Source organism: Chelon labrosus (assembly GCF_963514085.1).
Source record: "Chelon labrosus genome assembly, chromosome: 18".
Lineage (NCBI taxonomy): Eukaryota > Metazoa > Chordata > Actinopteri > Mugiliformes > Mugilidae > Chelon > Chelon labrosus.
In genome coordinates, this window is record NC_140351.1 from 21,645,829 (window position 1) to 21,783,939 (window position 138,111).

General features: G+C 42.7%; 10 protein-coding genes across 15 annotated transcripts; 8 read left to right on the forward strand and 2 right to left on the reverse strand.

The window, feature by feature from the left end:
* Positions 1-6,938: 6,938 nt before the first annotated feature.
* Positions 6,939-14,198, reverse strand: ythdf3 (YTH N6-methyladenosine RNA binding protein F3). Of its 3 annotated transcripts, none has more exons than XM_084565773.1 (5): positions 14,181-14,198; positions 13,825-14,082; positions 13,016-13,095; positions 11,127-12,842; positions 6,939-8,093 (listed from the first exon to the last, which is right to left on the reverse strand). In XM_084565773.1, exons 3-5 carry the CDS (start codon positions 13,079-13,081, stop codon positions 8,070-8,072), a joined length of 1,806 nt encoding a protein of 601 aa, XP_084421899.1. In that variant the 5' UTR covers positions 13,082-13,095; positions 13,825-14,082; positions 14,181-14,198; the 3' UTR covers positions 6,939-8,069. The 3 variants fall into 3 exon arrangements, with proteins under 3 accessions (XP_084421899.1, XP_084421897.1, XP_084421898.1); XM_084565771.1 differs by lacking the exon at positions 14,181-14,198 and adding an exon at positions 13,396-13,420 and having other exon boundaries at positions 13,825-13,979; XM_084565772.1 differs by lacking the exon at positions 14,181-14,198 and having other exon boundaries at positions 13,825-14,100.
* A 983-nt stretch (positions 14,199-15,181) lies between these two features.
* On the forward strand, positions 15,182-19,890 carry abhd10b (abhydrolase domain containing 10, depalmitoylase b). 2 transcript variants are annotated; one of them, XM_084566020.1, is made up of 5 exons: positions 15,182-15,310; positions 15,757-15,943; positions 17,442-17,553; positions 18,876-19,013; positions 19,123-19,890. In XM_084566020.1, the coding sequence occupies exons 1-5, from the start codon at positions 15,217-15,219 to the stop codon at positions 19,462-19,464; spliced, it is 873 nt and encodes a 290-aa protein (XP_084422146.1). In that variant the 5' UTR covers positions 15,182-15,216; the 3' UTR covers positions 19,465-19,890. The 2 variants fall into 2 exon arrangements, with proteins under 2 accessions (XP_084422146.1, XP_084422145.1); XM_084566019.1 differs by having other exon boundaries at positions 15,189-15,310; positions 15,754-15,943.
* A 95-nt stretch (positions 19,891-19,985) lies between these two features.
* tagln3b (transgelin 3b) lies at positions 19,986-23,420 on the forward strand. Its single transcript, XM_084566018.1, has 5 exons — positions 19,986-21,066; positions 21,843-22,069; positions 22,763-22,937; positions 23,041-23,143; positions 23,264-23,420. The coding sequence occupies exons 1-5, from the start codon at positions 20,790-20,792 to the stop codon at positions 23,403-23,405; spliced, it is 924 nt and encodes a 307-aa protein (XP_084422144.1). The 5' UTR covers positions 19,986-20,789; the 3' UTR covers positions 23,406-23,420.
* A 1,869-nt stretch (positions 23,421-25,289) lies between these two features.
* On the forward strand, positions 25,290-27,219 carry c1qtnf9 (C1q and TNF related 9). The gene is made up of 3 exons (XM_084566017.1): positions 25,290-25,513; positions 25,608-25,670; positions 25,787-27,219. Exons 1-3 carry the CDS (start codon positions 25,330-25,332, stop codon positions 26,554-26,556), a joined length of 1,017 nt encoding a protein of 338 aa, XP_084422143.1. The 5' UTR covers positions 25,290-25,329; the 3' UTR covers positions 26,557-27,219.
* Positions 27,220-27,562: 343 nt separating this feature from the next.
* spata13 (spermatogenesis associated 13) lies at positions 27,563-42,378 on the forward strand. 2 transcript variants are annotated; one of them, XM_084566532.1, is made up of 13 exons: positions 27,563-28,115; positions 33,412-34,956; positions 36,677-37,141; positions 37,544-37,688; positions 37,911-38,038; positions 38,315-38,494; positions 39,088-39,267; positions 39,498-39,677; positions 39,783-40,015; positions 40,423-40,552; positions 40,680-41,055; positions 41,209-41,283; positions 41,401-42,378. In XM_084566532.1, the coding sequence occupies exons 1-13, from the start codon at positions 28,107-28,109 to the stop codon at positions 41,592-41,594; spliced, it is 3,840 nt and encodes a 1,279-aa protein (XP_084422658.1). In that variant the 5' UTR covers positions 27,563-28,106; the 3' UTR covers positions 41,595-42,378. The 2 variants fall into 2 exon arrangements, with proteins under 2 accessions (XP_084422658.1, XP_084422657.1); XM_084566531.1 differs by lacking the exon at positions 27,563-28,115 and having other exon boundaries at positions 33,032-34,956; positions 41,401-42,377.
* A 97-nt stretch (positions 42,379-42,475) lies between these two features.
* Positions 42,476-50,493, forward strand: tmprss7 (transmembrane serine protease 7; the record flags this gene model as incomplete). Its single annotated transcript, XM_084565986.1, has 18 exons — positions 42,476-42,547; positions 43,382-43,586; positions 43,740-43,870; positions 43,950-44,017; positions 44,637-44,830; positions 44,915-44,950; positions 45,038-45,266; positions 45,376-45,500; positions 45,588-45,700; positions 45,780-45,886; positions 45,970-46,106; positions 46,478-46,585; positions 46,715-46,822; positions 46,904-47,020; positions 48,553-48,745; positions 49,078-49,355; positions 49,560-49,696; positions 50,332-50,493. 18 exons carry the CDS (start codon positions 42,476-42,478, stop codon positions 50,491-50,493), a joined length of 2,520 nt encoding a protein of 839 aa, XP_084422112.1.
* A 596-nt stretch (positions 50,494-51,089) lies between these two features.
* LOC311503623 (suppressor of tumorigenicity 14 protein) lies at positions 51,090-57,473 on the forward strand (the record flags this gene model as incomplete). Its single annotated transcript, XM_084566447.1, has 19 exons — positions 51,090-51,170; positions 51,724-51,910; positions 52,023-52,147; positions 53,237-53,304; positions 53,415-53,608; positions 53,714-53,809; positions 53,951-54,170; positions 54,264-54,406; positions 54,554-54,651; positions 54,793-54,902; positions 55,088-55,221; positions 55,382-55,486; positions 55,585-55,695; positions 55,781-55,894; positions 55,999-56,118; positions 56,232-56,415; positions 56,493-56,764; positions 56,886-57,022; positions 57,306-57,473. The coding sequence occupies 19 exons, from the start codon at positions 51,090-51,092 to the stop codon at positions 57,471-57,473; spliced, it is 2,667 nt and encodes an 888-aa protein (XP_084422573.1).
* A 2,539-nt stretch (positions 57,474-60,012) lies between these two features.
* On the forward strand, positions 60,013-89,234 carry flt1 (fms related receptor tyrosine kinase 1). The gene is given in 31 exon segments (XM_084565883.1): positions 60,013-60,074; positions 62,590-62,686; positions 63,149-63,354; positions 65,522-65,646; positions 69,125-69,293; positions 69,389-69,525; positions 69,895-70,066; positions 70,266-70,383; positions 70,633-70,802; positions 70,934-71,081; positions 77,687-77,810; positions 78,214-78,322; positions 79,974-80,282; positions 82,557-82,703; positions 82,802-82,933; positions 83,837-83,943; positions 84,634-84,769; positions 85,200-85,304; positions 85,397-85,510; positions 85,694-85,782; positions 86,202-86,208; positions 86,211-86,336; positions 86,430-86,527; positions 86,621-86,743; positions 87,196-87,307; positions 87,406-87,505; positions 88,020-88,125; positions 88,229-88,326; positions 88,548-88,617; positions 88,734-88,825; positions 88,956-89,234. Coding segments are annotated over 31 exon segments (3,870 nt in total). The 5' UTR covers positions 60,013-60,016; the 3' UTR covers positions 89,122-89,234.
* A 1,112-nt stretch (positions 89,235-90,346) lies between these two features.
* Positions 90,347-106,982, reverse strand: pan3 (poly(A) specific ribonuclease subunit PAN3). Its single transcript, XM_084566395.1, has 19 exons — positions 106,777-106,982; positions 106,276-106,637; positions 104,816-104,937; positions 104,153-104,225; positions 103,988-104,058; positions 103,658-103,802; positions 103,250-103,467; positions 102,796-102,900; positions 102,638-102,695; positions 102,050-102,211; positions 100,226-100,342; positions 99,831-99,932; positions 98,502-98,667; positions 98,130-98,217; positions 97,814-97,953; positions 96,775-96,904; positions 93,665-93,729; positions 93,443-93,581; positions 90,347-92,756 (listed from the first exon to the last, which is right to left on the reverse strand). Exons 1-19 carry the CDS (start codon positions 106,794-106,796, stop codon positions 92,616-92,618), a joined length of 2,424 nt encoding a protein of 807 aa, XP_084422521.1. The 5' UTR covers positions 106,797-106,982; the 3' UTR covers positions 90,347-92,615.
* Positions 106,983-107,443: 461 nt separating this feature from the next.
* LOC311503582 (receptor-type tyrosine-protein kinase FLT3-like) lies at positions 107,444-118,062 on the forward strand. 2 transcript variants are annotated; one of them, XM_084566390.1, is made up of 30 exons: positions 107,444-107,613; positions 108,127-108,203; positions 109,067-109,221; positions 109,303-109,418; positions 109,536-109,647; positions 109,747-109,886; positions 109,970-110,130; positions 110,260-110,398; positions 110,519-110,696; positions 110,883-110,983; positions 111,217-111,328; positions 111,428-111,567; positions 111,651-111,814; positions 111,944-112,082; positions 112,203-112,380; positions 112,567-112,667; positions 112,758-112,875; positions 112,952-113,139; positions 113,260-113,366; positions 113,620-113,752; positions 114,172-114,276; positions 114,362-114,472; positions 114,647-114,803; positions 114,991-115,103; positions 115,257-115,381; positions 115,720-115,842; positions 115,940-116,051; positions 116,143-116,242; positions 116,903-117,008; positions 117,192-118,062. In XM_084566390.1, exons 1-30 carry the CDS (start codon positions 107,586-107,588, stop codon positions 117,462-117,464), a joined length of 3,912 nt encoding a protein of 1,303 aa, XP_084422516.1. In that variant the 5' UTR covers positions 107,444-107,585; the 3' UTR covers positions 117,465-118,062. The 2 variants fall into 2 exon arrangements, with proteins under 2 accessions (XP_084422516.1, XP_084422517.1); XM_084566391.1 differs by lacking the exons at positions 110,260-110,398; positions 110,519-110,696; positions 110,883-110,983; ... (1 more) ...; positions 111,428-111,567; positions 111,651-111,814.
* Positions 118,063-138,111: the final 20,049 nt, after the last annotated feature.

Below are 138,111 nucleotides of genomic sequence, written 5' to 3' on the forward strand. Positions count from 1 at the left end.
CTGAGTCGATGTGATCAATAGAAACTGCACATGAAGCATAGAGCCTTTAATGGCCCTTAATCTCCATCAGGCCTGAACAGGAGGCTGGGAGAAGAAGTCACAGCTTGCATCACGTTACACACTCACACTCATTTCTTTCACAATGTCAAGCACTTAGATTCCCTCTCGCACGCATACATATATATATGTATACAGCTGAGCATACGTAGAGTCCCGACTGGAGCTCCCCAGACTCCAGGCCTCAGCAGTCAGCTTGTCATATTTCATTCCTTGGCACCTTTTCATTTCATTTCAAATGCATTACATTTCAGACCTTTCCACTCTGCGCTACCCCCTGTGATGTGAAGCCCTGGTCTGAACACACCGTCCCAGCGCAGGACATATTCCAACCTTTGAATTCAATAAGTAGCCTGCCCACAGCTTGTGTGTCTCCACTCATCATCTGCCCACCACAGGAGAGGAATCTAGTTATGAAGTGTAGATGCGGGACCAAACCTTTGGATTCCAGTGCTTTCCCTCATTCCTTCAGTTCATATATTTCACTCATCTGCTCCATAGATTCATATTTATGAAGCCTGGTGCCGGTATAGCCAAGTGTCCTAACACAGCAGTGAAGCATAGTAAACATACAGAGCGGTATAAAAAAAACGCAGACCACCGTCTTCGCTCTCTTTACCCTCGTGTTCTTTTGTTTCTCTCATTCTTTCATGCTGCTCTCACTTGTTCATAAATTAAAGAGCAGATTGACAATAACATGAAACCCCGGGGCAGGAGCAGGACTGTTCATGACCCACTGTAAAATGAATGACGATGGGCAGATATGCTCAGATGAGCTCAGATAAGAGACCTTTGGAATCTGGGTAAAGTATTCTTCCTTTTATTCGCCTTGTTCAGAGCTTTTTCTGGATTTAGTATTTTTAGTAGCATGCACTTATTCTCCGGTCAAATATAAAGCACTATTATTTAGTATATTTTAAGAACTATAAGGATATTTTCTGCAGCTAGAAACACATGTACTACTCTTTAGCCTACATACTACAGATACACAAGGACAGCCTTTTTTTTTTTCTTTTTTTTTTAACCCAAGGAGTTGCATTATCTGATTTGATGGTTTTGATTGTTGCCAGGAAACATTTGAACAGATTAATGGCCTTGGGTTATTCCCTGCTGCTCTGAAAGCAGCCTATATGCATTACATAAACATTTCATTTGTCCAGTGAACACAAAGTTGTGAAGAGTGCTCTTACCGATTGCTGACTAACATGCACTGCATTATTTAGTGTACTGTCTGGAGAGCTTCATAAATCAGCTGAATATAGGGTACCTGGGAGCCTTGAGAGCTGAGGTAAACATTCTTAACCATGATCACATGTTGTGCCTGTTTTACCCATGTTTGCTATCGTCAAATTCAAATACAGTCATCCAAGTTTAATTAAAGTGCCGTAAAATGTGCGTATCTCAAGAGTATGACCCCAATCTTTTTACCATTAGTAAAGGCACATACTTACACTCTGACATTGATACTAGAGTGAATCTGTATTATCACCCAGCCAGGTAAGGTTTCACACCAGAAATTTCTAAGTTCTTCTGCGACTCTGAAAGATCTCATAGTGATTTGGCTCTGTGAATATATGCACGTGCACACTTTGCGTTTCATTGCAGCAGTGCATTAACACGGCTAATCTGCGTCGCTAATGCATGTATATCTGTTTACATAGGAAGCCTGTCCATCTGTTCTTTCATATCAAAACCTAACTTTATCTTTTGTAGCTGGTAGCAATACTATTTCTGTACAATGTAATTAAATAAGAGGTATATAAAATGCTTTACTGCGTTATAAAATAGTTTCGATCATAATATAAAGTTTAATCAACACATAGATAAAGAACGAATTCATTTAAGGACATAATTACGATTAACGTTAAATCCACATTCACACTTTAAGTTGCACATTATTTTTAAACTGATACATATGATGTATCAGCAGTGTATCACTTGTAATATATACATCTTGTGGGGTTTTTTTCTTGGACAACAGTCAGCTTTTACCTTAACTATGCCTTGACAGTCACCTTAATTCATTGTTAGCTGAAGAGAAGAATTACTTACACTAATGAATCAAATATGTTCTGAACGTTGACGTATTTTGAGAAAAATATCTCATCTGTGAAATATTATTTCCTTCGACATTTCTTTCATCAGAACACTGAAAAGTAGCACGAAATGCTGGTATAGCCTCCATCAGTCTCTGTTTGATCTGAAGACATTACTTTTTAAACAGAAATCTATTAGAGGTGCTCACTACTAAAAGGTCAGCAATTCACAGTTTCTGCCGCTTTCATTTTGATCATTCTTTTCCAAATTGGTCGCTTTTCCGTCTGACAACATCCTGGAAGACTAGAACTGGAGTGCACCTTCAGTGACATGTGGTAACTTTACAGCTCACCGCCCACCTGTTCGCAGTTTTAAAAGGTTGTGTGCTTGTAGGTTTATATTTACTTAGTCTACTTCCTTTTTTCTTATAGATCTACATCCTTGGAAAAAAAAGTATGTAAAGTCCATGTCCATTCTGTTATGAGTCAGAACAGTTTTGGAGGTACAAGGGAGACCTACACAATATTAGGGAGGTGGTCATAATGTTATGCCTGATCAGTATAAATCTTTAGAGATGGTTTCGCTAAATGAATTCAAACTAATTTAAATGACTTAGAGGCTGTATATTAGACTGATTCATATTAGCTCTTGAACATATTAATAATAACCATGCAAACTTATTTTTTAATAATAACTTGATTCTACTAAATTTGTCACTTAAAAAGTTCTTCTTAAAATCTTAAAAGGACATATTGTATATTTTCAGAAACTGCTTTAGATACAAGATGTCTCATACATGTGTAATGCAAGTTTCCAGTTTCCACATCAAACTGAATGTTTCCTACAGAAGATAATTGGATTTGCTAAGCAGGAAAAGTGTTAGTTAAGTTCAAGTAAGTTCCTGTATGAACGTGAAAAAACATGCACGATACAAGGCCACTGGAACCAGCTCAACCAAATGGTGCTGGCAAGACAAATTGTCTTCTGTGAAAAGACCAGAAAGGACATCCTCTAGAGTCAAAACTCATTTTTGGGTGGACTATGATTCCGATAGTATCTAAAAAGGTGCACATAAAAATCTTAATAATTAGGCTATGTAGAAATAGTTATAAGTCTGTTTCCGTTTCCCTGGATGGTGCCTCCCAGTGGGCATCAGACATAGTAGCACCCCACTAAAACACACCTGAACCTTTATTCTTCCCTGCAAGTATAGACACAATTGTAATAAAAAAATCTTCTAAAGCTGATATCAACTAACATCATATCTGTTCAAATAACATGTCATTTCCTCAATAAACATTTGTCCTATTCAACGCCTGAATCACTGAAACAATATTAGCTTGCAATTCACTTATTTCCGTTTCATTGTATGCAGAACAATAAAGTCTTCTCAGCTTAGATCTGCATCATATCACTATGTTGGGCAAAATGCTCGGCCTCTACTTTCAGCTCACAGATAATGGTATAACCATGGCAACAGAGGCACCTTGGGAAAGGGCAGCGAGAACACTTGGACGTCAATGTCAGTCAAAGCCCCACTTTTTCAAATAAACTGCTGATTATTTCACTTAGCTCCAGAGTAACACCTCGAAACGCCGATACAACTTTGACTGCGCTGATGCACTTACCTTTTACCGTCAGCATTGAGACATATGTACACTGCACGGGCTCAGCTCTAGCTTCTCTGATCAACCACATGGCGGTTAACATAGTCATCAATGGGACTAATGTTCTGTGAGGACGTTTTGAGTGGCGTGCCATGGCCCAGAGTGCGAAAACCTTCAAAACATCGAGGAAGTGCCAACCCTGAGACTTGCCCTAACCTTGCCTTGAGCCATGTGTTGATGAGTCTTCAGTGTGACTGAAACTTCAAAGGCATTTGAGCTCTCTAAGCAGAGGATGCTCCTTCTCTCTCATCTCGACAGAATCCATCTCCAGAAGGACATTTTGATGGTTGGAAAAAAAAAAAAGAAAAAGTTTGCTTGGCACTTTCTTGGAACAGCTTTGACTACTGTGGATAGGGGCAAATTAACTGCATGGTGACATTAAACTCATTAACCAGTTACTTTGATTCCTAAATGGCAAGAGCAACATGACAAGCCATTGAAATTAAATGAAAAGGAGTGGGCCTGCAGTGCATACATTTTTTTTCCCTGTTTAATGATTTAAAAAGCTCACAGTGTGTATTACCCATGAAACACAGAGTACATGTTATTTAGCAGCACTTTTCATCAGTTCAATGAGCGAGGTAAAATCAACATCACATCAGAGGTCTCTAATTAAATCAGTGTTTTGCATATTTGGGAATTTGTACATCTCGCCACCATCACACACAACTAGTAATTGTGAGGGCATTGTGAGGCGCATAAATAGCGAGTTTCCAGCTTAGTTTGTCTGTTGTGTTCGCAGACAAATGGAGGCAGGAAGAGTGTGGTCTTTTCAAAAGCCGCCTGCGAAAACCTGATGGATGCACAAATTAACACACAGTGGAGAGAAGTTGCAATCCAAAGCCTCCAATGTTATAATTACAGCTCTTTCTGCCTCCTTGACAAACATAAAGGGGGATTTTTCTCACTCCCCACTTACATCCTCTTTCTCCTTCTCTCCTCCACCTCTCGCTGCACAGCTTGGTGAGCTGGCATTAATTGCTCCAGAAAGCTGTGGAAGCACAACAAGTGCTTCTCAGCCTGGTATAATTGTGTCTGTAGGAGTTTGAGGGCTTGAGAAGAAAGAGGGCTTTGCAGCTTACAGGAAAGGCTTTGTGTGACTGTAGAAGAAGGAGATGAGGACATTTGGAATAACCTGATATGTTGGCGCACTCTAGTGGACAGACAGTGGAAGAGACCTTATTTATTTCTGGATGACTTAAATGTGTGACATTATGATTCATAAAGCAGGTTTACACAAACATTGTCATGAATCTGACCTCACAGAAGGCACATGCAATTAAAATGTGTGACGTTTATTCCGTGCTCTTGTCCTTCAGCATCTGATATTAAAGTAAGGTCATATATTTTATTGTCTGTTAATGAGGTAAACATGCACTCACCACCTTAGGTCTGCAGCTTGATGTACATAACAACCTGAGGACGTGTCCCCTTATGTCTTCCTAAGCTCCACTTTCAGTCCTGACTATGTCTTTAAAACATGCAGTTTTGTATTTATTTCTTCTCTTACAGGTTCAACATCTATAAGAATTACCTGTAATAAAGGAACTAACCCTCTCCAAGCAAAAGCATGATGAAGTGGAACAGCCAAATTCAGTTTCGGTGGCCTTTCCGCGCAGACCAAACCTTAGATCTGGGCAAAACTAGTTCTGACAAGTCATATTTTCAATTCTTTCTACTCTCTGACATTTAATACAGCAAACAGGAAATACTCCGTCACATGTACTGCACTTCACATGATGAACCTATTCTGCGTGTAAAATATGTGTAATTGTATTGAAGTCTTAGAAGTCTCTGTGCCACTCAGAAAATAAATCTCCTTCCTAAATTACATGAGCTACTGTTTATTCACTCTAGCTAACAGCTTGAACTTATTTGAAGAGGTGAACTCCAACAGAAATAACTTTAATAACTATATCTCCTAATCTGTGTTTTTACTGCAGCCATCAGTCCTCTCCTTTCAGTCTTTAAACATCGCTGATGCTGCAACAAAGCACATCAAGGGTAAGTATGATTAAGCTGTCCTGTTGTTATTTCTGTCTATTAAAATTACTTTCAGTAAATGTGGAACTAATGGCAGATCAATCTGGGATGTGGGACCGCTGCTTTTATTTAGACTTGGTCTAATAAATATAGACTAACCTAGGTTAATAGCTGAATGCCACTTACTACTAATACTGTATTTAATATACACTTATTCGCCATTAAAATTCAAATGTGTACTTTTCATTAAACTCCATTTATTTAATAACTCTAATAGTACTTACTTAAGTACTTAGTAAGACGGTTAGAAGCTATTTACTAAGATAAGACAATTGATCCCTGGTTAATGTTAATGCATCAATGCACATTAACGTCAGTGCATGTATGTTTGTATGTATTTTGGCAGTACTGCTACTTTAGCTGAAGCAAAAACTCTTCCAGGACAGGATGCTAGCTCGTGTGCAGTATCATTAATGTCAGATTAACATCACTCTTACTTGAACACACTATTTATTGCACTAAGCCATCCCTGCATAATGACGGCAAGGTGTTCTCTACTGACAACAACGCATTAGTTTATTTCTAATAGTGCAGCATGAGTCTAACTTAATGTTGGAGTTGAAACTGAGATTCATGAGACCAGACATGTAATTCTTGTTACTCACAGTCCTGTGTTCAGGTTTCTGAGGTACCAAGGATGTAAAAATACTCCATTGCAAGTTTAAGTCCTAGAGTCACATTAGATTTCAGTTCAAGTATAACTTCAGAAAGTAAATATACTCGTGCAGACTTTACCCTGTGAGTGAGATAATACAAAATTAATGAGCATCACTTAACTGTTGTAGCTGGTCTAGGTGAAGCCATCTTTAACTGCTTCAGTTAGATTCAGTATTTCAGTCCAAGTCACAAAATGATTAAAGGTGGAACAACAAAACTCATTTCAGTTACAAATATGCATTTATTGTTGTATTTTTCTTGTGTGATTTCTTTATCTAACAGGTTCCTGTTTTTTATGTATATTATAAATAACACAGGTACAACACAGTAGTAAATGTGATTTGTTACTTTCCACCACCTGCTTTCTTGCCATGCATTTAAGTGTGTTCGTTCCGATGCAGGCTGTTTATTTCATTATAACGTCAGATTCAACCACTTGACACTATTATGTGGACATGAATTCTAAATGGACTTTCTACTTGTTTTGTTTTTTAAAAAAAGGCACATAAGCAATTTGAAAATGGAGGATCTGCTTCTGAATGTCTTTAATCCTAGAAGTAACAGATACAAGTTTAAACGTATGAGGCAAAAAGAAAAGACGAATGCAACGTTTTCGCTAAACATGAGTAATTTTTATTTAGCTAGTGAGTTACCTAGAGGAGAAAACTGTCACATCCTTGCAGTTGATGTCTTGCCTTTTTGGGGGAATCTCAGTCAAGTTGAGTGGGTGCGGTCATGTTGGAGGTTCTCCCAAAAGTGCTAAGAGTTGTTGAGGACAGACAGTCTGATTGAGCCTGAGGTACGACACATCGACGTCAGAGCAAAGACAGTCACCCACGAGGCCAGCAGAGGCCACCACTATGGTTCTATAGTACAGAGCAGCAGGTTTCTCCTCAGACAAATGCACTTCAGAATGACAGAATCACAAGAGAGAAAACAAAAAAAAGAGGTGCATTAGCCGACGCTTGCCGGCCTGATGCGTAATCATAATCTTTTGATACACAGAAACAGATGCAGAAAGGAAGGGAACAGGTAGAGGGCAGGATATGTCCTGTGATTGGCATGATTGTGGCCGTTTCCCAATTATTTCATCCCACTTGTCAATCATCCACAGCCGCTGTCCGTCTGAGCTGGACCACGTGGCCGAATACAGATTCAAGTACAAGATTAATTTATACATGTCATCTTTAATTCTCTTCGGGGGCTGATGATGATCCCAAACGTGAGGCATTTAAAAAACTACAAATAAGCTCAGTGAAATCTCCTGACTACTCAGGTTAGTCAGTTAGTTGCTCACAAACGAAATCAAAAGAAGAACAGAGTTAGAGAGTTAAGGATAGAGGCTGTTTAGAAGGACTGAAAGTGCTTTAAAGACAGTTTCTCAATGTGGGTTACGCTCTTTTTCTCGTGAGACGGGAACACGGGGTTTGATGCACCAGTCAACGGATACGGATGAGTCCATCTATTGTCGTCTTCAAGTGTTCAGATACATTGTCGTCTTCAGCGGAAAGACAGTGAGGGCCTTTCCTCCTTGTGGTTAGGCAAAAATTTTTATTTAAGGTCCTACATCATTAGTGTTGCAGTTCTAGCAGAGAGCTTGCTTGAAGGTTACTGTTTATTTCTACTGCGCTCCTAGCAAGAGAGAGAGAGAGAAAAAAAGAGATAATCAGTGGATGGAACCAGAGGAGAGAGAAACAACCGTTAACAGCAGTGGAAAGTTCAACATCTGATGGTTTTTAATCACGGTTTAAATGTGCATTAAAGCTAAATCCATTCTTTTGTGTATAGTAAAGTTGAAGGCTACAGCTCATCTGGGTCCACTGACAAAAGGTGAAATCCTTAAAAACACTTGAGTCCTAAAGTTTTATTGAGAGACTCCTGATTACATCTGAGTGTTGATAAAAACCATTCACAAAGGCAATCAATACTGATTGCAGTCCTTAGAAAGGAAAGAAAAGCTTAACTGATGAATCACTGTACATGTTAGGAAACCTCATCACTGCTTCTGTACACATTCCTAAGGTAAATATTCAACTACAGCTCAAATTTGATTTATAAATTAAAATGAGTTAACTAAGCATTGATAGTACATCTACAGCCAAGGAGATTTTGTTCTGTTTTCATCAAAACATTTCTTTAATCTGTGCTTTTCATCAAGGAAATTGTGTCTCATAAGGTTTCGGAGAGAATTATCAATATTAAGCAAATGAAACTGCAGCGTCAAGGCTTTTCTATCGGTGCAATCAAACTGAAAACAACCGAAATAGCATGCTCCTCCTGTCATGTGTCATTTCATCTTGCGTGCAAATTTATAAATAATTTTTCTGCAGTTTGGCGTTCCAGGTTTGGAAACCAGTACTTTCTATTCTCCACGGAAAGTACTGGTTTCAAAATCTGTAGCAGCAGAATGCCAAAAACTATGTTTCTGTGCTTTCTTCAATATTTTATTTCAATATCAGCATGGCCTGAAGACATAAACACTCCTGCAAAGATAAAAATGATAGTTAATTATTCACAGAAAAGTTAGGCAAACAGTGTTCATGAACCTTTCCTCTCCAGATAGGCCTCATTTGTAATTCTGATTTAAAATACACTGGCCTGGAAACTAATGAATCCCTCAAGTAAGGGCGCCCAGAGCTTTTTGTTTTGTTTTGCGTTTGAGTAAGTGAAACGGCAAGCGAGACAGTAACGGAGAGAAAATGAATTTAGAAGACCAGAGGTATGCACTAACCAAATATTCAGCCATGTTTACACTGGCATGAGACTGCCGCCACTGTATCCAGCTTCTAGTTATACGTCTCATTTAAGTCACGGATAAACCAAGACAGTCATACCCTACAAAACATGTGATGCCTCAGATATCAAACTTTCAGCGGCGTGTCTTGGATTTCAAAATAAGGAGAAACGCTGTGAGTTGGAAGTTTAAGAAGCAACGTTAAAATTCAAGACGAGCAAAAGCATGGAGGGCAAAATAACCCAGGGATCTTCATGAACTGATGTCTGTCTTCAAGCCGATTCTTTTGCCCGTTTTTTAACTGGAACAGGGTCCTCTTTGAGGGTGTCCATGTTAGCACCGTGGGAAAACCACTGAGACTCGGGCCCCCACTGTAACTCTATCCCCAGAAGGGCTGTGGCTTTCAGGACAGAAACCTCCCAAAACCTTTACATGACATTACACCTGTGCAATGACTGTGTCAATGTCAATTTAAATGATTAATTTAAATATCAACTGACAGTGTTGTTTAATACTGGAAAAAAATATAAAGTGGTTAAAGAAAGCTAATAAACCCTCCTACTGCTGTAGCCATCGGAGAAGCTTGGCATTTATCCTAACTTGGCATGTTAAGAGACAGAAGACGCTACTTTCCATGTGTTAATTGCCAAATTAGTCATGCCAATAAAATCCTGTAATAACATTTAGATTCAAAGTTATCTTCTAAAACACTTCGCTAAGGTGTTATTGTGCTGGTAGCTGCGCTGGTTTGACACCTCTCCAAGTTCGGGAAGGACGAGCCGAACAATAGACAACAATTAACCTTGTCAGGCGAAGGAGGATGAGGCCTCAGCCGGGCCAATCCTGTCATGTAGGAGGTCATGGCTACAAAAGCAGCACAGTGCAACGCCTGCACGACGGAGGATGAAACTGGCTGTCTACTGACAGGTTGTTTTCAAAAGCCTGAAAACATTGACTTGAAATATTTATGAGAAAGTAACCCAGTGCATATTAACAAGGTCAGCAGAGAGGAGTCAGTGCAGCGTCAATGGAGCACCAGCAGTGAGGGAGTGGGAGAAAAGGTGGGAGCGGGTCATGGGGGGTTTTTAGACTCCATTAGATTAGCATACTGGTGAATCAAAAGAATGGGTGAAGCAGAATGCTATCTGTAATAACATGTTCGCTCTTTGGGGGTTGTTTTTCCACAGCAGCAACATCCCACTGAGTTTTTACTACTCACACTAACATTTGTGGCACACCACTGCTATTACCACTGCAGCATATTTCAGTTTCCCCTCTGAGGGATTTACGCTGTGTGTGTTTTACAGAACTATTCACACAGATAAATCTAATCATGCATTTTATCACGTAGATTGCTGGGAAACATTTTAAAAATCAACGCTTTACAAAATCTATGGCAAACTGTGCCAACTGTGCCGAGGCAGCCAGTTTGCAGGCCGAGGGCTTATGTTGTTAAAGACTAATAAAGCATGAGGAGCCTGTGGAGAGCAGAGAGGCCTGGTGTTCAAAGGGAGATCAGAGCCTACATCTGCCTTTGTCTGAAAGCGGGAATGCCAGGAATGTGGACTATTTCAGGAAACCTCTATGCATCTAACTCCGGTTGGGTATATCATCGCAGCCTCGACAGCATAAGATGGCCGATGAGGAGTCAGGGTTTCCTGATCCTGCTTATGACTAATAGTGGCATGTCAATCTGCTGACAGGCCTCTGGGAACTTCCATTTACGGCAGACTGTCCATTCAGCCGCTCGATGCTACAACCTCGCAGGTGGAACATGATCAGCTGATTACAGTCCAACAACCGCCTGCGGCAGTGACTCAGTGAAAGTTAGCCTCCTTCTGAATTAAAGGGTAACTGAACTGAACTGGCTCATGCATACAAACAAGCTATTTACAGAAGACAGGGCTCTTATATATGTGTATTTATCTCACCTTCCTCAGAGCCTCCTCCTCTTCCTGACGTTTCTCATAATGTGCAAAGTCATCAAAGATTGAGGTGGTATGCTTGTAAGTGGCGATAATTTTAAGCACTTGTTTGGCCTTCTCCAGAGGCACTTCCTGAGTGTCCCTGGAGTTGGTCACTGGCTTGTTGTCATTGTTCTCCAGCCGGATGTGACGCAGCTGGTTGTTGGGCACGTCTTTGATGAAAACCCACTTCACCTCAAACTTGCCCTTCCACTTGTCCTGAGACCAGACGCCTGCATAGGCATTGTAGTCCACGGGTGAGCGCATCTCGGCCACGCCGCAGAAGTGCCCGCTGCCATTGACGCTGAACAATAGGTACAGGGGCCCCTTGTTGCCCATTGAGCGATAGGCGCCATCCAGGCGCTTGTTGCCATGTTCTGTACTGCACCAGATAGAGTACTTGATTGAGCGGTGGATGTCATCTTCTGAATAGCTCTTGATTATGAAAACACGTCCATTTTTCAAGTTCCAGTCAAAGTCTTTGGGGTTGTAGTTGTTGAGGGCACGGAGTTTCTCTAGCACTGGGTGCACTTCTCCGGAGCAAGGGGAGGCACTCAGTGGGATTCCGCCACCCAAACCAAAGCCCTCACCCCGGTTCCTGGGAGCCACCCAACGATTGGGGGGTGGGCCAGGCTGCTGGGGTTGTTGCTGATGAAGGGGTTGTGGGGGACCAGGTTGGGAAGTGAGGTGCAGGTGCGGAGGGCCAGGGGGCAGAGGCTGGGGATGTTGGGGGGACTGGAGCGACTGAAGCTGGAAGGGCTGGTGTTGGTGTTGGTGTTGGTGTTGGTGTTGGTGTTGATGTTGATGTTGATGTTGGTGTTGGTGTTGGTGTTGGTGCTGGGGCTGGTGTTGAGGGGGCAAAGGGTTCTGCAGTAAGGGCTGGGGCTGAGCAAGGAGAGGCTGCTGCACCAGAGGCTGGTGTGGCATCATAGTCTGAGCTAATGGGGGCTTGTTCAGAGAGCCCTTATCGTCCCAAGTACCAATGTTCATATTGTGCTTTATGGGAGGTGGGGGAATGGCACCTCCCCCCATCCCCATGTTGGCTTTGGGTTTGACCTTGGGCTGTGGCTTGGCCGGCTTCTTGGCGATGGCTGCCCAGGAGGCAGGTTTAGGTGCGGACGAACTGACAGACGGAGGGAGGTTATTGGCTGCCATACTGCTCATACCTGCTGTTCCTCCTAAGGGAGAGCCCACTGTTTTGGTGACAGCTGCCACCATGTCTGTACCCAGTTTCAGCCCTGCCATACCCTGCTCAATGCTGTTCAGCACCGGGACTTTACTGAGCTGGGTGTCGCTTCCAAAGCCTGCCTGCCCGTCTGTGATGGCCCGGCCGAGCGAGCTGGGGGCGTACCCATAGCTGTTACTGTAGACTGAGGTCTGCGTGGACTGACCCTGAGAGACACTGGTACCCCAGGTGGAAAAGTCTGCATTTCCAGGAAAGAAGTTGAAGCCATGCTGGCCGAGGAAGGGAGGGGTGTTTCCCAGGGCACCTGGCTGGCTGAAAACACCATCAGGGATGAAGTGCGGCTCGCCATTGCTCATTTGTCCATAGGTAGTTAGGTAGGGCATAGGCGGGTCTCCTGCTGTGGACCACGCAGCCTCTCCCAGGGAGTAAGGGAACCCAATGGATGGAGCATAGTAGCTGGGCATGTAGGGGTCAGACATTGGTGGATAGCTGTTACTCTGTGTGACACAGAAACACAGTCATGTTATGTACTATACAGAATGCCAGGCAGAACAGTTAGAAAACAACAAACAGTTACTAATAAAGTTACAAGCTAAACAATGGCTGCAACTACTATGTGGCACATTGTGCATCGAGGCAGATCATATTATAATATATTGGAGGATATTACCTGATTTGTCTGGCCGCTTAGGTAAGGCTCAAAATCATCATCATTCACTCCATCCTTCTGATGCATTGATCCGTTTTGCACTGAGGTTAGAAAAAGAGGACATTAAATAATCATATTCACTGCATGTTATTCCAACAATATTTAACCGTCAATATGTAAACTGATTACCATTTGGTCACAGTGGCTGAAGTCAACAATGCTACCAGAAATGAGCTAATGTTGAGGCTACAGTTTCAAAGCAGGATCAGTGACTCCCTTGATAGCATGTTAGCTAACTATATATATATATATATATATATATATATATATATATAAACAGCCTGCAATGCCTCATCTCACAACTGAAGCACGATTTACAAATTTACAGTTAAAAACCTTACCTTTATTTCCTTGTCCTTTAGGTCTCTGAAATAATGGGCAGGAAAGGGAGACGAGAATATTATCAGATCACGACAAGAAACAAGAAGCACACTGACAGAGCAGGCTGTATCCTACACAGATAAATGTACCAGTCGACTGTAGTAACCTCAGGCTGGAGCCATCAGCCCGGATGTTAACATTTACAGGTTGCTTCGTGTTATTGACCGGATGTCAAATGCTCTGACATCCAGTAAACGGTGCCGCATTGGCAACCGGCTACAGCTACAGTTGCCTGGCAGTGCAGTCGGCCTACATTAACCGCTAATAGCGATCATATATCACAAGACTTTGCAGCCTGTTAGATCTGACACAGCAAACCGGATCAAACTGTTGTCGGCAAAGTTTCATTTCGCCGCACAGCTCGTTTGTTCAGCTCCGAACACACAAACCTGATCGACTGTGGTCGCAGACATCCTCCAGGAACCGAAACTGATCGCTGTTTGTGAGATTGTCCACGGCTTCCCCTTGCCTCTGCCTCTCTCTCTCTCTCTCTCTCTCTCTTTCTCTCTCTTCACTTCGGTGCTTCCCTGGCTCGTCTCTCTGGTCGTCCAACCACTCCGTTAACGTTACAAGGCGGCGTTTTCCTCCCGTGGTCAGACCTGACGACGATCGGCCTCTTCTGGATGTTACAAACGGCGACTTTGTGTCTGCGGAGAAGGCGTCACTTCATGTGCACGATCCGGCCCCAGATGGTGTTTATCAGTCAATGTGAAACTGGCTAGTGTCTAACTGGAATATCCCTTACCATATTCCACAATGGCGGATAGGCTTTTTTACTCCCGCTTCCGTTCCGTTCTGCTGCTCCGTGACCTTCCGCCTGTGACGCTCTGAGTCATGTTACGAACCGACACTTCACATGACAGCCACTAACACACACAGCAAGCTCCCTGCTGCTTTCATCATATTAAAGGGTTATCCGAGCCTCTTTACTGGCCCGACGCCTCCTCGAACTGCAAAAAAATATCAGCCTCTTATTGACTGGGGTGCTGCTCCTAGCTTAGCCACTGCCCCACACAATAAACATGGATGGAGATAACATAAAAATAATAAATAATAATACACACAATCAATGAATTCATGTAAAATTAATATTAACAATATAATAATAATAATAATCAAAATATTTGCTAAAGTTTAGAGTTACATTTTCTTCTGTATATTCCACTAGACTTCATATTATTCTACATGCTACATATTTATTCAAAATGTATTATAAAACATCACGCTTTGATAAAGTAACATAGCATAATTATTACAAAAATTGTGCTTCTCCTCAAGAGTGAATCCAGTCCTTACATTAATGCATACTACTAATAATTCCAAAATAAAACTGAACTACAGTAAAGGGCTTTCTGCAATTTTGAAAGACTTTTTGTTGCAACATACTTTTTTAAAATCTTGTTTTAATACATATACAAAAACAATATATTTTGAAATAATACATATTGTATCGTGACTGAGCAAGCAACCAGCAAATGGCAGAACGCTGTAACTTCTACATGTTATGCAATTACTTAGATTAAATGTAGTTCTTAGAGTCCTTACTTTTCCATTTTCTGCTTCTTCATACATCCTTTGCTGTATCTGTCTAAAAACTGAAATGCTTCATTTATACATGAATAATATTTAGGTAATGATATAACATTGAGTGGTGGTCTTTTTCTTTCAAAACAGTATGCCCTGGAATGTAAATGGACTACAACTGTTTTCTTCCCCGAGAACCAGTTAACGGGAGTTACTCCGCTACTCTCGCGATACTTCCTCAGAGGTCTGGGAGCAGTATGGCAGCCGTCGCGCTGAGGTCCTGTCGCAGAGGACTTTCGCAAATACTAAGTAATGGAGGGCCCGCAGCTTTATCTTCAAAGCGGTTGGAAGGTTTGTTAATGTGTTTGTTTTTGTTATAACAAATCTCTCTGCGTGTGAGCTTCATTTAAGGTATTTAAAGGCCCAGGAGGGGGTGTGGCTCACTCAGATTGTGTCGTCCTAAATATTTAGGGCATGTAAACCGTGCAGTGTTTAAGCTGGTGACTGTTTTTGCGCCACATACGTTTATCATTGTAGTATTTTAAAACGCTTAAACGTTAGCTAGCCTCACTTTAGTTATGTAAATGTTTCTTGGCATGTCTGAACGGTATGAGAACAGCACGCCTCCATTGTTACCCATGTGTTCAAGCTGTTTTATGAATTGCGTCAGGAGCATTATCTTGTAAAAAGGGGTGTGACAATGTATCCAACAAAGTAGTTTTACTAGTTTAGCTATTCTACTGTGCACTGAGTCATTTATGTAACACTCCCGACAATAATAATAGTGTCTTCAGCAGGTCATAGGAGACACAAATCTACAGTTCAATATGCTTCACGACCAGACCTCCCAAAGCTGGCCTACAGAAGAGTGAAAGGGAAGAGCCCAGGAGTGGTCTTCCTCCCGGGGTATGGCTCAAACATGAACGGGCAGAAAGCCGAGGCTCTGGAAGAGTTCTGTAGGTCACTAGGGCACTCATACCTCAGGTGAGTCAAGCAATCACAGCACCTCAAAGAGGAAATACTGGATAGATCAGATCAGAAAGACGCATCCACCCCTGACACAACCAGAATTAAAACCTAAAACCTTACATCTGCAAACCTGAGATCAATAAACCAATAAGTAAACTTGTGCTTTTAAGTATTTATTTATTTTTTTAAAATATTTTTTTGAGGCACAGGATTAATAGAAGCAAAAGGCCCTACACGTGTGGGTTAGCTACTGAAAAGGTGTTGTCACCATATGATGAGGAGTGGATAATGTGTGTGAGCAACAGTGTCATGAAGTCCACCATAAACACCAGATTAAATGGTTTGTATTAAATATACTGCCTGTTTCTGTTCCAAATAGAGCTATGGCCCAAGATAACAGAGTGCTTACACAATACATTGTAGTGGATTTGCTCATGGACAGTAGATTTTAGTAAGTAATGATACTGATGTTTTTTGTTGAGGTGGATTCTTGTATGTAAAGAGACCTAAAAGACCTAGTATCAAAATTCAACAGCCAATAAATATCCCTTTCCGAAAGAAGTGCCTTCTAACGTATGAACTAATAGTTCATTTCAGCATCTTAAAAATATCCGAAACCTTAAGAAGGCCTTATCCAGACCTTGTAGTATCATGTTCCATTAGTGAGCTCCTCACAAGTGGGCTCCTTAAAGTAAAGGTGTGAACATGATGTATTTGAAATGCATTCAAACCACATTTCGATGGTGATCTGGGGCTCATGTTCCTTTAGTAGTATGAACACACAGTGTGTCTAGGCCACATTGACTGACTGCCTACATATCTAACGTTCTCTTGCACAGAGCTTTGCCTCATTAATTCTGGGAGAAGCCCACAGCCGCTATTATGATTGATTGCAAGAAAATGCAAAAGCAACATAAGTGACATCTGTTCATTAGTAATGAGAGCATTTAAAAATATTCTGTCCTTGTAGATGTTAACTAACAGAATAATACATCAGTAATACATCGAAACAAGAATTTACAAATACAATTATTGAGTGTGTGTAGTGTGTGATTCCATATTAAAAGAAATAAAAACAGCATCAATCATCTACTTTGCATACTTCAACATGTAAGCATGTTGAAGTATGCAAAGTAGCCGTATGAAGTATTACATATTTCATATTCATACATATTTCCTCCATATTGACCAGTGTCCTTATTCACCTTTATTAAGATTAAGGTGAGATTTTTCGGGCACCGGTGCAAACAGCGCAGCAGTAAGCTTACCAGGCATATGGAAGCTTCCAGAGTTTTAAATTACAACCTGAGTTTTGTGCAGTTCTCTGAAATAACTAACATCAGGGACAGAGAACTATAAATAAATAAATAATCTGGGTGTTTTCAGAGAGAGAGCAAGACTTTACAACGGATTATGTTCCGAATTTGTTTTCTATAAAATGTTAAGTCTTAATTTCTGATGTGCTTAGATACAAGCAGCTACTTATGGATGTTGGCTTTTCTGCTATTCCCAGATTTGACTACACAGGACACGGGGCCTCAGAGGGGGTGCTAGCAGAAGGAACTATTGGTACTTGGAAAAAAGATGTCCTTTTCGTGTTGGATGAGTTAGCAGAGGGTCCACAGGTAAACATTTCTCAAGGTCCTAACCCTTTGCAAGTTACTGGTGGTTACAAATAAGTTAAGTCTGTTTAGTTGGGATGTCTATGAGTTACCCGCATCAAGCAACTGAACCTCTGAATGTTTCATCACTCATCCAAGTAGCTTCTCCAATATGAAATGGCTTGGGGTGTTTTTTTTTTTTCTTTCCTCAAACTGTTTCACCCCAATTCACAACTTGAGTCTGAGGTTTCTGGCCATAAATAAAGAATCACCAATTATTCAAAATAAATTAAAAAAAAATAAAAAATAGCACTTGAGCATCCTCTAATTACAGGTGAGTGTCTGGTTGTTAACAGACTCTAGTCATATGAGGTTCAGGTGGGTACCACCCATAGACATTCCTGAAACCATATCTCCACACCAGTCATTTAGAACTGAAGTAGCCATTTAGATGAGTGGAGAAACATCTTCAAGATGACTCAACAAATCCAGTTGCCCTTTCTTTTAGCTTTGTTTTCAAAATTAGTAGGAATAGAAATTAATATTGTTTTCAAATCTCAGACTATTAAATTACTGTCACATGTGTAATTTTTGTAAGAGATTATTTTTAATCTCGTAACATTTTAAGACATGAAAATACTCTTCTGAGAAGAATAATTCAACCTAAATATTTAAAAAAAACATTCTTTCATTCAACAGTCCAGATTAATATTCAAAAATTGTTTCATGCCTTAATTGCTCGACACAAGATGTCTACTTCATCACTGAAAGATATTCCTCAGTGTCTCAGTGTGCACATCCCAGTTGTATAAAATATATACTGGAGCTGCTGAAACCCCGGTGGTTACACCCAAATGTTAAACTCAGATTGAAGGTGAGCGCAGAGAAAATTTGCCCCTTCAGCAGATGGATCTGAAAATGACCTTGTAGTGTCAAAGTCTACACATATATTATTCTGTAGAGTGATTAGCTGCAGAGCAACAATAAAAAAAGAGAGACTTTAAGAAATTGGATTTTGGATTATACTTGTTTAGATTTGTCAGTCTTAGCTTTCTATAAACAGAGATCGAGAAATATAAACACTGCAATGTGTTTAAATTGTAATATCCTACCCAGTAAACAACCAAGAAGAGTACATAAGAGAAGAATGAATAATAGAAGAAGAGAAACTCCTTTAAACTAAATTTACTAGTTATTCCACCTTTTTTCCAGAAGGGGGCACTGTGACTCCAGTTATGCCGCAATTATACGCTTGGGTCTGCTGCTTTAATCAAACGTATGGAACTGAATTTATTATCCATTCATTTGATTAACATTTTGTCTGTGGCGGCTCTCCGTACTTGTAGATAATGGTGGGTTCCAGTATAGGTGGATGGCTCATGCTGCTGGCAGCCATCGCAAGACCAGAGAAGACTGCTGCACTGGTGGGCATCGCCACTGCTGCTGATCACATCGTCACATCGTTCAACTCTCTGCCACTGGAGGTTGGTGCTTGTAATATTATCAAACGTCTCACATGTTTTTTGTATTCCATTTGTAACTTTGCAGATGTTTTATTTTCTAAGTGAAATCTCCCCATGTTTAAATCTATAGACACGCAAGGAGTTTGAGGAAAAGGGCGAGTGGACAGTGCCCACCAAGCACTCGGAGGAGGGTTTTTACAAGTTTAGCATGAACTTTCTGCGTGAGGCAGAAAATCACTGTGTTCTCCATAGTCCCCTTCCCATCACCTGCCCTGTACGGCTCATTCACGGGCTCAAAGATGAGGACGTCCCCTGGCACATCTCCATGCAGGTTGCAGACCGCGTCCTCAGCCCCGACGTGGATGTCATCCTCCGGAGACACGGCCACCACCGCATGTCTGATAAGGACGACATCAAGCTCATGGTCTACACTATTGATGATCTCATAGACAAGTTGACCACTATGGTCTGAGTATGCAGTGGTGGAGCGAGCTTGAGCGGTTGAATAAAGAGAGTGACTGTTAATTGGGAAGTCCGCCCTCAAGGAAATTACCAAACAACGGCATGTTTCTCTGCCAAATATGACCTTTTATCAATCTCTGTTCTTCCCTGTACATCATCTTTCATGTTCACATGCCGTTACAGTGTAAACTATATTAAGAGGGAGCTCTCCCGCTGTGCTCTCCCTTATGTCTTCAGGTCGCATTTGTATGTGTTACAGGTTGCTGTATTGAGTGAAATGTTGGTCAGCCGTTATTAGGTTCTGCCATTGCTGCTGTCCCTGCTGTTGTTCTTAAGGTTTGGCTGTTTCCCCTCATCCTTTACATAGACCCACAGTTTTCCTGTGCCTTTTTGATCACTTTTCACCCATTTTGGCCAATAAAACCTCTGCACAATAGAGTGCAGGTGTGAAGTCTGTGAAAGTGCACACACTAATACTGACATTCTGAGTACAGCCTACACTGAAATGACATGACTTATAACCATAGGAAATTAAGAGTGTATTAAAGAAACCTAAAATACACTGGCAGCTAAATATAGTTACATAATCCAGTTGCAATCAGACCCCAACTCAAATCACCACAAGTTCTGGTGTGACGATACTGATACTGATCTTGAATGTAAACCACTAAGGGTTGCAGGCTATAGCCATCTGAGGTGTGTTTTTGTTAGTGGAACATTGTATTACATAGCCAGTGAGAGGTCCGCTGAATGGAGCCACCAGACTGTTCATTATTAACATGTAGTTGGCCACTAGCTGCACTATGCTCGATGGGGCGAAACAAGCCACTTATTCTCTCTGAGGTCCTTTTATTACAGCAGTGACCTTTAACTTAGGGCTGAGCAGTCACATTGTATGACAAAACTAAAATCAAACTGCAATTTACAGCATGAGAGTTGCAATGCATGCAGGAAATGGTGCAAGTAGGCAGAGCATATGGTGGTGTTTTACTATTGATCATTTGGAATTAAGTATGCCACATTTTAGTTAACATCCGGTCACCTAATGAGGCAGAATACTGTCCAGATGTCCAGGTCTTATCCACCACCAAAAAAAATCAATAAGTAATTAGAAAAGGCTCTAATTACTGAAACTGTAGGGGACCAACAATAGGCCTAGGTGTCTGCCTTGTGCACGAAGCCAAGAAGGAGTCCAACAGTTGAGATAGAGGGTATGATGAGATAAAAGTGATGTCAGTGATATTCTATGCAGTGATGTCCAGTATTGGCTTCAAATATCAGTTAAACAGTTTCATTTGACAACATCGTGTGCCTTTGCTCGCTGGGGGTCACTTTATGCTGCAGAGAGCTGACATGTGCACTACACTGACCACTATCCGGGAGCGCAGTCACGTCGAATTTTGTGCTGAGAGTCTCCAGGGACCCCTCCCGGAGGAGCTGGCATATAAAACCAGTGACCCGCCCCTCCCGGACAAAGTGCGATCCAGTCTGGCCCGACGCGTTTCTGCTGCGTTTCAGCGGATGCTTCAGCAGCTCAGCATCCTCAGCCCTGCCCAACTCAGCGGAATTAACACAGAGGCACGGGACGAGTCGGACCGCTCTCTCCTCTTCAGTAAGTCTTTCCTCCATAAAACTGTGCATGACATGTGTGCAATATGATGATTATGCGAACGACGCAGCGTCGCAGCTATCGTGTTGGGTTTCGACAGCTGCCTTTGGGATTAAAAAATAAATAAAAATGTTTTAACAAGATGCAGAGCGCTTAGCAATGTGGCGTCGTGATATTAGATGGCTGGAGTTTATTTAAATTTACAGAATTTAACTTTAAAACTGATCTGGAAGAGATGCAGTGAAAGACAAAAGAGGAATTAATGCAAACCTTATGTATGCGTCAAAGACGACTGACGTAATTTAATTAAGCTAAATTGCAGGCTAAATATAGCAACGTCAGTTTTACATTGTGTAAATGTATTTTTTTTATAAGAGTGGAAACTTTAGGAAAATACATCTGATTGTGTAATGTGTTGATGACTACTGGAGGTCATACTTGTACCAACATTTCATGCAGCGCATCACTGCACTCAGTGTGCCGGAAACAGGCGTGATTGTTGCCATAGCAATAAGAGGGCATGTCCCTGTTCGGGACAGCATCCAAGCGACCACACCCTTCTCTGCTCTAGCCTCCAGAGATGCGCCTGCGTGAACGACTGAGCTTTATGGGAGACAGGTGCTGCTCAAAAAATGAAAAACTGCTTTTGGTGCATATGTGGATGCAGATTTTGATAATAGTCAATTGAATAAAATGTTAAGACACATTAACATGCAACAAGTTATATTAAAGAAACATTGGCTTTAATAATATTTCTGTGTACTATTTGTTCTCTTCAGGGCAACCATATTCCATCTACAGTGAATCTACTGCTGGGAGACCTGCCATGGCGAACAGAGGGCCCAGTTACGGACTGAGCCGCGAGGTGCAAGAGAAGATCGAGCAGAAGTACGACCCTGACCTGGAGCAGCGGTTGGTGGACTGGATAGTTGCACAGTGTGGAGGAAACCTGGATAAACCACAGCCGGGCAAACAGAACTTCCAGAAATGGCTGATAGATGGGACGGTGAGAGGCTGCAGTGCCTTCCCACTTAAAATAGAATCTACCATTGAATTATTTAAGATACAATGTCACAGTCGGATTTACAGAGCCCTAAGAGTACAAAAGGCTAAAATAAGTAACCAGATTTAAGGGGAGATGTTTTCTGCTAATACTGATGTAACTAATACAGATTACTGTGGGCTTTGCTTTGCAATTAGAATATTCCAGTGAATAATTCTGGGCGCTTCTGACGGAAACCTCCTCTCTTTCCACTGGAAATGCTTAGCAATATAAAATCGAATTAGCAAGGAATGATAAAATACACCCCGCACAGTGCTGCACTCCTCTTGCCTAGATAAATAAGTCCTGGAATTCATCACAGTTGGGGCAGAGACATCACTTTCTGGACAGACAACAATGCGACTGCATTTTCGTTGCCAAAGTGACTCATTTTTGTCAATTACAAGAAGCTCTCAGTTTTCACAACACTGCCATTTCTGTGCCCCTGCTAGAGAAGCATGGCAACATTTATTCTTGAAAATCTTTTGAAGTAGTGGCAGATGCAGAAAATAAAAAGGGAAAGACGAAAACAGAACAAATTGACTGAAGATATTTTATTCACTAAACAGTGTTATAGGGTGAGCTATTTCTTTAAGAGCCCTCCATCATTAGTGTTGTATGGTCAGTGAGTAATATTTCTGACCTCTTTTCTCCCAGATTCTATGTAGACTCATCAACAGCCTTTATCCAAGGGGAAAGGAGCCCATCAAGAAGATTCCAGAGACTCAGATGGCCTTTAAACAAATGGAGAAGATCTCGCAGTTCCTGCAAGCAGCAGAAGCTTATGGAGTCACAACCACTGACATCTTTCAAACTGTGGACCTCTGGGAAGGTACAATAATCCCATAAACAAGTACAGCATTCTTTGGGTTATTTAAATGTTTCTACTCCACTGCTGGAGTATTTTAAATGCTAATTTTGTGTTCTGCTTACAGGAAAGGACATGGCAGCAGTGCAAAGAACCCTAATGGCTCTGGGGAGTGTGGCTGTAACAAAGGATGATGGTCAATACAGAGGTGACAGAGACTGGTTCCGCAGGTATGCAGATTCTCACGGCATCACATGGGCTTCATACCTTCCCAACTTCGTTCCTGACTGTGTTTTATGAGTGTAAACTGCTCTACTGCGCAGTGTAACAGCCTTTTTCTGCGTGTGCAGGAAAGCCCAGGGGTACCGACGAGAGTTCACCGAAGAGCAACTACGCCAGGGACAGAGTTTGATCGGCCTGCAAATGGGCAGCAACCGCGGGGCTTCCCAGTCTGGTATGACAGGCTACGGTATGCACCGTCAGATCATGTAGACCACTTACTAGCTAACGTGTCTCCCTGCTTCCAGACCTTATTTTCTACTAATACCACAAATGTTGCAGCTCCAAAACCTTCCTAAGCTTTGTAGCACCTGCCTTGTCAACCTCAACTTCCCTGAATTGCTGCTTTTGCCAAACAGTGTTCTTTAAGAAAATGATGTCAGATGCTGTAGATCTTCTTCGAGCTCTCTTCCCTTATGTCATGTGCCGTTCCCTCCTGTGTACTCTGTTTTTTTTACTTGCAATGTTGAAACATTTACGTAAAAGTTACATAAAGTTATCTATTAAAATACAATACAAGCCATCAGTATTGTTCACAGAAATACTGTAAACCACTGTTAAAGCATGCTGGATGCTAAGTATTTGTATTTATGTATACACTTAATTACAGTGACTTTGGTTGTTTAAAGATGGTCTGTTACTGTTTAATTATTTAGCCTTAAACCTAATGGAACACAATGACTGACGATGTCCCTGCTATCTGGTCTGAAGACTTGTTGCAGTATCCTCTGTAACCAAATCAACCTCACGTTGTGCCTGGTTATAGGACTTCAAAGACTGGGTCCTGATATATTGGCCTCAAATCACAAATGAGTGTCATTCATTCTGAGCCATGCCCTTGTTATTTGTTCGTTAGATTACGTACTTGTCCGCGCTGTCTCTGTTTGGTCGACGACAAGCAAGTAAATGTGCAGTAGCCAACATGTACGACAGTGAGGTTTCCATTTCTGGTTCCAGGTAAATACATTGCTTGAATGTGCACTTTTATGTGTGTTATGTTTATATTTTCTAAATATATTTATATCTGAAGGCTTGTAAGACAAATTATTGAAAGAAAATAAAGTGTGAAAAAAGATATTTGTGTCAGTCTGTATAATGCACAAGTTAGAGTATCGTGGTAGTTAGTTATCAGGGGTATAAGCTGGATGCTTGGAGTGTATGGGGCGTTTTCTTTTTCTTATCTTGGTTTTATGTTCCAGCTCCTCCCTTGCTCCCCTCCCTCTTGTCTCTCCGCACTGTACACAATCTAATAAAGCACCCGCAGCACACCGTAATGATTAGGATGCTGATTCCTGATTGAAGCCTATGTGGCAGCAAACCTACTACTGACCTTCTGTAAGATATTAAATCCCTCACTGCTCTAGTTTGTCTCTATAGCTCTTACAATCCTATGAAAATTCAGGAACCATGTCTACTCTAAATATGTTTAACATATGGATCATCAGAGATACGCATCATTAACATAAGCTAGGCTTCCTGTGAGGCTGAGTTGGGCTTTGGATCATATTTTATGTCCAGTTCATGGGGTCAGTTGTTGGCATTTTAACTGGCATATGAGAAAAATCATGCATGAATGAGCATTTTCTCGCTATTAGCATCCAGTCCAGAGTTCATTACAGAGCTGTGCTTTACAACAACTAACATAGGCGCCCATTCCCAATGCCATGTTTTTTATTGCCCGATAAAACGTCGTGACATTCTGCAACGGAGATGTCTGGTGGCAATGTGCAATCATTTGCTTAAGGTTAATATCCACTTTGCTTCGCTCAATAGGAAGGCAGCTCATGTGAAACTATGTGGCCTTCTTGCATATCTGATCCTCACTTACTCTTTGACTCTGAGCTTATTATTAGCCCCAGCTTGACTGGAGAAGTTTCTAAGGGGGCAGAGGTCATGTGTTACCGACGGGGCAATAAGTAAACCAAAAACACTCAGACCAATGAGAGGCCTGGGGTCAATCTTGTCCGAGGTTCTTGTGTTTTCTCTGGTTTTGCATGTCGTTGCAGGTCTTGCATGTCTTCTGGTCTCTTGTTTTCCTCCGTTACTGGCTGTGAGCTTTTTTTTAAGGCAAACATGTGGTGATTACACCAAATGTTTTGGGATCTCTAAGTTTTGTTAGACAGGTGCATCGGGTACAATGTTGACAAGGTTCAGGGTCACTCTGCTGCTCCTTCTGTTGGCGGTCAGATGTGTGGCCGTGGAAGAAGGCCAAACTAAAGGCTGTGTCTGTGGATACCCTGGAATACCGGGCGATCCTGGACACAATGGGACACCTGGCAGAGATGGTCGAGATGGCCTCAGAGGAGAGAAAGGTGATCAAGGTAAGTTTAAAAGAGATACGCTCTATTCGCATGTTATAAGTTTCAACTTGACAATTTGTGGTGTTATTATCATGCATCTATCGTCCATGAAAAGGTGAAATTGGCCCTGCTGGACCATCGGGCAGTGATGGCCACAAGGGAGACAAAGGGGAACCTGGTATGTATTTTAAGAATAAGCTGCCCCACAAAAAAAAAAAAGAGAAAAGAAAATAGGATTGTCATGTTTATGTTAATGTGGTTTGTTGTCATACAATATCTTTTTGTCATTTACAGGTGCAACTGGCCCAGCAGGGCTCAAAGGAAAAAGAGGAGATAATGGAGATCGGGGGCCTCCTGGGAAAATGGGGCCCCAAGGAGTGCAAGGCCCTATTGGCTTGAAAGGAATTAAGGGAGAGCTTGGGTTGCCTGGACCCCAAGGGCCTAAAGGAGATTTGGGTCCTCGTGGACCAGAGGGCCCAAAAGGGGAAATTGGCCTCAGAGGTGACAGAGGCATTCAGGGACCCCTGGGACCCCCAGGGAGGCCGGGTCATAAGGGGGAAATTGGTCTTCAGGGCATTAAAGGAAGTATTGGTTATCGTGGTGATAGAGGGGCTCGAGGTGAGAAGGGTGATATGGGTGAAAAGGGAGACGCGCCAGTTATTCCTAAAAGCGCCTTCTCTGTGGGTCTGACCACACAGACGAAGCTCCCAGCTGCTAATGCACCCATCCGGTTTGACAAGATTATTTATAACGAACAGAATAATTATAATGCACAAACGGGAAGATTCACATGCTCCGTGGCAGGTGCTTACTTCTTCACCTACCACATCACTGTCTTTTCCAAAAACGTGAAAGTGGCCCTCGTAAAGAATGGGGCAAAAATTATCCACACCACGGATAACTACCAGAGCAGCGAGGACCAGGCAGCAGGGGGCGCTGTGCTGCACCTGGAAGTGGGGGATAAGGTGTGGCTGCAGGTGGCTGGAGGAGAGCTGGCCAATGGGCTGTTTGCTGATGAAGACGATGACACTACCTTCTCTGGCTTCATAATCTTTGGAACTTAATTAGTATTTTGTCATTACTGGCAACAGAAAGAGTTAAATATTTTAATTACAGAAATCAGTCAATAGAAATCAAAATGCTACTAAACTTTGATTTCGTTTTTGAATTTATAATGCATGTTGTAGTGGTAAAATGTAACTAAGACATTACTAAAGTTACTGTACTAAAGTTCTTTACTATCTTTCAGAAGGAAATACTGTACTTCTAAACATTTGTTTAGCTTTTGGCCATGAGCTCCACTGCTGATTAAAATTTTGCACGTAAAACAAATGACAGGCCTAAAGAACTTGGTTGTTATATATTAATCTACCCAGAAAAGTTACAAACTGCTAAAACAGAAAGTGGCATCTTGAGTTTTAAACCATTAGTGATGATAATATTATAATATACAGAATACTGTTAGCACTTACAGGGGTCATTTTGCTATGATTTCAGGGTATGTTTATTTTTCTTCATGTACATTTTGCAGATAATACTTGCAGACTTCTGCTCAGTCAAAGGTTTTATTGCAGGACCTTTACTTATCTTTACACAATATACTGCCACTCTAAGTAAATGATCTAATTTGCCTCTCACGCTTTGTTTGCGTTGTGTGTGTTTGATGTGGTTAAATCAATGAAGGTTATTTTCTTGTAGAGCCCTGAGCATGTACTTTTACTGAAATGTTATGTTAAATCAGTATAAAAATGTAAAAAATGTTATTAAATGGAAATGTGTAAAGGTTAACTCTACTTGTGGCTTCTTGTGTCTTCCCTAAGGTATGTGGGGACAGGCAGTGCAACTTCTGTTTATTGTCTTGGCATGATTCAGTGACTTGACATGAGGAAGACAATGCCGCACCAACTGGAAAGCCCAGTTTTTTTTTTTGTCTTCAAATACACCGACGTGCAGCATTGTGTGTTTTCTATTTTTCCTTGATCGAGGAAAGCCTCGGACGTGGGCGTGGTTTGTCCTGTTACGGCGACTCGTCTCCTGGCTTCTGATTGGCTGTCAGCCTAATGGTCAACCAGTAACCTCGAGCGTAACCTCTCAAAGCCCCGCCCCCCTGCAAACACTGCAACAAGTGCATTAAAGATGCTCGCCAGCTCAATCCTCCAAGAAAGACTCCTCTTTGAACTGGATTCGCCTGGGAAACAATGAGAGTATATTGAGTCACGTCGTTAGATAGCACATGATTCAATATTTATTTTCCTTTTACTTGGCTACCAACGGGTTTTGCCGGTTGGCGAAGGCGAAATTAGAAACCGCAGCTGCTTGCGCAACTGAGAAGAAGTTTATCAGTGAGCCGTGAGCTAGCTTAAGTTGCTAGCCCAGTGTGTTTAAGGAGTCAGCCAGCCATTTGTCTCAGTATGTTGCGGGGTAACTAGTAAGCAGAGGCAGCGCACTTGTCGTGGCTTTTTGTGCCCGACATGTTTTTGAGGGGAGAGGACGACGAGTACAAGGCAGCGAACAGCTGGAAGTCAGAGAAACTGCTCCACTATGGATAAATAACAAACAAACAGCTGCTCTGTTGGCTTGAGAAAGAAAGCTGTGGAGGATAACATCAGCGACTATGAGCAGGGTGAGCACATTCTTTTGTTTTCACATTAACTGCGCATTGACTCCTCAATGTAACTGATTAAAACTTCATTCATTTAAATAATTTATACTGATAGTGGCTCGCCTTACAGTTGCACTGATTTTCCCTCTTGGCTGTAATGGGACTGGGGGGGGGGGTTATTGTAGTGCATTACAGCCGTGGTTGTTATAGTGATGTGGGAGATGCCAGGCTGTGCAGGGAGTTGGTGAGGGAGGGGGGGGGGGGGCACCAACTACAAAGAGCTTTATGGCCAAAGAAAGTTAATTAATGCAGAAATAAATAAGCAGTTTGGCCCCGAGTTCTTTACGAGCTTAGGAAAGCTACTCAATATAATCTCCTTCATAGCTCCTTGTTTTCAGTTTCTGCTTCAGTCTTAGCAGGAACTAACCGAGCTACATTTCTTGTAGGAGTTCCCTCTCAATTAATTGTTTTCATGGCTCCCCACATAGACGTTAATGCAAGAGGTAAAGTCTGATGTTTATGTCGTTCAGCTTTAATTATGCCTGTCGGGATCAGAGTCCTCTGATTTAATGCCTCCACAACTATAATTCTTTACAACAGGACTAAGCAACTTCAATATAATTGCACTCCAGGTTACTTTCTCTTCTAGTCACAATAGTAATTTGGTATCATACTGTAACACCCGGAGCTTATCTTTAGTTTATGAACTTGTCCCCTTCCGTCTTCTTGAGAAACTTTCTGTTTTCATGCTTTTTGAATGTTGATGGAGCAGCCTGCTTCCAGGTTACAGTGTTGACAACCAGACTCTGTGGTGTTTTGTCCTCTCGAAGCCGTGGACACTGAGTGGTATTGAATTTCTGGTCATCTGTCTCTATGGCAGTCCTCAGTATATCAGGTGAGTAGGAAGCTCCCTGTGTGAGAGTGCTGACACTCCCTGGTTTGGCCTCCGTCTGTACTTCCCACGCTCTTTAGAAAGGGGCGTGGTGTCTTCCATTCTCCTTCTTTCTGCCAGATCAAAAATGAGGAACTAGGTCACGGACAAATATGAGCCATTACCTAGCAAGGTGAACTTCTGTGCTTTGGACATACTGCCTGTTTCAAATTCGTCCGTGTCAGACTGTGGTTAAACCGGTATAAAATAGTGGCCAGATTAATGGATTCCTATCAATGTGTGGGTTTAAAATGATCATGACCTTACCTTAAACTTTATAGAGCATATAGGCCAAGATAGCACCTGCAGTTAAGTCCTGGTGGATTGTTTACAAGCTTTGGGCGTCGCTCAGTCTGTGCCGAATGACCTAGTCATCTCCCTCATTAGGCTATCATGGATAGGAGAAACAAGTCTTAAACACAGACTGGTAGAGCTCCACTAATCTGATTATCTCTGGTATAGAAAGGAGTAGGCTATACACACTCCCACGTCCACACACTGTTCCCTCACATAGTATATTTCCTTCAGAGTCTACATGATTTTTCGTGGAGACAGGCTGTATGGTTGCAAGCAACAAGACAAGAAAGGATTTAATATGTAGCCACAAATGTGAACTCACGAACTGTAAGACTAGGATGCTTTTTCACTCAACATATGTTCAGCTTAAGGTTCATGAAACCCTATTCACGCACTCCGATTTAGCCAATCCAGTCTGTCCTTTAAAAGTCTGTGTGGTGTTGTTTTAGGACAGACAGGAATGTCTTCCTCACAGCTTTCAGTCATCGAGACAAATGGACGACTGGTGAAGTGGCAGGTTGAAAAGGAATGATAGTGTTGCTTCAGGGTCGCTGTGTCTGTCTCAGAGTTAAGCCACAGAATGAAAATGAAAACTTTCCCTTCATACTGTCTGTCTGGTGGTCTTTCAGTTCAGTGCTCTGTTCATTTTGTCTTAATGAGTTTTATCCTGGCCTTAAGCAGGGCATACCTCTGCAGAGGTGAGCTAGGGGCAGAAGATCACTTTTTGCTGTACATTTGATTCCTCGCATAACTGGCTGCTTGTTGTTTTCTAGCCAAACAGGAAGGGAGTCAGCCATTTAAATGCTTTCCTCCCTGCTCCGTGCACATATGAGACAGTGCGTGTGCACACGGACACAGGCCTGTGCACTCTGTGAAAGGATGCTCTGACTAATTGTGTTTTGGGAGTGCATTTCTGCTTGCAGTTGTTGTATGTATCTGGATGTGTGTTCATCCTAGAACTCTGGGAGTCTAATCTGAAGCTGGCTCCAGCTGGCTGCCATGCGTGTGTGTGTATGTGGGAGGGGTGAGGGTGGGAGGGGTGGGGGGGTCCTCCCTCTCCCCGAGCTCTTAATTAACTCTGGACCAGGGCCCCAGCGTGCCGCTCCCATCCACAGATTAGCGAGAGGAAGCCAGACAGAAGCAGCTATCCTGGTACACAGGCAGAGCAGAAATGATATAGGAAAGTTTAACGTTGTGAAAGTGTAGATTCACAGAAAGCAGAGCGCGATATTAACATACACGTAAGTAATATTTGTCTGGTTTCTTTATGCATAGCTGTAGGTATTGACTTTAAGCAGCATATTTTATTGACAATGTATTATTTGGTGTCATTAAATTTGGTCTAAGTTCAAAGAAAAGAAAGAGTTGACATGAAAGTTTGAAGTCTCCATGGAACACATTTCTTTACTGTGTTATGTATTATTGTAGAAAACATAAAATGCAAAGCCTTAAGTAAAACGTACGACAGTCTACAATTAATGTTTGGTTTCATTATTAATCATTGGTTGATTTTCTCCATTAATCATTTTGTCTGTATTAGTGAAAATGTCCCATAACTTATTTAAAATCAAGGTGTTTCCATCCGATGTCTTGTTTTGCCCAGTCAGCGCTCTAATATATAGTGTACTGTGGCACATGACAAAAGAAATGCCTAAATAAATGTAGCTACAGATTATTTTTCTGTTGACCAACCAGTTAATTAAGTAAACATTTTAACTCTAGGCAGTAGTACTTATCTAATATGGAAAAATGTCTTTTCAGTGCCGAATTTATTGTAAATGTGCTAGTAACGTATTTGGCTATAGTCAAGTTTAACGCTTAAATATGTTTGTTTTCCATCTACATCTAAGCTAACATTGAGATGGATGTGTTGGATCTGAAATAAAATTACACAAAGGATGACAAATCCACCTTAAAAGCCATAATTAGCTCTAATCACTGTAGAAATGCTGGCATATAAATGCATATTGCACATATACTGAAGTGTTTAGAGTCTGTGTTGTCACCCTGTGTAGCAGTGACCACCTGTGTCAGCTTGTTTCTGGCGAACGCTATTGCCAAGAATTGGTAGATGCCAGCTGGCCTGTGACAGTTGGCGCCTGCTGTAGGAAGAAGGCATAAAGGTACTGAAGGATGAACCAGTAGGTTGAACTGCTCATGGTATGACAATACTATTCAAAACAAAAACAAGGCACGTTGTAGGCATCTTTTCGATATCTCCCATCTTTCTGCTTGGGAAGTAGATGGAATTATTGATCCTGTTTATTTTTCCAGTTGCTACTCAGCGTGGTTCCTCCTCGGCTGCGGAGGAGAAAGTACAAGAAGACAATTCAGCATAGCTTTGAAAGCAGCACATTGTTCATGAGGGGTGTTTACTGTCTGTCAGCAGCGGTGCTTGGCAGCGGTGGCTCTGTGTTTACATAAGTGTTGAGCGTGATGGAGCAAGCTGCTTGAAGTGACAGCAGATTCCACAGAGAGGTTGACTGAGAAAGCTCATCTGCTGCTAAACGTGCATGCGGAGGGAAGTTTTGGGAACGTTCCAGGATTCCTGCGATTCCCTGCATGTGCACACAGTACAAACTGGAGACGATGCTTCCTTCAAACCTTAAAAAGAATGGCTTCAACCTGTGTTAGGACTGAGCGATCCCGACTAAATCACAGCATTTTTATTTCAATATCAATATAACATTGATGGTATTGTTACTTTTTCTGCAATACATCGAAAATAATCAGCTTATAAACAATGATAATTTCCACACACTGTAATTGCACGGAAGTCTTCTTAATATAATAAAAATATGCACAACATTTACATAGCAATAGATAACTATAAGCGGTGAACGATGGGTATGTTGGTGGAGCCAGAACCACAGATGAGAAACATGTACCTCCGCTAATCAGAAACATGCAGCTCTAGGGGATACTTGCAGAAAGGCTATGGGGGAGGGAAGGAGGAGAGAGGGACACAGGGTTAATGCCATGCCGTACAACAGTAACATATGAATGTATGGACAGTGAGAGAGAAGAAAGTAGAGGAGAGGTGCTCTGTGCATCATGGGAAGTCCCCCAGCAGCCTAGACCTATAGCAGCATAAGTAAGGAATGATTCAAACTCACCCGAGCCGGTAACTATAAGGTTTTTTTTAAACCTAACCTTAAAATTGGAGAGGGGGTCTTATTGGTTTGCTTACAACTAAATCATATATTTCTAAACGATTTATAGTATTATTTAACTTAAAATATATATCTGCTTGTAAATGAAGGTTGGGGGTGTTAAAGTATATGTAACTGTAATTAAACGTTGTCTGCTATCATATTTATATAATAAGCCATGCATTATCCTAGCTCTTTAAGACAGAGACAGAAGGATTTGGTCCTAATTCAGGAACTATTCTGGAAGAATTACTTCTGGAAAATGACATAGAGACATTGGAGCCTGAAAAGCGTGAAATATATTTGGATGACTTTTGGACGAATATTTTAGCTAGATGCCAACTACTGTCACTGGTTTGAAGACCATAAAACCCTCCCCCTTCACCATCACCTTATCCACTGCCTAATCTGGAGAAAACTGGGCAATTTATTGCATTAATCACAATGGATTAGCAAGTTTCATTGCTTAGTCACGCTCACAAAGCCCCACTTCAAAGCCTCAGCTGCATTAGCCCTGAATCACACACACATAAAACTCAACTTAGCTCTACCACCACCCCAGCCTGGGCCTCAGCTCTCCTTGGAGGTTGAAATACAGCACCAAGGACAAATACACCTAGTGTTCTTAGTAAAACGTCCACACAAGTATGCCTCCGCGTCGACCCGGTGCATACTGAGGCATACTTGTCTTTGTGTTTATTTGTGTCTCCCTTTGTCTGCCTACATATCTCACAAATGTTCTACTGTACACACACAATAGCGGATTTTCTTTTCTCGCTGCCACAGTCTTTTGTTGTCAAGTATGTCTAAATATTTGATCAGTTTTACTTGATCTGCAAATTAAATTAATCCATGGCATCCTTTTTAAGTACGATTATGAAATGATTCTATGATGCAACCCGTGAAGTTTATTAAATTAAGCTCTGTTTGTTTGCAGGCAGAACAAAAAGACAGGGTCTTGTCCACAAGCGAAGACTCTCTCCCGCGCCTCCACAACTCAAAAGCTGACCCACTGACCCGGAGCAGACCCCTCAGTGATATATATCCATTCCAGAGCCATGCTGAGAGGAGTGCAGTGCCATATCTGCTGTCTGGATGTGGGGCCCAGGTGCAGCCAATGAGTCCTGGTCCTCACTCTGATGAGAGCAGATTGAATGGCATCAACTCCTCTGCCTGGTCCAACTCTGCTATTGGTCAGGCCGAGGGAAAACCATACTCCACAAGAATAATGAGGCTATTTTCTAACTCGCGCAAGGGCCCCGTCCCTGCTCACAGTCCAACCGTGGACAGTCCAACCTCAGCCCACAGCAACGACATCAGCAGCGCCCCCCAGGCTCGGTCAGGTCTTTCAGGGTTGGCTGTTATGGACTCCTTCAAAAAGCTACGGTCATCTGTGCTTCAGGGTATCCAGAGTAGAGGGGCAGCAAGTCAAGAGGGAGAACATGATCCTTTACCTCATCAGGAATTGTCTAATGGCACAGTTGCAAACAGTAGTGACCGTGGTGTAGCTGAAGCAACAAATCATTTGATGATTGCAGAAGGATTTAATGTTTCTAATGGAAAAGGGCAAACTGTGATGAGCCATTATGGTTCAGACATTGAGGACTACGATGATGAGGAAAATGAGGGAGACGGTCTCACACGCAACTCACGATTCTCCAGGAGTATCAGGAGAGCATATGGAGCAGGACGCATCTCTTTACTTGACACTGGGAGTGGGAGACAGGTTGGAAGTAAGTCAAATGCAGCTACAGACACCACACGAAAACCAGACCAGATCTCTGAGGTCAATGTCCAAACAGAAAACATGAATGAGAACACTAATGTGAAGGTGCTGAGCAGACTGAGCAAAAGTGCCGAGAGCCTCCATATATTTAAGGCACCTTTCAGACGCAAAGCCCCATCTCCAGGTCCTCTTTCCCCACAGGAAGCCCCCCAGGGAACTAGCACCTCTAATGGGACACCAAACATCCAAAGGACTGCCAGCGCCTCCTCAGTGGACCTCAGAGGCCAGGCTGTTAGCCACAGAAAGAGCCCCATAAAAACCAAGGCACCGATGCTGAAGCTGGTTGGCAGCATGACTGACCTGTCTGGCCGACACAGGCAAAGTCCCTCCCCCAGCCCCACCTCTCCATCCCCCTTGTCACCCTTGAGCCGTCTCCATGACGACTACTCCCGCCGTGTGCCTTGCCTACAAACCAATGAGCGGCAGCGGCGTCCCTCGCCCATCACAGGCCAGGTCACGGCTGTCGAGCACACTCCTCTAGTTCATCACCAGCCTGAATATGACATGGACCCACAGACATGTCCTGTTATCAGCCCTCCTCCCTCGGAGCCCTCAGAGACAACTGAGCAGGTTTCACCAAGTATCTCTGCTCATTTTGAATCGCTTGCTGTCACCACAACAAGTTCATCCCCGCTCTGTCAAACAGATCCTTCACAGCAAGAACAGCCCACAGAGGACAACTCGCAATCAAACGAGGTGAGGCAGCAAGGTGGAAAATCACATGCACAAGAAGTGCAATAATCCAATTTCCTCATTGCTCATTGACATAAAAATTGTATTGTGATACTTTTCCAAACAATAGTAACATCAAGCTAAGATGTTATCTTGATGTAGCTGGCATGTTTTATTGAAGATTGCAGAAGGATATAATGTTTCAAAATGGAAAAGGGCAAAACTTGGCTGTGATGAGCCATTATGGTTCAGACATTGAGGACTACGATGATGAGGAAAATGATGGAGATGGTCTGACACGCAACTCACGATACTCCAGATCTCCAATAATGACATCAAGCTAAGATCTTGATGTAGCTGGCATGCTTTATTGCAGAACAACACACCAGATCACACACCATTAGCACACTTTATGAGAGCACAAAGAAGCGTAGGATGGCTGTTTAAATTCAAGGAGGAATGACGCACTGAAAAATAGATTGAGTCTTTTATCATGCCCAACAGTGTAATCATTAATGGATGCCAGTCTTCCAACTGCCCTGACCCTTGTCTTAGGAAATGTAACATCATTCCTTTCAGTTCAAAGTGATCTTTGAAGCTGGCAATATTTCTAACATTTAAGTTCTCATGTCGACGTGATACTTGTCAGTTTGCTGCTGAAAGCTTAGCTGTTTATAGTCCAACTTCCCCTTGATAGTCAAATAGATAATGGTGCAGGCACAACATCGATTCACCCTCCTATTCTTTACTTCTGCCGTGGTGGAGTCACATGCTGAGGCCAGCTGTTTTATGCCACCAGGCACACTGAAGGAGCGAAGAGAGTTAATGATTAGGCTTTGTTTATGATTAGTGGCCCTTGCGCAAAGCCGCTCCATAGTCCTGGGTAGGAGGCTATGACTGAGTACATCCCCCAGTTCTCCCCCTTCCGTTCCCTCTAGATGCAGCCCAGTAGATCAAAGTCCAGCACCATGAACGCTGGGCCTGGGACAGCTAACAGCACCACCAAGTACACGGGACCATAAACACATAACCTTGGTGGAATGTGTTTTGGTCACGGCGTGGGATTTTCTTTTTAAAGATGATCAGTAAAGACAAATTTGTTTACTTGAGAAATCAAGTGGCTTCTAGTGACCTCAAAAAAAACTAGAGATTTTGCCTTGGGACCCCAGACCCGTCTGTGGGTTGTGAGGGTTTTCATAATGGTGCTAGCCTGCATGCCATTCCAGTGTATATGCCGGGGTCCGGACCCAGATCGAGAAAAGCAAGAGGTGAGGTTGATTGTGCTGGCTGACTAAAACAGTAACTTCTACGTGAGTAACCATTAGCCAATATCTGACTGTTAAGTGTACAGTCCCTGCTGGTGTACATACAGTGTGATAACATTTAATTGTTGAATATTTGTGCAATTTCTGTTGCAGTTTTTGTTTGAACTTGATAAGCAGTGGGGTTTATTGTATTCAATATGTGGAGCCAGTCACTATGAGGTCAAGAGGGCTTTTGCGTGATAAGTGATAAAGTTTCTCACGAGAGTCTCGATACAGCTCACTGAAATAGTTTTGTATTGATTCCTGTGGTTCTGCCTGGAGATTGAATGAGGACACCTTTATGAGTCATTGCACCATGTTGCTTCTGATTAACAGATGTTCTTCACAGCAGACGTTATGTTCTGTGTTTTGGTTTGGAACAGGGGAAAGTTACTGTCATTGCCCTTGTCAGTCTTAAAACATTTTCTTTTAACCCCCAGGTGACTTCAGAGGAACAAGGACAAGAAGCACTTCTCCAAAGAGAGGGAGCCTCTTCAACAACCAGCAGCACACCTCCTATCTCCCCAACATGCCTTTTGGAGTCACCCGTATCACCCACATCCCCCACAGATGCAGCCACTGTGTCCACGGAAACACTCGCCGTCAAGCCCAGGCGAAGAAGTGGGCGCCCAAGACCGCGGCCTATCTCAGACTACGGTCAGCTGATTTCCAGGAAGCAATCCATCCCAGAGGAAGTGGCGGAACTGCATTCAGAGGAAAGGATTGCAAATACGCTTCTACCCAAAGACTGCAGTGATAGCGACGTGTTTGGAAATGGAGAGAGCTCTGGAAACGGCGACATGAATGGGGACGTTCGGGGCAGGGGGCAGCGGCCCATCTCTGTGATAGGATCTGAGGATCTATACCCGCCTGATGCTGAGCTGAAGGAGGACCGGCTTCCTTCTGTAAGCTTTTAGCCTCTGGATCAAATCAAATTTCTAAACTTATGATGTTGCTGTTGAATTAAATGTGGATCCAGGTTGATCTACATTAGTTTCCAATGAAGAAACCCAAATATATACAGACCTTTATGTTGAACATATTGTTTATGTACGTAACACAAACCTTTAAATCTCATAGAAAGAAAATGTTGTTTTTCTGTTGACATGGCATCAGTCTTAAACAAAAATGTGAGAAAACGGTTGCATTTCTTAAAAAAACACTTCTAACTTTTTAACAAATAGTGTGACTAATTTTGCTAAGAGGTCATAGGCTCGGCTATCTCTGTGTAACAGTGATTCATCAGAAGCTGTCGAAAGCCAGAGAATATGTGAGCTCTTCCTTAATCCCTTTTGTTTTCTCTGCAGCCTTTGTCTCGACCACCTATCCCCTCCCACCAAGTGCCCCCCTACAGAGGAGTGTCTGCCAGGTTCCGACCCTCCGCCCTCTCTCAGAGCACCCCCATCGGACTGGACCGTGTAGGCCGGCGCAGACTCCATAGAGTGCTCAGCGGTGAGAACTGGAGTTGTGTGTCTGATAAGAAATCACAAATTTTAGTCTGTGGGAAAAACTGGAGTCTTGGAATGTCAGTAAGATTGTTGGTGGAGGAAATGTTGATATACTGCCAGGTGTGTGTGTGTGTGTTGACATCTGTGGCTTGTTTTCTGCTTAATTTTATTCGCTTCAGAGAGTTCTCCGCTCCGAACTGTTTTATCATCTCTATACATGTTACAGATGGTGTGTCTGAGTGCTCAGCAATACTTGATGACAGCGTGAGTGAGGAGGAGGAGGGCAGCTTTGATGAGCTCACAGATGTCACGCCCTATCTCCAGCCAGGGGTGGAGCTCTCTGTGCTCAACGAGGTGAGGCTGAGGAGGGAAACTTTATCACGTTGCAACACTCAGAAACATCTCCTCCAAAAATGTGCCCCAAATTTATGATGAAACATTGATCTTGTTTCTCGTGAACAGCTATGTGAAAATGTTTCTGTGCATGTGTTACCAAGATGTTTGGCCACAGTTCAGCAAAACAGACAACCACTGCACTGTCTACAACTCCAGGCATAATCTTACATGTTAGACATGGGCTTAGCCTGCATGTAATTGTGTCTTTATCTTATCTGTTTGTGTGCTACTCAGTGGATAAGCTCTGGCCATGCAGTGTATGCTGAGGCTCTCTGGGACCATGTGACCATGGAGGAGCAGGAGCTGGCCTTCAAAGCTGGAGATGTTATCCGTGTCCTGGATGCCTCACATCAGGACTGGTGGTGGGGCAGGGGCGCAGACAGGGAGGCATGGTTCCCCTCCAGCTTTGTGAGGGTAAGTGGACTTCCTGACCCGCGTGACTGACGCTTGTTTGCTCTCCAGCGGCACAAAAAAGACTTGCAAACTGGCTTAGCTCCAAACAACACCAGCCCTCTGAACATTGTGTGCAGAAGGGTTCAAACCTCAGAGCTCCAGCTGGTTTCTGTGGTGACTAGAATTGATTGACAGTTGAGTCTTAATAAGGCAGGCTGCGGTAGCCACGGTGAGGCTATTTGATTGGCAGATGGACGTCTGCTGTGTAATTGCTTGTAGCTGAACCAGTGTTGGACAGGCCCCGGTTAAACTTGCACATGTTGTTGCCATAGTGATATGGAGTAGATCTGACTTACAATATGTACTCAAACAACAAAAGAGTCTTTTGGCGTTTAAGCACTTATTGTTCTTTATTTTGTAATTATCTTAATTTGCTTTCGAGGTTTAAATTTTTATTTTATTTGAGTTATCATCTAAAAGGTCCCAGGGGTATTTGGCTGATGATTTTGATGCTAGAAAAATAAATGCTCAATTACGCTTTAAAAAACGAATCCAGACTTGAAGTTAGACGCTTCTCAGGAGGATGTGTTGTGTCTGCGGTGGATATGTTTCAGGTGCGGGTGAACCAGGAGGACTCGAGCGCTGAAAGCGTGGAGAGCGTAGCGGACCAGGAGGATCCGGCTCCGAGGGACACACACAGCACACAGCATAAAGAACAGATGAGAACCAATGTGGTACAGGAAATCATGAATACTGAACGTATCTACATCAAACACCTAAAAGACATCTGCGAGGTATGGACTCAGTCAGAATAAGCCATTCAAGCCTGCTTCTGTTCTTAAGTTAATCTAGAGATGATTAATGTCGACCCACATTCCAATAAATGTCAAAATATAACCTTAAATTTAGTAGTCATGTTTTCCAAAATGTTTAACTCCACTGTCCAGCACCACCTGTTGGCCAGTATATGAACTATTTAAATGTCTTCTGTCAGTGTAAATACAATGTTTTGTTTATATTGCAGGGTTACATCCGTCAGTGCCGCAAACACCCCGACATGTTCACTGAGCTGCAGTTGAAGACCATCTTCAGTAACATTGAAGACATCTACAAGTTTCAGAGGCAGTTCCTCCGAGACCTGGAGAAGAAGTACAACAAGGACCAACCACATCTCAGTGAAATAGGCTCCTGTTTTCTCTTGCAGGTAGCATCCTCCACAGTTAATCATAGCGTAACTCAAGTATTCATTGTCTCTGTAGATTTATTAAAAATAATCTAATAAATATTTTTTTCTTTTTTTTTTCTAAAGGGGGAGGGCTTCTCCATCTACTCAGAGTACTGCAACACTCATCCAGCAGCCTGTGCTGAGTTGCAGCGCCTCATGAAGTCGGGGAAATATAAGCATTTCTTTGAGGCTTGCCGCCTCCTCCAACAGATGATTGACATTTCTATTGCTGGTTTCTTACTCACCCCTGTCCAGAAGATTTGTAAATACCCCCTGCAGCTGGGAGAACTGCTAAAGTACACCCCCAAAGACCACAGGTACTTTCAGGCCGATTCATCTTTCACTTCTCACACTAGTTGTATGACATCTTTACATCAGTATTTACTCCTTGCTTAATCGTCCACACACTTGCATGTCAGTAGTCATCTTGTTATGAAAACTTATGAAACATCGTACACAGAAGGTCTTTTTGTGTTTTTATTTTGCATTTGCTGCATATTACAGTAAAAGCTATAAGTGGTTCCTTCATTTATTATCACATGAAAAAAAGATGAATAACGTTTAGAACTCTTTCTAATTAAATATGATACATGGTGGTCCCAGTGATTTGATTACTTGCATTTCCATAAACCAGATTGAAGCAGTGTGTTACTGCCAATGGAAATGTCCTTCAGTTTATGTCTGTGGGTCTTTTCCTCACTGTTCTGTTGCTGATTTATTGCAGTGACCACAGTGGAGTGAGCAAAGCATACGAGGCTATGAAGAATGTGGCCAGTCTCATAAATGAGAGGAAGAGACGTCTAGAGAGCATTGACACCATCGCTCACTGGCAGGTCGCCATTTTGCACTGGGAGGTGAGGATGACTGCTAATTAGTTATTGGTTATTATTCTTTTTTTTAATACCATAATTGAGCAATGCTTACATTTGTTGTGTCATCATATAAAACATCTTAGTCCATAACTGTGTAAACGTGTTGTAGGGGCCTGACGTTCTGGAGCGTAGCTCAGAGCTGATCCACTCTGGTGAGCTGACTCGAATTGTCCGGCAAGGCAAAATGCAACAGCGCAGCTTCTTCCTGTTTGACCACCAGCTGGTCTACTGTAAGAAAGACATTCTGCGCAGAGACCTGCTCCACTACCGTGGAAGGCTGGATATGGACCAGACCGAGGTGGTGGACGTGCCTGACGGGCGGGACCCAGACCTGGGCCTGACCCTGAAGAACGCTCTGCGTTTGCGCGACGCCTCCACTCTGGAGTTTGTGTGCATGCTGTGCTGCAGGAAGGCTGAAGACAAGCAGAGGTGGTTACAGGCCTTTGCCAGGGAGAGGCACAGAGTCAAGGAGGACCAAGAGATGGGTGAGACAAACTGAATTCCTTTCATCCACAACACAAACAGTCACTGTGGATAGATGTCAAATAACAGATGACCAGGGTGAAATCCTTGTGGAATTGAAGTGGGTGGTGCAGATTTTTTGACCTGAAGGTTCATCTGTGTGTGTCTCTTGGCAGGAATGGAGATCAGTGAGGAGCAAAGAAAACAGGCCATTGTTAATGCCAGAAGAGCCAAACAGGGAAAGATCAACAGTAAGACGAATATTTATCTTCAACCTTTAAAGCTAGTCTTACTAAATTTATTTCAGTTTTGATTTAGTCCTCATTTGTGAATTTGACTTTTTTTTTGTTTTGCTTTTCACCTTTTAGCCATTGGTTACTCTGGTTCTGTTCCACCACACCACCAAAACCCGCACCAAAACCTCCACCCACTTCACCAGCGTCACATCACCATACCAACCAGTGTGCCTCAGCAGCAAGTCTTTTCACTGGCAGAACCCCCAAAACGAAAGCCTTATCACCTGTTGTACAGCATCACCCGCAACGCCTTTTTCAGGAAATGAGGCTTTGCTTCCTCATGCTTTTTTTCTCTCTGCATGTTCAGAGCAAAGAACACGTTTGTTTTTTTCTGTGTTTTCCTGCCTGTGAATGTACTGTCACGTTTTGTTTTTGTGCCTCTTATGTCTTTCATAATGTGTATGTTTTTGTTGCATGTTGAATCTCAGTGCCTGCAATTTGGAAAGGGCATGACAAAAGTGTTAAAATACCAACTCTGTGCTCTTTGTTGGTGATTTAAAGATGCTGCTCAGTCAGAAGACGCCCCTCCTTTTGTCTTATTATTTCCAGCTGAAGGTTGTTTCTTTGTATTTTAATTATGACTACAATGTATGTTCTGCTTTTACACTGACACACGTGGTTTTAGTTTATTTTATAAAGGCTGGAACCTTTTTTTTTTTTTTTTCTGCGAGTCTGTCAGCTCTGAGCTTGAAACAGCCGGAGGATAAATTAACTCAAACATTCACCTTCCCCCGTTAACACTGTAAATAAAACTTCTTGTACAAACATAACTGATGAGAACGTTGTCACTTTAAAGTTATTCTGTTTGCTTGTGCAGCTAGCCTACATGAGCAAACAGCCTTCGTTTGTGACTGGTGAATATTAGTTCATGCGAATTAGACAGAATGTAGTGATGGAAGTTAATGAATGAAACCTTAGCCTTAGGACTGGAGGAGGTAGCATCAGCTCGCTTCTCCACTGCTTGTCTGTGCTGGAGGGTCTGGTTTCAGACACCTGTTGACTGTGGATCCGAACAGTGTGCTGTGCGGCTCTCCTGCGTTTGCTGCTGTTTATGTGAGGCGATTTCTGTTCTGACGGAAAACAAAATGGATCCGAGCAAAGAAAAATCAGCAATTAGATGATAGTGGCTTGAGGGGATGCCTGTGTCATGGGCACACAGCACGAGGAGAACAAGCAGACAAGCGGAGATGATGATGCATCTCAACAGGACACAGCCAGTGTAAGTGAGACACCTTAAACTTGACAATAACTAGCTAAGGGTGTAGATATGTCTAGTCTTGATGGTTTAAATGTGTTTTTGAGCAGTAATGTGACCTTAAGATTGAGTGAATGTACACATGTTAAAACTTTAAAGTCACATTTGTTGGCTTGTTGCTTGATTAAGTAGGTGCAAAATAAAATAAATGTTTCTTTACCCGTGGGAATCCATACCCCGCTAACTTGTGATGGGTTAAGTTGCAAAGTATGGGATGACACTGAATGAATAATACATGTGTATCAGGTAACTCAAAGAGTGGTGAATGTTGCATCTGATGGAGTTATAATTGCTTTCACAGAGTCCCCTTCACAAGCTGAAGTGAAGTAAACCAGCATCAGGATTATGTCCTTGTCTGCAGATCAACAATTAAACTAACTCTTTTAACCTGTCAGTGGTTTTATTCAAAAACCTGCTCACTTGTTCTTTTGGGATTGATTAACACATTGTTCTACTGTAATGGAAACTAGCCAATCTAGATATGGTACAGTGATACGAGGAGTGTGGTAGCAGCAGCTCTTTAAATGTTTAATTTAACCACCTTGAAGTCCTCACAGAGACCCAGCATTGCTCACATGTGTCCTTTTGTCCTAAGGCTGAATCTCAAGGGCTCTAATGCACTCAGTGAAGCATTTCCATTATCAAGAGACGCTTGTTTGTTCCTGTTCGCATCATTTCAGCGTCATTAACTTAATTCCAATTAGAATCAGGACACACTGTATTGACTTCTCAAAAGGGCAAGTGCCGCTTCTGTAATGCATTATATGGATGTGCCCTCGTCTCCCTCCCCGGCTATAGATCGCAGATGTGTCGGTGGAGGTGGCCACCGTGGACCACACTCTGCAGAAGCTGCGCAGGAAGTACAGGAAGACCAGACGGAAGCCGAAGGGAATCAAGAAGCTGTGGGTGCGTCTGCTGAACGTCCCGCACCTGGCCGTCATCATCACAGCGGTGGTGTTTGTGGTGGTGGTGATCATGTGGTCGCTGCTGTGGGTCTTCATATGTAAGTGAAAGGGTTCTTGCACTTTAATCTCACAGAAAATCTTTCCATAGCTTCATTTTTTACCTGCTGCCATCAGTTTTATAGACATCTTATGCATAATGCAGTGTTTTTGAGATATTACTGACTCATGATGTAAAATCTTTGTTTCCTCAGTTCGCAGGGAAAGTAACAGTGGAGCGTATTTTGCCGGGATGCTCCGTGTTGCCAACGTGGAGTTTATCCCAGAGTACCGCCAGGCAGAGTCCCTTGAGTTTGTGTCCATGGCAAACAAAATACAACACGTGGTATGTTTAAGTGTAACCCTGTTGTTGTTGCAAGATGCTGGTGTAAGGGACTGCACAGTTAATTGACCATATCTCGCAGGTGAGCAATGTGTACAAGATGTCCTCAGTGGCTAAACTCTACAAGCAGGCTGTCATTTCAGACCTCAGGTACAGTGGGACTGTTAGTCACCATCACCACAAAACAAATAGCTGATAACTGAGATTTACAATGCTCAGCCACAATATTAAAACCACTTGTCTAATATTGTGTAGGCCTCCCTTGTGCCTCCAAAACAGCTGTGACTCATCAGAGAATTGACATGGGCCTTCTGAGGGTGTCCTGTGGTATCTGGCAACAGAATGTTGTTAGTGGGGGCCTTTGGGTCCTGTGGGTTGAGAGGAGGGGCCTCTGTGGATCATCCCACAGATATATGATCAATTTGGGGGCCAGGTCAACAGGTGCTTTTCTTCATGTTTTTTGAGTTGTTCCTAAAGTGTCAGGCTGCATCCTGCTGGGGATGGCTGCTGCCATCAACGAGTGTCATTGCTATGGGGTGGGGGTGCCTGGTCTGGTCTAGGTGGGTGGTACATGTGTAAGTAACATTCACCTGTCAGGTCCAAAAGTTTCCCAGCAGAATATTGAATTGTCACAAGATGAGCAATGTTATTTACTTCTCCTGTCAGTGGTTTTAATGTCGTGGCTGATCACTTTTGTTTTGCGCTTGGTTTGAAAACTGAGTGTCATTATTAGTCATGTAAACTGACTAATATTATATTATTCTCCAAGCAACAACAACAAGGGCGGCGTGTTGGTGCATTTCTGGATGGTGTTTGTAGTCCCTCGACTAAAGAGCCCAGCAATGTGTGAGGAGTGTATAGGAGCTATTTTGAGAGACTCGATCCACACCAGCCTGCAGAACAGGTCTTCTGTCGGCTACCTGCTGGGTCTTCCAGTCGATATAGACTCCATTCTCGTCAATGGTGCGTTTGTGTGTCTGAATGATTATCTGAAAATGTTCGCCACTCTGTGACTGTGCAGAAACAGACCATTCTGTCCTCTTGCAGGAGTTCAGCGTTCAGATTACTCATCAAATACAGCAGGTAAACCCCTTGTCAGCGTAAAAACAAAATAAGCTATTCTGTTTGTCATATTTTGTTTCCTTTAGTTTTTTTTTTCTCTCATTCTAGGCACACAGTGTGTAGATAAGATGTATGCCAACCTTCCTGGAGCTAGGGTCCCTTTAAACGTCTTCTCCTCATGGGGTGGTGTGAACTGCCATGTAAAGCTCACCTCTGTCCCTGGCTCTCTGATCCGCCTGACCGTCAGCTCGTTCCTCATCGAGCCCAGCGGGTGTGTGGACGACGCTCTGACTGTGTATGACGCTCTGCTGCCCATGAGAGGGCGCATTCTGCACAGGTGAGTCAGCACCTGAGTCTCAGTTTGAGTCACCTCCACCCTTTATGTGATTAAAGTGGGCCATTGTAACGTGACAAAACCTCTACTGAAGTGTGTGTCTGTGCTGCAGGCTGTGTGAGCAGGTGTCCACCTCCTTCTCCATTGTCTCTACCTCCAATGTCATGTTGCTGTCCTTCAGAATGACTAATGGCAACAAGAGCTTCAGAGGACACTTTGAAGCGATCGCTGAGGAAAGTATGACATATTTACCTGCTTGTCTTATTAGAGAGTATAAGCTGGGGGTGAATCTGCAAGTCTTAAGTCTCTCTCTGTCTTTTTCAGTATGTATGTCTCAAATTGAGACCCATTTAGAGCCTGACGTCACAGGTCAAATCTACAGCCCCTTCTACCCCAGCCTCCTTCCACCACAGTGCTTCTGTTCCTGGAAGTTTGAGGTAGACATGCAAACATTACCGACACACAATAACACACAGAGTATTTTTACTGACGCCGTGCTCTGTTACTTGACTACAGACCCCTAACTCGGCTTTAGGAGTCGCGCTGCAGTTCCATAACTACGTACTGAAACCAAAGGACATGAGGGGCTGCGAACACGGCTGGTGGAAGGTCAATGAAATCATGTATGTGGCATTTGAGCGGACGTGTATTTGTTTGGCATTAACATCCTGTGATGGTTTTGCCCTCGGTGGTTCTCCTTCCACAGTTTCTGTGGCAGCTACGTGGGACACCGCACTGTGTTTCGGATTGCTGACCACAGCCCAGAGGTGGAGTTTCGCTGCAGCTCGCGTAACTCCGCTCAGCCTTTTCAGGCAACTTACAGCAGCTACAATATCAGCCAACGTAAGCAATGCTGAGTCAGAGCCTGATTAATTTTAATGGAGGCAGGAGGCAGGGCAGGAAATGACTAATCATTTGTATAATTCAGTATGGATGTGTCCATTTACTATACCCAGAAAACACAGTTGGAACCATTTAGCATCCTCTTATGAAAAACAGTAACCATGGTTTTAGAATAGATGAACATGATTAGGTTGAACAACTTTTGTTACTGTAGATTTTGTGTCGCTGATTTACATCCAAACAGAAACCTGTTCTAGTTCCTTTCAGACAGTCATTAAACCAGATATAAAGCAGTATTATTTAATACTGATCAGGATTCATTTCTGTTTCCTTTCCTTTTCAAATACATGTCCCCACCTCGTATCCCCCAGCCTGTCCAGAGAGCCACTTCTTGTGCAATACAGGTCTGTGTGTGGAGAAGAGTCGACGTTGCGACGGCCTGGACGACTGCCAGGACGAGAGCGACGAGCTTCTCTGCTGTAAGTTGTTTTACAAGAACAGAGGGAGGGACATTTTGACTACTTTGGTCTGGTTTCCTGCCCATTCCAAAGGGAATTGTTGAGGTGTTATTTGCACATGACACTATAAACAGTTGTGTATCTTTACAGCGAGGCCCACAATGAACTGTGGTGGCACCAGTCCTCTGCACCCTTTGTTTGTGTGCAACGGAGAGACGGAATGTCACGATGGAATAGATGAAATCAACTGCACTCAGGGTAAAGCAGGTTTTTAAGAGTGACATGTGTCTGCCCTTTTGCCTCCCTAATAGTTCCTGTATGTTTTTTTTTTTTTTTCAGAAACAACCTGCTCTGCAATCAGGTACCAATGCAGAAGTGGCTCCTGCATCCTAAAGAAGAACGCAAAGTGTGACGGTGTTCATGACTGCGCTGACCTTAGCGACGAGGCAGACTGTGGCGAGTACTCTCATCTCCTGCTCCATGTGCACATCTTAAATTGTCCTGCGTCCACCCCTTCTTGAAGTAATACATGTTGCATCTTTTAAGGGACTCCAAAGGCAACATGTGGTATGATGCAATGTTTTACAGTAAGAGTTTGTAACAGTTGACAATTATAATGCGACGGATATGTTATAATTATCCCACCCCTGTCTGATATTGGCATTTTCAAACATTTACAGGGTTTAAGAACTGTCATAATACTGCTTGATCTATGGTTCAGATATGAATCTGCCTACACAGGTGATCAGTGTACAAACTCATATACACTAAACTTGGACCGTGATCCCATGTATGTTCTGGGGAAGTACTTAAGTGACCATCTCTCCCTTGAATTTAAATCCCATTGATAATCTATGACTGAATTAAAAGAAAGCAGCACAGACATCAGCAAGTCTGGTCAGAAATTACAGGAAATGTCTGAAGTTCTGGTGATGCTTTACAAAATATTGTTGCGGTTAGAGTTAGGGTTGACTAATATTATGTATTGGTCTTTTAGGAGTAAATTAGACTGAAGTGATTTTAATAAACTCAACATTATACTGCTATTCTTTTTTTAATCTAGTGGGCAGTGAGCTCCAAACCTGCTGAGCTACAGCGCTGAGCTGACACTAGCTCTCTGTTTGCTGTTATTTTGCCATGATGTGATCTCATGGTGATAGGACAGACCTGCCTTTGATCACTCACTGATACTGGGCATGCATGCACGCCTGTGTATGCACACACACACATACACGCATCAAAGCGCTAACTTTTAATAAGCTGGTAGCAGAGCTGCCATCTGTGGTGATGACTCAGTGTGTCAACAGTGGTGCTTAGTGTAGGTGTATAACACACAGGCATAGAGTCTCAGTGTGTGTGCTTATAAAGACCTATAAACTGCGCTTAATATTAGTAATAACATGTCATTTGTATATCTCTCACTCAGAGACACTTCTCCCTGTTTAATTCTGACTACAGAATGACAATATAAAATTTATTGCACATGTTTGTATGGAGTGTCAGCCACAACATTAAAACCACTGACAGGAGAAGTAAATAACATTGACCATCTTGTGACAATACATGTTCTGCTGGGAAACTTTTGGACCTGCCGTTCATGTGGACGTTACTTAGACATGTACCACCCACCTAGACCAGACCAGGCACCCCCACCCCATAGCAATGACACTCCTTGATGGCAGCAGCCATCCCCAGCAGGATGCAGCCTGACACAGACACACACACACACACAAATGCTTTAGGAACAACTCAAAAAAACATGAAGAACAGCACAAGGCCCATGTCCATTCTCTGATGAGTCACAACTGTTTTGGAGGCACAAGGGAGACCTACACAATATTAGGAAGGTGGTCATAATGTTATGCCTGATCGGTGTACACCATCCGTGTGCAGGTTGAAATACACTCCAACAAACTATATTCACCTTTAAAACAAAACCATCATCTTAGTAGAATTAAAACTAAAGTCTGTATCTGCGTCCACTTTAGCCTGTGGTCGTCCCTCCCTGCTGAAGGTGAGTTCGGCTTCTGGATTTGAGCGAATTGTGGGCGGGGCTAACTCTTTTGAGGGGGAGTGGCCGTGGCAGGTCAGCCTTCACTTTGCCGGGAGCCTCTACTGTGGCGCTTCTGTCCTCTCCTCTGATTGGCTCATCTCAGCGGCCCACTGCTTCAACAAAGAAAGGTCAGCCACCCTCATACCATCCACGGTTTTGTGTAAGTCTATCTTGGGACCACTTACAGCAGTCATTCCATATTATATAACTGATCATATTCATGTGTTTATGTCATTATATCAAAACATTACTGAACACTGCATTAATCTTTCATGTTAAATTCAGTTTATAATGTATTTGTTGTATTGTGTGGACCAAGTTACCAGCTACAATGCTTCTGGTTCATCATGTGGATTTTATGAACAAATTAGTCACTTATCAACTCGTCATTTTTATTAGATACGGTATAATTAATCTATAAAATGTGCTCCTTCAGCATCTTTGACCTCTGACTCTGCAGGCTCTCTGACCCACGTTACTGGAGCGCCTACCTCGGCATGTTGACGCAGGGCAGTGCCAAACATGTGGCGGAGATCCAGCGGATCGTGGTGCACGAGTATTATAACGCTGGCACGTTTGACTATGACATCGCCCTGCTGCAGCTGAAGAAGCCCTGGCCTCCCTCTCTCAGCCCACTGGTCCAGCCGGTGTGCCTGCCACCCTCCTCGCACACTGTCACCAGCAGCCACCGCTGCTGGGTCACCGGGTGGGGATACCGATCTGAGGAAGGCGAGTGCAGTGACTTTTTCTAAAAATGTTTTGACACTTAATTAAAAACAGAACAGCATAGATATGCCACGTAGTTAACTGGAAATGGTGCGAAAACATTTATCTGCGATGTTTCGTCTGGAATGTCTGTACACTCACTGTGAGCTCGCTGTATGAGTTTAAAGCCGCAAAATGTTTAAATGTGATCCATGTCTGCATCTTGCCACTGTGCAGACAAGGTGTTACCCTCAGTGCTGCAGAAGGCAGAGGTGTCCTTAATGAGCCAGACTGACTGTAAGAAGAGCTACGGCCCCATCTCACCGCGCATGCTGTGTGCCGGTGTCCCCTCAGGAGAGCGGGACGCCTGCAGGGTGAGCTGTCATCTGAAATGCCATATGTTTCAGGGCAATGCACATGCACTCAGCCATCCATATGATGTAAAAGAAAATATGATATATCACACCCCGTCCAAGTCTTGTCTTCCACTGCCCATTACCTCCTATGTCCATTAGAAGGAGCTTTCACCAGTGGACAGGGGTCAGCACAGAGACACCCTGACTGATCTGTGGCTACACAATCACGTAGAAAACAAACTGCGATGCTCTGTTCTGACACATTTCCATCAGAGCCAGCATGAACTGTTTTGGCAGTTTGAGCTACAGTAGCTTGTCTGACCACACCGGCTGGCCAGCCTTCGCTCTCCACACCCCACGAGAGTTGAGGCTGTGGAGATGCTCTGACCCAGCCGTCTGGCCATCACAATTGGGCCCTTGGTCAAAGTCGCTCAAATCCTTCCACTGCTCATTTTTCTTTCTTCTAACATCTTTGAGGATAGAATGTTCACTTTCTGCCTGATATGTCCCATCCACAGCTGCCATGATAATGAGTGAGACATATACTTGACCAGTGATTATGACCATAATGTTATGGCTGATTGGTGTATATTACAATTTGTTGTGTACTATTTTGGAGTAATAATTTTTTGCATGTACTCTCTGTGTGTCAGGGAGATTCAGGCGGTCCACTGTCCTGTCAGGCGCCAGGTGGCGGACGCTGGTTCCTGATCGGGATTGTCAGCTGGGGGTCCGGTTGCGGCCGGCCAAACCTTCCTGGGGTCTACACCAGGGTCAACAAGTTCACCTCTTGGATCTACAGCCATATCAGCTGACATGATGAAATACACCGACTGTTGATGACACAAAATAAAAATGAAAAACATCAGTAGATACTGTGTGCTGTGTATTTTCTCATGTGAAGAGTAATATTTTACTGCTAATACAAGGTGCTGTTAATTCCTCTGTCAGAGTTGCAGTTAAATCCTGTTACAGTCTCACAAACTTGAGGTCTAATTCTTGGAGTTGCAGATCAGCCTTCGGGCCCTGTGGAGCATCCAAGGACACAGACAGCTCTAATTCTAAAACATCACACACGTTTCCCTCAAACACACAAGTTTGCCCTGAGTATCTCTCGAACAGTTGCTTGTGCGGATTGTACACTTTCATAGTGGTCTCATTGTCCCTGCACTGCATTCTGGGGCTCCGTGTGACACCTGCCGCCCAGTTCAGGTAAACCGGAGGCGGTGAATGCCCGCAGCATCCGAGCCTCTCGGGTCGGATTTCTGCACTTTTTCTTTTTTTTCCCCCCAAAGGAAGCGACAGCGGGGGTTTCCTTTCTCCCTCTGCCTCTCTCCCTCTCTCTCTCCATCGTTTCTATGCCTGAGGTATTGTTGCATATCACTTCTCCGGAGCTAAACGGGACTGTGCTATGTGGACTCTCCCCAAAAGCAAAACTTGCGAAGTGTACTGCGTCTCCGGGCATGGACACTCAGGCTGCTCCGCTGCACAGGTAAGCCACCACTTCACTCCTTTCACTGCGCACAAAAGACAGTGCCAAACAAAAGTTAAACTCTTACATCTAACTAATCATGCTTATTTAACTTTGAAGGAGTTTTTGTCAAAAGATAAGTTGCATGATATTTAGATGCCATCAAATTGAGTTTGCCCTCCTTCATGTTAATTGTAAAACCTGTCTCTGAGGGCAAGGGGGTCCCCTTTCTCATGAATGTCCATGTCAGGGTGAGCCGCTTGATTGAGTGCTGACACCGCAGAGCCAGGCCGTGGGAAAGTAGACCCCTCCAGCCACGCTTTGTCTGCTTCCCCAGGGAATCCTGCCAACCCCTTAAATGTTTCAGGAGTTCCTTTCAGCTGAAAGATGTTCACCGTTACTCTCATTAAATCACTGTTTGCTCTGCCATAAAAATCTATGTCTCATTGATTTTGGCATACAGGCAGTGTGTTCTTTACTGCTCCCCTGCCACATAAAAATAACAATTAAAAGCAACTTAAAGCCGACGTAAAAAGCCGGTATGATATTTGAGTCATGTCCTTTTATCTGAAAGGGAGAGGGGGAGTTAAAAGAGCCCACCCAGTCACTGAGCCCCCCCACGGAGCCTGAGGACCAGGCAGAGCAGAGGGTGGAGGGGTTGCCAGCTCCGGCGTGCGGCTCCTGGAGGAGATGGATGCTGGGTATCCTGCCTTTCTTTCCCTTCACTGCTGCCATTGCACTGACACTCCACTACTTAACATGTGAGTACACACCTGCTCCTGCGTTTTAGCATTCTACTGTTTCTTAAGATGTATTTATTTGGAGTTGCACACAGTGCACCTGTGTCTCAAATCTCCATCTCCACATCCCCAGCTCCGCCTTGCTCAGTGTTCTTCCTCGGAGGCAGCGTGGAGTTCCCAAACCTGAGCTTCTCATCGGAGCTGGCTGACTCCACCTCCCCTCAGTTCCGCCTGCAGGCTCAGGCTTTGAACCATTATGTAAGTGGAACGATGGACTTGTCTGTCACTGCCTCCCCTCTGAATGACACTTTAGAGCGCTGCTTGACCTTCCTGCTCCCAGCTGAAGCTGATCTTGCTGCTCTAACTTTGATATATGTCACTACAGCAGACTGCTACTGTTTTTATGCTGCGCCTTCAAAACACTGCTACCCTCTTTCTCCTTGGATTCTTCTTTGTTAAGTTTCTTCTTATCTGCTTTATCCTCCCCTCTCTGTTTTTTCTCCTGCACACCACTCTCCTCTCTTCTGCCCCTCTCTCTGTCTCTCTCTCTGGTGGTGTTAAATGTAAAGCTGAAACAGGAGCTGGCCACAGTGTGTGTGTGACTTCCCGAGACCCCCAGGGACAGGGCCCTTTCAGGGCTGAGGACAAGCCTGGCATTTGTGAGCCCAGCAAAGCCCAGGCAGCAAGAGTGAGAGGAAGAGCAGGCCTTCAATAAAAACATTGTCTGTGTGGCTTTCACACAATCAGCCACTCTGTGCACCGTACACTGCAGAGAGGAGGAGAACCTCTGTTTGATGCTGGGGGTTAAGAGGGAGAGACGGGGCAGTAGGGCAAGCTGGGATGACAGAAGCACTCGGGCTGGACAGAGATATGATAGACAGGGGGAATTTGACTTTTTGGTGCAAAAGGTCAAGTGCATGGCTTTAGATTCTTCATGTAGAAATGGAAACTGATAGGTGGGACTTCGCAAAACTCTGCAGTAGCATCTTAATATCCCTGTAACCAGCTGTGAGGGTGAGCTAGCAGGGTGGTTAAGTGGTCAAAGTATCTTTGTGGGCATCTGTTCATTAAAGAACAGGTGAACTCGAGGCCAGGAGCCCATACCACTCAAGGTCCTACCTCAACACAGCCGGCAGGTGGGGACACAATGGAGCTCTGTGCTGCTCAAAGTCAACATACACACACGCAGAGTCCGATACACACACAAGAACAATGCTTTTGTTGAGCTCAGGCTGCACGTTCAGCCAGGTGTGTTTATGTGTCGCCTTAATGGGAAAAGTGACCTCACATGCACCTCTGTGATGTCCCTCTTACAGTGTGTTTTTCCTCTTCGTTTGTTAAAAATAGTTCTCAGAACTCTATGAGTCCACGCCGTGGAGCTCTTACTACCTGCGCTCAGGAATTACTGCCTTCAGGTATGCTGCACCAAAACAAGACCCGCTGAACAAGGGCGGCAGTCTTTACATACAAACAACTCAGTGAGACTAATGTCCCCGACTAGCATTGTAAACGTTTTGTGTGACAGTGAAGGAGCAGAAGGGCTCAATGTCTTCTACTGGAGTACATTTTCTGCCCCGGACGACGTTGCCATGGAAATCCAGAGGTCCAGCCCAGAGAGGCTGCAGCGCAGGCTTCCTGGCAGCAACAAGGTGCAGCGGTACGGCCGCAATGAGCAGCGCTACTACATGGAGCAAGATGATGACACGCTGAATCTACTGGGTGCAGACTCTTTCTGTTCTACTACACATCCATGACACAGTGTTTTACCTATTAGTAGTAGTACTAATTTTTTGTGTTTTTGTCATCTGCTGTGTGTGCATGTAGGTTTGAACCCTGATGACTTTGAATCAGATGAAAAATCTGACAAAATTAAAAATCCAAATAGTATCCAGAGTGGGAAGTGGCAGCTTGGCTTTCAAGGTGAGGAGAGTTCTCTGAGTTCTCAGAATTTGGTTCAGCAACATCTATATGCTCAATTTAGACATGTTTCATCCTTAGTGTTACAGTGGTGTACATTGTAATAGTCCTAAAAGATTATTAAATGTCACTTTCTCTGTCTAGCGATGTCCTTTGACCTCTATGCCAAATATGGGAACAACCGCACCCTGAGCCTCGTGAGTCCCAAGAAGCCATACTACCAGTGGCGCCTTCGGGTGCCATCAGGTCACGTGGTTCGTCTGGTCGTCCTCACCCTTCACGGCGCAACGCCAGGAAGCTGCACCGCACACAAGCTCTCCGCCTATGACTTCTTGCTTCCTTTGCAGAACAAAATAATCGCCAGGTAAAGACATTCTGGATGCAGTAGAGCACAGTACAGTACAGTACAGTACAGTACAGTATATGTGCTTGTCTTTGATGCACATACCTGTTGCAGGTGGTGTGGGCTGCCTGTTTCAGGCTCATCTCCGGTCATGAAGTTGACGTCCTCTGGGAACGTAATGTTGGTCACGTTCTCCTTCAGCAGACAGAGGGATGGAGCAATCTTCAAAGCTTACTTCCAGGCCATCCCCAAAGCAGGTCTGAGTTCTCTCACAAACAGACGAAACCATACACTACCCTATCTGATCCCTACAAATAAAAAGGATTTCATTTCATTTGCATGTGCAGAGGTTGTCTTTGTGTTGCTGTGTATTCACTTATCTGTGTCATCATCTCCCCCCGCAGCTTGTGGAGGCTCCATTTCTTCCTGGAACGGCTCTATTTCCTCACCTTACTACCCTTCCTATTATCCTCCTAATATAGACTGCACATGGACACTGCGGGTGAGCTGCAGGGGTGTGTGTGTGTGTGTGTTAGAGGCAATTGAATAAGAAAACGTGAACGGTGAACGAGTGAATCCTCTCTTTGTTGTCCGCCTGTCCACATTCCAGCAACCGAGCCCTTTCTTTGGCCACTTTTGTCAGGTGCCGTTGCCAGGATACCTGATCTCCATGACGATCGTGACGATGGACATTCAGGATTCCCCATCATCAGACGGCTGTGAGAAAGACTGGCTGGACATCGGAGGGGTGAAGTGAGTAGTGAAACTGAACTGTGTTGCAAGGGATGGGGGGCTGCTCCTAATTAAGGATTACAGTTAACATCTCTTCCTTACTGTAACTCCCACTGTGTTTAATCTCGTGGTTGCTTAAAACACACAGTGTTTGTTTGCCTGAGTCAAAAGTAAAATTCCTTATAATTTCGCTTCCTCATACCTAGATTGTGTAATCCAGTGTCAGACAGCAGCAGAAAGCGAGTCTACTCCTCCCCTCTCTCCCTCCACTTCCACTCTGATGAATCTCTCACTCACAAGGGCTTCTACCTGTTATACCGAGCCTTCTCACCAGAGGGCAGTAAGTAAAACACGATACTTTCACTCCTCTCTAACTATTTTCAGGAGCAGTGTAATTGTATAACTCAGTTATTGACACAGGACCAGTTCATCAGGCTGCTAGTTCATGATTTAAACCTTTTTTTAGATTTTTAGAGAATAAGAGTTTTGCCTGTCTTCAGCTTGCCCCCGCCAGTTTCGCTGTGGAGATGGTCGCTGTATCCCTCTGAGGAAGGTGTGTGATGGAGTAAAGGACTGCTCAGATGGACGGGACGAGGCTAAATGCTGTGAGTCCTGGTCTTTTTTAATTTATTTTTGTATTATTAAAATGAAGTCCCCGCTTTTTTACTGTGCTGGACTCGTATTGGTGTGTGTTTTTGTGTAGCATCCTGCAGGCCTGGGGAAGTGCTGTGCGGGAACGGCCAGTGCAAACCTCAAAGCAGCCAGTGTGTCAGTCAGAGCTCTTGTGCAGACAGCAGTGAAGAGGGCACCTGTGGTGAGTAGACGTGCTGCTGCTCTGCTAACATGACAAGTGTGCTGTGTTTGTTTGAATCATGTGCTTTGTTCTGTTTGGTTTTCAGGAGGTAAATGCTACCACGTGTGTCCCAACAAGGTGTGTTTGACTAAGTCGTCAGTGTGTGACGGTGTCATTGACTGCAAAGACCGCAGTGATGAACTCAACTGCACCAGAGCCTGTGAGCACTCACGATGTCTCTATTTTGACTAACAGGTTGAAAAGTGTTTTCTAAACTAAACCCTGGATTCTTATTTTCTGGATTTGGTATTTCATTCTGTTTAGATCTTAAAGGGTGCTCCTCCTCCTCCTACAAATGTGCCAATGGAAAGTGTGTAAGTAAGGTCAACCCTGAGTGTGACGGAGTTAAAGACTGCTTTGATGGCTCTGATGAACTGCGCTGTGGTAAGAACTGACCCACCAAACCTCATACTCCTGTATCTGACTGAATGAAAGTTCTTTCACCTTCCAAACTGAGTAGTTATAGTGTCATTCGTGTTTCCTGCTCTGTCTCCCAGGCTGTGGCACCAGACCCAGGAAGCGTACTAAGATCGTGGGAGGGTCCGATGCCTTGGCGGGGTCGTGGCCCTGGCAGGTCAGCCTCCAGATGGATCGCTACGGCCACGTCTGTGGAGCCACGCTGGTCTCCAGCCGCTGGCTCATCTCCGCAGCTCACTGCTTCCAAGACTCTGACGCCATTAAGTAAGAAACACAACACAAATCCCGTAAAACATAAAATCATGTGTATATCCTGCATTCATGCAGAGGCGTGTCTGCAGATACTCAGACGCACGTGCGTGGCGCGCCTACATGGGAATGCGTGTGATGACCACAGGGAGCAACGGAGCAGCCACGAGGCTGGTCCGGCGGATCCTCCTCCACCCGCAGTACGACCAGTTCACCTCTGACTACGACATCGCCCTCCTGGAGCTCAGCACGCCTGTTTTCTTCAATGAGTTGGTCCAGCCTGTGTGCATGCCTGCCCCCTCGCACTCTTTCACCACAGGGACGAACTGCTATGTTACAGGCTGGGGCGTTCTGATGGAGGACGGTGAGAGCTGCTCAACAGTATGAAACAGATAATATGCAAAAAGTATGTTGTTCTTGTGAAGCAGGACCTTGCAGGTAACCTGGAAACCCCAAATGTTTTTGTGTTGTTGTACTAATTAAAGGTGAACTGGCCACCCGCTTACAAGAAGCCTCAGTGAAGATCATAAACAGGAACACCTGTAACAAGCTGTATGATGACGCCGTCACTCCCAGGATGCTTTGCGCTGGGAACCTGCAGGGAGGAGTGGACGCCTGCCAGGTCAGTTAGTGTGGTGGAGAGGTTTATCAAAAATACTGGATATACTCCTACGGTTACTGAGAAATTTTAGTCATAACCACATTAAATTTTCTAGTTTATCTATGTTAACAAGATTTTCTTCTTAAACCACAACAGGGAGCATATGCATTGAGAAACAACTCATTGTTTCTCAATGCATATGCTCCACAGCAAAAAAATATTTACTACGTCAGTAAAAAAAAAACATCTCTACACTTGTGTGTCTTTTTCTTTTATCAGTGTGTGTGTGTGTGTTTGCCTTCAGGGAGACTCAGGAGGCCCGTTGGTGTGTCTGGAGCGTGGCAGGCGGTGGTTCCTGGCCGGGATTGTGAGCTGGGGTGAGGGCTGCGCGAGGCAGAACCGCCCCGGCGTCTACACACAGGTGGTCAAGTTCACTGACTGGATCCACCAGCAGACCAAAGGACAGGTGTGACCGAACACCGCACGAACGACGCACACCCACGTGAACAAAATAACCGACTTTAACACACAGGACGAAGTTTTCGGACCTGAAGTGCGCCTCCAGATTGTTGTCATGACTGCGTGGCAGCACAAGTTTATGGGAGCGCGTTCAAGGCGGCGGCCAGGAGGGGGCTTCACTGCTGCTCCAAACCGACCTGCATCTTTACAGTCCGCCAACATCGTCACAAAACATGCGTAAAATAAGTGTAGCTCCTGAACTGATTGTTAAATTAATTTGGTTTTGGGTTGCTGCATATAAATGTCTGAACAGATGTAGAGTAACCTGTGAGTCAGTATTTCCTGGTTACTGCAAAAACATTTCATACACGTGGATACAAAACCCTGGAGCCACTTAGCACTCATTATTTTATGTATGCGTACTAAAGATGAAGATTTTGGTTATTACAAAGACCGCCACTATATACACAGACTTAATAGCTTTTTATTACTCTGATGGAGGATCACCAGCTTTCTACTTTATTTCTGTTTTGTTCTTTATGTTACACCCATATGAAGCATCCTTTGAGCTGCCCAGAGTAGACTGTCTTCTGGCAACTAAAAGCTCAAGTTTTCACAGGGACATAAATCCAAATGGTCACCCTTGTTAAAGTGCTCTTTGCTCTGTTGTACATGAAATTTGATGCAGCAGAACCAGATTCTTCCTTGTCAAAGCTTGGCACTTACCCCGCAATGTAACTCGGCCTCGGATGGTTCGCTAGAAACTTGCGAAGTGACATCATGTGAGGAAGTGCACCAGATATTTATGCAGCTCCTTCTGGAGTCACAAAAATCTTTATAGCCTGCAGCCTTTTTTCCACATAAGCTATGGTACTGCCCAACACTTTAAACAGGCTCCCGTTCGGCACCAAAGAAAAGCCTGCAGCCGTCAGAGAGGCTGGCATTCACTTAGGCGCAGCCATGTCTTCCCTTGTGTGCAAATGTAGCCAATCACTTCCTGTTTTCCTCGTGTTTCTAGGCTCACTCTTCTTCCCGTCACGGCTACATTGTTCACTACGGAGATTGCATGGCAACAAAATTCAGATCATTGGCATGTGGAAAGAGTTCTCACCCTACAAGTGTGTTACCATGCCCTCATCTACAGCCGTCTGCGTACTGTATGCGTTCACAGCTCTCCTTACGAGTTTAAGAGTTGATTTTGTACTGTATATGTATGTATGTGTATTTGTAAATCATGGGTTTCATCTGAGTCATAGCCTTGTGTTAAGTGTATTTTGTAACGGTAGAGAAGTGAACAATCCCTGGATAGTAGGTCCATTGAGTTTTTACTGTGATTTAATTTATCTTTTTCGTGCCTCCTTTGGACTTCATGTTCCATGAAGAGGCTTCATTTGAAACCATGATGCAATGGATGTGTAAGGAGCAAATGAGGTTTCATTTCCTCCACCTCGTCCAGCTCACATCACCACCCAGTGGTTAATCTGTACCATTGCCTCTTTAACTTTATCTCCTGAAGGAACGATGCACCTTACTCTGAACTCTGCAGTTTGCATCGTTGTTAAATAAGCAGATTATTATATGCCTTTATATTAAAGACACCATTACCCATGCAAGAATCGTCGTCTTTATGAAACATTTTTTTTTCAAGACAAAACCCTTTTAGATGATTTTCTACTCCAGATATCCAGTTGTGACGCTTGGTATTTAACCTTTTCTAAAATGTTGGTTTAATCAGGATTTAAAACAAAGGGATGGTGGAGCTGTTTGGAGTCGATCCAAGGTATAATCTTAAAGTGGTGAGATGAGTATTTATTTTTCAGTTCAGAAATGTGTGGCATGCTCATACGTTTTTTTTTTTGTTTGTTTTTTTTGTTTTTTTAAGAGCAGCTGCCAATTTGAAATGTGAAACACACATCTGTCATGATGTTCATCACAACACCAACCGTTTCCCCCGGTGCCTACGTGCCGAACACCTCGTGTGCAGTGCACGGACAAGATTGGAGCGCGGGGCTGACCCGTGCGCATCCTTTCATATATTTGATGATGCGTAATATGTCTCGTTTAAAAACAACCCTTTCAGATTCCTGGGTGGGGCACAACAAGTTTTTATGTAGCCGAAATATAAGTTTGAAAAGTCTTTTTAAAAGTGCTATTTTGGATGCTACAGTGTTCTCTCATCAACACATCACTGCTGGTCAGTTTACTGGGGAGGTAGTGCCGTTGCGTTCCTTGGGTGTGTCAGTGGACGTAACGGAAGCTCGCCATCCGGTGGCTGCACTGTGGGAAGCGTATAAATCAGCGGCGCTATCCAAAACGATGGGAAAAAGTTGCTCTGGAGTTCAAGCGTTGTGTCCTGTTGCGTGATCTCCCGCAGCTAACCTCAGGAAACCAGCCGTCTCCATTCACTGACCATCAGTCCTGAGCGCACCATCAGTCCGCTGCGCTGTGCTGCGTGCTGAGTCTACGCTGGAGGGGGAAAAAATCAACAACAGCAGGAATAAAACTTATTTAATGTTTTATGTTTGAAAGCCGCTTGCTGCACCGGAGTCAACAGACATGATGAATTTTATTCTCATCTGCCTGCTGTGTGGATTATATGGCGTTCATGGCAAAGGTGAGTTGCGGATTTAATTTTGTGATGTGCCAGGTGCAGAGAGTACCTGCTGCAAGGATAAAGCTATTATTATTTACCACACAGAGCAATAAACTTTTCTTAAATTACATTTGACGCTATTAAAATGAACAAGAAGCTTTAGAACTTTTACGCACGGCTGTTATTATTATTTCCCAGAGTCACAGAGCGCGCTTTTAAAAGAGACTAAAGAGAAGAAAACAAAAGACGCGCACAGATCCCCCGTTATTGTTGCAGTCTGTGTTGCGGCTCCTAATTCATCAGCCAGCTGAGTCGTCGATGTGGCTGTGAGTCCGAAGCCGTTCAGGTTGTAAACTAATATTGGCACTGCCGTGTGCACTGAGGGAGATAAGCGGTATCCAGCGGAGCACTTGTTTGGATAATGCGGACCTCTGTGGCCCGGCTCCTTGTGCGCTTGGCCCCGTCTGAATGGACACACGCAGGGCGTTGTTTCCTGAGACTGATGAGTTTGTCAAATGGAAGTTCTGACAGAAACGAGCAAAGGGGTCATGAACAACCGAAGGAAAATATCCGCTGAGCAGGAACAGGGGTTAATCTGTGCTTATTGCTAAAACAGTTGTTGCTTTTACGCGCTCCACAGATTTCTGCGCTCTGATTGAAAGACATGTAATGGAGAAAAACACCTCTTCCCCGGTAAAATCAAAATATTCCTAAATATTAACTAAGTTAAGAACCTGACATGCAGTCAGAGGTGGGCATTTTTTATTTTTATTAATGAAAGTATATCAGTTTAGAGTCCCTTGGTATACTATTAACTAAATGTGTTAAGGCCTAAGTGTGGTTTGCACCTCATGAATCTCATTTTTTTTCTGTTTTGGTTTGATCACGTCGTCAATTATGGTCAAAATTAGATTTTAGAGGATCCTAATAAATTACCTTTCACACGAGAGGGCCCATGAATGAATTCACCCGCAAATAATTTGAATCCATCAAAAGTAAGACATAAAAACATAAAATAAAAATGACTGATGAGAAAAAGAATGTTGAGAATGACACCACCATCCGACCATTGACATTTCTCATATTAAAGGCTGCATCACATACAGACTTCATTTACATTTGTACACGGCCCATTGCTGCTACTGCCATTATTAAAATCTTTCAGTTAACATTATCAAGTTCAGTAAAGTCAGTCATGGTCAGAGGACTGACCACTGAATGTGAATGTTATTAGGTTATAAAACTGTGTCCCACCAAACATCAAGGATTGTTAACGTTGTTAATTAGCTCATGTCCTTCATCTTCAGGTTCTTGAGATCAGATGCAGTACAAACAGTTCATAAGGTGTACTTGTATTAATCCAGTAATAATGTTTCTTTTAACACTTGCAATATATATATATATTTTATGCTGTCAGGTGTTTGTTTCAGATTTCTTGATGAGTGAGTTTTGCCAGTGTGGAAACCTGCCACAGTAAGCATATTCCTCTTGTTGTAGTTGGCATTGTGAGGCTGAGAAACAGAAACTGAACTTTCCCTTTAATTTAAGAGCGCTAGCAGGAAAACTGTGCTAACAAGACCAGCGTGTAAACAGCTTTCTGACAAGGTCTGGAGGAGATCCCTGACTTCCCTCCTGTCTTAACTTGCCCGGCCATGTGCTTGTTTCTGTCCGTGAAACCTGAGGAAATAGTATAGGAAGTGCTAGCGGTGTGAGTAATACTAGATTTGCTCAATGGGGCATCCACTGGGAGCAATGATGCTGACAATAAAAGGTAATAATGGATTTAAGTGATAATTCACTAACAGAGAAGTGGGGTGGTTCTGTTTTGAGCCACTTGTTGTGCACTGTGTCAGGAGCAGTCAGAGTGAAGGACGGACTTCCCTGAATGATGTTTCCTCTGTTGTTGGGAGGAAGGAAGGGCGGACAGACAAGCATCTTTATCTCTCATTAATAAACTTCAGCGATGAAGTGGAGAAATGCCTTTATTTGATAAACAAGCGGGACACTGCTTACGCATTTCCACTCAAGTTGTCGAGTGGTTTGAGCGAGGAGATGTGAGGAGGGTCACAGATAATGTGGCCTGCATGGAGGACGTGCTGCTGTGGAGGTGGGGAAGCAACAAGACGCGGCTCCGCGTTCAGTTTAGAGTCCGGTTTTGTAGCAGACATACCTTACAGGAAGCAACCGAAAATATTTCTTGGTTGTAAAGTGCTTTGTCTTCCAGGATTTCCTCTGAAAGTGTTCTCAGTCACATCTGACTCCTCAGAAAGACATGTGCACTGCATGCCCCAGGCTAAAGGCTGTCATCCACCATTCTGTCATATCAGCTTGCTGGTGAAGAAGGAGGTTTTCTTTCAAACCAAGTCAGAACAAATGCCTTCACTGTGTCCTAAAAATAAACTCTAGTCATATGAGCCAACTTCTGACCTCTCTGCAGTGGTCCACACATTATCAGACAACTAAAACATCATTTTAGACCACAGTCAGCGGTAGGATGTGTCTTCTACGTCCTCACCCTTCTCTCCAACCTCTGCAGACAAAGATCATAAGGGGAAGTTCAGCGTCCCTCTCCTGGATGTCAAATCTCAGCAGCTGGTCGTGGATGCCAACCACACACTACTGCTCAGCTGCAGGTGAGTTTTAGGTGGCAAGATCCAAGCCAGGAAATCCCAGTTTGGGAAAAGGAGTTGGATTTGAAGAAATAACCATGAATGAGGTTTAGAAAGCAAATAAAACTCCATCCTTAACATACTTTTCTTTAGGCTTCACCACCAGGACACTCATTTGTGGCAGCAACTGATTTTTTTTTCCAGTTTTTCCAGTTAAATTTGATATAACTGGAATGTCAAGTCTTGTGTAATGTTGATATAATGTCCCATTATATGACGTCTTCAAATTAAGTAATTAGTGAGTGAGTTTAACATTGATTAGTACCAAGAGGACCAGTTTTTTCCCAGGATCTTAGCAGTTAGTCACATTTTTACACTTTGTCTAAGGAAATTGCAAACATTAATTGCTTTTCTGAGCTTTATTCTGCTTTAAGATGCGTTTGAATGTTTTTGTCCTAATTAAACGTCCCACTAACTGTTGACCAGGGGTCGCTGGGAGCTGACCTGGACGTTCCCAGCAGGCTTGGACAGAGAGCAGGTGGAGGTGGATGACTCTCGCTGTGGGAGGACAAACCAGCAGTACTGCAGCCGCGTGAGAGTCAGCCGCAGCCAGGCCCAGCACACCGGCCTGTTCCGCTGCCGGTACAAGCACAGACCTCAGAAGCAGACATCCATCTATGTTTATGTCACAGGTAAGACCCTGCGGCCCATGGTCCAAGTGTCACTCAGGTGATTTAGTTTTTCTTTTTTTAGTCTTTTTCTCTGTAGTCCACTCACGCAGAAGCCCCTCACTCCTTCACCCGCTGACGCTTATTGTTTATATCCCCAGGTTAAACAGGATGTGGTGGGTGCTAAATACAGACCAATGCCAGAGGGCCAATTATATCTAAACACTGTTTGTCCCAACAACACATCCTTCTAGATGACTCTGGCACAGTTTCACTCCCCTCCTACCCCTCCTCTCCTTTCTCATCCTGGGCCTACCTCCCTGTCGTCTATATTTAAATCCTTTTTTACTTTCGTTTACGTGCTACCTCGAGGCCAGGAATAGCCCAGCTGCTGAAAGGCTCAGGCCTGGGCAGAGTTTCCCAGGGCATCAGCCTTATCTGCTCTGCTCAGACTTGCTTGAAGCATCCTGTGCTTGGGGGAGGAGGGGAAGGGCTCGGAGGGGGTGTGCTGGGAGGGGATGTCGCTGTGTCTCTACAAGGTGGCGGCAGGGAGGTGTGTGGAAGTGAGCGTGTGTGTGTATGAGGAGTTGAGAGAGATAAGATGAAGGCCAGTGGCTCAGTGGTATCCAGGGGTAGAGGAGGCACTATGTCTGCCCTGCCAGCTCCTCCCTGTCCTGAAGGGTGGCGCTGCTCAGTCTGAGCTGTGCGGGGCAAAGAGCTGGGCTGGGGGCCAGGGTCACAGGGCATGCTACTGTTTAGCCAAAAGGACCCTCGGGGGCCATGAATCGCTCAGGTCACCATGTCCATTAAGCGTCAGACTTGGCCTGCAGCTCGGCTCTGACGTTGCCTCCCTCCCCGAGTCCTCTATTAGGAATCAAAGCAAGAGAAGGAAGCCTTCAGTCTACTAGTCCTTGGGGTACTTTTGTTCAAATGTTCAGAGATTTGCTTTCCTTGAGTAACACCCTATGGTAACAAACAATACAATGAGCAACACCCACACCTTTGAATGGCACAAAACTATTACAGTAGTCGATCTGAGAAGGAGAAAACACAGAGAAGCCGTTTGATTGCTTCTAAACAATCTGTGTGTTTATTGTTGACTACAGGCAGTCATTTGCTGAATGGGTATTCAGTATTCAGTGAATGGGTGTGGAGGACAGTGTATGTTTAGGAGTGTGTGTCTGTTTGTTTCTGTTTGTTGTTGAGATTGATTCTCGGAAGTGTGTGTTTGTCCATAGAGGCACAAACGATTGTTTTTTTTTTCTATGTAAGTGTGCGTGTGTGTGTGTGTGTGTGTGCGCGCATGATTTTTAAAGGTTCAGTTCAGACGAAATGATTTCTCACCCACTCAAGTTCAACCTGAACCGGGAAGTCAGAGTTCCCGAGCCCACAGTAGGAAATTACAACTGAAACGCCTACACACGTCAGACTTCCAACTCTGGAATATCAGAAAAACCCCACCAATCCCGATCTCAAAAAGATTTGTGCATCACCAGAAGTAAAAGCTGCAGTAATAATGTGTTTATTACCAAGTTTGTCTGGTTGAGTTTTATTAAATCAGCTGTGCACAAAGTACTGTCAAACCTTTCTGCAGAGTTGTTGCTACTGTGTTAGTCTGCCAAAATAATGCCTTGCTATCAAATGGTGACAGCACTAGCATTGGCTAACCTGCCTAGTGAGCAAACCACTGCTGCACTTTGGCTTGACTTTATGATTCATGAATGCAGCATTAATTTCCACTGTGTCCTACCCTGACAAAGTCCTACCCTGACTTCGTCAGGACTTGATAAAGCCTTAAGTTATTAACATGCACCTAAACCAATACACTTAAAGAGCTACAGGATTGGTGCAGCAGATCCTTTGGTCGTTTTGTATTCTTAATTAGAGAAACTAATCTCTAACCATCTCTAACTGTGAGGATGACTCGTGTTGCACATAGATTTAGAAAACTGTTGAGGATATTTCTACCATTTTGTGACATAAATAAGTTTATGATAAGATTGTGGAAGTTGTAGTTTAAGCAAAACTACAACTACAAAGTGAGACTACACCGGTGATAATCCGTTAACTGTCATTTGAGTGAACTAACCCTTTAAACCTCTAAACTACATTGTATTTTTCATGTGGCATTTATTTGACATACTTTTTATCTGGACCATATGTGTACCTGACCGCAGTGTTTGGGTTTCAGACAGCCAGCAGCCATTTGTGGAACGTCCGGGTATGAGCCCAGGTGTGTTGTACATGAAGGAAAAGCAGCCGCTGGTCATCCCCTGCCGGGTCACCCACCCCAATCTCACCACCACACTGGTCAAGGTTAGTGCAGGAAATCAGATGTGTCAAGTGACAGCTCGGATGTCTTACAAGTCATGTTTGGGCGCAGAGATGTGCTCTGCAGCACGATCTCCACATTTCGAAAGTGTACTCACATCCCTTTCTGCTCAAACACACCACTCACGCTCTGTGAACATCATTACTTGGTCACGTTTTTTTCCCCCTCACATATGCACACAATGCACTGTCCAGTTGTTTCTCCCTGTCCAGATCATTTGCCACATTGTTCTTATCTTGGCAGCCATTACACCGTGGCGTGTGTGTCCGTTTGTTTGTGTCCGAGTGCGGATATGTGTGAAAGTGTGTGCGGATATGTTTGTGAGTGTTGGCGCTTGAGTGCTGAGTGAGGGGGAGAGTGAACAGAGTGCTAAAATAAGCGTTTAGAGTACTTGCTTTCTGCATACACAACTATGTGTACGTTACTTACAAATGACTGGCTGCTCATGTCTTTAACAAAACCCGCCAGCTCCTCTGTCTCTACTGACGTCTTCTTGATTAAATGAGTACAACTATTGGCACCGTCTATACCCCTGGAGGTCTGGAGTACCCCGTTGACTCCTAGCCAGCACCACTTCCCACATCTCACCCTCCACCTCTTGTAGTAGGAATAATGTCTGCCAACTTCCCGCAACTGATGCTTTAAACAGCTGGCCAGCCTGGTGGAGGAAGCAGAAGTAGCTACTGTTGGCCCCAATAGATCAAAGTACAGTCCACTCTCTTTAATCAGGACTGCTGCTCTTTAATATGACAGCTTGTGCGTCACTGTAGGAAACTTGTATCTACAATGGAGCAGTTGTAAAACAACTGGCTCTGGTCTAGACACCCAATAGGGATAATAAATATGTGTTTGCTCAAAACAAAGAAAGACTAGCAAGCAATTTAACTTAAATTTCTGGAGTTATGCAACCAACAAAACAAATTAATGCAGGGATTACTGAGTGTCTTAAATTAAAGATGAAAACGCTTCCCATTGCGCAACTCAAAAGCATAACTTTTAGATCCTCTCTATGTTTTAAATGTTTTGTATTTCATATTCCTTACCTTCAGTTTGTATCACCTTCAGTTCTTTTAATCATATGTCAAACCAATATCATTAAAGTAATGTCGTCAACGAAGCAAGACAAAGGAGAGAAGGCTAAACAGCACTCATCCTGATAAGTAAATTGACTTTGACCTGTAAAAGTATCCCAGAGTCCTTTTAAGTAACCAAGGCTAAGAGTCTCTGGTCCATTAGCACAGTGGTGCTTTCAGCTTATTGCTAATATGAGCTTTTTGATATGCTCAAATGACGGCATGATGTTCACCAAGGTCACCATCTTCCTTTGTCTTATGTTAGCTTGCAAACATCTGTTGGTTAGAAAACAAAAAAATTAACTAAAACCAATTATTTTTGCAAGTATTTAGTGATAAGCCATGATAATGGACATTTAAATTGGACCTGGTGAAGGCTTTAGATTAAATTATTATTAAAAATCCTTGTGAAGGGAAAATAAATTTCTGATTTCATGCCCGTCTGTGCGTTGCATGTTAAGAAGTTTCATTCAAAACTTTCAAGCCTTTCAGTGGTGAAAGAGAAAAAACAGTGGCTCAGTTCCAGTAGGATTCATCCCCTGAGAACATGAATGTCTCTACAAAATGTAACTACAGTAGTTGTTGAAATATCCTGGACTCCAGTCTCAGGTGTCCAGACCTTGTCATTTGTGGGCAAATGAACAAAGAGAGAGCTGTGACAAGAAACATTTCTAAGATCTTGAAATTCGGATAAAGGAAGTGCACAACCGGACTTTGCGTGTCATATCCACACATCACGCACATCCATACACACACACACACACACACATTTTGTCCTGCCTGCATCTCCAAACAAATGCCTGGAACTTCTAAGGTAATTACTCTAAAAATAACTCGCCTCCTCTTCCTTCATCTCCCTCCTCTCGCCTTGTGCTGACCCGTCTGAACCAGGAATCCACTCACTCTCGTTGCATCTGGAGTGTTTTTTTCCTGGAAGGACTATGCACTTTGCCTGGGTCTCCATTATGACCCTTACGGCAGGAACAATACCCAGGAGGCTTTGCTCTCTCGCTCTAGCTGTGAAAGTGACCGGGAGGTCCCGGAGGTGTGGGATGACAGGGTCGACCTGGGGTTCCAGTCAAAATGTCTATATCCTGTAGTAACAGGATGCAAGGAGATGGACTGGAGTCACGTTTCTCATATCCTCCTCCCCCTTCCCCTCCCCCTTCTCCGCCACCTCCACCTGCACCCATTCTCCGTGTAGGATTAGAGGAAGGGAGAAAAGGGGGGCATAGAGGGCACTGAGGGTGCCCAGATGGAGCGCCAGTGAGTTCAGGGGGAGGAAGCAGTGGGAGGCCTCTATTTTACAGGACAACGAGGATGAAGAGCTCAGTGGCGTCTCAGAGGGTCACCTCACTCTGAGCGCGTGTGTGGGTCATTCAGTTCACGTTGTAGGTGCATCAGTGGGGGAAGGTGTGTGTGTGATGGTGACGGAGGGGGGTCTGCCTCTTCCCTTGAGAGAGGGTGGGAGGCTTCCACTGTGCAACAGAAACTCTAGTAAACATTTCCTTGTCCCTGCCTCCAAGAAAACAACAAGGTTACACAAGTGTCCCAGAATTATGAAACCGATGCTGCGAGAATTTAGCCAGCTTCTATAATCTAGAAGTTTTTATGTAACTAAAAATTGCACAGAGGCCCAAAAGGACATGTGGCTGTCCCACTCCTGAAGTGGATCTGTCCATTACAGAAAAAAATAAATAAATAAATAAAGTCAGGTACAGCTAAATTTGAGCAGTTATGAACACAGTTTTGTGCAGCTTCAACAAAAATCCCTCCACCTCCAGCTTTGGTTTAAGTCTTTGTTTATTTTTGCACGTGTTCCTTTATCAATGTCTGGCTTCAGTGCAAAGCTGAAACAACCCTAATAAGAAAATGAACTTTTATTGGATGTGCACCATTTCGTTTTTGATGAGGTCATCAAATTCTGATGTCTCAAGTCTCTTAAAAGAAGATACAGCCTCATACCTTACAATTAATCAATTAACTGAAGTCCTTTACATTTCAGACACACATACATGTAAAACATTATAACCTCGTTTTGAGTAGACAGTATCCAAAATGAGACCAAGGGCTTGATTTAAGCTTGATTGTTTGACCTCCCTTTGTCCTTTAGTAACTATTCTGGGGCTTTCTCCAGAATCACATGATCTTCTTCCGTTGTTTCCCCTTGTGGATTTTTATAGCTTTTGCAGGAAGTTGCACATGAAGTATGACCAAGTTTCTTTCTTTTCACTTGTAAATTAGTCACTGACTTTTTTTCCGTGACTCCACAGCTCCCTAATATTTTAAGGAGTACCTAAGCTTTTGGGTTTGCTCAACGTGGTGTGTCATTGCTTCTGTGCTGCAGTGAAATCATTTAACGGGTGTCATCTTCTCTTTGCTTCCACAGCAGTTCCCCTACCAGAGCCTGCACCCTGACCAGAGGAACATCATTTGGAGCAGCAGGCGAGGCTTCACCATCCGATCGCCAACCTTCTTCTACATCGGCCTCTTTTACTGCCAGACCGTCGTTGACGGGGTCAAACACAAGTCACATATGTACTTTGTGCACAGACCAGGTCAGCATGTCTCTGGGGCAATACATAAATCAGAGTTTCTATGCAAAATCCATCTCTCATTATTTGACTTCCTCTATGCTCTTTTCTCGTCCCAGTGAGTAACATCACAGCGGTGTATCTGAACAGCAGTGGACCTGTGCAGGCCCTGAAGGGAGAGAGGCTGGTCTTGAACTGCACCGCCACCGCTGAGCTGAACACCAGAGTCAATATCACCTGGGACTACCCCGGAAAGGTTAGTTTATCTGTTGCATTTTGCAGGCTGCTAAAGATGCCTCCAACCTCCATGTCATCCTCATATTAGTACTGATATTTTATTTAAGCAGAGGTACTTGATTAAAAGGTATCTACTTTACCTTGTGGATCATTGAATGGATCATTGAAAGTGACACAAACGTGAATGAAGTACACCTTTCTGTCCGCCACTGACTGAAAAAAAATTAGATTAAACTTTTTCATTCTTGAAGTAGAAAATATAATCCACTTTATGTGTTATTAAATTAACAAGGGATTCCGTGTTGCATTGTGGGTCAGATTAGTTAAAAATACATTCAAAAGGCATCGGTGAGTCTTCAGTGTTCTCTTCTTCGCTCTCGACCTTCAGACCAACAACGCCGGCTCCACGGCCAAAAGGCTCGTGAAACACCACATGCACATGTTGTTCTACAGCATTCTGACCATCCCCAAGCTCCAGCGCTCTGACCGGGGCCTCTACACTTGCCGCGTCACCAGCGGAGCTCAGAGCAAACAGCAGAAAATCACTGTCACCGTCTACGGTGAGTGTCTTCCACTGATGTGACATCAGTCAGATGCTCCTTTGAGTTTCATTCTGATATATTCTCTATGTTTCCCCCGACGCATTTTCCATGACAAGCTCTGACTCACTGGGTGGTGGAAAAATGTTATGACAGTTATGACATTTCACATCCACTTTCTTAATCATAAATGTGTGTGCGCGTGTTGCCTCACTTTCAGATCGTCCATTTATCCGTCTGAAGCCCAGAAATGGGTCTGTCATGGTGGTACAAGCAGGACAGAAATCTTACCGGCTCACTCCCAAGCTACGAGCGTTCCCTGCCCCCGAAGTCATCTGGTAAGAGATCACATGTAGCCCTCAGATCAGAAGCTTGAATTCCGTAATAACACGTAACTGTCTTGAGTTTCTTCATTGCCGTTTATTGCCTCAGATTAGTAGTCGTCTTAGTCTCACCTTCCTTTTTTAGCATCAAATCAAGCCTCCAAATATGTTTTGCCCACTCATTCCCTGAAATGCTGGGAAACCACACTTTTGCCTTTTCAAAACGTTGCTCAGAGTTTTTTATTTTTTTTTTCCGTCTGACAGGTTGAAGGACGGCATGGTGGCAGCAGAGCAGTGCTCCAGATACCACATGGACGGGAGCTCCCTGGTTATCCGCGATGTCGCAGAGGAGGACGCTGGGAAGTACACCGTCCTAGTGCGAATCCAGGAACACGGCCTCTACCAGAATCTTACGCTCAACCTCACGGTCAATGGTGAGAAACGACGAACAAATTCACCCATCCAGTGACCGCCTCACTGTTTTTTCTCTCTCTCTGTCTCTCTCTCTCTCTCCCCCTCCACTGCGATTGAACGTTGTGCTTGTGTTTGCTTTTTCGTCTCACAGTGAGTCCTCAGATAGGGGAGAAGGCGGTGTCGTTGCAGGACCCGGGTTCTGTGCCGCGAGGGAGCAGACAAGCCCTGCACTGCACGTCCCACGGAGTGCCCCCTCCACACATCCAGTGGCTCTGGCATCCCTGCCCGCCCAAAGGCCTGTAAGTAGCAAGAAGCAGTGTAAAGTGCAGATTATATACGAAAAGTTCACCTCAGATAGTCCCATCCTGCACTTTAAATAGAATGACTATTCCTTTACAAAATAGGTAATTTGTCCTTTTATAGAATTAATATTATTTCTCCGTATTCACATGTTGTGCTGGTAGAACAACCCAGGCATAATATTAGAGTTAACAGCCACACTGAGCTCTATTTGTTTATGATTTGACACATCAGAATTTGAAATCAGTTCATCTATATAGGATCTAATTCAACTGAAGAATGAACATTGAGATCGTAATAACTATTTTGATATTTAAAATAATATCAGTGTAAATTTTGTGCATATTTTGTTACATAACTAAAAAAAAATACATTAATGCTATAAGTTATATACGATAGAATAATGATGTTTGTTTTGTGTTACTCCTTGGTGTGTGTGTGTTTGTGTGTGTGTGTGATTTAGAAAAACCAGACATGTTTTGTCTATTTCAGCATGTGTTCAGACAGCGCTTCCTCCTTGTAACCAGAACAGATGCCTTCAGGGGCCTTTCATGTGCGGGAATGTGTGAAAATGTGTGTGTGCGTGCACCCACATGTGTGTGTGTGTGTGTGTGTTTCATCGTGTCTTTGTTTACATGTTTGTTTGCTTGTGCAGCTCTTTCTCCCATAGTTTTGTTCTCCTACCTTCCATGCGTCCTTTTCTATATGTTTGTTCATGTGCATACAAATGGGCGGCTTGTGTGTGTGTGTGTGAATGTGTGTTGATGTCCGAGTGTGTGTGCCTGGTACCTTCACAGACACAGTACACAGTGTATCTCAGACTTGAAAGGACAGAGAAAAAAAAACACACTTCAATAGAGGCCAGTTCCGTGCTCTCAGTCACGATTTGTTGGTTTCCAAATCAAACGCTATGATTTAATGAATTTCCTGACCGGGACGCAGGGTGAGAGGCCTGTTTATTATTGTGATTGCACACTGCATCCTGTGATGCTTTTTCTTATATCTGACACACACTCCATATACAAAGTTCTCATGAGAAATGGCCCAACCCAGTGATGCAGAGGGACAGTCATCGAGTCAGCTCAAACATACAGCCACTTGGCAGAAACATTGATTGAGCTGTTCTTTGAGGTCAGACACTTATTGTGTTCCTTACGACCAAGTCAGAGAGGTTAAGTATTACCTGAGAGCACCACAGCAGCCGCCCATTGCTCTATTCCCCCTCTGAGATGCACTGACATCATCAGTGTACTTGACCCCTAACCCTGGCACTCTCACATGGCGCCATGCCAAGGTGCCTCCAGAGTGGTTTCACCCATCCATCTCTGCCAAAAGTAATCTACATAATGTCCATGAACATCTTTTAAAACCTGCCGGCAAGTACGCCATCCTCACTGTTAGTCTAAATCTGGGTTGAGTCCTGTGGAAATGTCCACCTTTACCTGGAATTTATTTCAGACAATAGATTTTAGAGAATTTCAAATGTTGGTTGTTGTGTTTTGTACTACAACGGAAAAGTACAGGATGTATGAGAGAATCTTTGTTTCACAGTAAGATGTCAAATGTAATCTGCGCATGCAAGAAGCTTTGCCAAAGCTCAGTTATTTCATGATCATTTTCATGAATCGATCCTTGATATTTCAACTTTGAGTGATTCTTATGCCACTAGTGTACAATTTGAAATTCATCCCAGTCTCAAATAACAGCATAAAAATTCTGGAATGAAACAAGAGAATGAAATGAAAAGACTTTAATATCCAATGAAGTAGAAGCAGTTTGGCTTACAGACTGTGACGCTACAGTTTATTACACATAACCTAGTGAGTATATTTGCTCTATTATGTCCCAGCAGATTACATTTGGCCTCTACACTGACTGACTTATGGTCCTTTGTAAAGCTCTGTTCTGGTTCCGCTTCATTGTCTGTACTGAGTGTGCTTCTTTAGACCAGTAGTTTTGTTTGGATCCTCACTAGGCCCTTGTTCTTTGCAGCCCGGCTGCACCTCGAGCCTGACGCCGTGCTGGAGGAGGCCCAGGGACAGTGGACCAGGCTGGGGCAGGCTGATGGGGGCCTCGCGCCTGGGTCCTGAATCCACTCCTGGGTCTGGCCCTGGGAACCGCAGTGCTCTTATCTGGCCCGGGCAGGAGGCGCACTGGGCTTCCTGTGCAAAAATCAGAGCGCTTTTCCTCTCGTTGTTTGGCTTCCTCTCCGACGCGAGACGCTTCCCAGCGGCGTGATTGTCCCTTCGTCTTCAAACGTGGCACAGTCCGCTTCCTCAAGAGCTTGATCTATTCTTGAGAGCACCCCCACACCCCTTCCCCAAAACTCTGCTGCCCCCCACACATACCTCTCCAACCCCTTTCCTCACCAGTGCTGCCCTCCGCCCCAACCCAGCATCCTCCACCTCTGCAGAAGAGACTCTCCCACCGCCACCTCCACACACTCATCAGTGCCTCTCCACATCAGCCAGAACCCTCAGTGATCCTAAGTGATGATCCTGTGCTTGCTAAACTGAAAGTGAGGAAAGTGACTTGTAACACTGCTGAGCAGTGAAGACCAGGAGACACAGGAAACCAGGAGTTAAATAAGCCACAGCACTAAGGATATAAGGACACCTGCTTTACTGATTATTTATTTATTTCCTTCTTTTTCCCGTTTTGAGTCCTCCTCCATCCCAAGCTGCCCTTTAGTTTTATGCTTTTTACATTTCACAGACATTTTGAGCCAGAAGAAGTGCAATTCCATCCACCCACCAGCCACATTTCTGGAGCTGCTTTGCTTGTATATTGTGTCCTAGAGTGGTACTATAACGGGTGCATATCCCAAGCCCTGATCTGATTCTGACATCCACAAAAGCTGTGAGTTTCTGTTCCAATTTTTTAGCCACCGGTAGAAGGTCAAAAGTGCTTCCCTTGGACGGGCGAAACAGGAGAGAGGACAAGCTTTGTGCTGTTCACTATGGGATGCCTTCAGTTCTCTATTAAAAGACTGATGGTCAGCAGACGCCTACCATGTAGGAAGTCTGCACGGACCAGTGACCGTCCCGTGTCGTTCCACTGTCCACATGTCAAAATGTGTTCTTTGAGTGTCATACGATGTCAGTATAATAGCCCTGTTGTCTTTGTATCAGAAGTTAAATAAAATCTTAATGTAAGTGTGATACTACAAGCCATTTTAAGAGAATGAGCGCCATAAATGTTTGAGTAAAGTCCATTTCTGGGTATGCATGTGTGCGTGACGTGTGTTTGCTTGTGCTGGAGCGTGTGTGTGTGTGTGTGTGTTTGTCCCATTCTACGGGTGTCTGCCAATGTGATTCATTCCTTGTATACAGATGTTCTATGAGTAATATATGAATCTAATATTTAATAATTTTATACAACTAACTTACATATGACAAATGACAATATTTGCCAACTCTGTATGAATCTGTTAAAATGTATTGAAGTGTTATATCCGTTGTTTGTGTTTTTGCATTAAACTTTGCTTATATTTGTGTATTGGTTTATACACTCTGTGGTTATTTTGGGGTTGAGACAGGAACAGACGTGGACCCTGGTAAAAATGTATTTTAGGCAGCAAAACAGGACAGAGAGAAAAGGCAGGGGATGACCCCCACTGATACACAAGTTGGAATAGTTTATTCATATTTCCAGGCGGCTGCTGCTCACCCTGTTTGCAGGCACACACTGTGTGAATGTGGTACGTCTGTGTATGCATGCATGCGTGTTCATCTACTGTGTCTAACGACGTTTGTGTCCACACCTCCATCTAACTAATTTTATTTGTGTGTGCGAGCGCAACTTCACGTCTGAAAGTTTTTCCTGGGAAGCGTGGGAAGCGTGCTGGTGTAATCTGTGGCTGGGCTGTGTGGTGTGGTGGTGGGTGTGGGTGTGTGCATGCGTGCATCTGCGCACCATGTGTTGGTATGTGGGAGTGTGTGTGTCGGAGCCCGTGGTGTCATGCACAGGGTGGGTCGCTTGTGCGGTCGCACACTATCTCGATGCCAAGAGGAAGAGCAATCAGGGCGCAGAGAGGAACCGAACTCAGGGAGGAGCTCGGGGCAGACAGAGAAGGATGACGACAAGGATACAGACAGAGACAGGGAGCAGAGAGGGCCAGTGACACATCCATAAACAGACAGAGGATCAATGAACACAGTGGAAATGATAGTTTATAAAGAGGATGATTCATGTCTAAATAATGAACGGGCATTCTTTAGCATCTGTATATCTAGACTCTAGATTCTAGAGACAGACAGACAGATAGATAGATAGATAGATAGATAGATAGATAGATAGATAGATAGATAGATAGATAGATAGATAAAATTGTCTTAACAAACTGAAAAAACCTAAGCTCTTAAAATGGGAATAAGTATGTTGCCAGGCAACCTGGCATGATATCAGCCAAGCAAAGCCAAGTAGCTGCCAGCGAGGCATGAGGAAACATCTATACTTCCTTGCTAACTCTTAAACAAAAGCTTTTTTTTTTTTTTGGAAGGACGGGTGCACCTTTAAATCCCAAACATTCAAAGAGATCCAAAGGTTGACCTAGCTTCTGTTAGTTGTCACCCACCAGTTCTTCTTTCATCAGTCACTTTTGTCATACATGTCCCATATTTTGAGATGAGTCTGCATCCAGAGCTTATTAATAAAGTTGTTTATGCTTAGCCGTGACATTTATCTGCAAACATCTAAATATTACATCCATTAAAAACTGTTCCCTGGCCAGCTCTACGGTCTCCGTGACCTTTCTGGACACTGATGCAGCTCGCCGTGTCTCCCGCCTGGAAGTTTAATCGTTCTGTTTGACATGTGAAAATGTGTCACTGTGCCAGCTGCTGCATACATTCACCCGCAGTGTTATACAGTCGACCCATTGTCTATAAGCCACAGATGTGAGCGCGACAATGGCCTATTATATATGTTAAATGAAACGGTTGGGCTTCTTTCTAAAGAGAAGCCGCCCACCTAATGAGCTCCGTGGTGGATGAAGTCTTCACATCCTTTACTTAAGGACAAAATGTACAGTATGTGTAACCAGGAAAAGGAAATTATTAAATCGTACCACTGAATTTTATTACTCATGCATTAATAGTGAAGCAGGATTTTACTGCTGTAGCTGTCTGAGGTGGAGTTCCTTACAACTTTGTTGTACAGAAGGCGACTAGTTACTGTCTTCTGATTATCAAATAATTATTTTGTAAAAATTGTGAAAATAGTCACAAGCTGCAAGTTTTCCTTTTGGCTGTATTTGAAAAAGAACAAAATAAAAGTAAAGTACCTCACATTTGAGTAGCATTTCATCACAGCACTGCATTGATGCAATATCCCTCACTTGATTACAGTTCGTCTGAGGGTTGCACCACCTTTGCTCGTGGACTTTCAGAGATGTCTACCTGTAAAGGAATAAAATATCAAATACACAAAATATATATTTCCATTATCAAATGCGTGTCCGGTAACTGTCAGTGCTCTCTCCATCAGCTTCACTTATGTGCCTTAATAGTTTCATTTCCTTACATCTTACAGCCTTAAAAATGTGACCTTTATAATAATGTTGAATAACCAAAGCTTGGGGTTAAAAGGGGGTTGGCTTTTATTAAATAATCGAGCAGTAATTGGATGATGATCAAGTATTGTGTTTCCTATTTGTATGTTTTCTGTGTCTAATAGTTTAGGATTATATCACTATATACAGGATTTATAAATCTAAAAGGGAGCAGCAATTCAATTCAATACTCTGATGACAAAATAAAAATGTGGTTGATTTCAGAACAGGAAAAACATCTGGACTACAAAAATCTGTTTTTAATAAAAATATTAAAACTCTAAGATGTTCCTGAACATGGCACATTTACATGCTGAATCTCATTACATTTATCATCTTATTGGAATTACTAACACATTTTCATTCAAGTACATCTTCCGGCGTTTCTTCTGTAGAGCAGTGTGACATGGAATAGCAGAAGAAACACTGAAGCATCTAGTAAAGCTTTCCCCTCCTCTGTGAAACAATTGATCTAGCAATGTGTGTTTCAAAGGCCCTCCCTAGCTCTTGTGTGATTTGAGAATTTCTCATTATGACGCGACGTGCGTAAATAACCACAAAGCACCTTGCATAAGCGCTAGTTCCCACAGCTCCTCCTGTGTGTGACATCTATGGATTTAGACTTGTGAGAGTCATTGAAGGACAGGAACTCTTGTCCTGGAAATGTGGGATGATTTGTTAAGAATGGAAGGAAACTAATCGACAGGATGACAATACCACCTCTGCATCCTTCGTAGATGAACAATCCAGCATTACATAGCACTCCAAAGATCCACTATTGTCAGCTCACAGGACAGGGAAAGAGGACGTGATGCTATTGATAAAAATTGTGTGGTGATGATGATGATGACTGTGTGAATTACAGTGAAACATCAAGCAGAGACCGTCAAGGCGTTTCCCTGGTGTCTTGCTTCCTCCTGCTGAGCGCAGCTGAGAAAAACACGCTCACACACCTGGAAGTAGCGTAAAATAACTTGTGTCAACACAGCTGAGTGCCTGTCCCTCTTCTCCTCCTCCTCCTCCTCGTCCTCCTCCTCCTCCTCCTCCTTACAGGTGTGTGTGTCCGACATCCTCTTCACTATGGAGTCCTGCGACTGAGAGTCGCCCCGCCACGTCAACGTACAACCACATCCTGAGTGTTACTCACAGACAGGAAGTGCTTCAGGGGAAGAAAAAGGTGGGAGAAGAACTGAAGTACACACTAAGAAACTTGATTTTTAGTCACAATTGTGCATAAATGAAGCTTAAATGTGGACAGACAAAAGGCCAACAACTGATTTCAGCAGAGTTTGGATCATATTTTACAACCAGCTGTGGATTATCAGCTCTCCCTCGCCTTCTTTCGTAACCTCTCCCACACTCACTCACCTACATTAATACCTCTGAACATCACGGATGTCGATCTGCCCTCTTAGTTGGAAATGGGCAGGAGGTCTGGCTCAGAAACCCCCATTGTCTGCTCAGAGGGCCAATGGAAACTATGATTCCTGCCATCAGTGGCAGAGGTAATGAGCTGTAGCCGTTTGAATGTGCACATGTGCTAAGTGCCAGTTTGTTCGTGCGGATGTTTGTCTCCATAGACGGTGGGAGTCCTGACTGTAGCAGAGGCCTTTGTGTCTGGGGTGTACCGCTGCATTGCCTCCAACGCTGCTGGCGCTGACCAGCTAGACATCCACTTCTACGTCACAGGTGAACCAAGATAAGATGAATCATCATGGGTGTTTTCTTTCTGAAGTATAAACAGCAAATTACAGTAAAATGATCTATTTTAGGCACCCTCTCCTTGTTGTTCCCTGAAATCCTCTTACCCTACTTGAAATAACTCGGTTCGGTTTTATTTCTGTCATCAACTTGATTTTATCACTTTACTCCCTGATTCTAAAGAACAAATTAAGCCTGTGTGAGCTTACACTTACAATATTACTTTGGAAGTGTTAGTAAGCATGTGCCAACTTCTTTGCATTTACAAAAAAAATTACCCTTTACACCGCAAACTTGTTAATGTGATGTTTTTTTGTACTGTAGTACTGTTGTACTGTTGTCCTTTAATGGGGGAAACTGACTGGGTTCCTAAATAAGAGACTAGCTAATCCAAAACTGATCCATCTAATCTTCATTTGTTTTACCATTTAATCTGCATTATTTGCAAAAATAAAATACCCCTCCTTCCATGAGGAGTAACACACAGCAGGAGCAGGCAGCAGGGAATTTATTTTATCATTTTAGACAGTATTTTCTTTATTTGTTTTGTTATTTGCAGACTGAACATGGAAGAAAAGGTAGAGAAAGTTAATAATAGACACAGAGAAGTTACTATTCTTATGTTTTTAGGTTGCAGAAGAATATATTTAATGACTGGTTAAATCCTCGCTGCTTAAGGTCGTTTGACCGCTAGGGAGATAAGAGTGTCAGAGACAGGCAAGGATACTGCAGCAAGGTTACTGCGCAGCTGAAAAAGAGACCTTGATGCAGAGGTCTGGTGAAGGACCTGGAGTGAAGGTTCTAAACTAAAAATGAGATTTCTTCAGGCTGCTTGCCATTTTAACTCAATAATGATAAAACAAAACCATTTATATTGTGATATTGTAAGACAATAGGTGAAATCCTGCAGAGACTCCTGATAAACGAACTGAAGTGAAACTGAGCAGAGATTTCTTCACATACACGACTGTTGCGTGACACAAAAAAGGAAAAACAACTTTAATAGGCTCTTGATGCATACTGAAACCAAAAGGCACGTACAGGTTGATATGTTTGGCAGTACAAAGTAGTGTACGTGCATCACGTAGCCTAGATACTGGAGTTTTATGCACATTGTGAAGTCATGGGCAATACAGGTTAAACTTTTTAGAGTGTGCACATGAGCGTGTATGTGTCTGTTTGTCGGGCTGTTGGTGTGTGAGCAAGAGCGAAACAGGAACCTGGGTCTCTTATCGTTCCACTTCCCCGTGCAGCGCACTTCCTTGGACTGGCAGGTCCGCTTTATTTCGGGAGGCCTTGGGGTGTTCGGGAAAGATAAACACTATCTGCCATCAGGAAACTCTCAAGCCGTTTCCACGGGAAGTTTCAAATGGCTAAAGTAAATAAAAAGCCTTTTCACTGTATTCCACTAGCTGCTTTTACCCACAATAGCCATTCAACATTGTCATCAAAGGTTAGAAAATGGAGGATTGGTGGAATCAGCTGCCCTGGTTTCAGGCACCAGTCAGGATCCTGACCCGCATGTCGAGAAACTGAGAGGGCTCATTCATCTCAAACAGGAGATCAGTGAAGGGGTGTATTTTGTTCACGTTCCGCCGTCTTTCCTGTCATTTTTTCATCCCCTCCTTGTTTCCCCCAGACGTCCCAGGAGGCTTCAGCGTACACCAGGAGGAGGAGGCCAGAGAGGGCGGAGACCTCCATCTCACCTGTTTGGCCAATAAATACCTGTACACAGCGCTGTCATGGCAACAAGTGAACGACACGGAGGACGCCCAGTCCCGCAGCTTTGCCTTGAATATTCAGCAGCTCACATCAGGGGCGTTCTCCAACTCTCTGGTGCTGTTGCTAAGCAACCTCACAGCCAGAGACTCCGGGGCCTACAGATGCTCCGCCCGCCACCTCGTCACCGGGCAGGAGACGCACCTGGACACACAGGTGGAGGTCACCAGTGAGTAAATTTAAATTCTTCTCTTAAAAGTCTAGAAGCTTCCATTTTACTGACTTAATAAAACACAAACTAGCATTTTCTGGGGGTTTTCTGTTGACAACATGATTCAGTAATTGTAAGAATGTAACCTAAAGAATCCGGATATTCATTTGGCACCTGAAAAACTCATGTAGTTTAGCTTGATTTGTCCTATTGTTTTTAAAGACTGGAAATTTACAGTAAATTTATATTTGTGTTTGTGAAAATTAGAAGGAAGCATTGACAACGCTTGTGAGACAATTGCTATCAAAAAAAAATTAAAACGGTCTAGTTAAATTCCAAAATTAGGTATTCAGTTGCTCATGCTATAAATTTAGGTTCTTTGCCTCTTTACAAGTCACGGTATGCAAGAACTGAAATAGTTCCAGTGGGCTGAATAATTCAGGGGACGTAAAGCTGAACGAGGGCCCTAGAACAAGTCTGAGATTAGTGAAGCTTATTGTTTCAGGGTCCGAGTGTTTTGTTGTTGGGGGCCTTGAATGTATAGCTGTGGCCATTCACATGCAGGTTCAACAGTCTAGATACTTCTTTATATTTTAAGTCACCTTGTTCTGGGTGTAAACTCACAGCCTCTTCATGTTCCTGTGTATTTATGTCTCACATACATACAAACAAACACCCTTACTCTCTCACTGTGGTCTTGCTGCTTGGGAATTGGGTCCCCTCTGCTTCCTGGGGCCCCACCCGAGCTTTGCTCTTGCACTCCAGCTCAGCACCTCTTTCACGTGGGAATGAGCTCTTGTCTGGAGGAAGAGCACACAATGGCACTTCCCACAATGCCACATTTACAGGCCCCTGCACAGGGCTGCAGGAACAATCAGCCAATCAGACACTGTCAGGCCCTAGCCCTCGCGGACAATCATCAATTGTTGTCCAGGAGGAAGATAGTGGAAACAACAATCAGCCGCCGTGGTTAAGTGACTTTTCTTCGTGTCTTTTACTGCTGTGCTCCATACAATCAGGACTCAACGCGTCAGCTTCCTCCCTCGGGAACCCCGCAACGGAATTAATAGAGAGACAGGGTGACCAGAAAGAGAGAGGTGGTGGGGTGAGACTAGAAAGAGAATATAACCGGGGGGATAAAGGAGATTAAACAATTTAGGGAACATGGAGTCACCTGGTCTAATTATAGCTCATATGTATTGTTGTGTAATTTTAGTCTGTGAGAAGTTGCTTCAACTCATTGTGCAAACTCACAGGTCAACTGTCCACATGATGAAACAGGACATTGTTGTTCTTTAGAAATACGTTTGTATCACAGGATTTTTATTGAGAAAAAGGCCCAAGAGGACCCAAACGTCGGCTGACTCACAGGTTGAAGCCAAGGCCACACTCTCTTACACATGTGTCACTACCAGCGAGACAGTTATTGTCCAAAAAGTGGCACAGGTCCAGAAAACTGTGGGGAAAAAAACAGAACTGCTTTCACTTTGCCATAAATTCGTTTCGAACAATAAATGACGAGGCAAATTAGTCAACAGATATTTCTTCAGGTAATTTCCAGAGTTGAAAAAAACGGAAATATCACAAGGTAAGTTATACTCTTAGGTAAGTCTAAAAAATTTATAGTAAATGTCAATAAGTAGGCCCTTTTCTCGGCAGACACCTGATGTTTTAGTTCTATTACGCATACCCAGTGAGCCATGACAGCAAATCAGCATGTGCCAAAGCAAGACATCTCCTATGTCATCATCAGTGCACCTCCCTGACTGGTCTGAGGCTTATGAGCAAGATGTCTGCCATGAAAAAGCCTTCACCTGACAGAGAGTCGAGTTGTCTTTAAGATCATTGTTGGGATTTTTTAGGCCCACAGCTTTACTGTTGTAGTTCAATTTTGCTGTCGTCGCAATAAGGGGGAAAGCTCTAAAAACCAACTACCTGGTGGACATTACAGAAAGACAGAAACTTACTTTTGTAGTTGTTTATAACCAAAACAGAAAAAAGGGTGACATGACATTAAATTAAAGCTTTCTAAGTGCTGAATGTGTGCAAATTGTTTTTGCCACATCAGCGTAAAAGGTGACAATGTGTCAGCTTGTTGTCGCAGCCTCCAAACAATCTGGAAAAATTCACAGATTAAAGGACTCTTTATACATAATATTAGTATACTGTTGTTATATACGCAGTAATGGTCAAAGTGGAGTGTACAATGATAATACTTCAGTAAAACCCAAGCCAATTGCACTCTCTCTATTCTCTCTTATTCTGCTACTATTTGTTTCTATGTCCCTTCAGTTCTGGAGCCACCGCTGCTGCTCAGTAATCTGACAGACTGCACCGTGAACGTGAGCAGCTCAGTGAGCCTCAGCTGTCCGTCTCAAGGCGTCCCACCCCCGACCATCACATGGTACAAAAATGAACGTGCTCTGTTGCAGGGATCAGGTAAAAAAAATAAATAAAAAATGAAATAAAAAATGTACTTAAGGTGTAAACTTTATCTGTAACCTGGTGTCCAACAGTTGTTTTGCCTTCGTCTTTAGGCATTGTCATATCAGCAGGAGATGGGTCCCTCCATATTGACCGCATCACAGCAGAGGACCAGGGTCTGTATACGTGCCAGGCCACCAATGAGAGGGGCTCCGCAGAGAGTTCAGCCTATATATGGGTCAACGGTAAGTGCTCTAAAGCCATTGGTTGTTACCTCGGACTTAAAGATGTGGCACCTCCATATATGATCATGTCTGCAGCTACATTGTTTTCACTTCTGTAAACAGCTGTGTAGTCTGGATGTACAGACAGTGCTGCGTAGTACATATTGTTTCTGTGCAGTATTTGGTATTTACAAAGGTGCAGTGTCATTTCTATTAATGGAAGATGATGAATGTCTGTTTATCAATTTCTGAATAAACATTGATCAAAGTGCGTCTTAATATAAACGCACTCAGCCTTTTGTTCACACACACTCACACACACATCCGGAGGTAGCGGAGGAGGCAGGATCACCTTGGTTCTACACCCCCCCCCCAAACAGTTTGAGCCCCTGGCAGTAGTGGCAGACTCGCTTCCCAGTCTGGAAGGAGAAGCTGCTGTGTGTATGTGTGTGTTGTTGTGTTCTGATCAGTCAGGAAGGAAGCAGTCTCCCGTTTTTATTTCCTCCGGAGGGGCCCGGCCTGCATCTCAGAGAGGCTCGGCGCTGTAGTGAGCTGGGCATTTCTTCATCCTCCCATTTAAAAGTAGAAATAATAAATAAACTCAGGATTTAATGAGGAGGATGGATGGGAGTGTTAATGGATAATGGTGAGACAGTGACAACACAGTGCCCCCATTTGGAAGGAAAATCAACATCACATTTATCTTAATCCTCAATAATTAGCTCTGATTTTCATTTTAGCTCTGTTATCGATTATTTCTTTTTTTTTGGAATTAGATTTGTTAGGATTTTTACTACTACTGTCCATAACAATATTCCTAATTCCCGTGCTGCTCACTACAGCCATGTCTGTGTCTAGCAAATACATGCAAACCAATGCAGAACTAAAGCAACGGTGTGTGGTTTGCGGTGTGTGTCTGTGCAGGTGCCTCGGAAGCCTCATTTCTGGAAATCCCCACTCTCACCTGTACCTGTGTGGTGGCCACTCTATTCTGGCTTTTGCTCACGCTCTTCATACGGAAACTGAAACAGGTGAGGAGGCACAATAGAAAGCAGCTCAGTTCTTTTTTATCCTGAGTCAGCATTAAATGACCATGTTGTTTTTGGTGAATGTGTGTGTTTTTTTTCTCCTCGAAAGCTGCAAAAGCGCGCGCTAAAGAGCTGATGTTTGTTTGCTGCAGTTTTTAGATCCATTTTTCCTCTTGCAGGGCATCATTCCACCTTACATACACAATTTAAAACTACTCGAACAAGAGTTGCAGAGACTTGAAATTTGTTTGGTTGTCGAAGAAACTAGACTAAACCTTGTTATGTCACCCTGAAATGTGCCTCCTGCTCCGTAAATACTCTGTTTCATATAAACTGGTGTATTAATAGTAATAGTATAATAAATAGTTGTAACAAATATTGATAATTCAGGTGGAACACACCCAATAAACCCTTTTCCTACCCACATCCTCCATGTTATTAATAATGGATGTTTGCTTATTGTTTATATTCCCATATATAATTTAAATGAAAATAGCTCATATACACAATTATCTCTGGCTGAATAGCCTTAAATCTTAGATGGTAGAATATCCTGTAAACACAAATAACAACACATTAACTATACGTTTTCACTACAGGTGTGTTGAACATCACACACAACTCTAGGGTGGTATATTTTGCTCTTAACTGCGTCATTTCTGATTTACAAATTACTCTCTTCCTTCTCCAAAGCCACACAACTCAAACACCAAGCCAGAGTACTTGTCCATCATACTGGACACAGGAGAGGGGCCAATACAGGAGCAGTGTGAGAGACTGCAGTACGACTCCAACCAATGGGAGTTTCCTCGAGAGCGCCTTAAATTAGGTATGCTTCTTTAATCTTTAATTAAAAATACTGTCTTCATCGTGATAGTCTTCTGTGAGAAGTACCTCACAGCGGGAATGGAGCGGGAGAAACGGGAGGTATTTAAGATAATGTAACCGATACAAGGATTTTCTCATAGGTCTTATCAGATTATTATTGGGAGTGACTCCCATTCCATTAATCAGACGCTGTGTCTGTGTTGTCTGTGGTGAGCTTATCAACTCCAGTATGGGGTATGTAGAGTGTGTTTACTGGAACTAATCAGCTCTCACTATGGGTGGGACTTAGATGGGGTCTACAGCTTTGTCTTATCATCATCTGGCATCTGGGATGGAGGAGAATAATAATTAATAGAGTTGTTCAATTAGCCTGAAGAACACACCTCTCATTTCTGTGTCTTTCCCACTCTCACACTGCCTTCCTCCCACAGGGAAACCTCTGGGCCGCGGAGCCTTCGGTAAAGTGATGCAGGCGTCTGCGTTCGGCATAGACAACACCACCAGCTGCAGGACTGTGGCTGTCAAAATGCTCAAAGGTACAACATCAGGTCCCCGATATTCTTTTGAAAAACGAAATTCCAATTCTGCACAGGGCATTTCTGTTGAACTTCCCACTTTTGTCCACCAGAGGGAGCTACTGCCAGTGAACACAAGGCTCTGATGACTGAGCTGAAGATCCTCAACCACATTGGAAACCATCTGAATGTGGTCAACCTCCTGGGAGCATGCACCAAGCCTGGAGGTGTGTGTGTGTGTGTGGGTGTGTGTGGGGGTGTGGGTGGGTGTGTGTGTGTGTGTTTGTGTGTGTGTGTGTGTGTGTGCATCTCTAAAAATGTCCACTTATTATATGAATGTGTTGATGCATCTGAGCTGTCAGTGCCTGTGTGCTTGTGTCTTGTCATTACTATGCCATGTGTGTTTACAGGGCCGCTGATGGTCATTGTCGAGTACTGTCGTTTTGGAAATCTCTCTACCTTCCTGAAGAACAAGAGAGAGGTGTTTGTGCACAACCGGGTGAGTTCAGCAGCCGATGAGGACGGCATCACGATAGCGAAGTTTCACAGCAAACGGCCCCTCCGTGGTGCACAAACACACTTCTCATAAGCCTCAGACTTTAGCTGCTTCTTGTGGTTGAGCAAACAACAGAATCACACCTTTGGCTGCACACAGTTACAAAATCATACACCCAGAAACGTACTTCCGCAATTGGTTTGAGGTTCGGATATGTTATCTGTTCTCAAACAGTACATTTACTTCCTGAATTTCTGCACTTGTTGACACTGAACTTTGGTCATTTGCACAGAACATGTTTTTTTTTTAATTTCTCTATCAAAAAAAAAAAAAAAAAAAAAGACTAGAGAAGCGCTTTTCAAAAGTCTTTCTTAACCTGTGGCTGTCTTAGTTATCCCTCATTGTCATTTATCATTTGACAGCAGTTACTTATTTCTCCCCAATTCAGCCGGCTGGAGGAAAAGATGGAGGGTCAGGTCGTGTCAGCAGCATGTCTGACAGCCAGAGCAGCATTAGAACAGAGTGTGATCAGGGAGGCGAGAAAGGCAGTAGCCTCGGTAAGCCTGGACCTTTGTAAACATTTTCCTGTGTCTGCACATTATCAAACTTCTTTCTTTAAATCTCTATGCCCCCTCTCTTTCTTCCTCCAGATACCAAATCTGCCTCAAACTCCCCTCTGTTCCTGGAGGATCTCATTTCTTTCAGCTTTCAGGTGGCACGTGGAATGGAGTTTCTGGCCTCTCGCAAGGTCTGATGCTTTTCTACTCTACCTGTGTGCATGCGTGTTCAGGTGTGTGTTTCACACGTTTCAATATCTGTGTTGTCTGTGTTCCTGCATCAGTGTATTCACAGAGACCTGGCAGCAAGGAACATTTTGCTGTCCGACAATAAAGTGGTGAAGATCTGTGACTTCGGCCTGGCCAGGGACATCTACAAAGACCCCGACTATGTCCGCAAGGGAGATGTGAGTAGTCCTGAGAAATCTGCTTCCAAAATGGCAATTACTTCCATTTCTTGCTTAATTGTTTCAACAATTAAAGAAGTCAAATAAATGTCATCTAACCAAGAAGGGAAAGTGGCATCTTTGTCATATTTCATTTTATTTCCTATAAAATCATCTTTTATTTAAAGATGCTTACTGCAGCCTGCTCAACCAGGCAAATATGTTTTGATAGCCTCATGAACTGAAGCTATACTCCTTACTGCAGTGGCACATGTTTGATTGCAGCCTTGGCTTCTCTATCACCCCTCCACTTCCTGTCTCCACCTATCAAAATAAAAGCATAAAAGGCCAGAACATTAACAAAAAAAATACTTACGACAGAAGAACAGTCATAGCAAATAATCACGTAACTTGATTCCTTCTTTAAAGTTCCCTTACCTGAATGATGTTTCTGTGCTCTGATTGGCTGACAGGCTCGCCTCCCTCTGAAGTGGATGTCTCCTGAGTCCATCTTTGACAAGGTGTTCACCACCCAGAGTGACGTGTGGTCCTACGGTATACTGCTGTGGGAGATCTTCTCCTTGGGTAGGAGACACAAACACGGTGCAATGCGAAAGCTCTGTAACAGTTGCTGATTCAACTCTATTGATGCCACATTTTTGACGAGTGAATTTGTCCAACAGGAGCTTCCCCGTACCCTGGCCTTCACATAGATGAGGAGTTCTGCCACAGACTCAAGGGAGGGACGAGGATGCGAGCGCCAGAATACAGCACGCCTGACATGTGGGTTGATATATTTACGACACCTCCCTGATGTGATAGTGGTCAGAGACTGTTACGATCATTACGTGCAACAGAAAAGCCATTAACTGCACGCTCATTTACAACAGTACAACAGTATTATCGATTACACTAGATTACTAAACTGATCTCCAGACTACAGGCGAAAGGGGCTCATGTGAATATCTGTTGATCAAGTGTCTTCAGGGGGGACTAAGTCATGCTCTCATAAACAACCAGCTGAGCCACAGTTGAAGCTCATGCTTCATAATCCCAAAATAGAAAACCACAACCACAGACCTGTCAGTTTTGCTCACAGGTTTGTTTTGCACCTTAAAAATAATCTATTTATACCACTAATGTCTTAGCAGAGGTTAGAGTTTAATGATAGTGAACACTGCTATACAGTATCTGTATTTGCTTTGATAAACCCATTGCCCACTTTATAAGAAAGTTACATTTAACCTGCAGTTTACAAGATGGACATTGAACAAAGTTGAAACCCATGTGTTTACAGTTACAGCACGATGCTAGCATGCTGGGAGGCCAGTCCCTCAGATCGACCCACCTTCACGAACTTGGTGGAGACACTGGGAGACCTGCTACAAGCAAGAGTGCAGCAGGTCAGAGATTTTAATGATCTCTCGCTCGACAAAGTTTCTGTACACAAAAATGTCCCAATAAAATGTCTGCCAGATACCTCAGTTTGCTGCGTCTCTTCGACAGGATGGGAAGGATTATATTCCTCTGGGATCTTTCATGAATGGAGACACTGGTCGCTGTGAGGCCTTCAAAGAAAACCCACTTGCGGTCACGAACCTGAGGTACGGAAGCAAGATGGAACGAAAATATTTAGTGTGTCGTGAAATAATGTGCTTTAAAATGTCACGTATGAGTGAATGATAAATAACCTGCTGTTGGATGTAAAGAAACACAGAGTGAAAGAAATGGAAGTGAACTGTGACTGAAACTGAATTCAGGAAACAGGTTGAGAAAACAGAGAAATTTCCAACTCCTGTTTTGAATGTGAACTCAATATGTGCAGTTACATGAGGGGTATGGCCACACTTCAGACTTTTGAGGAAATAGCCTGCGAGGACCCAGACGGCCCTGATGTAAGAAAACCCCTTCACATCCACGTGCATCTAAACACATAGAAAGAGAGATAACCGCAAAGTTTTCAGAAAAGATAATCCAGATCTGCTGCACATTTGAATCCTCCCTGTTTTAGGATGAGCAGAGTGACAGCGGCATGGTCCTACCATCGGAGGAGCTGAAGAACATGACGGGGAACAACAGCACCAAGAATGGAAAACTCAGCAGGTGAAGACATCTGATATTGTCCTTCTGGTCCAAGATTTGTGACTGGTACTGTTGCATGTATACTTTATGTTTCCTTAACGTATAACAAAAAACTCTCGGTCTGTATGTTTTTTTTTGTTTTTTTTTTCAGATTCTTCACCTTTACCAAGTGTCGAGATAACCAGGTGCCCAATATGTGCAGTGACATCTCTAGTCTCCATGGCGATGAGCCCTCGATCCTGCCCGACTGGGAGTCAGATGAGGGCGGTTCCCCTCCTCCAGACTACAACTCTGCCTTCCTCTACCCCTCCCTCTAGCATCTGGTCACGTGTAATCTTTTGACAGCTTCATACAGGGTTTATATATTTTCCTGCTTGTCATTTGTAGTCACTGCTTTGACACTTTGCCTCCTCTACCTCATTATAAAAACTGCAGGTATTCGTCTGTCATTGACATCCTTTCTTATACAGAAGTACAAACCTCCCAAATATATTGTGGCCTTTGGCCAAATGTTGAAACAAGTTGCAAAATCCCATGCTGTTACATAACAAAGCTCCCTCACTATGATCAAGGTTTATCTCTGCGCTTTAGTCCACACGATCCCCTTCCAAGAGCAGCTAAGTGTTACCCATGCAGTAGTGAAGAATGTTTTCACCTACCTATGACTACTAAAGCTTATAGTATTGGTACCTCATGCTGGTAGCTCTGTGAAGAGGAACGCTGCTGTAAGAAACAACTGTTCCTCGCACAAAGCTAATATATGCTGGAAAAACAAGTTATCATCCACTGAATTATATTATTGTTAGACTGAATGTATTTATTCTAATTCTGCAGTCACGCCATGGATGAGTTCATCATTTCTGTGCCTTAAATTACAGTTTTGACTCCGTTTATTTGGCACACATAGCCCTGTAATAAAAGCCTACTTTTATCAGGACATTTCAGTAGTTTAAATCATCCCTTCTCAGATTTAGAAAACTTTATTTGTCCCCAGGGGGCAGTTTAATTAAATCTTTATGCTGAATCATTTTTGCAAGTGTAGCTAATAAACTGAGTGTATATTCTATATATTGGACATCCTTTGATATAGAATTGACAAGTTTTTATTTTGAAATTTCTCTTCTGTTCTTTTTTCATTTATAAAGAACACTGAATGTGATCAGTTAAGTTATGGTTTTCCCTGTTTGTTCCCTTTTTCCATATATGCAATGAAACTGATAGACTTTATATACGGTTGGGGTCATGTATGTTTGGACACTGTTAGTCTTTAGTATTTTAGCAATTTCTCAAAACATACTCAAGCTACAGGATAATGGATAATTTGTGTTTTGCAGATTTTATATTCAAATGCATTTTAACATCAAAAGCCTTACTCTTATGAAATGAGCTAGAATTACAATGTAGCACTATTATTACAAAATAATAGAGCTCTCTTTTATTTCCCAACTTAAATAACATTAAGCTTGTATCTATCATCCACTAAAATCCAGCCCATTCGTGTAAAGTTCTTAAATATTTCAGTTAATGATTAAAAGCCAAGTATCAGTTTTGGTATTCTTTATTAAAATACTGCTGTACACACAAATATTGCAAAAATTTGAGACAAGAACACAAGAGGGGCATAAAACATACTAAGATGGTGATTGTAGGTGTTGATGTGGGGGGAGTAGAAGATCATCACTAATATTAACTGGAGTGTATGCGGAATACAGTGATATGAGCACTGACGTTGTGTCGGTCGAGTCAGAGGGCATGTAGGTGTGTTTAAAAGTTTGTGTGTGTGAAGGTTTTCTAAAGCACCACATTCACCAAATATGTTTTTCTTGGTTCAGTTCACTAAAACAGAGGAAGTAGTACATGATCTAACTCAGCCAGCTCCCTGCAGGTTGGTTGCCCCCAAGAACAGACCTTTAACTTCCAGGACATTTGGGATAGTTCGGCTTGCAGCCCGAACGTTTACGCCAAATTACAGACCTTGATTTTACACTGTGTTCAATTCATTCATGTTTGTGCACATCTGTACAAGACGAAGGCAGAATAACATTGATCTGGATACTGGACTATTATTTTTATGGGTAAATTATATCTGCACCAAATTCAGTCACTCAGTTTGGAAAAACTATTTAAATCATCAACTGAAACTGGATCTGTGCTTCAGGGCAACATGAAATCCCTCGCACCGTTATCTCCACAACGCCTCACACTTCCTAAAACCTCCATCTGAAGACGTCCCGCCCACTCCACTGTAGCTCATCTATCTGACTGGACAGGGGGCGGCCAATGACAGCCAAACACATTCAATCATTGGGCCCCTCCAGCTGTTCGTCATCCTGAGAGAAATCCAAGCCATTCGAGTGAGTGCAGCAGCCAGCGCTTGGTCTCCAGCACGTTTGTATTTCATGATCTTAAAAAGTCAAATAAAACAAATTGCAGTTGGTGCCCTGTTCCTATTCTCCTTTGCCCTCCATATCCCTTCCCCCTTTACCTAAACCCCTGCTGGAATTGGTCCACAGAATAATAAAGAGCAGAATTGAAAACTAATCGACCTCCCATTGCCCCATCATGCATTCCTGCACAACAGCTGAGCAAAGAGAAAAAGCAGCTGGAAAAAAAAAAAATTAAAATCACAAAAAGCATCACTTTTTCTCGAAAGAAGAGGGGCCCAGACCCCCTGAGGGGAAGTGAAGTTTTGGATAAAAGGAAGAAACAGGGGAGAGACGGAGATAGGGGAACAGGTGGGGGACAAAATAAGGACATTCCACAAAGAGGCAGCTGTGGCTCCACCTCAACCGAAGCCCCACCCACGGGCTACAACCAAGTGCTGGACAGCAGAACCAAAATGACCCATCCTTGAGCAGTTGATGTCACAATAGTGTCCATTAACCAAAGGTGGTTGCTGCATATGTAACAAACACTTAGTAGACGGCATCAGGAGAAGACACCCCTTCCTCAGTGCCAACAGAAACCACATTTCAACCCCCAGATCCTGAATCCAAGTTCATGCAACCAGCACATATGAGCCTGACTTTTCATAATCTCCTGAACAAAAACGTCAGAAATCCATATTTTTCCAGTTTTACAAACCCTTCCCACCCACCCAAGTGGTTTGTCCATTCATAAGGGGAACCAGCAACCAAGGCAAAGGTGGGGTTGGCCCATTTCAAAAATTGGGTGCCATCCCGCCCTCAATGAAAGCCTTGAGTGGTGTGTCCCATCTCCTTGTGCCTCAGAATGAAGGGGTGTGGTCTCCAATCAGTAGAGAGGTTCAGTCAATAGAAAGCTGGGTTTCTTTTGTTGTCTGTTTTAATTCTGAGTCTGCTCTGGTATTTATGTCCGTGTGTGACTTTAGCTCTCTGTGCACCCTGTAGGCCACTCACACATGTTCATAAAAATAACAAAAAATTAACAAAAAAATTAAAATCTTAGTGCATCCTCCTCAGAAAAATAAACCCCAACTGTAGAAATAAACAATAAAAGCAGGAAAAATGTTCAAAATCTCATGTTTTGTCTCTTGTTTTGTTCCCCAAAATCTAAAAAAATGTCACCATACTCGTTCGTCACAGCTTCAGTATTTGTCCTTTTTTTCCTTTTGTTTTTTTGATTTTCAGCTGCGGGGTTTAGGAAAACTAAAAAAAATACACTTTAGAAAAGCCTTCCTGGTGGACAGGGTCAGTGTATGTGACTGAGGTTCACGAAGCCCTGCCCCGCTGCCTTCGCCATGCTGATGTTGTCTGTACGAGCCTGGTCCTCCGCTGTAGTGCAATAGTGTGCTCCAGGTAAGGGCGGCCCCTCCCCGGGCCCAAAGAGGGCGCTACAGAGAGCCGGAAGCAGCAGCCTGCAGCTCCTGGAAGGTACTGTCGAAGCAGCGCTTCAGGTCCGAGTAGGTCACAACCAGGACACTTTTTTCATCCCGAGACACCAGGCTGATCTTCTCAGGAACGCCCGCGTCCAGCTGCATGAAAACAGGCAGACGCAGTGCAATTAATTTTAAGGAAGAAGAAATAGGATTTGTTACATAGCTGCTTGATTTTGAAAGAAAACTTAGTACTAGTCCTCATCTGAAGACATTTTCATGAATCAATTGGGGTCATAGTCTGAGCACAAATCTCACCCTGATGGTCATAATACCTATTTAAAGATGTTTTTCAAGCAGAAAAAGTCACAGCTATAATCAGCTTCAGGCTTAAGATCAAGTGAAAAGAGGAACAACTGTGGTGAGAAAAGAACGAACAGCAGCAACTTGCGATAAATCTATAAGGAAGTTAAACTGGTGGCTAATATGTTGTACTGGTATTTGAGGCACGTATGTGTTTTCTGATGACTGAAAAACTGCTATAGTTACACAGTTAGTTGTAAATTATGGTATAGTTTTGTTAACCGAGGAAAGCCAAGTAGAAAATAAACTGGGCAGAGAGATTTTATCACTTCTGCCGTATTTACCCAGCTGCTTACCAAATAACAAATGTCTCTAATAGAGTAAGGTAAAAAAAAGACCTATTTTAACACTCTTCTGCAATCGACTGGAAAATGCACGCATGTTTCTATCCGGTGCAAGAAGCAGTGGCAGAAAATAGGACGCTTTGCATGTTTGACAAACTCACACACATGCAATACTTCAAAAGAAGAAAGCTCACTGACTTTGTTGAGGCAGGAGACAATGTGGCTGAGGTCAATCCAGGGCGTCCCTGCTTCTGTCACCTGGTGAAACAGGTGATCCCGGAAAAGCTTCAACAAGTAGCGGTCGCCAGTCTCTGACCACGTCGGGTCCTTCTGAAACCTGATTGATACAGCACAGGATGACAGGGTAGTAAGAGAAACACAATATCGCACGTGATGCAAATTTATGGTAATGCTACTTACTCTGGTCGCTCGTTTATGGTTCCCAGTTTGGCCAACAGACGGAAGAGACGGCCATTTTGGACTTCCTGCGAATAAGCAAACAGTGGCTTTATCCAGCATATTTGAGTAAACTTTGAAACCAGCACCAAGCCAGGAAATTATTCTGTTGCTGAATAATGTAGGAGGAAGTAAAGTACAATTTATGAAAAAATAAACCACTGAAACTGGCCTGTCTGACTCTGACTCTCAATGAGACTTCTGGACCTGGTGACAGGTACTTTCGCCCACTCCTTGGAGCAAACTGATTTTGGCAAATTCCAAATCAACAGTGAAGTCATGGTCATGCCAGGTCATGGTATATCCAAAAAAGCGTTTAAAGATAGGCAACTGGACTTGTAGTTTTTTGAGAAGATGTTTCACCACTCATCCGACTAGTTTTCTTCAGTTCTAGGGGCCTGGTGGGAAGTCTGAGGTTTAAATAGGAAACTTCTAATGAAACTTGCTTGTTTGTGTAAACAACCACTGTGGGTTTTTCTTTCTTTAACATAAGGGTACCAACAATTTAGTCCACGTGTATACTAATTAAATATAAATAAACATCAAGCCAGTTTTGGACTGTTCCGATTGTTATCTTTCACATGTGCTGTGTTGATACTCGTTGCTTAAATATAAATATGCACGCATACAAGTAAATAAATATTTAAAGAAAGAAATTAATTCACTGATGCACACAAACACTTAAGTCATACGTGACAGCTTCTCCTTAAAAATTGACTCTTGGTCAAAATGCTAAGACCAATCATCACTGTGAGGAAACTGAAACCTCTGTCACTTGACTCTCTGTCCATACATGGAGTAGGACAGTTTTCTCGCAGGTTCCAGAAAACACTTCCTCCTTACTGATAGTCAACCGAGAAGCTTCTTTTTTTAACACCTAACGCATGCCTCCTGTCTGAATTCAAAGAAATACCAGACATTAGTCATCAAACGTCACAAACGATCTAGTCACTAAGCTTCTTTGAATCAATACCAACTGTAAACTAGATGAGCTACGTAACTGTTTGCAGGGCTGCATCTTTGAATGTCCACCTGCTAAAAGTCAAACATACGATGTCTCTGGCTCCACGTCAGATTACTCTAACCAGTTATTGCTCACCTTCATCTCTGCCGATATAATTTACTCCTGCCTCTCCTTTCTCCTCCTCCTGTCTGACTGTCTCACCCTGTCAAACGTTTTCTGCACTGTCTGCTGGACAAAGTGAAAAATACTGAAATGAGCCGATCGGGGGCGGCTTTCTTCGACATGTGTTTAGGATTCATTTCTTAATTTCCTGCTACAGATGTTCAAAAAGCTTTTCCCTCCACCAAACTGACTCTAAAGAAAACTGCTACAAACATCAAAATAGACACCTGCTAACACAATGTATATCATGCTTGCATTATGCTAAAAAAAAAAAAAAGGAGACGTGTTTCACATATTGAGACATATCACATGCCAAAGTGTCCTTAAGCAACCCACGAGTTGCTTCCAGCGTGTGAATATGTGTGAATATGTGGCAATGTGTGCGAATATGTGTGCGCTTGTGTGAATGAATGGGTAGTTTTGCCAAGTGACCGTAAAGCATTTTGAGCACTAATAGGGAGAAAGGCATATAAGTTCATTTACCATAGGGCTATTCAGTGAGCAGTGAACTGGTTTGGTTACCATTTGCAAAGTTCTTTGATTCAAAGCCTCAAAGTACCAGATGCTGGATCGGATCTTGGTTATGAGTACTAAACAGATGAAATGAACCAATATAGATGCGTCGTGCCTGATTGTGTGAAGAAACTTGATGCCAATATGGAGACTAGATGAATTTCAGGATAAGCACTAAGGCTCTACTCTAAAAATCAAAGCGAATGCAGAAATTGAAGAGTCAGCAAATGCCAGGTTTATCCAGCTACTAGGTTCGTGAGGACTGGGTGATGCATTTGACATATCAGTTCGCTACAGGCCAAGTGGTTCTCTGCTGGTCGTCATTCGTCCTAACAAGACTGTTCTGGCTATCTCGTAACGAAATTAAAAGCGGTCTCCTAAAGAAGAACAGACGGGAAAAACTGAACAGATGAAATCATGGGAGTTAAATGAACAATGTGGGGATCCTGAGCAGCTATTAAAGGGAAACTGCTGTTTTTTACAACCTGGACCTTATTTCTAGCATAAAATACCATCATTTACTCACCAATATCACTTTTGTTTCATTTGCACTCGCTCAGGAGATAATTAGATCAGCGTATATCCATTTAGCGAGAGTGATCAGGGCACCGAGACGCAGCCTCTAAATAACGCATTATCTGCCGCGAAACTCGTTCATTTCACCAATATTTTGTTATGATACGCTAGTGCTATTCCCCGTTGAATCCGGAGTCACCTGTTATCATCATTTGGGGTCTGTAGATTGACCTACAGACTCCGGATAATGTCTTCTGACCTGGACGATGTGATCTCTGAGCGGCGCACGCACCCGCGACGGTCGGCTTGTTTACCAGTATATTTGCTAGTTTTTTTGAAACATGGCTGAATATTTTTCCGATTCTGAGGTTGTGGACGAACCATGGCAGCAGCAAATTACAGGTAAACAAGCCGACCGTCGCACATTACACACAAGTGATATTAGTGAGTAAACAATGGTATTTTACGCAAGAAATAAGGCCCTGGTGGTAAAAACAGCAGTTCCCCTTTAAGGGCAAAAACAGAAAGCACAAATTGAAGTTGGAGGTAAAACAACAACACAAACTACTTGGGTCCGTGTATTAGTTCATAGCTGCGGACGGAAGGGGAAGTTGGGGGAATGAATGAGAAGAAACAAGACGGCTTGGGTGTTTCACACATTCACACGCTAACATGGAGAAACTAAATTGAAGACATGGCTACACACCCTACAATCTACCATACAACATCCTGTGTGCATACAGCTTTCCACTAAGCTATGTAAGCATTATTTCTGCCCACCACCCAATGTCAGCTTTAACACACCCATACAGACGCTGTGTATTTTTATACATGTTTTCTGTTGATTCCTAGCGAGATATGAACCATTACTTCATGCGTTACTTTATGTATTTGTGAACATTTGCACCCTTCTAATTACCTTGGCCAGGTCCTCCTCAATGACGTCATTCCTCATCTGCGATGCATCCAGCTGTGTGTAGAATCGGGCTCCAATCATCGGCATAATGTCATTGACGCTGCGCAGGCGGGACTGTTCGGTCAGCAGATATCTACAAGTACACACAAACACACACAAAAAGCCCTTAACCTTCAGGTGAGTTACATACTGCTGTGCAGATTACAAATTTCATAATCCATCAGTGTCTAATAGGCTAGCATGGATTTGTTCCACTTGGTATTTCAATAACTTTTGGATAGATCAGGCAAACATCAAATTAGAAAAATCAAATCATTTCACTATTAAAACACACCACATTTAAGCAAATTAGTAATTGTAAAAGCATCAGTTTTGCTGAGAACGCAAAGGGGAACTAGACGTACTCTAATTAGGGAACTGGCCATTAACTTCACACTTTTACATAGACATGTGTAGTCTTCACACATAACCTAATTGCCTAAAGGTCATATGATTTACCGAATAAATTGCTCACACTTGTGTTGCAGGCTGCTTCTGCCACATCATTTCTTCCAAGTGCAGGTCACACATGTACCCTTAACTGATCCTGAACTGACACTAAAACTATTTGAAAGGGCACCAAAAGAGTTTTTTTTTTTTTTAACTTGAATCATGCACACGCTGCATTTTACAACAAATATTTGTCAAACTCCTCATTCTTCACAGACGTCATCATAGGCTGACATCTGATAAGCATTAGAGAAAGTGTGTCTAAGTTACCACTGTGGGGCACCATGTCAGCAAGGGACTACATCCGAATAAAAAAAAAAAGAAAAAAAGTTGCCTCTTGATGTTGAGGAGACAAGCAGATATACTTGAGTAACATGACATGGAGATGTTAAAAGAACATTCTTATTATCTAAAGACAGAAGATCATTGGCCTAAATTTGACTTAACCCAAGATGTAGCCTAATTCAAGTCTCAAGTGTATGCAACATTTTGATTGGTATAACAGGTCTCCAAAGAAGCATCTGATAGTATATAGAACCCATGACGCCCTTACAGAATGAGGTTCTTGAGGTCTGAAGAGTAGTTGATGGACACCAGCTCCATGGCCTTCTGCAGGTTCTCCCTTTGAATTCCAGCCAGGGAGTTACATGCCAAAGCCAGTACCACCTTGCCCAACGACACTAGATCTGCTTGCTACAAAATAAAAACGTTACAGAAATACACATATTTAAAAATAATTCCTGTCTGAAGAAGAACCTCAACCGCAGTCTCAGGTGGTGAGGTAAATGAGATATCATTAGCGCAAGCTGTAAAAATAGTTTTTAAATAATATAAATTTGACCTCAAGAAAGATGCGTCATAGGAAGTACCTGGTACTGTGGCATCAGGGCAAGATGATTGGTCTGACTGTTGTCAAATGTTAAGACATCAAACACCCCAACACAGTTCACCCGTAACCTTCGAGATAAGAGACGTCATTAGTATGTCTGCATATCTTCGTTTAGCGTGCACAATAATGTAGCTGTTGGAAAAAAAAGGAAGTCTTGAAAATACCCTTCTGCATTTAATACAGGTTTATAGTTGGTCATACCTTACACCATCTAATTTTAAAAATGTAATTCATAGTGCTCTGCACACAGCCATTTATGGTTACGTGTGACATGCTCTGACATTCATCTAGCCATGCTGAATGACCAAACGTCTGCTTAACTGCTTATATGTGCATAAAATATGCTCTGTACCTGGTCTTGCCAGTAATGAGAATCTTGCTGGGATCCATGACACGACAGGCTAGCCCAGCGGTGTGGATGGTGCGCAGGGCCGAGCTGAGCTGGACGATGTAGGCCCAGATCAGAGACTCTGGGAGCAGACCTGCATGCTGCCGTGGTGGGGGAGGTTCGTGTTGCCCTGCAACGAAACATGATTTATCACACACAATCTACAGAGCACAACAGCCAGGTTCAACAACAGTTGGTTCCTGCATACCATAAGACTGCTTAACTCATTATAATATTTCCCCCTTCCTCACCCACAGACATCCACACAGGACTGCTCTACCAAGGACCTCTGTGCCGTATTGCTGTGAAATGTTACCCTGTAATTAAATTGTGCAATATATTTACCTTTTTATAATAAAGCTAACGTAAATTTATTCTATTTTTGTATAAACCATTTCTGTCAGTATTCCTGCTGTGCTCTGAGCCACTGCACCGAAATTCCTTTTTGATGTAAATCTAAACGACAAATGAAGTCTGTCTAAGTCTAACAAGCAGCCTGAAGATGACTTTACTGGTGAACAAAACTTCAAACTGTCATTTTCCATTCAGTATAATCTTATCTTACAGACAAGAAATCAAGTTTGTCATCTTTCTTCTGTAACTCTTACCGGCAGCATGCATTGGGTAATGTGAAACAGGCAGCAAGAGTGAAATATATAAGCACACTGAACAAGCCAGAGTAGGTCAACATGTGTGTCTTCCTAAAAGACATTCCAGAAAGAAATACATTTGGGCAATATTAAGCAGTGCTTGGGAGAATTTTGAGTTGGTCCCTGTGTGGAGCAGCATTAAGGAAATGCTTGACTTTAGACAATCTATATATTATCTGCGTTTGCTACACACTAGACAAAGACCAAGCGTGGACTGAATGGTTTTGCTTCCTCTGTCTGTCATTCCTGTAGGTATGCTATTGACAGCACCTGCCCTAGGATCAGTTTCAGCCACAGTTTCCTGCAAGTCCGCATGTCTCTTTCACAAAGACACAAGCATGTCAACTGTCAAAGTAGGCCACAAAACACACTCAAAACACCTAAGTCCAAAAGGCTTGGTTTTAGATCGTTACGCATCTTGCACATGTGTGTACGCACAATCTAAGCTATTAAGTGTCTGACCTGATCACAGCCACATGAATGTACATGCAAATGGACATCTAAATAGACCTGAGGCAATGACCTCATTACCAAACAAGTCAACAAAGGCAGAATGTGTGAAGTGGAAGGGTGCAGAGATGCATCTGAGGTGATGCTGGGTCTATTTCTGAGTGAAGGAGGGAGGGAGGGAAAACCAACTCACCCCACTTCCTCTTGGTGAAGAACGAGTCTGCTGCTGGGTCATTGAAATGTCTGCTAAACATGGTTTCTGCACCTGCATGGAAGTCATAAGAGAATACCAACGCTGGGGGAAAAAGAGCAGAGGACAAGTTAAAGTATGGAAATGCAACTACAACTTGTTTTTATTTAATCATCATGAGATTATCAAATGGGAAAATTAAGCACAAAACTCTAGCAGCTCTATCAAGTTTGCTGACAAGTATTCACCCATGGAGCATTAATTCAAAGGCAAATCAATTGTAACGACACTACAACAAGAAAATGGAATTGTAAATGTGTCTAGACATACAGTATTATAAAAGACAAAGTGACAACATAAAGAAGACCCAGAAGATTTAAATGGTAGGAAACACTCACAGTGGTCTCCAAAGGCCTTTGTGGTGAAGACCTCCCTCAGCGTTACAGAGTTTGAGTGCTGGATCTTCTTCCACATGTCCACCAGCATCATGCACTTGGTGTTGACAAGGCGGAAACCTGGCGACATTGAAAATACAAGATGCATACATTGGCAATTAAAAAACAAACACATATCTTAAAACTATCACTTCATTCTGCTGGGAAATGTAACTATGCATTATCAAACTACGTAACAAAATGGTCAAGTACTACATTATTATGACCTGGGTGTATGTAGGCACATTCCTGGAAAGAAATGCAAAAGTGTTAAAAGCAGTTAACTGGCAAAACACAAACTGACGTTTATAGCTTTGACAGAGAATGTGTGAAAGATTTCAGGGAGTAATTGGGATGGTAGATGATGTACTGCTGGTGACAGGCAGCTTCTTAGCCAGGTAAGCAACTCCTTCAACTGTGCCTTGCTCTTTGCAAATTCATGCCGTGTGCCGCACAAAATAAGTTCATTGTTGCCCATAGAATTATGGAAGAGGGTCAAGGTCAGTTATTACCAGACATACATCATGTGGACAGAAGACTATCAGGACAATGTTTTGTGTACAGATAAAACCAAAGTAAAATAGTTTGGTTTAAATAAGAGGTGTCAGCTTTGCAATTCAGAATCAGAACTTCATCTCTTCTGTCAAACATAGGGGTGGTAATGTATTGCTGCATCTGGTCATTGCAGCCTGCTATCATTGATGGACCAAAGAAATTTTGAATTACACCAGCGAACTCTAAAAGAAAATGTCGGGACATCCGTCTCTGAGCTGAATCTTAAGAGAAACTGGGTCATGCAACAAGGAGCCCAAACACACAAGTCATTCAACTAAAGAATGGTTAAAGAATGAATGGTTTTGGGATGGCAAAAAGTCAAAGTCCTGACCTAAATCCAATAGAAATGTTGTGGAAGGACCTGCAGTTCATGTGAGAAACCCCACCAATGCCTCAGAACGGAAGAGGTTGTGTACTGAGGAATGGCTGTACAAGACTGATCAGAAGTTACAGGAAACATTCAGGTGCTGTTATTGCAGCACAAAGGAGTCACACCAAATACTGAAAACAAGGGTCCACATACTTTTGCAACTAACAGATATGTAATATTGGTTTATTTTCCCGAACAGACAAGTATAATATTTTTGTTTCATTTGTTTAATTGGATTCTCATGTCTAACTTCAGGACTTTTGTTTTGAGTCATTTTTATGCAGAAATTAAGAAAATTCTGAAGGGTGCAAAAACTTTTAAGCAGCCCTGTATGTTAGCAAGGAAGTGACGACACATACCAGCCTAGTATTGTACAAACTGACAATCATCGTAGTTCTTAGAAATGTGCTATCAGAACTATAATGTCAGCTCCTTCTTCAGAATAGGTACTTTTCCAGCGCAAGAGTGACTAAGTGTGTGCCGAAATTTACATATGCGGCACCGGCAACTGGTGTTTTAAAATAATACAGTGTAAACAGTGGTGTAAACAAAAGCAGTTTAACATCCGCTAAAAAACTAAAAGAAGGGAGATACAGGCTAACGGTGAAGTCCAGGCTTTAGCAAGCGTATATGTGATGATGTTGTGGTATATCAGGACTACGTGATGTTGCTATTCTTGGAACTTTTCAATCTGCTATTCTCAGACAACCCAGACAAGTCCTGTTGCCTTGGTTTATGATGACTTTTTTCAATTTTCTCTCTATAAATAAAGTTACCTCAAGGGTCTTAATAAACATTTACATTATTTGTGGCATCTGTGTTGTGCTTCTTTGGGAGACATATATTATCAATGCATTTCCTACCATGTATCCTCCTCAGGCAGTAAGGCAGGTCGTCCTTGCTGTTGACTGCCTTATAGCACGATGTGATGTAGCTGAAGTTGCTGGTCTTCTGCATGCGATTTGGTGGAGGGAGGGGCTCGAGGGGGAACAGGCTGTGGTAGCTGTCCACCTCAGATGGTACATCTGCCAAAGACAGCGGCGGTTTCAGAAGGGAAAAAGCAACTCGATACACACACGATCTGAAAGGGTTTTACCTTAAACAGACTTGTTTAAACTTGCCCAAAAAAATAAATAAATAAATAAGTAGATTTCATGTTTTCATAGCTCTTGTTTTTGCACTTGCATTGTAAATAATTTGAGAGTTCACACCTCTATCTCCTTATTTCTGATTTTAGCAACTGAGAAAAAAATGGTTAGTAACTGAAAGCGAGACCCACAGGGCCCACAACCGACATGTTTCACACTAAGAATATTCACTCCACAGTCTCTACAGGTTTGTTTACTTATGAACATCAGCAACAGAGCAGTGAAACTTAGTTTTCCACGTCACAGAAACGTATTCACGTCATCTTTTCCTACATCCACAGGAATACTGAGTAGATGATTTACCTGGGTTCTCTGAGTGGTCAATTTGGGCCATGGTTATCAAATGTCTGTTTATCAGCTCCTGACAGAAAAACAAGAGGGCATGATATCAGACATTACCTCCAGAGATGAGGAGAAGGGGAATGTCTAGTGAAAAAAAGAAGAGGGAAACTAGGCAATACCTGCCGGAGCTCATCTGCCATGAAGAAGGACGGGGCATTGGCTTTCGGCTGCATGTAAGCCACATGAGGTGCAGAGGGGGGGTAGATATGGTAGGTAGGAAACACCTGCAATGAAACCAGAAAAACACAGCTTCCTATTTGTTGAGGAATAGAAACCAGAGTTATCATACATATTTTGCTTTTTAATCTCGAAACTTAGTTACGTAAACAAATGATAGAACGAAACTATCACCAGGATTTTAATGAAGTTAAATTATGAACTAAATTGCAACCTCTAGTAGACAACAATAACTGTTTAGAAGGGTGCAACATCTGCAGTTGTCTGCACAACATTTACCTTACGTGCAAACTGACTTAAAGGCATTTTTCTGGCTTAGAAGTAATTTCTACAAAAGTCAATGTTTATGATGCTGTGTGTTTTGAGTTTCAGTGTGATCCCAACTCATATACATACCATCCCAGCCATTGGTGCAGGGGTGTTGTCTGTGTAAAAGTAGGTGGTCCCTCCTACAGTCTCTTTCTGGATAATGTGTGCACCCTGGTCAGATGCGGTGGTGGGAACCATGTAGTTGGCAGGGTTTGGGGTGTGACTGCGCCGTCGAGGAGCAGGTGAGGTGTGAGGTGTGATTTTTGGGGAGTGGAGAGGAGAAGATCCTGCTGACAATGACATGCCTAAAATTGGAGATAAAAAAAAAACACTGCTATATACCTTCAAGACATATAATTAAAGCATTCACAGCCTGTCACGGTATAAAATGTTTAAAAGGAAGGGGGAATACCCGTACTTGCTAAACTACACAACTTCAGAGCTGAAAATGGAAAAGAAAGAGAAAGTCGCCAGTAGCTCTCCAAAAACCCTCACCTGGAGCCAAAGCAGCAGCTGTGGAGCTGCTGAGACCAGGATGTGCAAAGATAGGCGAGGGGAAAGCCTGGACAGTGGACTGAGCCATGGTGGCCATACGTGGAGCCCCCTTAGGGATGAACTCACTTGCTGCCGGGTTTGGAGCCTGGAGACACATGTAAAAGCATGCGAGAATGACATGAAATTTACCATTCCTGTAAGAGACAATAAAACATTAAATGGACATTAAATTAAATCCACCCTTCTCTGCTTTCAAGTACCTGCTTATAGAAAAGTACAGCACTGAACTTAAAAGGCACTTTAAAACAATTTCTTGGACACTGTGCTCACCTTTCTCCTTTGGGAAATGCTAAGAGCACCAAAATCACTGAACAGTGAGGATGTCGGCGAGTTCACTGGATCTGCAAAAGATCAAGTGTAAGGAGTTGAAAAGTCTGATTTCTATAGACAGTGGATGAGTGTGAACTAGTGCACAGAGCTCTGAGGCCCTATTACCGTGACTGTTGTGGCTGAAGTTCTTGGCACCATCGTTTAGGAGACTGGGAGAGCTGCTGCTGGTAGTCATTCGCTGGAGATGAGCATCAAGAACAGATGTGTTACCAATGACATTCTACATTCCTCCAAATTTATTATTACCAATAAAATATATCACAATTATGTTGTGACAAAATATGTGAATTCAAATACATCATTTTGCAACATATTTAAACAACTATTTGTAGTGTTTCGTTCTATGTACTAGGTATGCTAGTGAAAACAAATGCATTCGAATACAGTAGTCCTGCACTAAATCTTAGCTACATGAAGTTTGTGGTATTTAGCAGGTGTTTAAAATAACAGAGAGCTGTTGATTCATCTGTTGTCAGTCTGGAGGCTGTAGTACAAATCAAGTTTTATAGTGTTGTATTGACACATTTCAGTCAGTGAGCTAGGCGAAATGACAGAATCACTTTTGTGTTTAACTCGATACAGTTTATTCCTAACATCATTACATCCACCTGAATTACCACCTTTCGTACGCCGTTTCAACAAAAACTGAACATTATAACAGTCATGAAAGGGGCTTTGGTGATGTTGTTAAATTAATGCACATTCATTTTCACTAGTGCACCTAATGTTTTGACTAGTGAGTGTATTTCAACAGCTTCCATATTGCACCTGCATCATTGAGTACTTCGACTCCGCTGGACTTCCAAACCCATTGACCCCAATAAAGCTGCTGCTGAAGTAAGAGTTGGTAAGATTGGCATCGCTCAGGGTTGCGCCCTCCATCCCTGGGACTGTGGATGACAAAAAAAATAAAAGAAATTACAAGACTTAAACAAACGGTGACTGATAAGCACGAGATAGTATTGTCCAGAAGATAAAATATACATGATAATTACAGCAATGAGCAGTGAGCCCATAGGCCAATGACAGAATTAATGCATGTAAAAAGTCAACACCTGTAGAGAGATCCACTACTACTACAGTTCACCACAGAGCGATTTCCACCAATGTTGCCAAGTCCGCTTATTATAAGCGACTTTGGGCTTGTTTTTCTGTAAAGTTGCTTACAAATATTAGTAGTCATGGGTCGCGTTTTTTGGGGGTGCTTGTGTCTAAAGTGTAATGGAGTCCAGGAGAGTTTTTGAGGAACAAATGCCAGGGACAAAGTGGGCAAAATACGGGAAGAAATATAAAGATTGGGAGAAACAGAAAATTCCTGAAGCTCATGGAGGAGAAAAATAAATAGACTGTGTACTGTTAAAATCCATTCCCACGGATTGTAAAACCGTGCACACTGTTTATTTTTCACTCCCCGGAACCTAGGGGGGCTCCGTAGCTTGTTTTGGGCACGTTTTCACAGGCCAGGTTGCTCATTTGTCTCGCGAGGTCTGGCAACACTGATATCCACCTATTGTAACTTCAACCAACAAACTTTTAAGTGACAGTTTCGCGGGTTCCGGGTTTGATATTGAGATGGGTACCTTTCACACTTGAGTTGCAAGTGAATGTAAGTTACTTGCCGTTTGTTTACGTTGAGAAAGCGTGACAACACAAAGCAAAAACAAGGTACCGTGAACAGCTAGCGTAGGTACGCTAATGTTAGCAAACAGTAAACTTAGCACATAAACAGTGTTACTATACTTCACATAAACAACTTTTAACTGGAGAAAAACTAACACAACTATTAATACATCTGATAACGCCTTCCTGAATTTATAGGTAAGCGCTGTGAAGTTGGTTAAAGCGGTCAATTTAATGCTAGTTTAGCTTATGCTAAGAGACTAGTAGCTGCACCAGCTAACGTTGGTGTGCAGCGGATTTCTGCCCACTCACAGCTGTCATACAACAACAGGCCTCCTCGCTGTGAGCTGCAGCAGCATGGCCAGTGATGGTGTTGAGTAAGTATAACTAACAAAACCTGTAGGGAAAATTATCCACAAGACAGCTTAAGAAACCATTTGTGCTAGCTGCACGCCGAAGCAGTTGGGTCATGCCAGTCGGGTAAACGTAAACCACGTTGTTTGGGGTGAAGAGGCCTCAGTGAATCCTCGGACTAAATTTTAACAAAGCTCCACAAGGCCCTAAAGTTAAGTTACCCCGTGTGAGGCCTTGCTGTAATTGTTACTCACTGGTTAACAGCTGTCCCTCCAGAGATGTGCTCGCAGGACCCAATGTTTCGCTCTTTTTGGACACACCGGTCCCCCCACCACCCGGACAGGCCGCCGCGGAAGCGCCGAGGGAATACCCCGCTGGGGTCCCGCCACCTCCAGCCATGGATAACGGGACGGGGCTACCGCCGCCGCCGTGCAGCGGCAGACTGGCAATGGACGGATCCTCATGCAGGAATTGACACTCGTCTCCATAGAAGCAGGTTTTGTCTTTTGCGTAGTATCGGCAAAACTTCACCTTGACATTGGGTATCCCGACACCCCCGAGCGGAGCAGCTGAAGGTGGGAGTCCACTGTTCATGGCACCGCTGCTGCCGCCACTGCTGCCGGAAGACACTCAAACATAGAGAGACGCAGATAGCTAGCGTGCTAGCCAGCTAGCTCGCAAACAGTTTCCCCTTAAAGGAGCGGATAAATATCACTTCAGCTGTTGAAGAGCATTTGATATCCCACAGTACTCACATTATAAGGCTAAGTTGCATTTGGTTTGCGGGAATATGATTGCATGCGTGAAGTCCTGGTCGTCGTTGTTGTCACTATCCATGCAGCTGCCTTCTTCGCAAAGTAGCCTGTTGTTGTTTTTGCTCGCAGTCAGGTTGCTCTGCTAGAAAGCTAACGTAGCTTTGCATTGTGGGTAGTGGCAGAGAGTAGCAGAGTTTACCTGCTGCAAGCTGAACTTGGATCCTCCTATGTTATGGATATAATCAATAACATAGGAGGAGGTGGATATGTTTATAGGATGTATGATTTTCAGTGTTTGTGTGTAATCTGATGTCAGATAGGTCAACGTTAAGAAATACATAAAAAAATGATTGAGGTAAAACAATAAAAATGTTCATTTAATTAAAAAACAGACATAAAAGGAAAATTGCATAACTAATTTGATTACGTTTTGTCTGCTCCCACTTATTAGCAAATAAAACAAAACAAAAATACACATTTTAAAGAATAAGATATTTGAATTTTAAAAGATTAAAATTGTATTTCTTACATTTTCTTAAGAAACTTCTTCACTGAGTCTATATTTTACCTCCCATAGTGTTATAACAGTCCCTTGTGGCATTAGAAATGGTTTCTATCATCTTCGTATTTTGGGGCTTTTTTTTTGTTGCATTTTTATTTTTTTACAGCACGAATATTCTGCCAGGCGTGGCCACACAGTTTCACCATATGCACTTATACTTCCTCTGTTTAAAACATGCTCGCAGTCACTGCGCAGCACAGTTTCACAGTCTGATGGAATATGTGACCTAGATAGAAAGAGAGCATCAATGCAGAGAAAAAGAAATATGATTGCAGGTGCGTACGACTATTTCAGGCCCCTCTTCTGTGATGCTGATTTCTGGACATAAATCATGGTGAAATTGTAATTTATGCAATTTGTCACATTGAGGTGGGGATTTTTTAAGGCCATTTACCAAAACCTTTTTTTTTTTCTCTAAAAATGCTGCTGAGATCATGTGTAATTTAGACTTTGAGAGTTATTAGCATAATTCAGTATAAGCATTTTGTCTTTGTGCCAAATTGTTCATGTACACATGATGTCCTCTAGATAGTATGTGTCTACGTATAATTGCATGAGTTAAAGTTAAATTTATTACTTAAAAAAAGGAAATACCATGTGTAATATAAAATATGCAATAACAATGTGAATAAATTAAAACACTGCATAGTAAATTTGTGTTTTTCTGAAATTTTTGCATTGCACTTTTTTATATTTGCATCTTCTCAAGATAAAATATTTGCCGCTTTTTTAAATTCCTTTAATTCAAAAGATGATTAAAATAAAGTTACAAATTTCTCTCTTTCAAGCTGTTCTCCTGCTGTGTGCTGTCGGAGCGCTCGGCTCTGATGGTGTGGAGCCCCAGGCTTGTGTACCCAGTCCTGAGGTAAGTGGTTTTAACTGAACAACGATCAATGGGCTCAAAAAAACCCAGTATATTTCTCAAACGATTATATTGAAATATGATTATAGTTTTTCAAGAGCCACACTGGAGGCACCAAGGATCTGAACAGAATAAATTACACATATTTGGATAAACGCATCAACACTTAGGATGAGATACAAGTAGACATCCATTTACTCTGTTGGTTTTACAGAACAAGCTATATTAGTGTCACAAATGTAGAGGAAGTTTCTTCCATTATCTCAGGACCATTTAACCAATTGCACAAAGAGAATTTTATTATCTTTTACAGTAGGAAAAGCAAAAGTGCACAGCGGCAAGAGGTTGTAAAACACAAGAGAGGGAAATAACGCTCTTGTTTCATTTCTTGAAATGCGTCAGATTGTGCTATTTTGGTTTCACCTTTAACGAAAATGTAACAAGGTTGAAAACATGTTGGTGCTGAAAAGTAACTGCATCGACTCAGATACTATTTCCATTTTAGTCTACTTTAAAATGATATGCGTCTCCATTTCAGAGGACAACATTTTACTTTCCACTCTATTACATTTATTTGATTTAGTTTCTTTTATTCCGTACAAGCCGTCATGTTCATCTTTTTGTAAAGTGGTTCATAGTAGCTCCATCTGCACCCTCACCGATAACATGCAAATACTTATGTACTTTTACTTAAAAAATAATTATTTATTGCTGTCCTGGCCCATGTACTTAAGAAAAGTGTCTGTGAAAGTCATTTTTATCGGTTAATTCAAACTTTAGAGAATGAAACAGAAAATAAATCTACACAAAATCTACTTTCATACAACTTAATGTAGGGGCATTAAATGGCAAGTCTTGTCTTTCAGGTGGCATGTTTCCTGCCAGCTGATTATCTGAATGAGTCTGGTCCTGTCAGGATGGACTTGTCTATGGGTATGAAACTCGTCATCTCCCTGAAGGGCCTCCCTGGACATCCTCCCTGCCGCTGGAACGGAACAACAGATCATCAAGAAATGACAATGTAAGTGTGCGTGGGCTTAGCCGTGTTTTGTATTGCCGTGTATATATAATTAAACTGACACATTTACTTAAACTTCTGCAGAAATGGGGGTTACACCGTGGTTAAATCAGCACTGTCTGAGAAAGATTCAGGGGAGTACACACTGACTTGTGAAACTAACAACTCCAGTCAGATAAATGTGCATCTTAATGTATTGAGTGAGTAACATCTCAGCTTATCTCTGCACAAATGCTCCACCAGCACTCAACACAGCAAACAAGCACAAGGCAGTCTGATGGTTGGAAATTAATAACACTATATCATTAATTTTCTAGAACGTCCGACAACACCACGGCTGATGCTGGACCGTGTAAATGAAAGATTCAGGTCCCCCCGTTTTCAGTGCACCTCTGAGGGCTCTCCAAGGCCCGTAATACAGTGGTCGGGGTAAGGTGACATCTTTTACATTTGTATACACAGCTTTATCAAAAGTCTCATATAAAAGCATGTTCCCTGAATGGCAGTGTTTTTCCTCCTTTCAAACAGAAACAAGGCTGGGGAAGATGTTTCTGAAATAAATGGAATTGCCAAGAGCAGCATAACGAGTGCTGACTATCCTGATAATGAAGTGATGTGCTGTGCTACTAACACTGCAGGACAAGAATGCTCTCAACTCTATGACTATGGTAGTTAATTGTAAAAGATATGCAATTACTTCATTACATCAGACAAAAGAAGAGTAAATTAAAAAAAATACCATGTGTTTCAGACTTTGATGGTTCAAAGGATGAGGTTTCAAACGTGACCCTGAGCCCTGGTCAGACTTTACTCCTTCGCTGTCAAAGAAGAGGTTTGTCCGGCTATCCTGTATGGGAGAAGGGTGACGAAAGACTGGAGGATAGAACTGTAGGATGTGACTTAAAGAAAAAGGTAAAGTGAAGATTCACAGAATCTAATGAGACTCTTTCAGTTTTTCATGTGAACAAATTTTCCTTTACGTCACAAAACTGTATTGATATTCTCACTGCAAACCACAACAGCAATGTGTTTTTCTTCTAGATGTGCATTACAAATGACAAATATCATGGGAGACTGTTTACCTACCTTCTCATGACATCACTTAGTGTGGACGACAGTGGTACATACACCTGCCGGAGTCCAAATGGACCAACAAAATCTGTTTACATACATGTACAGGGTTAGTGCGTTTGACTTTATTATTATTCTGCAGAATAATGGCAGCTGAAGCCATGAAGTAATTGTTGCTTAAAATGTAGGTTGGCTGTGCATGTACTGATTTATTACTGTGTTGCGTCAGCTGAAGGTTTCCTCTCCGTCCAACTGGATGAGACCAAGATTGTATCAGCTGAGAACGCATCCAGTGCCGGCCTGCAAGCCAGCGTCTCCTACCATCCTCTGCTGACGCACTGTTCCTGGGAGGCCCCTGATAAAACTATAACGAAATGCACCAGGGATACATGGGTAACAAAGCACAGGTAGTTTCACAAGCCAATATTTATGGAGCTCAGAACTATTAACAAACTTCTAAAAGCTGGAAGCATGTAGAAATATGCAGAATATTAAAAAACAGACTCCAAATGTATTAAGATAATATGAATTATATAATTTAAAACTCCTAGATGATTTCCTTAAAGCTGTCGGCTGTGATGCTGTTTTTTCAGGAACGTGATGCTACGTCGTCCGCTCGTGTCAGGAGCTTATAAGTTACACCTGGAGGCTGGAGGATACAAAGCCACAAAGACAATATCTGTGTGTGTTGAAGGTAAGGGGGTTACGCCATGGTTACATCAGTACGGTCTGAGAAAGATTCAGGGGAGTACACACTGACTTGTGAAACTAACAACTCCAGTCAGATAACTGTGCATCTTAATGTATTGAGTGAGTAACATCTCAGCTTATCTCTGCACAAATGCTCCTCCAGCACTCAACACAGCAAACAAGCACAAGGCAGTCTGATGGTTGGAAATTAATAAAACTATATCATTAATTTTCTAGAACGTCCGACAACACCACGGCTGATGCTGGACCGTGTAAATGAAAGATTCAGGTCCCCCCGTTTTCAGTGCACCTCTGAGGGCTCTCCAAGGCCCGTAATACAGTGGTCGGGGTAAGGTGACATCTTTTACATTTGTATACACAGCTTTATCAAAAGTCCCATATAAAAGCATGTTCCCTGAATGGCAGTGTTTTTCCTCCTTTCAAACAGAAACAAGGCTGGGGAAGATGTTTCTGAAATAAATGGAATTGCCAAGAGCAGCATATCGAGTGCTGACTATCCTGATAATGAAGTGATGTGCTGTGCTACTAACACTGAAGGACAAGAATGCTCTCAACTCTATGACTATGGTAGTTAATTGTAAAAGATATGCAATTACTTCAATACATCAGACAAAAGAAGAGTAAATTTAAAAAAATACCATGTGTTTCAGACTTTGATAGTTCAAAGCATGAGGTTTCAAACGTGACCCTGAGCCCTGGTCAGACTTTACTTCTTCGCTGTCAAAGAAGAGGTTTGTCCGGCTATCCTGTAGTATGGGAGAAGGGTGACGAAAGACTGGAGGATAGAACTGTAGGATGTGACTTAAAGAAAAAGGTAAAGTGAAGATTCACAGAAACTAATGAGACTCTTTCAGTTTTTCATGTGAACAAATTTTCGTTCACGTCACAAAACTGTATTGATATTCTCAATGCAAACCACAACAGCAATGTGTTTTTCTTCCAGATGTGCATTAAAAATGACCGACATGCTGGGAGAGTGTTTGCCTACCTTCTCATGACATCACTTAGTGTGGACGACAGTGGTACATACACCTGCCGGAGTCCAAAGGGACCAACAAAATCTGTTTACATACATGTACAGGGTTAGTACATTTGACTTTATTATTATTCTGCAGAATAATGGGAACTGCAGCCATGAAGTAATTGTTGCTTAAAATGTAGGTCGGCTGTGCATGTACTGATTTATTACTGTGTTGCGTCAGCTGAAGGTTTCCTCTCCGTCCAACTGGATGAGACCAAGATTGTATCAGCTGAGAACGCATCCAGTGCCGGCCTGCAAGCCAGCGTCTCCTACCATCCTCTGCTGACGCACTGTTCCTGGGAGGCCCCTGATAAAACTATAACGAAATGCACCAGGGATACATGGGTAACAAAGCACAGGTAGTTTCACAAGCCAATATTTATGGAGCGCAGAACTATTAACAAACTTCTAAAAGCTGGAAGCATGTAAAAATATGCAGAATATTTAAAAATAGACTCCAAATGTATTAAGGTAATATGAATTATATAATTTAAAACTCCTAGATGATTTCTTTAAAGCTGTCAGCTGTGATGCTGTTTTCTCAGGAACGTGATGCTACGTCGTCCGCTCGAGTCAGGAGCTTATAAGTTACACCTGGAGGCTGGAGGATACAACGCCACAAAGATAATATCTGTGTGTGTTGTTGGTAAGTTAATGTAAAAGTCATTTTAAAAAACATATTTTACGGGTATATTTTAAATGTTTCAATACTTAAAATCCACTGATTTGGTTCCAGACGAACCAGTGTTCACATTCACTGTACGTGGTGATGACGTCATTGTTCAGACTGCAAGTCTTGTGCCAGCAAGTTATTCTTGGAAAGAAGACATTACAGATAATGGAGGGAATTCCAGGTATGGTTACCTTCACATCTGCTCAACTCAAAGGGTGTAGTAGACCCTGGCGATTAAAAGTCTGTTCTTTTTCTAGCCAAAGCTATGAAACAATTCACAATGGAACAGAAAACGGTGTCCAAGAATGTAACAAGAAAATCTATACAACGGTGCCCAAAGAGAAGGTGATAGGACGCCCTGTAAAGTTTTGCCTGGAAAACTCCGTCATCTCGCGGTGCGAACGCTATCATTCAATGCTGCCACCAGAGCCCTCCAGAACCTACGGTAGTACCACCTTTTTATTTATTTATTTATTTATTCATTTATTTGTTTATTTTTGCTCACAAAATAACTAATAAAATTGGCTTTGTTAAAAACTGTTGTGCATACATTGATGATTTTCAGTTCCGCAAAATGACCCTGCCCTGATGCTGCTGAAAGTACTCAGTTTGGCTCTGCTTCTGGCCTTGGTGGTAATCAGCGTGGTGCTCATGTATTTCGTCAAAAAGAAGGTAAATATGACGCATCAAGTCATAAATAAACACTAACACACAAGTGCACATGACACCAGGGGAATAGCACCAAATTCTGGGCCCTGTACACTCTTAATGTCAGTGGGCACCTATCCATGCCAGTGCACGAAGCACACGAGCAAAAAACATTTTTCATGTGCCCTCTCCCTACTCGGGCCCTGGGTAGTCAGGTCCCCCTTTCCCCCCACTACCACGCCCATGCACGACACCAAAGCTTTTGTGTTCCCAACAGAAGCCCCAGTATCAGCCTCAGCTTCAGATGATCCAGATGGTTGGACCCAACGACAACGATTACATCTACATCAACTTCAAGGACTTTGAGTACGACCGGAAATGGGAGTTTCCCAGGGAGAATCTGGAACTGGGTATGAATCATACTTTATTCCGCATTATACATAGCAGAAGAACTCTGACCCCTTAAGTAGAGGTACTGATACAGCAGTGTAAAAGTATCCCCCTTGGAAGTAAAGCACCTGCATGAAAAGTCAGTCTAAATAAAAGTACTCAGTTTTTAGCAGTGGGATGTAATTGAAGTTATAAATTGTTATGAAGCAAGGGCCCCTTCAAATGGTGATGAAACAAATCTGAAAGGTTGTGCAGAATGATGTCTACACAAGCAAACTACATGAATATGTTAGAATTTCACCTTTCCTTTAAACGCTACTTAAATTAAACCATTTGAGAAGTTTAAATGCCATAGTGACGTATAAGCCTGTACAGGTAATGTACAGTAGCATTATTTTCCTGTAAGGTCCATATCATATACTTCCTGTGTCGTTCACAGGTAAAGAACTGGGCTCTGGAGCTTTTGGGATGGTGGTCCAAGCTACAGCTTACGGCATCAACAAGCCTGGAGTCTCACAGCAGGTGGCCGTCAAGATGCTTAAAGGTCAGTGTTTATTCTGTGCGTCTACGTTTCATTCTGTGCGCTACAGAGACTACTTCAGTGTCTGATCTGCTTTTCGAACCTGCAGAAAAACACCACTCTGTGGAGAAGGAGGCTCTCATGTCGGAGCTGAAGATGCTCACTCACATCGGTCACCACAACAACATTGTGAACCTGCTTGGCGCGTGCACAGACTCAGGTACGCTTACCACTGCTAATCACAAACCTGCACAGTAAATATGTACGCTCATAAAACTGAGTGTATCTTTGTTAGTTTTGATAGAAAGGGTGTACCACTGTGATTTGTGAATAGAAGAGATGTTGTCTACTTGTGTTACACACAAGTTACAGACTGTTTATTTTCCCCATTTAGGACCCATTTACCTGATTTTCCAGTACTGCTGTTATGGAGACTTGCTGAACTACCTGAAAAACAACAGCGAACGGTACCACAAGTCTGTGACCGATGCTTTTAACAAGGACCGTTTCATCAGTCTTTACCACAACCTGAATCTGGGGAAAAACCAGAGGTAGGAAGAGTTGGGAATTAAGGATGTAAAGAACAATAGTGGGAAGAGTTTAGTAAAGACTTCAGGGCTATGTGAAATGTGCAGACAGGTTTACATATAAGTACTGCCTATATCCCGTTGAAATGTGTTAATGATTCGGTTTTAGAGTTGAAGTCACAAGAATCATGTCACTTTTGTGTCTTCTCAGTGAGCTAGAAGCAAGAATGGACACGTACGTGCCCATGTTCAGCTCTACCAGCAGGGGGCAGGAGGACATCGCCCTTCTCACCTTTAACTCCACTGACATGGATGCTTATGAAGGTCAGAAACACTATTTGAATCCAGGAGAACATCCATGTTGTTGTACTAGAAATACATCAACATAAGCTATGAGGTGAAAATGGGCTCTGTCTGAGCAGGGAGTAACAAGACACTTTGAGCTTTGTTGATTGTAACGGAGCAGTTTATTTGCAGACCCATCTATGATCTACGAAAGTGCAGATGACGAAGGAGAAGACCTGCAGGCCCTGACCTTTGATGACCTGCTGAGCTTTGCCTTCCAAGTGGCCAAAGGAATGGAGTTCCTCTCTTCCAAGCATGTAAGAAACAAAAAAGGGTCAAAATTATTCACCTGCTGCTTTCCCAACTTTTTTAAGTATCCATACATATGCAACACTCACTCACAGTTTTAGCTTTGCAGTTGTGGTTTGTCTTTGTATCGTGATAATAAATATATAGTTTTAAGGTTATAGAAGATCACTCTGATAAAACATACTACACTTCAGCTTTAACAAATGTCAATGTGCATTTTTCATAATTCTTTACATTTATAATCAAGAATTATAATTCATCTAGATAGAAAACCTTTGTCAGATTAATAGACACAATTCAAGTAATTTCAAATAACCTACTGACGATTGCTCCCGTTCATCTGCAGTGTATCCATCGGGACCTGGCAGCTCGAAATGTGTTGGTGACAAAAGGCAGGATGGTGAAGATCGGTGACTTTGGGCTGGCTCGGGACATCGACAATGACTCCAACTATGTAGTGAGAGGAAATGTATGTCAGATTATACTTTCATATCATTCAGCTGTTGTTATGGTTAAGGTATTATTTTTCTTTTTAAATCACATTACTGTCTGTGGGTGTCTTCCAGGTGCGTTTGCCAGTGAAGTGGATGGCACCAGAGAGCATCTTTCAGGGATTGTACACCATGAAGAGTGACGTCTGGGCTTACGGCATTCTGCTCTGGGAGATCTTCTCACTCGGTAGCATTCACAGAGAGTTCACATAACACATTTAAAAGTCAAACACACAATCGATCCCTGCAGCATGATAAACATAAACTGTTGTCCTCAGGCGTCACTCCGTATCCTGGCATGAAGGTGGATCACACGTTCTACTCGATGATTGAGAGAGGATTTATGATGGACTGTCCGTACTATGCCGACGAGTCTGTGTAGGTGTCTTTGCTCTGCATGCAGCTCTCATGTTTCTCCAGTAAACAAACGTTTATAGGGATTTACGGCACATAGAAGTTGAAATTGTAATACTACAGCACAATATACCATGATTAGAGAAAAGAGTAGCAGGAAATAGTATGCTTTATTATGGCTAGTTGTATATATCTGGGTTAGTGGTGACATCTTCAGTTCATGGTAAAAAGTAACTGTTACATCAACTCAATTTTAAGGGTAATGAAACTATACAAGTATTTCTGTTCACTGCTACTCCCACTACATTCCAGGAGTCTGTTCTTAAGTCTATTCGTATGAATGACAAATTATTTAAGAAAATCAGGCTTTGAATTTCCAAATGTAGCTAGAATTACCTTTATAAACTTTAACATACCAGTAACAATTATCCCATGATCTACTCCGTTTATTGGATTATAAATCAGGCTTGTTCATAATTTACTTTTGATAATATGAGTAAACATGGCTGAGATTAATTCTGTAATTTTGAATATTTTTTTGAAGATGGAAGCATACTTTCTTCCAGATCAAACAAAAAGACCAGCAATATTTAACTAATAGATATGGAAAATCTTATCTCCACATAGAGGAGCTGAATTGAAGTCTGAATTTGTATCTCTGCTGTCTATGTGTTTCCTCTCCAGGTATGGGATTATGTGTAAGTGCTGGGCCCTGGATCCATGCAACCGCCCATCTTTCTCCAAGCTGGTGTCCTTTATGTGTGACCAGCTGACAAACAGAGAGGAGATGGTGAGTCTGTTGTACAAGGTCAACACACACACACACACACATATATATATATATATATATATATATATATATATATATATATATATATAGTTTTTTTATGCAATGGATCTGCAGTAGAGTCACGAGAATGTAAATAGTGTATCTGCTCTAAGCAACATAATATTACTCCTTCTCTTTTTCCAGCTCTACTATAACATGCTCGACCAGTATTCCACCGAGTACCAAAATGCATTGGCCATTTTGGACATTGCAGCCTTGATAAAACACGATGACAACAAGACTCAGTTGGGCAATGACTACTGCAAAACCAACGCGACTGAAGTAAGCAAAGCAGAAGAATCCGGCTCAGTCACTGTGGCAGCTGAGGAGGAGGAGAGGGAGGAGGAGGAGAAGAAGGAGGAGAAGAAGGAGGAGAAGAAGGAGGAGGAGGATCTGAAGCCATTTGATACAGAGTGATCAAGCAAGTCGACATTAAAACCATTTAATCTCTATAAGTTTACTTGTGATTATTCTCTCAGGATTTACAGTAGAATGCATCTGCTTTATATAATATTCAAATGTGGCACGCATTTTTAGACTCTTAGATGCGACTGAATAATCCTAAGTAGCATGTATTTAACATAACTTTTCATAATCTGCTGACATAACAAAATGGTTTCTATATGTTTGTGGAATTGTATTTTTCACAAAATGTGGTCTTTATATATTTTTCTTATTGTTGAGTTTGTATTATGCAATTAATAATGAAAAATATTTAATTGTATTCTCACACATGGAGCTATGGAGTTGGAGCTGTTTTCAGACTGAGCAACTTATACTATATGGCAGTAAACCTTTGCCTTAATAATTTGTAAGACACTTATAAATCCGTAAAAGCTGTTTAAATTTGATTTTGTAACACTTTTATATATTTTTATTATTAGGCAAGATTTCTGAAGTTATATCAGTGAATATATTCTGGATTATTTACACTGTATCCTATTATATCATGTTTAAGCATTATACCTGCAGTAAAATGTACTTTACTCATTAAATAAAAAAGTAATAACAGTCATTTGTGTTTGTCAGATTATTTAACTTGCAACAAGTTTCTACAGGTCGACCAAGCGTTCCACAACAAAAGACCAAAATAAAATATCAGCAATTATACTAACTTTATTCTTCCTTGATGTTAAGTAACTGAATACTTTTACTCAAGTGTTTACTGAGTGAGCTTTATTACTTTAACTCAGGATTTCCACTTCCTGCTGCATATTTCAGATGGACATGTACATTTTAACTGTACTACATTTATCTAACTGCTGCAATTATTACTATTTAATGTGAAAGCATACTGATTACTTTATAAAATGTAATGTTATGTTAAAAAATAATAATGCAGCCCTATTAATAGTAATAGTAGTTTAACTTAACCACTTCAAACAAATACAACTACAATGAACAATAATGAAAAACGTTCTGAATCAAAACTATTTAGTAAGCCACATCTCTATGACCTCTCAAACTCTAAACTCTGTGACCATCTGTTAATCAGGTTTTAGAGGTCAGATAGCAGCTAGCTATTCCAGGCAGTCAAAACATAGCCCTTTTATGAATTAAACAACATCGAAACATGACTATCAAAAAAGAAAATAATCCTCCTGAAAATTACCTTAACTTTTGTTGTATTTAAGTAGCCTATGGGGCCTTTAGACTAGCAGACTTCTATTTTTGATTCCAGCAGATTTGAAGCAGATCTGACTAAGAAAAAATTAACCAGAGGCAGAAATGTGGGCTATTTTCTGTGTCCACCAGTGCATTAACCCAAGCAGTGTCCGAAGGTCAGTAAATACTGTCCATGAAACAACAGAGAGTGTGTATTCAAGGCATTACGGTAAAGGTGTGAAAGAGTTGACCTTTCAAAATAAACAATCTCATGCTGTTAAAGAAATTTGACAGCATTTCATTTATTCCATTAGTCTGCAAATTATCATAGTAAATATATAAAAATGTATTTTTTGAAAAAAGAAAACCATGAATGAAGTTATGAAAATTATGACTAATAATGACAAATAATACTTTTCCAAAATAATCAATTAAGCACCTAACCTTGAAAGACTTTGTGACCAGTGTCAATTCTAAAAAGAGCAAAAAACAACTTGTGGCATGTTATGTCCTGACTTACAAACTAAAAGTTCTCTCAAAAGCTATACAGGTATTTGAAAAATGGATTCAAAATGATATTAAAAGGAAACTCTCTGTTTTCGCAGATCATTTTCACTGCTTAAAATGGTGCACCACTCAGGAAATATCATGAACTTAAGATTATTTAGGGGTACACCCTGGACAGGTCGCCAGTCTATCGCAGGGCTATCCTTATTTCTGATCTTGTCATATATTTTTGCTCTTTTTTGGGGACCTGAAGGTGCTTCCCTTAGAGTTGACCCTAGACTCTCTGTAGGGCTCCCAGCTGGCCTGTTATTGGATAAATAGCCCTCCCAGAAAGAACTGGAGGAAGTTGCCGCAGACAGGGATGATGGGCGTCTCTACTCCTCCTGTTGCTACCATGACCCTGAACCCATTTGGAGAATGGATGGATGAATTTTATAATCTGTCTAAAATGTGTGACATCTTGTTGAGTTTAGGCCATGGCAAAGGGTGGCTTTTCATATGAATATAATAATAGTGCTGTGTAGCTGACACCCGCACTATGGCTGTGTCACCATGGCAACACCGGAAGTTAGGGTGAGATCGGTATATTTTATTTCTGATTGTATTTGTTTATTGTTTACATAAATTTATGATGAAACCTTCTGCAGTGTAACTTGTGAAAATGATATTGGACTTTACTGAAATTTTTTAAAGATAAAACTGTCGTGAGAGGTCACTTCCGGTTTTGAGTAACGTCCAGCGGGAAGATGTGTGTGTGGGAATTGAGGGAGAGAGGAGAATAGAGAGGACTGTCTACTGCTGGCTAACAAGGCGTACACGGTAATTATTTTGAATAACGAAGCTTGTTTACGTTTTCATTAAAAGAATAATTTCTGATAACTTTGAATGTGAAATATGTATTTTTTTTGGTTCCAGTTTACACGGTGTTCTGTAAACTTTGAAGAAAGAATAAAGAGTTGTGGACATCAGTAAGAAGCGTGAATCTTGTGACCAGGGTAGATATAGTGAAAACGTGCCTAATCCATCCACGAGGCTTCAGAGTGCATCGTTGCTCCACATCCTGCGGCAAGCTACAGGCTACGGCGAGCGGAGGCATCGGTACTCCACATCCTGCGGCAAGCTACGGGCTACGGCGAACGGAGGTATCGTTGCTTTACATCCTTCTACGGCGAACGGAGGTATCGTTGTTTGACGTCCTGCAGTCACTCCTGGAGCGGTCTCAGGCTACAACGTGAGTCCTCAAGTTAGACTGCGCGATTATTATGCCTCAGGAAGTTGATGGATAGAACTTAAGCTACTGTTCCAACCATAGCAAACAAGCCATTAAAGGGATTCTGAACATTCTGAAATAAGTTGAAAAAAAAAAGAGAAAAATCTATTGTTTGCTCTGATAATAACTGCTATTGTTTGATGTTTTGCTGAAAAGATTATTCAATATTAGATTCCATAAGTTGGGAAAGTTAACCTCAGGTGCTAACTAAGTTTAAGGGTGTCATTCTTGTGTTATTTGGTTATCCACTGCTAACTAAAGCCACCATAGCCACCTTGTAACTTACCTTGCTTTCCCCATACGATAATTCTTGAAAGCTCAAAATGTCCCAAACGGGTGATAGTCAGTCTGGTGACAGGTTACAAGATCAAGAGGCAGGGGAGCTAGATGAGGGGAAAATAAGAAAATCCTCTCGTGAAAGACGATTAACACCAAAAATGCAAGAACTGAAAGAGCAAGAATTAATTCAAAAGGAGAACAAGTTTAAAGCAACATATGAGAAATGGAAAAATAATGTAAGAGACATTCGTACAAGGTTGAAGCAAGAATGCTCTGAAGGTGATCTATGTGACATGATGGATGAAGCTGAGAAGCTTGACTCCGAGTTAAAAGAACTGTATGATAGCATCCGACTCCAAACCGCACCAAGTCAAGAAATTCGGAGAAAAGTCGATGCATGCTCAGCTGTGACAGCAGACTTGTTACAATTGATGAGAGTGCGCCTCACTGAAGGAGGAGGCGAGTTTGATGCTGAGGCAGAAAGGTCAAGGTTACGCATGCTACTTGACAATAAATATGCTAGGTCAATATATGGATCCACAGCCTCCAGAGTTACTGCACACAGCTGCCACCATTCTGACCATTTCTCAGAATCACCCAGCATTTCGGCTAAGAGGGCAGAAACAGCTGCTCAGTTGGCTGCAAAGAGAGCCGAAATTGATATGGAAGCTGCCATTGAAGCTCAACGTCAGCAGTTGAAAAAACTTGAAAATCAGAGAGACATTGATGTAATTCAAGCAAAGTTAAATGTTTACACTGAAGAGGAGTCAAAGGGGAGGGATAGCTCATGTAGTCCTGTATGCAGCAAGGTTAATGATATAAGCCCATCCACTCCCTGCATACCAGATCAAGAACGGCAAGCTGTTAAAAATGAGACAACCTTAGTCCAGGCATTACAAGAATCATTAGCTCTCACTCGCCTTCCAACCCCAGAACCTACTATATTCTCAGGTGATCCTCTGAAGTTCACAGAATGGAGCACAAGCTTTAAGGCTCTTATAGAGAGGCGATGCTCTAACCCTGCAGACAGGCTGTACTATCTGCAAAGGTACATAGCAGGGGAGGCTAAGGGCCCGTCCACACGTACGAAAACGATATTTTTCCTCTCCGTTTTCGATCATCGTTTCAAGAAATATCCGCGTCCACAAGGATCCGTTTCAGCACAACCGAAAACGCTACTTCCTATTCCAGGCCTATAAGTGGCGCTGTTTCGGTTTCAGAAATTCACCAAAAAGGGAGATGAAGATGCGGAGCATGCGCATAAAGCTTGAGCGCTGTTTACAAATCGCCTTTTTTGCTCAGCGTGGTGGCACAGGAGCATGATGTGTTGCCCTAGTAACCCTAATAGGCTCAACATCGTCTCCAGCATGAAAACTAGCATGTAGTCCGCCATTGTTGTTGATGTTGTTACGAGACGTCTCGCGGGATGTGGAAGGCTGCTCGGGAGTGTGGCGATGACGTCATCGTTTTCCCCGTTTTAGCCGTCCACAAAGAAACGCAAGAGCTGCGTTTGCGAATTTCTCCACCCTGGGACCCGTTTTCAGAAAAGTGCGTTTTAGGGCTATGCGTTTACAGGATACGTGTGGACGAAAGGCCAAAACGATGAAAAACTTATGCGTTTCGGCGTTTTTGCGTTTCTGTGTGGACGGGCCCTAAATCTTTTCTTTTTTTTTTTTTTTTGTACTTTATTTTTATAAAAAGAACATAACATAGAACAAACAGTTGGTCACCTATACAATACATTCATTCAGACGTTATACTGGTGGAGTTACAAATACAATGATGGTTCAATGAGCGTCGCTTTCGGACATGTACACAATCCATTTTTCCCAATAGTGCAAATATTTATCAGTCTGTAGATTTAACGAAAAGGTCATCCTTTCCATATTTTGGATATCAGACACAACATTGATCCAGTCTGACTCTGTCGGAGGTGTGGCCCGCAGCCAGCTTCGAGTTATGGTTTTCTTACTAGCTGCTAATAGTATTTTTAAAAGATATTTGTCTCGCCCCAATATATGGGGTGCAATATTACCCAGGTAGATTGTGGAAAAAGAGCTATTAATTTCATCACCAAAAATGTTTTGTACTACTTGCGTGATCTTTAGCCAATATGGCTGAATAGCTGGGCAGCTCCAGAATATATGAAAATGGTCCGCTAGCTGTTCACCACACCCCCTCCAACACAGTCCACTGGCCGTCTCCCCTGTTTGCACATATTTTAGCTTAGGGGTTATGAAATATCTAACCAGATTCCGCCAGCAGAAATCTCTCCAGAGACCAGAACTAGTAGAAGTTGACTGTACGGAGCATATATTCAGCCACTCTTCTTCTGTGATGACAATTTGAGATTCTTTCTCCCATTTTAATCTAATCTTATCTGTTGAGTGTTTCTTAATAGACTGAATACGGGAGTACAGTTTTGAAACAAGTTTCCTATTATCCTTTTTTTTGTACATGTCAATAAATATGTCGATTAAGTTGGTCTCACTTTCCTCTAGTGGTTTTATCTGATCGTTATAATAAGACCTGGTTTGGAGATACCTAAAGAAATCCGTTTTGTCTAGCCCATATGTATCCGAAATTTTCTGAAAACTATCAAATTCTCCCCTGGATGTAATTGAACAGTAAGAGGTAATTCCTCTTCTATACCAATGTTTAAACCTCCCGTCAATCCTTGCGGGCTTAAAGTCAGGGTCAAAAGCAACCCATCTCAGTAACCTAGACTGTCTTTCAAATGTTGGTGACTTACATTCCTTAAACCAAATACGAAGGCAGACTTTAGACCATTGGTTCAGATCATTAGAATGCTGCTCATACAGTGTTTTACTACCCAATATAGATTGTAATGGTATGTCTAATTGTGAAGTTTCCAAGTCCTTCCATTTTGCTGTATAATTTGGGTTGCAGCAGCATGCCAGTGGTCTTAATTGCGCTGCCTTATAATAGTCTGCTAGGCATGGTAGTGATCTGCCCCCTTTCTCTTTAGCCAGTTGCAGCGTTTTGAATTGGATCCTTGGCCTTCTACCTGCCCATATGAATCTTGAGATCCACTTATCCCATTCGTTAAATTGCACTTGCGTAATCATTACTGGGAGGGATTGAAAGAGATATAAAAGTCGGGGGAGTAGGTTCATCTTTATTGTTTCTATCCTATTATGCATGTCTAAGGGCAGTTGAGACCATCTGTCGATATCTGACTTGATGTTTTTACTTACGGGGCCAAAATTGCTTTCGTATATCTTGGATAGATCTTTAGGTATTCGAATCCCCAAATATTTAATGTCCTTTGAGTTCCATTTAAAATCAAATCTATTCAGTAATTCTTTTTGAGGGGAATAATTATAGCTTAAAATTTGAGTTTTTTGTACATTTAATTTATATCCGGAATAGGTTCCAAATTCCTTTAGTATAGACATCAGCCTAGGGATGCTAGTCTCTGGCTCTGTTATAAGCAATAAAACGTCGTCCGCATATAGACAAATCTTTTGCTCCAGGCCCCTGACCATTATTCCTTTTATTACCGGGTCATCCCTGATTGACTGTGCTAGGGGTTCGATAAATAGGGAGAAAAGGGCCGGGCTGAGAGGACAACCTTGACGGCATCCTCGCTCCAGCTCAATAGGCTGTGAGTGATGTCCGTTGATTTTTATTCTGGCGTTTGGGGAAAAATATAGGGTTTTAAAACATCTAATAGAGTCGTCTTTAAATCCAAATCTTCTCAGCGTCAAATACAGGTACCCCCAGCGGACCGAATCAAACGCCTTTTCGGCATCTAGACTGAGTACTACAGCTTGTTTTTTCCCTTTAGACACATGATCAAGTATATGCAGCACCCGTCTGATATTGTCTTGCGTCTGTCTCTCGCACACAAAGCCTGTTTGATCTGAGTCCACTAGTTCTGGTATAATGTGTTCTAATCTTTTAGACAGTATTGACGCATATAACTTGTAATCAATATTAAGTACAGAGATTGGTCTATATGCACTGCACTCTTTTTTATCCTTACCCTCCTTATGAATAACTGAAATGATTGCTTCACTCCATGTTCTTGGTGGATCAGCTTCTCTAAGTGTGTGGTTAAAGCAATCCAAAAGTATTGGTACTATTTGCTCTTTAAAGGTCTTGTACCATTCGGCCGGAAAGCCGTCTGTTCCTGGTGCCTTGTTGGCCTTCAACTTAGAGATTGCCTTTTCTATTTCTTCCTTTGTGATATCTGCCATTAAGGCTTTATTCTGTTCTTCACCTATGGAGGGTAAATCTAGTGATTCCAGAAATGTATTTATTTCCTGAGGGCTAGTTGTATTTGGTTCCCTGTATAGTTCTCTGTAATAATTTTCAAAAATGTGTTGTATGTCCTCTAACTTGTGGCATGTTTTTTTAGTTCTAGGGTCTCTAATTTCAAATATGGAGCTCTCTGCCTGTTGCTTCCTTAACCTCCATGACAGGAGTTTCAAGGCCCTAGGGCCGTTCTCATAATACCTCTGCTTAACAAATTTAGCTTTTTTCTCTAATTCCCCTTCATAGAGTCCATTTAATTCCTTTTTGAGGGTATTAATTTTATTTAGGGTATGGGGGTCTTTCCCTTCAACAAGATCACTCTCTAACACTTTAAGTTTTTCTTGTAAATCAGACAGTTTTTTACTTCTTTCCTTTTTCTTATGTGACGTGTAGGCGATAAGCTTTCCTCTGATCACTGATTTAGCTGCATCCCACAAAACACTTGGCGATACTTCCCCATTATTATTATTATCCATGTAGTCTTTAAATTCCTTCTGTATATAGGTCTTGCACGTAATATCATTTAAGGTACTTGTATTAAGTCGCCAAAATGTGTTTTTCTTTTTGTTGTCTAGGTGCAGGGTTAGATAAACAGGCGAGTGGTCAGAGACATCACGAATCCCTATACTACATTCCCGGATTCTGTGCCTGTCCGAGTTATTGGTAAAAAAATAGTCAATTCTTGAGTGCACTCTGTGACTTGCTGAGTAAAATGTATACTGTCTAGCTGATGGATTGAGCTCCCTCCATACATCGACCATCCCAAGCTCTGTCAACAGACTCTTGATTACTCTAGCGTTGGGAGCAGTTCTCTTTGATGTGTTAGAAGAGTCAAGTTTACATTGTAACTGGGTATTCCAGTCTCCCCCACATATTAAAACTCCAGTGGCTTCAGTGGCAATCAAATTAAAAACTTCTCTAATACAGGAAGTTTCCTGGCCAGGTGGTATGTACACATTTACTAATGTAACTTCTTTCTGTTCAAGATACCCCTTTACAATTACATACCGACCCTCTTTATCTCGGAGTTCAGAAATCACTTGGAAGTTCACTCTATTAGGAATCAAGATTGCTACCCCCCTTTTTTTCCCGTTCTTATAGCATGAATAAAATGTATTTTTAAAACCATGTTTTTTTAGCTTTTCATGTTCAATCTGATTAAGATGGGTCTCCTGCCAGAATATCACATGTAGTTTCTCCCTATTCATCTTTGCAATAACCTTGCCTCTTTTGGTTGGACTGTGCAGGCCGTTTACATTGAGGGTAACTACCCTATATTCCTGACATTGCATTTAATCTCACAGTTAACACAGATAAGTGAATGACATGCTTTTGGTGACCAAACTTGAACTGTTTTTGAACAGTAACGCAAACTTAAAACACTGAGCAAGAAAAAACTCAGGTAGACCTCCATTTTGAAGTAATATAACACTTCTTAAGGTGGGGGGAGTAGTCTAGTTAACCACCAGAGCCCCCTCTTCAGTGCAACTTGTAAACCCCCTGCTCCAAGGGTGTATTTGTGCACTAAGTTCTTCGACACCGATATCTTTCCCGTACATGTCGGTCAATCATAATCATTATATGGGTTAAAGACAATCCCACACAGCGATAAATCAAAAACTGAAATTATGAGCTGTTAGCTGTATATTAATAAATGATAGATATATAGAAACAGAAACAGAGGAGGTTCAGTCTTATTAGGGCGGAGGAGGAATCAATTACAAAACAACCACAGGTAATATATAGTTTTTGCTCCCGTCAACATTAATTATTCCTCCGTTCCGCGACCCCAGTGTCACTCACTTTTTTTTTCTTTTTTTTTAAGGCTCTCAAACGAGACTCTCCCCTTGCGTTAAACAGTCTGTTACCTCCCGTTTCCGTTAACACCGGGTCCATCACGGCCGTTGAAAGCTTCGCAGCCTTTCCTTGATCCTCTCTTGGTGGGCCTGAGTGCTAAGCTGGGTGCTGGCCATGGTGCTGGCTGTCTTCGCTGCGCGCTGCCAGGTGTTTTTCCGTGTCTTCTCCGTGAGCCCGGAATCAGCCGCGCCTTCACGCTCCAACGAGAAGCCCCTCTTCTTCAAATCCTCCGCCGCTGCCTCTGCACTCTCGTACGTTACCGGTCCGCTGTCGAGGAAGACTCGTAGCTTGGCTGGCGGTGGTGTCTGAAACCGTATCCCCTTCTCACGCAGAAATCTCCTAATCTGGGCATACGCCTTCCTCATTGCCAGCGTTTCGGCGGGGTAGTCATGGTCAAAATAAATCCTTCTGTCGCCGTAGTAGATCTCTCTCTTCTTCCATGCAGAATGCAGCACCAGCTCTTTGGTTTTAAACTCCTGGAAGTAAACAATCACCGACCTAGGTTGTGCCTCTTTTGGGGGTTTAGGGCCGAGCGCTCTGTGACACCGTTGTATGCCAAGCTCAACTCCGGCGAGGGGCTGCAGCTCTTTTTGGATCATTTTGACAATAAGTTGCTGGATGTTGTTTTCCTCAGCTCCCTCTGAGATGCCGTAAATGCGTATATTATTACGCCTCGAACGTGCTTCCAAGTCAGTTAGTTTCAGTTGTAACTTTTCCTGGGCTTGCAGTGACTGACTCAGCGCCTCTTTGAAGTCCACAGAGAACTCTTCGATGTCGGCTATACGGCTTTCTGCTTCGCATAGTCTTTCGGTTGTAGCTTTAAGGTCGGTTGCTACTTCACCTAGCTTGTGTTGAATTTCCTCCCTTATATCAGTTAGCTCCTTTTTCAAATCTTCTCTGATGCTGTCTCGAAAATGACCCTAAATCTTTTCTTGAGGGCAGCTTCTACAGAAAAGATGAAGAAGCCTAGTCACTACTTTGGAAAAGAGTATGTCAAGCTGAGAGAATTCAGTGAGTTCCTCCAGACTTGTAGTAATGCCATGTCTCACATAAAGGGTTTACAGGTTCTGAGTGACTGCGAGGAGAACCAGAAAATGCTACACAAGCTTCCTGAATGGGTGACGTCCAGATGGAACCGTTACGTCACAGAGCAGCTGGATCAAGGCCATGACTATCCAAGCTTTCATGAGTTTGCCTCATTCGTCGCTAAAGAGGCACGCATTGCATGTAATCCAGTGTCATCCTTACATGCTCTAAGGCACTCTGCAGAGATACCAGTCAGAGAGATGAGGCGCTCAAAAGCAAACACGTTTGCCACAAATGTGAAGGCCCCAGTTCCATCGAGCTCCACAACCAAATCAGATTTTGGTGAAATTCAGTTGAGAGATGCTGAAAAATCAAAGAAATGGAGCACACCATTACAAAACTGTGTTTGTTGTGGAGAAAACCACTCCATACATAAATGCAAAAGGCTAATAGAAATGTCTTTAGAAGAAAGGAAAAAATGCATATAGGGCTGCAACAACGAATCGCTAAAATCGATAAAATTGATAAAATTCGAATATTAAAAAAGTTGTCAACGAATTTCATTATCGATTCGTTGTGTCGCACGACTATTACGCCACTCAATAAGCGGAGATGTTTGAGTATTAAAAAAAAAATAAAAAGTTGAGTTGAGCGCGGAGCGGAGGTAGAGGAAAGACGATCGGAGAGACCTGTAACGTTGTTCAAAAACATGGCAGAGGCGGAGAAATCAGCGCGACATAAGTCATCCAAGGTGTGGGAGCATTTCACGCTAAATAAATCGAAAAAGTGTGTTAATTGCAAGATATGCAAAAACGACATGGTATGGCACGGGAGCACCACGGTGATGATTCAGCACCTGAAACGTAAACACGTTGGAGTCCTTGACGAGGAGGAAGGAAGTTCAACAGCAGGGTAAGTCACTACCGAATCCTACTTTTATTCCGTAGCTAGTGAGGAACGTAACGTCTCTCCGGTAGCTCTTCTGGTGCTGGTTTACTCGTTATCCAAGCATGCGAAGTTAGCGTTAGCTCGTTAATAACAGCAGTAAACCAGAGGTGGTATAGTTTGCAAGACAGACACGTTTTTATTCACTCGCGTTTTTTGGCCCATTCATTTTTAAAGTTCTTTTAAAGTTGAGTTCTTGCTCAGCTTAAGCTGTGTTTAAATGCGGTGTTTAAATGAATTTAACTTACACTTACTACAGTAATGGTAATAATTTAATGAGCATGCTTCAAGTGTTAATTTTATGAAATAAGGTGCAAAGAAATATTGCACCAGCTTCCTGGAATAATCTTAGCTCTTGCTGAAAATAAACACTCCACTATCCCATGGACAAAAAACATTATTACAAATCTCCCTACCCCAGTTCATAACTATTTTTGGGTTTTTGCACTTGTGTTTTTTGTTCTATGCAATTGTTATATGGTTTGTACTATTTGACACTGGGATTTACCCTCAATCTCAATGTCATTGAAATTGAGGGTAAAGCTTCAGTGGCCTTGCAAGAATATATAATGGTCTCAAATCAAGGTCAGAGTGAAGACACTGTATGAGCAAGAAGTGAGGCAGGACAGACTGCATTCGTGTGTGTCTTGTCTGTAATTGCTCTTTGCGTTACCTTTACACAACTAGTAACTAAAACAACAAGTATGTATGTAAATATCTACTGAGTTGATGTAAATTGTGCTAATACACATACTCATAACTATCGTTTTGATTCCAGAAAAAAACAGCAAACCATGAGAGTCTTCTTGATCGGAAATACATCATGTACACCACAGCAAGCTGCTGTCTTGACGGATAGTATCCTCAACATGCTCGTCACTGACATGAGGCCTCTGTCGATGGTTGAAGATGGCGGCTTCACTAAAATGATCGCCACCTTGAACCCTGGTTACGCTCTGCCCTCCAGGACCCACTTTACAAAGCTCATGGAGAGAAAATATGAAGAGACATTCAAGGAAGTGAAGACTGCAATAAACACCAACAACAGCAAACTTGCTCTCACCACTGATGTATGGACAAGTGTAGCAACTGAAGCCTACCTTGGCGTTACATGCCACTACATCACAGATGACTGGGACATGCAGTCAGTCTGCCTCACCACCATGCCACTGAAGGACAGACATACTGCATCTAACATTGTAGAGTGGTTGGAGGAGGTAGGACAGATTTGAAATTCCTCCGAGCAAAATCATTGCCACAGTCCATGACAATGGTGCTAATATTGTGGCTGCGGCGAATATCCTGGAGGAGAAGCATGGGTGGTCCTCTGTCCATTGCACTGGCCATACTTTGCAACTTGTAATCAATGCTGCGTTGAAGCATCCAAGCATTGAAAAAGCTGTCGGGGCTGCAAGATGTCTGGTAGAACATTTTAAGAAAAGCGAGCTAGGAGGCAGTAAGCTCCGAGAGAAACAACAACAAATGGCCACACCTGAGCACAGCCTTATTCAAGACATAAGCACAAGGTGGAATAGCACATTCTATATGATAAACCGACTGCTTGAGCAAAGGTGGCCTGTAACAGCAACACTGTCTGACAGCTCTGTCACACAGAGAGGCAAAAGGTACCTGGATCTAAAACCAGACCAGTGGACCCTGCTGGAAGAACTTTCAACAGTCCTCAGGCCCTTTGAATGTGCCACTGTGTTCTTGAGTAGACAGAAATATGCAACAATATCTGCAATACCTCCACTTGCGAAGGGGCTGTTGAAGTCCACCAAGAGTGCTGCCTACGAGTCAGCCCCGATGCGTGCTTTCCAACTCACTGCTGTGCAGCAGTTGCAGGAGAGATGGAAAAGGGAGACTGCTTTCTCAGATAAAGCACCAAACACAGTGATTCTTGCGGCAGTCCTTGACCCAAGGTTTAAGAAACTGAAGTTTCTTTCACTTGATGAAGTCCCACATGTTCAAGCTAAAGTGCAAAAACTGGCACTTGAAGAGAGGAGGAAGATGGATGTGCACCAGCAAGAGCGAGTCTGAGCCAGGAGCATGTGGACATGCTCACATTTTTGCATTGCAATGTGAAGTGTCTGAACAAAGGGAGTGAGAATGAGTGAGTGTATGTATGTGTGTGTGTGTCTGAGAGTTTGTGAGTGTGTGTGTCTGTGAGTGTAGTGCAGAAAACAAGTTCTGATGTTCAAGCAAATCCTGTAAATTTTTTTAGATGTGTATTTTTCTTTATTTTTTATAAATTATTTATTGTTCTGACAGCTCAGGTCCCTTTAAACAAAAATACACATCTTTTGTGCACTTTATTTAATATATTTGGCAGATGTCAAGCATACATGTGTATGTTCTTTGTGTTAGTTTATTTGTTTTTTAAATGATTTAACAGCTCAGAGATGTTCAAAGAACAACCTGTTTATGCACTTTCTGAAGATTTTTTTTGCACTGTCAGCTTTGTTTTTCAATAAAGGGTTGGAAATTAATGTTTGTTTGTTTTTTTGCTTTTTTTATCCGATTCATCGATTAATCGAAAAAATAATCGACAGATTAATCGATTACTAAAATAATCGTTAGTTGCAGCCAGGGCAGGAATTTCACGAGGGCCATTGAATTTGGCCTTGTGCCCTTGAAAAAAATATCCGCCCTAAGGCCACGGTGGCCTTGATGCCCCGCCCGCCCCAGTTGGTTTTGCGGTTTTGTAGTCTGCCTCTTTCCTGTTAACACAGCTTTGACACCTAGCGTCTTTTAAGAAAAAAAAAAAGCATGTTTTGATGACGTTCATCATCAGTGGTGGGTTTGATTCGAGCCTGGCATGAACCGCTCGGACGGGCTATAATGCCCAGTTTTAACGTGCCGACCATAACGTCAACAAACGCTTGCTAGCTTGCTGTCAAGTTTTTGTTTGCTTGTTCCTGCCGAAATGTGTAATTATTATGTATTTATGATCTTGGTGTTGCTACTTTGGTAAGTTACAGTTGTTTGACGTGTGCTGGCTGTTCATAGTCGCTTTTTAATCTATGTTTGCTGTTTAACCGACGTGTAACTGCCGTCTTGGCCAGATCACCATCGCAAAAGTCTAGCCTGAATGTTAACAAGGGGCGCTAACGTTTAGCTATGTGGCTAACGGTTAGCGTTAGGAAGTTTGAGGTTTAGGAACTTATACTGAAATATTGTTTGTGTAAACAACCATAAACCGGGTCAGTTTGAATGTTGTGTTTACAAACCTACAGACTCTATTTTTAAGAAGAGTTATATTTATTGATTACATTATGGCTACTGTAATTACCTAATGATACAAAAATGTTAATTTCCAATCATTTGTGCTATGTGTGTGTATGTTTCAGCTGCTGTGAGGCCTAACATCTGGGGCCACAGACCAGCAAATCGACTCGACCATCAAAAGATGGTTCCATCTCTGTCCAGGTAGAGATGTTGGCAGACTGAAGAGGATGAAGCGAAAGTATGGACAGCACCATATCTTAAACTCGTGCTGAGAGTGGGGAGAATCCAGTTTATCCAGTTTATGGACATGTGTAAAATCATAAATGTACAGTTTTTAAATTTGTTAAATGTGCAGGTGTGTGTACTGTGTTGACATGACTAAAAAATAAACATTTGCTTATAATACTGTACTTGATTTTTTTTTTAAATATATATATATATATATATATATATATATCAATATATCTGAATAAATATGGCACATAAATTAAGTGGCTGAGTTAAGTTTGAATTAAGGCTGACATCAGGAACCACTTCTGAACATAGTTTGGCCCACCTTAGGGCCAGATTAGGGCCAGCTCTGGTTGCAGTTTGGCTGAGTTGTGGGTCTTATGTGGCACACATGTTGGATGCCAGATGTGGGCCACATAAGGGCCGCAATTCATTCATGCATGTGGGCCAAGTGCAAGTGGGTTGTGTGGCCCACCATTGGGCCAGACCAATTTTGCTATGGGGGGAGATTTTATCTCGGTGGGTTTTTTCTAGTTAAATAAAAATTAAGACAGGTAGGCTAACACCGGTGGCTGGCTACATTACTGTTTACAGTCAAACATTTTGATGCACTGTAGGCTCAATTTTGATCAATCAAAAATCTGTGTAGTAGTTTTTTGAGGACAGCCTGAAGATGCTCTTGCACATCTAGTGTCAATTGAGCAAAAATTGTGGGTGGAGATTGGTTTAATAAGTTTTACAGTTTTTGAAGTGAGTGATAGACTTCATAATTTCCTGTGTACTTCAGTTGCTTTTAATGTCCCCTAAGGGAAACTTGGCTTGCAGACAGGTTAAAAAATAGACAACTATAAAAAATTAATAAAAAAACATAATCACATGTAAAAACAAGACAGACAAATCACAAGCAACAATCAGATTGATACGGTTCATTTTGTATTCTTTTTAGATAGGTTCAATAGTTTCTTCAGACATGAAAAAGTATAGGAGGTGTTTCTTTACCTTCTTGACAGTTTCAACTGAGACTCCAATCTTCCACAGAAGCGTCATTAGTCCTTACATTAAATTCATTATGGACGTGGACTTAAGATCATTGTCTTATTTTATGTCCTTGGTGCCCTGGCTTTTGGCCTTTGTGCCCTCAAAAAATTGACAAGACAAAAGGCCAAGTGGCCTTGACCCTAAAATGATGAAATTCCAGGCCTGGTTGCAGCCCTAAATGCATATATGAAAATAAGCTGTGTTTTGCATGTCTGAGAAAAGGTCATAATTCCAAAGACTGTAGAAACAGAGCCATGTGTGGTATATGCAAGAAGAGTCACCCAACTCCATTGCATGAAGATCGTTTCTCAGCGGAATCAAAGCAAAATGTCGTTGAAGAAAGTACATCCTCACTATCATGCTGTGTGAACAGAGGAGAAGGTGGGAGCACATCTATGATTGTGCCAGTGTGGATTTCAGCACTTGACGCTCCCGATAATGAGACCCTAGTATATGCTCTACTGGATACACAAAGCAGTCACACATTTGTCGATCAAGAGGTGTGCGAAAAGCTTCAGACAGCAATGGAACCAGTGAAACTGAAGCTCTCCACCATGATGGGGAAGGATTCAGTTGTGAAGAGTCAAAGAGTATGCGACCTCAAGGTCGGAGGTCTCTCCTCAAACATTCACATCAACCTACCTCCAGCCTACACGAGGGACTTCATTCCTCTTGACCGTGCACATATCCCCACTTGTCATACAGCCAACAAATGGAAACATCTTGTCAGCATAGCCCAGGAGACGCCCCCATTAATGGACTGTGGTGTCGGATTATTGATTGGCTATGACTGCTCCAGAGCGCTAATTCCAAGAAAGGTCATCACTGGGGGTGACTATGAGCCTTACGCCATTAAAACTGACCTCGGTTGGAGCATTGTGGGAAGTGCGCCACAGCGTGTGAATGCTAAAGATGTGACTGGTCTTTGTCATCGGGTATCTGTCAGAGAGCTACCACCTGTGACACCATCTTCTGTCATTAAGGCCCTTGAATCCGATTTCGCAGACACAAAATCAGGCGACAAAAGCATATCTCAAGAAGATATTTGCTTCCTGCAGATCTTAAAAGGAGGAATCCATCAGAACGAACATGGTCACCTTGAGATGCCTCTTCCTTTTAAAGTACGTCCTCACCTCCCAGACAATAAGAAGCTGGCTTTGGTTCGGCTGAATCACCTCAAAAAGAAGCTGGACAGAGATCTCAAGTTCAAAAACGATTACGTGAGGTTTATGGAAGGTGTTTTCAAGGATGGTGATGCAGAGAAAGTAGACACCCAACCAGAGCCAGGGAAAATCTGGTATATCCCGCATCAAGGGGTTTACCATCCCAGGAAACCAGACAAGATCCGGGTGGTTTTTGACTGCTCTAGGAAGTTCGAAGGCACCTCATTAAATGATGATCTGCTAACAGGACCCGACCTTACAAATGGTCTCACGGCTGTACTGTGCCGTTTCCGTAAACATCCTATTGCAGTCATGTGCGATGTGGAAAAAATGTTCCACAGGTTCCATGTCAGCAAAGAAGATAGAGACTATTTACGGTTTCTCTGGTGGGAAAATGGAGACACAAACGCAGAACCCACAGAATACCACATGAAAGTGCACCTGTTTGGAGCATCATCATCCCCAGGCTGCGCCAATTATGGCATGAAACACCTTGCCAGTCAAAATGAGAAAGAGTTCCCCTCCGCAGCTAGCTTCATCAGGAAGCATTTCTATGTTGATGATGGCCTCATAAGCGTGAAATCGGTTGGTGAGGCAATTGAGTTAGTGAAGGAAGCCCAAGCTGTGTGTGCCAAAGGAAAGTTGCACCTTCACAAATTTCTTTCCAATAACCGAGAGGTACTAGATTCCATCAACATTGCAGAATGTGCTGTGGAGGCAAAAAATGTTGATCTTAACCATGGTGACTTAACAGTGCAAAGAGTACTTGGTATAAGATGGAACATTGAAAGCGACAGCTTCTCCTTCAAGGTGACACTTGATGAGAAACCTGTGACACGACGAGGGATTCTCTCGATTGTGGCCTCTTTATACGACCCTTTAGGGTTTATAGCTCCATTCATCCTTGAGGGAAAAAGAGTTCTGCAGGAGATGTGTCAGAGAGGTACGGGGTGGGATGAACCACTACCCAGGGATTTGAAGCTAAGGTGGGAGGCTTGGATGAAAGATTTGGAAAACCTTGAGAAGATCGAGATTCCAAGATGCTTCATACCTGATGGCTTTGGTGAGGTCCAGAGAGCTGAACTGCATCATTTTTCTGATGCAAGCAGTCGAGGGTATGGCCAGTGCTCTTACATCAGGTTGCTGAGCAAAGAGAAAGTGCACTGCTCCTTCGTCATGGGCAAAGCAAGAGTGGCGCCAACCAAAATAGTCACCATACCAAGGTTGGAGCTAACTGCTGCAGTAACCTCAGCAGCCATGAGCAACATGTTAAGGGAAGAGCTAGAGCTCAAGATCGATGAGGAATATTATTGGACAGATTCTCAAGTAGTTCTCGGCTACATTAACAATGAAGCACGAAGGTGTCATGTCTTTGTTGCGAACCGTGTCCAGAGAATTCGAGAAACCACTGATACAAGACAATGGCACTACGTCGACACAGGGGAGAATCCTGCCGACCACGCTTCCAGAGGCCTCAAGGTGGCTGACCTCGTCAACTCAAACTGGCTCTCTGGTCCCAAGTTTTTATGGGAGAGAGAGATAGCCACAAACCAGGTTACATCAGAGCTGCTGGTGGGAGATCCGGAGGTGAGGATTACTCAGGTGCTGAAGACTGAGGCTGCAAGGCAATTTGACATCCAAGGACATCTATCACGGTTCTCAAGATGGACCACAGCGGTCTATGTCATTGCTCGTATCCAGCGATTGGCTAAGAGGATCAAGACCACAGAACCTTTAAATGTGGAAGAGAGAAGGCAAGCCACACTGACTCTTATCAAGCTTGCACAACAAGATGTCTTCCAGGAGGAGTTGAACATGCTCAGACAGAAATCAGGAAAGCTGCCTTGCAACCACCAACTCTATCAGCTTGACCCGTTCCTCCAAGATGGTATATTGAGAGTAGGAGGAAGACTGAGAAAGGCATCTGCGCCTCTTGAGTTGAGACACCCAGTAATCCTTCCTAAAGATGGCGCTGTCACAAACCTCATCATTGCACATCACCATGACAAAATACAGCACCAAGGCAGAGGACAAACTCTCAATGGACTAAGAGCCAACGGCTACTGGATAGTTGGTGGAAGTAAGGCTGTAGCCCAGTACATCAGGCAGTGTGTACGGTGCAGAAGGGTGCGAGCACCGCCAGAGGAACAACGGATGGCGGACTTACCGAGCGACCGTGTTGATCCTACACCGCCGTTTACCTACTGTGGCATGGACTGCTTCGGTCCCTTCCACACCAGGCAAGGTCGTAAAGAACAAAAACGGTACGGTCTCCTCTTCACATGTCTTTGTTCGAGGGCAGTGCACATAGAGATGTTGGAGGATATGACGACCGACGCATTCATCAATGCCCTACGATGCTTTGTCGCTATCCGTGGACCTGTCAGACACATTAGATCGGACCAGGGCACTAACTTCGTGGGAGCTAAAAATGAAATGGCAAAGGCTCTGAAAGAACTCGATAAGGAAAGAGTGGCTGTATACCTGGCAGATAATCAGTGTGACTTCCAGATGAATACACCACACTCAAGTCACACCGGAGGAGTCTGGGAGCGCCAAATTAGGACAGTGAGAAGCGTACTGAGCACAGTCCTTGCCTACAGTGCTGGAAGGTTGGACGATACTTCCTTAAGGACATTCTTTTATGAAGCTATGTCCATCGTAAATAACCGCCCACTCACTGTCAATGACATCAGTGATCCCACAAGTTTGGAGCCACTCACACCAAATCATTTGATTACTATGAAATCTTCTGTTCCACTTCCCCCACCCGGAAAGTTCAGCAAGGAAGACCTGTATGCTAAAAAACGGTGGAGAAGGGTCCAATATCTGTCCGAGCAATTTTGGCACAGATGGAGGAAGGAATACCTGGCAAACATTGCTCTACGACAGCGATGGCATGCGCCAAGGCGCAACGTGGATGTGGGTGATATTGTGATCATCAAAGAGGAGGACACCCCTCGCAATGAATGGAAACTTGCGAAGGTTGTTGAAGCACATGAGGATGATGACGGACTGGTACGGAAAGTGACAGTGCAGATTGGAGACCGAAAGTTAGGAAAAAAGGGTGAACGCCTCAACCAGCCATCCATTGTTCAAAGACCCATTCAGAAGTTAGTGGTTCTAGTGAGGAGTAGCTAAAAATAGGGGCAAAGGTCAGTTATTGATTAAATGTCACCTTCCTGAGCTAAAAGTGGTCTTTATGTTGTAGTTCATCCTTAATTGGATATTCTTTGTATGTTCACATATAAATTCTATTGTTAATTAGTGTGGAAGATCATTTGGTTAACTTTCAAATTTCAAATGAGTGTTACGGGAAACAACAGACCAAGACTTGGAAATTACCATTAATTATTCAATGAAGAGTGTAAGTGTATTTCACGTCTCCATTTGTGTTAATCAAAGGTAATTTGGTGGGAGTGTAGCTGACACCCGCACTATGGCTATGTGTCACCATGGCAACACCGGAAGTTAGGGTGAGATCGGTATATTTTATTTCTGATTGTATTTGTTTATTGTTTACATAAATTTATGATGAAACCTTCTGCAGTGTAACTTGTGAAAATGATATTGGACTTTACTGAAATTTTTTAAAGATAAAACTGTCGTGAGAGGTCACTTCCGGTTTTGAGTA

Coding starts and splice junctions, on each gene's coding strand:
- abhd10b (XM_084566019.1), top strand. CDS start 15,217: ATGGCAGCCGTCGCGCTGAGGTCCTGTCGCAGAGGACTTTCGCAAATA. Junction 15,944..17,441: donor CTAGGGCACTCATACCTCAG/GTGAGTCAAGCA, acceptor TGCTATTCCCAG/ATTTGACTACACAGGACACG. Junction 19,014..19,122: donor TCAACTCTCTGCCACTGGAG/GTTGGTGCTTGT, acceptor TTAAATCTATAG/ACACGCAAGGAGTTTGAGGA.
- spata13 (XM_084566531.1), top strand. CDS start 33,364: ATGATGCAACCCGTGAAGTTTATTAAATTAAGCTCTGTTTGTTTGCAG. Junction 40,553..40,679: donor TCGCCATTTTGCACTGGGAG/GTGAGGATGACT, acceptor AACGTGTTGTAG/GGGCCTGACGTTCTGGAGCG. Junction 41,056..41,208: donor CAAGGAGGACCAAGAGATGG/GTGAGACAAACT, acceptor GTCTCTTGGCAG/GAATGGAGATCAGTGAGGAG.
- ythdf3 (XM_084565771.1), bottom strand. CDS start 13,848: ATGTCTGCGACCACAGTCGATCAG. Junction 13,096..13,395: donor TAAAGGACAAGGAAATAAAG/GTAAGGTTTTTA, acceptor TTCTAACCTCAG/TGCAAAACGGATCAATGCAT. Junction 12,843..13,015: donor TAAGCGGCCAGACAAATCAG/GTAATATCCTCC, acceptor TGTGTCACACAG/AGTAACAGCTATCCACCAAT.
- pan3 (XM_084566395.1), bottom strand. CDS start 106,796: ATGCAACTTAGCCTTATAAT. Junction 103,803..103,987: donor GCATTTCCCAAAGGAGAAAG/GTGAGCACAGTG, acceptor ATGTGTCTCCAG/GCTCCAAACCCGGCAGCAAG. Junction 97,954..98,129: donor CCCTGATGCCACAGTACCAG/GTACTTCCTATG, acceptor TTTATTTTGTAG/CAAGCAGATCTAGTGTCGTT.
- LOC311503582 (XM_084566390.1), top strand. CDS start 107,586: ATGCAGAGAAAAAGAAATATGATTGCAG. Junction 115,104..115,256: donor TGACATGGATGCTTATGAAG/GTCAGAAACACT, acceptor GTTTATTTGCAG/ACCCATCTATGATCTACGAA. Junction 116,243..116,902: donor TACTATGCCGACGAGTCTGT/GTAGGTGTCTTT, acceptor TTTCCTCTCCAG/GTATGGGATTATGTGTAAGT.
- c1qtnf9 (XM_084566017.1), top strand. CDS start 25,330: ATGTTGACAAGGTTCAGGGTCACTCTGCTGCTCCTTCTGTTGGCGGTC. Junction 25,514..25,607: donor AGGAGAGAAAGGTGATCAAG/GTAAGTTTAAAA, acceptor GTCCATGAAAAG/GTGAAATTGGCCCTGCTGGA. Junction 25,671..25,786: donor GGGAGACAAAGGGGAACCTG/GTATGTATTTTA, acceptor TGTCATTTACAG/GTGCAACTGGCCCAGCAGGG.
- tagln3b (XM_084566018.1), top strand. CDS start 20,790: ATGCTGCAGAGAGCTGACATGTGCACTACACTGACCACTATCCGGGAG. Junction 22,938..23,040: donor AACTGTGGACCTCTGGGAAG/GTACAATAATCC, acceptor TTCTGCTTACAG/GAAAGGACATGGCAGCAGTG. Junction 23,144..23,263: donor GACAGAGACTGGTTCCGCAG/GTATGCAGATTC, acceptor CTGCGTGTGCAG/GAAAGCCCAGGGGTACCGAC.